At 33.6% G+C, this 144,179-nt stretch overlaps 1 pseudogene; it reads right to left on the reverse strand.

Annotated features, from left to right (window-relative positions):
* Positions 1-9,774: 9,774 nt before the first annotated feature.
* Positions 9,775-92,746, reverse strand: LOC101137464 (TAR DNA-binding protein 43-like; annotated as a pseudogene).
* Between the last annotated feature and the right edge of the window lie 51,433 nt (positions 92,747-144,179).

The following is a 144,179-nucleotide window of genomic DNA, read 5'->3' on the forward strand; positions in this document are numbered from 1 at the left end:
ACCATTAAGAAACATCAGCTCTCAAATGTTTGCTGATTGTTTCACACAAGGGTTTGGGGATTAGTAAGTTTCTTATCAATGAGGGCGATGTTTGATTTTTAATCAATTACTTTCAGTCTGTTCATCCAGATGTTCCTAAGTGTGTGAAAGAATATAAGAGAAATTGGTAAAAATTAGATAGGTCTCTGTTATTTACAAAACTTCCAGATGAGTTTTTAAAATAAAAATAAATAATCTGGAAATAAGTTATCACCGCTAAGAATTTTGCATGTCATAGAAAGTATCATTGTATATTTGTAAGTACTTCCTTAACTAATTCTTTCTTATCTACAATCTTTGATATATCTATATATATTTTTCCAATTCAATTAATAATTTAGCACTTCCATTATTGTTTTTATTTTTATAGACAATGTTGGGGTGATTTTATCTACTTTTTATGGACAGTGGCCAATAGATATTGTTCACTATCCACAAAACTTCTCAAGAAATAATTTACAGTCATTGCTCCCATTTCATCAAAATAAAATAAGCAGTTTTGTTAATGGGCCTCATGCCCATCTCTCTTTTAAATATCATTAATTACTTTTTTATTATAAAACCTAGCTTTTCTTTTAATTGTCAACTTCCTTAATTTTATATAGCTTTTCAAAATGTTAATATTACTTTTTCTTCTTTAAATTTTTCTTAGTTTTTCCTTTAGAGTACTCTAGGCTGGCTGTTTTCTTTTGTCATTGATTATAGTTTAATGTTTTTCCTTGGCGCCAAGTATAGACATTGTTCTATTTTTTTTTCCTTTACTTCTTTTAGGAGAAAAGTTTCTCTGGATTCTTTACCATGGTTTCAATTACAATCACTATGTAAAGACATCCAGTCTCTCTGAACTTTGAAATTCACTCTTTCTGATAACTAGTTTATATTTCTTGCTTCTTTTTCAATCAATCAATAACCTTTTAACAAGTTTAGGCTCAGGCTCAGTCCCTTTCTCTCTGAGGATTAGCTATTGTCTTTCCTCTTCCTCTCTGTTTTCAGCACGTACTCAACATATTGCCATTTCCTAATTGGTGGTCTTGCTTTAGTTGCTCTATAATTCAGTTCTATACACATTTGTTATAGTGAAACAAAATTTCTTTTTAGACTCTGTCTAAGAATAAGAGGATTATGTAATATTAGAGGTCCAAAATACATTAAAGGAAATACTGGCCAATACACTTACTTTTAAGGAAGAAATGAAGATATTTAATAACTATTATAATAAAAATACACATTAGGGGCCTAGCCAGAGTTAGAGGCCAGGTATCATAATTCTGGGCTAGTAATTTTTTGTGACTCCAAGCTGAAAACTATATATTTCTAAAATATTCAAATGAAAGATTCTAAACGCAGCATTCTATAGCTGAACTTCCCAAAATATTGACTCTTAGCTACGCCTGGCTGTTGTGCAGGTAAAAAGTGTGTAGTCTGAATTGAGATATGCTATGAGTAGAAAATCATAGCTAATTTAAAATATTTGGTACAAACAAAGGAATGTAAAATATCTCTCTAACAGTTTAAGAACATTGATTATCCACTTAAATAATAATAATTAAATATTAATATAGAGTCAAATATATCGGTTTTACCACTTGCTTCCTTTTACTTTTTAAAATGGTTTAAAATTTAAAATTTTATATTTAGCTTACACTTGTGGCACACAATATTTTTCTCTTGGACAGAGTTGTTCTAAAAACTCAATGAGTGAATACTTTATCTATCTTAAAGATCTCTCACAAGGGATTTTCACCCTAAGCAGACCAGCCTATCTCAACTCTTCAACATGCAATAGCTCGTGTTACTGTTATGTCTTTGCTCCTCTTGTCTTTGTTATTTAAAACATCCCTTCAAAAACATTTTCTCCCATCTCTATGCATTTATTTTCTTCAACTGAACTTTGCTGTTCTTCCCAGAACTTTGCTGTTCTTCCCAACAGGAAGTGGAATCCATTTCTTTATTCTCTTGATGGCTTGTGACTTTCTTTGACAGAAAGAAAGAGAAGAGAAAGAGAAGTTGTGGTAGTAATAAGCCTAAGCTTTGAGAAGCCTTACAGATGCCATTTTTACTTTCTTGGAATGCTGCCCTAAGTCTATCTGTGAGGATGCTCAGCCTATCTGATTAGACGATGAGAAACTGAGTAGAGCAGAGAGAAATCACCTCATCTGAGCCTCTCCACATCAATCATCTTATAGCAAGCCTCAAGAATCAAACATGAAACCAAAGGCATCAGCCTTTAGGCAGTCCTACAGATGTCTGAAGGAACATGAGTGACTCTAGTTGAAATCAGCAGAAGAACCATCCATCTGAACTTGACCCAAATGACTAACTTGCAAAATTACGAGCAAATTAAATGATCATTTCTCTTTGGGCTGGGTTTCTTTTTTTAATTCAGTAGCAGACAATTGATACCAATAATCTCTCTTCATACTTAAAACCCAGCACTTCATTTGAAGCAACTCCTATTGATAACTTTCACACAGACTTTTCTAATTACCATAGACTTCCAAATGCTTTCCCTTTATTGAATTGAAATAATCTTTGAATATGTAATTTTTATAGTTATAATTTTAGAATTATTTTACAAATATAATCCTTGCCTTGATAACTATGTATTTTAGTTTGTTTCTGACAGAGAATGTGAGATTTATAACATAGCACTAGAGTTCACAGTTATGGCAGACATTGCAGCTATGGCTGCTGTCACTTGCCAGCATTACTATATGTCAAGCACATATTTTAACTCTCATAACTCTATCGTATGAAAAGTAATTATTATACTCAAGGGGAATTGAGAAATAGAGAGGTTTATAACACGTCACACAGTGACACACAGTGAGAATCTAGGGCCGGGGTTTGATGCAGACCAAGTATCTGATTCCCAGAACTCTTACTCTTAACCACTTCAGCCTAATGCCCTCTGTAAAACTACTGCATAGAAAAGATTTTACTTAAGGAAGCCAATCTAGTCTAAAGGAAATAACTGACATTCTAACTTTCTAAGCAAACTTTTGCAGTCTTTTTCTCCCTACTTTTCTTTGTCATCTTTTTGCACACTGGAAAACAAGCCTCATATTTAAGCCCCCAGCTTTTTTCAATCAATATTAGATTTTGAGGGGAGCTCATACTCATAGCCTTAATTACTAAAGATAACAATACTTATCTCATTTATATTTCTTTTTTTTTTTTTTGAGACGGAGTCTCGCTCTGTCACCCAGGCTGGAGTGCAGTGGCGTGATCTGCAAGCTCCGCCTCCCAGGTTCACGCCATTCTCCTGCTTCAGCCTCCCGAGTAGCTGGGACTACAGGCACCCGCCACCACACCAGGCTAATTTGTGTGTGTGTGTGTGTGTGTGTGTTTGTGTATTTTTAGTAGAGACGGGGTTTCAACGTGCTAGCCAGGATGGTCTCCATCTCCCGACCTCGTGATCTGCCCGCCTCGGCCTCCCAAAGTGCTGGGATTACAGGTGTGAGCCACCGCACCCTGCCTTTCTCATTTATCTTTCTTAATCAAGCTTCTCTGCATCCTATCATCTCGCCCACTAAATCAATCTCAAACTCACCTGCTTCTGTCAGTTTTCATTACTATCAAATAAATGTGATCATTATCCTAGACCTGACTGCCTTATCTAAAGTGACCTCTTTAATCTACTGTTCATGCTGCAATATATCTTTTTAAAAGTACAAAGTTAACCATGAAGATTGTAATATTTACCTAATAAAACTCTTTCAAATACTTAGGTGTTTCTGCAAGTCCTGCAGACTGGCCACTATGTATTCTTCCAATCTCAACTGGTTGTTTCACCCATTATCTCCCCTCTCTGATTTCCATTCACATCTGACTTGCGTTTCTTCAAATAAGCCGTGTGTCCCACCAATAGAGTGATTTTGAGCAAGCAACTACCTTTGCATTACACAAATTACTATAAAACAGATAAGGCCAAAATAAAAACATACCTAACTGTTGCCTATTTACCCTTATTCTAGCTGCAAATAGAATGAAAAGGTGACTGAAAGATGGTAGGTAAATTTGAAGAAGAGAATGATGGTCCAGAAAAGGTTCATGGGCTTATTGTTGCACCCACTATTGATAAGTACTCCAAAACAAAAATGCTTTCCCCAAGAGACTCCGACAGCTGAGCAAAGACTAGAATAAGTGCAAATAGTTCCCCATTCTCTGGCCCAGTCTTCTCAAGCTATATTAGAAGTGAAATAGAGGATAAAGACCATCAGCTCATAGTCTTCAAACTGGTGATTTTAAGTAATTGTACAAATAACATGTCATGATAGTAAAAGTAAGAAAGACAGTCCACCAATAAAATATCTGGGGGTAAAACAAAATAGAATTAGATTAAAAACATTCACTTACTCTCTGATTTGAAAAAACAGAAATATAATGATCACACAAAAATATTGCAAAATTAAAAAGTAATATAAAATATGAAAAAGACATGAACAATCCAACCTACAGAAAGAAACACAATTTTTCACAATAAATATTTTATATTATCAGTAATATTAAAGGTTAAAAAGTAGAATATACGAGAATTTGAGGCCTATAAAATACAATATAAAAGAGATATAAAAGATTAAGATAAAAGTTGAAAAACAGTACAACTGGAGCAAAACTATTATAGAACTTAGAAATAAATAAATACTACAACAAAACAAAGGACACTAGACACAGCATGAGAATGAATTAATGATGTGGAGGAAAGGTCTGAGATAAACAGATAAATTAGGGAGAGGAAAAATTATGCAGATGAGAGGGATTAGAGTATAGCAGGAATGGTGACTAAAAGGGTGATTCAACATCACAGTGACTCACGTAAGCAAAGCATGGAATAAAATACAAACAAACAAATTTTATATGTATATCATATATATCATATATATCTCATATATCAGATATATCATATATATCATATATGTCATATATGTCATATATATGAGAATAAAAACCAAACTAGAGGAAACATTTTTATTATTTTTATTTTTTTCTTTTTCTTTTTATGTTTTTTTCTTTCTCTCTTCCTTCCCTCCCTCCCTTTCTTTCTTTCTCTTTTTCTTTCTTTCTTTCCTTTCTTTCCCTCCTTCTTTCTTTCTCTTTCTTTTTCTTTCATTCTTTTTCTTTCTTTCCTTCCTTTTCTCTCTCTTTCTCATTTTCCTTCCCTTCCCTTTGCTCCCCTTCCCCTTCCCTCCCCTTCCCTTCCCTTTCCTTTGCCTTTCCTATCCTCCCTTTCCCTTCCCTTCCTCCCTTCCTTCCTTACTTCTCCTTCCTTCCTTCCTTCCTTCCCTCCCTCCCTCCTCCCTCTCTCCTTCCTTCCTTCCTTCCTTCCTTCCTTCCTTCCTTCCTTCCTTCCCTCCCTCCCTCCTCCCTCTCTCCTTCCTTCTTTCCTTTCTTCCTTCCTATGGAAAACAAAATCTGTTGATAGAGAGGAAATACAATGTTTCAAAAGAAAAGCACACAGAGAATCGGCAACATCAAGACGTATTCAGGTGAAGCTGTAGAACTTTGAAATATTGGAACAGAATACAAGCTATCAGAGAGAGAAAAAGAAAAGCATGTTGATGACATGGGTAAATAAAGCAGGTTGACCTTAGACTTCTCCACAATTACATTTAAAGTTCGGAAATAGTGGAATCCTGTCTATATATTTTTGGAAAGTAGAAAGTATGCTTCAAGAAACTGATATTTAACCAACTTTAATTCATAAGGAAATATTCTAAAACATTTGGGTCCTCAGGTAAAATAAAATTCCTAAGAATTTATGTTTTATAAAGTAGAAGTATTAATAAAGATATAGAATTTACATTGATTGTTTTATGCATAATGAAAAGCATGTTTCCAGATATTGCATAATGGAGTTTGTATGTTTGTTTTGTTCCCAACAAATGAGTTTCAAATGCACAATTTGCTTTTTCTTCAATAAATTCCTATCAGCACTGCTTTCAGCATTCTATCAAAGCAGAGATTTCCAAATACTCCTGGCTTCTAAACAACTAAAGCTAATTTTAATAAACAGGTGTGCAAAGAGGGATTTACCTGTCACTGATAGACAAGCTCTGATGGTAAGGCTTGGAACCTGTTTCAAATTGGACAGTGTTTGATCTATTTTATAATTATAGTCCTTAGTCAGAAAAAACAGTCCCCAGATATCACATACTTCTATTAATATTTGAGATATATTTATTGGTAACATCCCAACCTGGCTATCTCATTTATAAGAGATATACTTGTCTTACTTTATTTGTAATTGAACATGTATAAGACAACTTTTGCATCAGAATTTTGACATGATTATTATTTCCTTTGTAGCAATATTTGAAAGAAACACAGTTATTTGGAAGAAACACATTTGTGTATTTTACTTAATATTCAGTTTGTTAATTTTATATTTTTTCCAAGGAAAGAAAGTAAGAAATTTTATTTGAATGGCAAGTTGTAAGGAATGTCCAAGACCATAAAGAGAAATTTGTCTGATCTTCAGTGATACTTGTAAATTCCTAACACAGACATTTTTGAGAATTCCGTTCCTAAGCATTAAATCACCTACTCAAAATCTCCACTTACATATCACAAAGATACATCAAGTTGAACATGTTAAACTGGAGTTATTATCTTCTTCTAAATCTTCTTCACATCTGTTGATAAGTTTTTTAAGAAATAGCACCATCATTTACCCAGTTGCTCGAGCTTGAAGCCTCTGAGTCATGCATGATTTCTCCTACTCCATCAGCTCCAAATCTCACAGATTTGCCTATGACACTCCATCTTTATTGATACAACCATAGTCCAGGTATCGTCACACTCAATTTATTTTGGTAATCTTATAACATTTATTTCCTGCCCTTTCTTTGGTCCAGTCTGCACAGTGCAGAGAAAATAATATTTTTAAAACATCAGATAATGCCACTTCTCTACTAGGCAAAAATACTAGGCAGTGGATTCTCATTGTCCCAAGAAAAAAAGACAGTGTGTTTCAGATGATTTAGAAGACTGCCTGAAGAGAACCCACCAAGCTCTCTAGCAGTAGCTTGTGTTACTTTATCAATGTCATCTTCATTCTAATGACGGGATTTCATAGGTCCTTATATTCTTATTATTTCTATTTTGCATTTAGCTAATGCTATTGTCTATTCAGAATGCTCTTTTATTTGATTTATCCTTCATATCTGAACTCAAACATTTCTTTTTCCCAGAAGGATTCACAAAGTAGACTCTACTTTTTATTTATGGATAGGTACACTTTTTTTCAGTTCTCCTGTGCCTAAGTCTGTCTGATAATATTTTGGATTATTAAAATGTTTAAATCATATAAATTTAAAAATATATAATCTTCACCATAATGACAGCATGTAATGTGCCTATTTTTTATACCATTGAATTTCTACTTGTAGCATATTATTAATAAATTGATATTTGCATGATTTTACTGAATTTGCTTGAAAATATTTCAGCATTATGAAGCTGTATGCCTGATCATTATATAAAAATTGTGTGATCTCTTAATTTCTAAGTCGGGATTTTACATAACTACTGGTATCATAATGTCATTTACACATTTCATATAATAATAAATTCCCTAAATAGTATATATCTAGCTTATTTTATAAATTATTGGCAGGTCAAACTAAGTTCTATTTGTAAAACAATGGCAATCAAATTTAAATTTAAAACAATTTAAATTTAATTTGATGTTGCAAATATTTATGATAGGACATTTTCAGAGGCAGAAATGTGCAAAGAGGGAGATAAAGAAAAGACCTATTACATATCTGCCCAACTCTCACAAATTACCACTGCTAACATTTTGCTTTATATATACTAATTATAGATTTTGAGTGTATATAAATGTTTGTTAGTAAATTTGTGTTAAATACTCAAGTGGGAGGTGATATTGTATAACCTCTTAAAAATTGTTGTTGTTTGATTCATTATTGTAATGTAAGAATTTCCTCTGATGTTGGTTTGTAGTCACTTCTAAAATACAGATTCTTATGGCTGCATTGTATAATATACAGATAAATTATATTTAATCATTTCATTATCACTGGATACCTAGCTTATTTTTAGGCTTTAATTGAATATGTTCGTATATAAATCTTATTGTATTTTTTAAATATCTGGCTTTAAAATAAGGTCCTAAGAATTGGATACCTGGATCAAAGAGTATGATATTATTTTTAAGGCAGCAATTGATTTATAAATAAACTAAATTTATTATCATTAATTTCAAAGTTATTTTTATACAAAGTTTAAGTATTCTAAAAGAACATTAAGCACAGCAGCAATATAATTCTTTATAGAATTAATATTGATAATTCTGTGATTGTATGAAAAAACTTTAATCATCACATTAAATACAGATAAAATTTTTGCTTAATTTTAATATCTCATCTGAAAGAGATGTAGTCCTTGCAGGTGGATCTACAATAACACACATAAAGATGCGGTATTTAATTATATTCAGTAAAGTATATGTGATTATCACTGTTGTCTACAACGTATAATAGCAAGTCTGACATATGATCAATGCTCCAATGAGTTTTGAAATGTTTCCTATATTGCACCAATGATCTAGAGTGTACATTTAAAATGAATATTTTCTAAATGGGTATGTTTAAAGCATGCAAATGTTTGAATTTTCAAAGGAAGCGAAATGATCTCTCTTCCAATTCTTGAAATATATTCGTTGGGTTTTGCTCCAGCAACTGCAAAGTCAGGCATCTGTTACTGTTTGGTGTGGTGTTGAATTTCATGGTTAGTTAATTTTGCATTTCTGTCTACAAAGCTAATAAAAGGAAAATGGGTGAACCTTTTATATAGCAGAATTCAGAATATCCCTCAGGTAGTTTTTTCTTCACGGAATTCATTTCACATTTCTCTTTTAAGTGAATAAAAGAAGTTCTTGCTTTTTTAAGTTATCAAAAACTATTATGGGTTACTCAAACTTTAGACGTGTTGAAAATAATCAAGCTGTGGCTTCACACCATTAATTCCCCAATATTTGTTTCAAAGATTCTTTTACTATATTCCAGGCTGGGATAATATAAAATTTTACATAAAACACATCTTTATACTTTTCCAGTCCATGTGAGTATTGTCATACACCCTTTTTATTATTTGCAAAATACGCAGCATAATAGTAGATAACTGGGTGAAGATAAATTCACTTAACACTATAAACATTTGAATTATCATTTAATATACACAACATTTGCTGATAATAGGCACAGGCCCTGCAGTGCTAGGGACTGTAAATCCAAAGTTAAAGATCTCAGTGCTTAAAAATTGTAAGTCTAATGGAAAGAACTCTATATATTTTTCAAAAGTCTAGTAAACACTTGTAGAAGTTTTATACAAGTATACTGAATGAAGAGAAAGCACAATAAACACCAAACAATGCATCTGATCTGGGCTTTGCGTAGTCTGGCAATTTCTGAAATTAGATACTGTATTAGACGGGATCCAGTAAGGAGGAGAAGGTACTATTTGTATTCCCAGTATGCAAGGTTGCATACAGGGAACTAGAAGCTTACCTGCTGTAAGAGTTGAGCGAAGGAAAGATCAAGGAAGCCACAAGCTGCTATCGAAGGGCTTCTTCTGCTGCAACAAATCAACTGGTTTTACTAGAGGTCTTCCACAGCAGCTGTTCTGAATATCAAGAACCTACTGAAAGCTCCCCCATTACCATGGGCACCTGCCAGCCACCTTAGTAGCCACAGCACTAAAACAATTGCTTCACAAGAGCTTTCCTGGAGCTGTTTGAACATTCCCTAGTTCTACAACTGCCTCTCGAGGATAACAGTCCCCCTTTTTCTTCCACTTCACAAATACTTCACTAGTGCCTCTCATTCGCAGGCTGTATCCAGGAATCACACAAAAAGGGGATTGAGGCATTGTAATTTCCAAAAGCAGATGGTGTTGATATTAAATTTATAACTGAAATTCACACAGATAATAATGTTTTTGGATTTGGTATTTGTTAAGATTATGTATGCAATAACATGCTTTTAATTATATTTTCTTAGCTAAGTAGTATAAATAAGATAGGTGGGTTTTTTTGTTTTTCTTTTTTTCAGAGTTTTCCTCTTGTTGACCAAGCTGGAGTGCAATGGCGTGATCTTGGCTAACTGCAACATCTGCCTCCCGGGTTCAAGCAATTCTCTTGCTTCAACCTCCCAAGTACCTGGGATCACAGGCATACGGCACCACGCCCAGCTAATTCTGTATTTTTAGCAGAGACGGGGTTTCTCCATATTGGTAAGGCTGGTCTCGGACTCCTGACCTCAGGTGATCTGCCTGCCTCGGCCTCCCAAAGTGCTGGGATTACAGGCGTGAGCCACTGTGCCTGGCCAAGACAGGATCTTAATAAATGTAAGTTAAATTAAGTGATAGAGTGGAGAAAAGCAATATTTAGAGGCTGTAACTTTAATATATTGCAATAATCCCAAATAAGTTAAACAAAGATGATTGATGTTATTATTAATAATTTCACTTGTTCTTCACAATGAAAACCACTTTCTCATGCTCTTTTGGAGTCACTAGGATTGGCATAAATGAGATTTCTTACAAATATATTTTGGATACGTTCATTTCTCTTCAATTCCACTATCCTAGTCTATACTACAGTTGAGTCATCTCCGTTGAGTAATGAAATAGCCTCCTAGCTGGTCTTCCTGCAACCAATTGTTTCCACCACATCCTTTCAGCATGTTCGTCACATTAAAGTTAGAGTGATATTTTCAAGTAACAAATCTGGATGATTTTCTATGCAGATATACGACCACTATTCTTAAGGAGATATACATGTAATTAGAAAAGTTCAGTTAAATATTTTTCAAAAATCTTCTGATCTTGTTTTGTGAATTGTAGTTGGTTGCTTAATTTATCTGAACCTCTGACTCTATGTCTAAAATAAAGTTACTGTCTCGAAGATAAATAATAAGGATTAAAGGGTATAAGCACGAATTAAGAGTCTGATAGATATTTGTTCAATAATTATTTTATTCTTTTCAAAAATATTATATATGCTAAAATATATATTTAAAAGTTTACAATTAATGAACACCATAAACTAAAATAACAATATGAAGATATTTTTGCTTATTATAATTTTTTATGTTTATAGCTTTAGCAACAGACTATATATATTTAAAGTAGAAAATGTGTTAAGCTTTGACATATGCCCCAATAAATCATTAATGAAAGAAAAACATCAGACATCTCAATCCTTCTTCAACGATCCAGCCTTCCATATTTTCTAATTACAAGGCAATCCTTGATCTGTTTTCTGGCACTATAGATTAGTTTGCAATTTCTAAAATTCTATATAAATATAACTAGCACAAGTTATTGAAAATGCTACCCCTTTTCATTGCTATACCTTTTCCCTATTGTCAAAAATCAACTAACCATGTTTTTTTGTGGGTCTTTTTTCTGGATTCTCTATTCCGTTACATCAATGTTTGTGTCTATACTTTGCTAATACCATACTGTTTTGATTATTGTAACATTATAGTTTGTTTGATATTCACTTATGAGAGTCGCTTGACTATATTTTGCTTTCTCAAAAGGCTTTAGCAAGTTTAGTTCATACACCGTTAATTAGAAATTTGGGAATGGTTTGCTGATAAATAAAAAGGAAATCCTTAGATGATTTCATTGTCATTGCATTTTATCTACAGAACAAAACATATTGCATTTATCTACTTATTTGGGAAGAGCTGACTTCTTCAATATGTTTAGTCTTCAATCCATGTATATGGTATATTTCTCTATTTATTTGGGTCTTTGATTTCTTGTTTTCAGCTCACAGATCCTGCACATATTTTGTTACTTATATCTCAGCATTTATATTTTTGGCCTATTATTAATAGTGTTTTTAAAAATTTTCCTTTCCAGTTTTCAGTGTTAGTATATAGAAATAAGATGTATTTATACATTTTTACATTGTATGCTATGAATTTACTAAACTCATTTACTAATTCAGGGCTTTTCTTTTGCAGATTATGTAGGATTTTCTAGGTTAGTATTGTCGTCTGTAATGTGGGAAAATTTATTTCTTCCTTTCCAATATGCTTGTATTTATTTTCTTTGTTTTTTATCTTAATGCTCTGCTAAAACTTCCAACAAAATGTTAAGTACAGGTTCTGAGACAGAACATTCTAGCCTTCTTTCTAACTGATCTTCTGGGTAAAATATTTCATCTATTACTGTAAAATATAACATTGACTATAGGTATGTTTCAGATACTTTTTGTTAGAATAAGAACATTTTATTCTATTCCATGTTTGCTGAGAAGTTTTATTTATTTATTTACTTGCTTGCTTGCTTTTTTGTTTATTTATTTATTTTGAGACAGGGTCTTGCTCTGTCATCTAGGCTGGAATGCAGTGGCAAGAACAAAGCTTACTGCAATCTTGACCTTCTGGGCTCAAGTGATCCTCCCACCTCAGCAGCATCCCATGTATCTCGGATTACAGACATGCGTCACCTTGCCTGACTAATTTATATATAAATTATATATATGTGTGTGTGTGTGTGTGTATACATATATATTTATATATATACACACGTATATATATTTATTTATTTATATTTATATATATGTTTGTAGAGACGATTTCTTGCCATGTTGCCCAGGCCCAGGCTGGTCTCCAACTCCTGAGCTCAATAAATCCTCCCTCCTCCGCCTCCCAAAATGCTGGGATTACAGACATAAGCTACCATACTCAGCTAAGAATTTTTAACTTGAATATATGCTGAATATTGTCTAATACTTTTTTATGCATTAAATACTGTGATTTAATTACATGAATATTTAAAGTCTGTTAAAATGACAAATTATATTACATTTTAAAATGAACTTAATGTTATCATAGTTTTAGATTTACAAAAGCATTGTGAGTTCTCATATGCTCCAAACTTGTTTTTCTGTATTGTTAACATTATCACATTAGTATGCTAAATTTGTCACAGCTAATGAATCAATACTCATACATCATTACTAATTAAAGTTTGTACTTTTTCAAATTACCTTAGTTTTTACCTAAGGCCATTTTTGTGTTCTAGGATCCTATCCAGGATGCCACATTACATTTAATTATGTTAAATCTCAGCCTCATTTTGGCTGTAACAGTTTTTCACACTTTTCATATTTTTGATGACCTTGATAGTGGGGAAGAACACTGGTGAAGTGTTTTATGGAATGCCCCACAATTTGGATTTTTCTGATGTTTTCCTCATGATTAAATGGTATGAGGGATTTGGTAAAGAAGGCCACAGAGATAAAGTGCCATACTCAACATGTCACAACAAGGATACATGCTATCAATATGACTTTTCATGGTTTATATTCTCCTTATTCCATTGGCTGAAATAGTATTTTTCAGGTTTTTTTACTCTAAAATAACTCTCTCCTTCCCCCTTTTTAATATTGTACTCAAGAAGGAAATCACAATGCCCAGTCCACATTTAAGAGTGGAAAGTTATGACTCACCTCCTAGAGTGGGGAATATCTACATATTTTATTTAGAATTTTTCTGCTGTGTTTTGTAAATATTCTATCTTTTTAAAAAATTTTTCTGTAGTCATTTTTTATGTCAGTATGGGTTAATGGATATTTACTTTATAGCAACATATTAATGTAAGGTAGTACAATCTAATACCACATTACATATATTGCTGTTCAAATTTCCCCAGATTTGTCCATTATTATCATTCATTTGGTCCTTGTATCCCTTTGGCATAATACTATCATTATGGGTTTTTGGGGGATGAGTGAGGGAGCAAGTTTTTGCTTACTGGCATGCTGCAAAATGCTCCAGACTTGCCATGTATATTCTATATCACAGCCCTAAAATAAATCATTTATCCAAGGAGCTTTGTTTTCTGCTATTGGAGAATGGTATTAAGGACCAATCAATATCTAACCACGGGGTGTTCTTTTTACCATTGATTAATTTTTGACTTTAGCCCTACCTCCAGCATGCAGAAGCTGCCTTACAGGGAAGAGGTCGGACTGTCTTTCCCATAAGCTCCCTGCCCTCCCTGCTCTTCATCAGGCAGGGCCCTACTGCTTAGGCCTGAAACACAGTTGCTCAACTCCTGGCTGATCGTTCTGATTGGCAATTCCTCTTCATTTCTCTTGGGTGGAGCCCCAGTCGACAAATAAAAGGCCTTCTGCCATTGCCACTACCAAAGTCCAAGTTCCTGTTCCCCCAAGCTGAGGAAGGAACAAAAAGCCTAAGCACACACCAGTGCTGTGGTTTGTGGCCCGGAAGTTCCAACCCCCAAGATCTGTTATCAGCACTTAAGTGAGAGATGAATCCAGACTCTTAGAGCACTGAGAGAAAGCAGAGTTGCAAATGCAAAGAAATATAAAAGAGCTGGGTGGTTAAGAGCCTAACAGCCATCACACTTAAATGCCATCTACTGGATTGCAGCCCAAGCTTCAACATCAAAAGTACTTTGTTATTTTATACTACCCTGTGAAACCAAGGCCAATAATTCAACCAAGAATAAAGACTGCAAATAACTTTGCCTCTCTCTAAGCATCCAGAAACAGAGCCAACTGACTACTCAAAAATTGCATGACAGTTAAAGGAAAGTCAGCTTACACAGATGAGAAAGAGCCAGCACAAGAACTCTGGTAACAATAAAAGCCAGAGTGTCTCTTTGACTACCAAATACAACACTAGGTCCCCAGCAGTGGTTCATAACCAGAATGTAGTGGTTCAAATGAGTGACACAGAAGTCAGAATCAGGATGATAATGAAGATATTGGCATTTAGGAGAAAGTTGAATCTATTCCAAGGATTCTAAAGAATCCAGTTAAATAATTCAAGCAATGGAAGACAAAATAACCATTTTAAGAAAGAATCCAACAAATCTAATATAGCTAAAAATCTCACTACAAGAATTTCATAACACAATTAAAATTATTGACAGGACTATAGATGAAGCAGAGGAAAAAAATCTCAGAGCTTGAAGGTCAGTTATTTAACTCATTCAGACTAAAATAAAGAAACAAATGATTTTAAAAAGGAAGAAAAACTCCCCCAAATATGAGATCATGTAAAGAGACCAAACCTATGACTCATTAGTGTCCCTGAAAGACAGGAAGAGAGAGTAAACAATTTGGAAAATATATTTAATAATATTGTCCATGAAAGTTTCAGCAACCTCACTAGAGGTGTCGACATCCAAATACAGGAAATTCAGAGAACCCCTACAAGATACTATAGAAGATGATCATCTTCATGACAAATAGTCTTCAGATTCTCCAGGATCAATGCTAAAGAAAAAGTCTTAAGGGAAGCTAGAGAGAAGGGATGCATCACCTACAGAGGGAATTCCATCTTGCTAACAGTGGACCTTTCAGCAGAAACCTTAGAAGTCCGAAGAGGTTGAAGGCCCATGTTCAGCATCTCTAAAGAAAAGATATTCCAACCAAGAATTTTATCTCCAGACAAACTAAGCTTCATAAGCAAAGGAGAAATAAAATCCTTTTTAGATAAGCAAATGCTAAGGAAATTTATTACCACTAGACTTGCCTTACAAGAGTTTCATAAAGGAGTGCTAAATATGGAAAAGAAAGATCATTACCAGCCACCACAATATCCTACTTAGGTACATAGACCATTAGGACTAAGAAGCAACTACATAATCAATACCCCACTGACAGTATTAGACAGATCATCAAGGTAGAATATTATCAAAGATATTTGGGACCTGGCTGGGCGCAGTGGCTCACGTTTATAATCCCAGCACTTTGGGAGGCCAAGGCAAGTGGATCACTTGAGAGATCAGGAGTTTAAGATCAGCCTGGCCAACATGGCAATACCCTGTCTCTACTAAAAATACAAAACTTATCTGGACGTGGTGGCACACACCTATACTCCCAGCTACCTGGGAGGCTGAGGTAGAAGAATCGCTTGAACCTGTAGGGTTGAGGTTGCAGTGAGCCAAGATTATGCCATTGCACTCCATCCTGGGCAACAGAATGAGACACTATATATATATATATATATATATATATATATATATATATATATATATATATATATATATGTATATACACACACACACACACACACACTTATATATATGTATATCTTATATATTTGTATATATAAGATATACATATATATCTTATATCTTATGTATTTGTATATATATTTATATACGTATATCTTATATATGTATATAAGATGTAAGTATATCTTATATACATATATGAATATATGTGTGTATATATTTATATATGTATATATATTTATATATGTATATATATTTATATATGTATATATATTTATATATGTATATATATTTATATATGTATATATGTATATATGTATATATATATTTATACTTGTATATATTTATATATATGTGTGTGTATATATATACACACACACATATATATGTATATATAAAAAGATATTTGGGATCTAAACTGTACACTTAATCAAATGATCAAATGGACTTAAGAATATGTATGAGCCAGGTACGGTGGCTAAAGCCTGTAGTCCTAGCACTTTGAAAGGCCAAGGTGGGCAGATCACTTGAGGTCAGGAGTTTGAGACCAGCCTGGCCAACACAGTGAAACCCATCTCTACTAAAAATACAAAAAATTAGCTGGGCATGGTGGCGCGCATCTGTAATCCCAGCTACTCAGGAGGCTGAAGTAGGAGAATCACTTGAACCCAGGAGGTGAAGGTTGCAGTGAGCCGAGATTGCACCACTACACTCCAGCCTGTGCGACAGAGGAAGACTCCATCTAAAACAAACAAACAAACAAACAAACAAACAAACAAAAAAACTATGGAAAACTCCACTCAACAACAACAGAATATAAGTTCTGACTATCTGCCCATGGAATATACTCTAAAATTGGCCACACACTTAGCTATAAAAAAACTCAACAAGTTTAAAAAATTTGAAATCATACGAAACACACTGACAGACCACAGTGCAACAAAAATGCAAATTAGTACCAAGAAGATCTCTCAAAACTGTGAAATTAAATGGAAATTAAACAATCTGGTCCTGAATGAATTTTGGGTGAACAATGAAATCAAGGCAGAAATCAAAAAATTGCTTGAAACTAATGAAAATAAAGATACGACATACCATAATCTCTTGCATACAGCTAAAGCATTGTTAAGAAGAAAGTTTATAGCACTAAACATACACATCAAAAAGTTAGGAAAATCTCAAATTAACAACCTAAAATCACATCCAGAGGAACTGGAAAAACAAAAGCAAACTAACCCAATAGCTAGCAGAAGAAAATAGATGTCCAAAATTACAGCTGAACTAAATGAAATGAAAATGAGAAAAAAAGAAGATCAACAAAGGCAAAACTTTGTTATTTGAAAGAATAAATAAGATTGTTGCATTGGAGGTGGTGTTAGCTTGGTGGGTGCTAACTAGACTAAAAAGGAAAGAGGAAAAGATACAAATTAACACAATCACAAATGACAAAGGGACCATTACCACCAACAATACAGAAATATAAAAATTTCACTGGGAGCTATTATGAACACTTCTATGCATACAAACTGGAAAACATAGAAGTAATAGATAAATTCCTAACAACGTACAACCTCTCAAGATGAATCAGGAAGAAACTGAAAACCAAACAGACCAATAATGAATTCAAAAAATGAATGAATTAAAAAAAAATCTTACCAACCTGAAAATGCCTTGGATCAGATGGATTCATAACCAAATTCTACCAGGAGACAAAAGAAGAGCTGATACCAATGCTATTGAAATGATTACAAAAAATCAAGGAGGCGGGATTCCTCCCTAACTCCTTCTATGAAGCCAGCATCATTCTGATACCAAAACCTGGAGAGGCACAGTAAAAAAAGAAATATTATTAAAAAGACACAATAAAAAAGAAAACCAATATCTCTGATTAACATAGAAGCAAGAATCCTCAACAAAATACTTGTAAAACCAATCCAAAAGAACATCACAAAACTAATTCACATGAGTGCATAGGCATTATTCCTAGAATTAAAGTTTGGTTTAACATAAGCAAACTTATAAATGTGATTCATGACTTAAATAGAATTATAAACTAAAACCAAAGGACGATCTCAATAGAAACAGAAAAGGCTTTTGATAAAATCCAACATCCCTTCATGTGAAAACCCCTAAAGGACTAGGCATTGAAGAAACATAGTTCAAAATACGAAGAGCCATTTATGGTAGACCCACGGCCAATGTCATACTGAATGGGCAAAAGCTAGAAGCATTCCCCATGAGAACTAGAACCAGACAAGGATGCCCATTCTCACCACTTCTATTTAACATAGAACTAGAAGACCAAGATGGAGCAATCTGGTAAGAGAAATAAATAAAAAGTACCCAAATAGAAATAAAGGAAGTGAAACCATCTTTTTTTTTTTTGTGGATGATATGATTCTATACTTAGAAAACCATATAGTTTCTACCCGGAATCCTACATTTGATAAATGACTTCAGCATGCTTTAGGATAAAGAATCTAGGTGCAAAAATCAGCAGCATCTATACACCAATAATAGCAAAGCTGAGAGCCAGATCAAGAAAACAACCTCATTCACGATAGACACACACACACACACACACACACACACACACCTGGGAATACAGGTAACATGAGAGGTGAAAGATGTCTAAAATCAGAATTAAAAACACTGTTGAAAGAAATCAGAGATGGCACAAACAAATGGAGAAACTTTCCATGCTTATGGAGAGTAAGAATCAATATTATTAAAATGGCTATATTGCCCAAAGCCATTCATAGATTCAATGCAATTCTATCAAAAATTACCAATGATATATTTACAGAATAAAAAAAACTATTCTAAAATTTATTTGGAACCAAAAAAGAGCCCAAATAGCCAAATCAATATTAAGCAAAACCAGTAAAGCCAGAGGCATCACATTGCCCAGATTCAAACTATGTTATAAGATTACAATAACCAAAGTAGTATGGTACTGTTACAAACAAACACATAAACCAATGGAACACGATAGAGAATGCAGAAACAAAATTATGCAACTACAACTATCTGATCTTCAACAAAGCCAACAATAAAAATCAATGGAAAAAAATTCACTGTTCAATAAGTTGTGCTGGATAAATGGCTAGCCATATGCAGAAAATTGAAACTGGACCCCTAATTTTCACCATATAGAAAAATAAAATCAACATGGAGTAAAGACTTAGTTGTAAAACCTAAAACTATAAAATCTCTAGAAGGAAACCTGGGAAATACCATTCTGGATATTGGCTGTGGCAAAGACTTTGTGATGAAGACATCGAAAGCAATTGCAACAGAAATAAAAATGGAGAAATGAGACCCAATTAAATAACTTCTGCAAAGCAAAAGAAAAAATCAAAAGTAAACAGACAACCCACAGAATGGGAGAAAATATTTGCAAACTATGTATCCCACGAAGAACAAATAACCCATAATCTATAAGGAACTTAAATTAACAAGCAAAAGACAAACAGCCCCATAAAAAAGGCAAAGGACATGAACAGATACTTCTTAAGGGAAGACATACACATAGGCACAAGCATAACAAAATGTTCTCAACATCATTGATCATTACGGAAATTCAAATCAAAACCACAATGAGATACCATCTGACACCAGTCACAATGGCTATTACTAAAGAGCCAAAGAAACAGATGCTGGTGAGGTTGTGGACAAAAGAAAACACTCATACACTGTTGGTGGGAATGTAAATTAGTCCAATCATAGTGGAAAGCATTATGGTGATTCCTCAAAGAGCTAAAAGCAGCACTACCATTCGACTTAGTAATCCCATTACTGGGTATATACCCAAAGGAATATAAGTCGTTCTATTATAAAGACATATGCATGTGTATGTTCATTGCAACACTGTTCACAATAGCAAAGACACTGAATCATCCTATGGGTTGGCAATTACATTTGTGCCAACTTAATAAATGTTCATCAGTGGTTGGCTAGATAAAGAAAACATGGTACATATACACCACGGAATACTACACAGCCATAAAAAAGAATGAAATAATATCCTTTTCAGCAACATGGATGGAGCTGGAGGCCATTATCCTAAGTGAATTAATGCAGAAACATAAAACCAAATACTGTCTTTTCTCACTTATATTTGGTACAAATGAACACAAAGAAGGGAACAATAGACACCAAGGTCTACTTGTGGGCAGAGGATGGGAGGAGAGTGAGGGTTTAAAAACTGTCGAGTAGTATGCAGATTACCTGAGTGACAAAATTAACTGACACAATTTACCCATGTAACAATCCTCTACATGAAACCCTTGAATCTAAAATAAAAGACGGAAAAAAGCAAAAAAAGAGAAATAGAAAAATAATTCTAAAATTGATATGGAATCAGAAAAAACCCAGAACAGCCAAAAACATCCTGAGCAAAAAAACAAAACTAGAGGAAGTATGTTACTTGACTTCAAATTATACTACAGTGCGATAGTAACCAAACAGCATGGTACTGGCATAAAAACAGACACAAAGACCAATGGAACAGAATAGAGAAGCCAGAAATAAATTCATAACAGTGAATTCATATAAACAGAAGTACCAAGAGACCTTATCGGGAAAAATACAGTCTCTTAAATAAATAGTGCGGGGAAAACTGAATAACCCATATGCAGAAGAATGATGTACATTCTGCATATTCCATATGCAGAAGAATGAAACTAGACTTTCACCATGTACAAAAAAAAATCGAAATTAATTAAAGACTGAAATCTAAGACCTGCAACTACTAAACTATGAAAGACATTGCTCTGGGCAAAGATTTTTTGAGTAATACCCCAAAGCACAGGCAACCAAAGCAAAAATGGACAAATGGAATCACATCAAGGGTAAAAGATTCTACACAGCAAAGGAAACAATCAACAAAGTGAAGATACAACTCACAGAATGGGAAAAAAAAGTATTTTCAAACTATTTATCTGACAAGGGATTAATAATCGGAATCTATAAGGAGCTCAAACAACTTTATATTAAAAAACCTAATAATCTAATTAATAAATAGGCAAAATATCTAAATAGACATTTCTCCGAGAATAATACAAATGGCAAACAGGTATATTCAAAGGTACCCAACAGCACTGAGTATCAGATAAACGCAAACTAAAACTACAATGAGATATCATCTCACCCCAGTTAAAACGGCTTTTATCCAGAAGACAGGCAATAATGTACCCCATAAATATATACACATAATATGTACCCATAAAAATTCAAAAAGAAATTAGATCACTTCTGTTGAAAGTTAACACAAATTTATTTCAGTACAGATGGCTTCTGAATTCACTGAGAAAATTACATAGCTTTTTTTCTTTATTTTTGAAATTTCATATCATGCATGAATTTGAGATATAAATTCCATGGATCTTGATAGATTATCATTTTTACATATCATTTCTTTTCATAAATCTCCTGTTATATATTACATGAGTTTGTTTAGGAATTTACTATATTTACCCATGAGATAAGTATATGTACATATAGATATTTGACTTTTGTCTTTTTATAGTGTCTGTCAGATTTTAGTTTCAAGGTTATGATGGATTTATAAAATATCTTGCAAATATTTTTTTAAATTTTCTTTTATTACCGGGGAAGTTGGGGATAAGATTGGTGTTATTTCTTTTCAATGATTGAAATAATTCAATGGTGAATTTACTTTGCTGGTGATTTTGTTTATGAATAAAGCTTAATAATGGATTAAATTATCTTAATTTTGTAATTGCATATTTTCATGATTTCCATAACTTTTATAACATTGTGTTTTGAAGCAATTTTTCATTTTAAGTTTGTTGACAAATTTATCATAAGCATAGGTTCATAGTATTCATAACATTATTAATTTTGTATATTTGTAGGCTGTGTTGTGGCTTTTATACTGAAAGTAAGAATTATTTTAACAATTTCATTGATTTTAGAGTAATCTATCCAGGAATTTATCAGTTTTTTAAATGTATTCAAGAAACAACTCATGCCTTTGTTGATATGCTATATTTAAATATTTAATTGATTCACTATTTTATATTTATATATTTTTTATTTTACTGTTTTTATATTATTACTTATTTTTATATTTTATCTACAATTTTACTAATCATCAAGATTACTAGAAGATTTGCAGCTTTTCTTTCTTCGTATATATATATATAGAAGCCTGTATTTTTTATTTATTTATTTTTATTTTTATTTTTATTTTTATTTTTATTTTTGAGATTGAGTCTCACTCTGTCACCAGACTGGAGTGCAGTGGTACCATCTCAGCTAACTGCAACCTCTACCTCCCAGGTTCAAGTGATTCTCCTGCCTCAGCCTCCCGAGTAGCTGGAACTACAGGCGTGCACCACCATGCCCAGCTAATTTTTGTGCTTTTAGTAGAGACGGGGTTTCACCATGTTGGTCAGGATGGTCTCGATCTCTTGACCTTGTGATCTGCCCACTTCAGCCTCCCAAAGTGGTGGGATTACAGACATGAGCCACCACGCCTTGCCTTAAGCCCGTATTTTAATAAATATATAATACAATATAAAAGCCAAGAAAGGTGGTATGCTTTCTGAAAATAGTCATATCTATCTATGCATCTAACTATAAATCTGTTTAATTGTACAGTAATTATATTGAAATGCCTTAAAGTTAATTGGAGTACAGGCATTATTTTTTAGAAAAAAATATATGACAAGTCTACCGAGTTTCTTAAAGAGAATTGATTTTCTCTTTATTTCGCTTATATTTCATATTGTCCTTATGTTTCAAGGTTAATAATACTTGAGCTCCATGTTATGCTAACCTCTGAGAACATGACCCACGAATTACATAATGAATTTTATATTTGGGGAAGCTCATATGTCTGAACCATTTCAATGTAATATGATATATTAAAGCTCTCTGATCATATATAAAAATAACTATGCCATCTGTAATGTAATATTTCTCTATACTAATGCTAAAACATAAAAGTGGTAGTCGTTTGAACCATTTAAAAAAATAAACTCCAGATGTTGTAGTGGGTTAAGACCATCATCAGTTTCATATTTTTCGCTGTAATTGTACCTGTGATTCTTCCCTTTTAAAATTGGCTGGGGCCGGGCGCGGTGGCTCACGCCTGTAATCCCACCACTTTGGGAGGCCGAGGCGCGAGGATCACGAGGTCAGGCGATCAAGACCATCCTGGCTAACATGGTGAAACCCCGTCTCTACTAAAAATACAAAAAACAATTAGCCTTGCGTGGTGGCGGGTGCCTGTAGTCCCAGCTACTCCGGAGGCTGAGGCAGGAGAATGGCGTGAACTCTGGAGGCGGAGCTTACAGTGAGTGGAGATTGCGCCACTGCACTGGAGCCTGGGCAACAGAGCGAGACTCCCTCTAAAAAAAAAAGAAAAAATTAAAAAAAAATTGGCTGGATACTTCAGAACACTTGCACAGGAAGCATCCCTGATGATTAACAGATTGCTTTACAGAGAACAAAAGTAAATGTGACTTAGGAGGAAGTAAGCATTTTATTAAAAATACACTTGGTATAAAAGAGGTGTATAGTAAGAAACTGTTGACAAAAATAATACATCTGCTAACAATTGTACAGAATTTATCTTCACAGTGCCAAACTACTTTAGAGTCTAGATAGTCAATTTGACTATCTAGATATATAGCCTAAATAGTCCAGTTGACTGGAAGGATATATATCATTCCAATCTATATAGATCTAGATCTAGATGTAGATCTAGGTATATATGCTTCTAATATATATAGATAAAGATATAGTCAACTAGACTAACTAGACTATATATCTAGATAAAGGAAATACCTCCTTCCAATGTTCCTTTACTTAAAATTAACATGATAAAACTATGAATTTTCAAATCTACTTTTATATGTTGTCCTTTCTACCAAGGAAAGATTCATTTACATAAAGCATTTTAGTTGATTTTAGAAATCAGTATTTTTGTTACAATTTTATATTATTACTGTTATAATGACTTAGATCTATTCCATTAATAATTTATAAAATGATACTTCTTATAGGTTACAATGTGACATGCCTGTGCCCCCACCCCCAAATTTTACAATCTGTGGTAATTTAATTGTTAAAAAGCAGCAGCAATATCTACATTTACATCTAACAAGGAGGAGGCATGTGAAAGTGCATGCATGCATATATAACATGTACTTAGATTTATATACGCAAATTTTAGTGATTAGTTTTCCAGTGGATATTCTTTGTAAATTGCATTTTTGTTTTTATTTTCAACACAAGTCAAAGTATATTTCAAAATATTTTTGTTTCCAGGCAAAACAAAATTGGTAAGATTTATGTTGCTTTCGTCCATGTTTGTGATGTCATGCCATTATTCCATCAAAAGCTCTGATTTCTATCAAGATGTAAAAGTAAGTGAACCAACATATGGATGCTTATGAATACAGATACATTAAAAGGACTAGATGCATCCCTAGTAAATGGTTTCTTGTGTTACTAATAGAGCATTAGCATAAGAACCTTCAAATCACTAGATCATGTTGATGCTCTCAAATAACTTGCAATATCTTTCCACATAAACACACTATACAGTATATAATTCTGTATGTTGTACTATATACTATTGTAAACAGTATAATTAAATTGCATCATAGACAAATCAAACTACTCTATTTCAAGAAATTATTACAAAGTTTTCATAATCAAAACAGTATGGTATTGGCAAAAGAATGAACAAATACATCAATGAGTAAAAGTAGAGCACCCAGAGTTGGACCCCCACAGACAACTAATTTTATACAGAGTGCCAAAGTAATTCAGTATAGTACAGGTACTCTCCATGATGAAGCAGGCTTTATTCCTGAGATGCAAGGTTTGTTCAACATATGCAAATCAATAAATGTGATTTACCACCTTATCAAAATTAAAAAATGATCACCTCAATAGATGCAGAAAAAGCTTTCAATAAAATCCATCATTATTTCATGATAAAAACTCTCAACAGACTAGGCATTGAAGGAATATACTTCAAAATAATAACAGCCTTCCATGGGAAACCCACAGCCAACATTATACTGAACAGGCAAAAGCTGGAAGCCTTTTACTTAAGACAGGGAACAAGACAATCTCACCACTCCTATTCAACATAGTACTAGAAGTCCTAGCTAGAGCAACCAGGCAAGTGGAAGACATAAAAGGTATGCAAACAGAACAAGAAGCCAAATTATCTCTCTTCACTGATGATATAGTTCTGCATATAGAAAACCCTGAAGACTGCATCAAAAGGCTCCTAGAACTTCAGGAAATTTCAAGACACAAAATCAATGTACAAAAATCAGTAGCGTTTCTATACTCTAATGATGTTCAAGCTAAGAACCAAATCAAGAATGGAATCCCACTGATAATAGCCACACAAAAGCAATCCTAGGAATAGAGCTAACCAAGGAGGCAAGATCTTTGCAAATAGAACTACAACGCACTGCTGAAAGAAATCATAGATAACGCAAACAAATAGAAAAACTTTCCATGCTCAAAGACTGGAAAAATAAATATCATTAAAATGGCCATGCCATCCAAAGACATTTACAGATTTAATGCTATTCCTCACAAACTACAAACATCAATTAGAAAAAAAAAACTATTTAAAATTTATCTGGAACAAAAAAGAGCCCAAGTTGCTAAAGCAATCCTAAAAGAAGACCAAAGCTGGAAGAATCATACTACCCAGCTTCAAGCTATACTGTTAGGCTATAGCAACCAAAACAGCTTGCTACTGGTACAGAAAAAGACACCTAGACATATGGAACAGAGTGAAAAACACAGAAATAAAGCACCACATCTGCAACCATTTAATCTTCCACAAAATTAACAAAAATAAGCAATGGGAAAAGCACCACTTATTCAATAAATGGTGCCTGGATAACTGGGTTAGCCATATGCAAGAGAATAAAACTGGACCTTTACCTTTCACTACACACAAAAATTAATTCAAAATTGATTAAAAATTTAAGTGTGAGACCTCAAACTGCAAAAATTCTAGAAGAAAACCTAAGAAATGCCATCTAAACATTGGCCTTGGCAAAGAATTCCTAAGTCCCCAAATAGCAATTACAACAACAAAAAATGGACAAGTGGGAGCTAATTAAACTAAATATTTTCTGCACAGTGAAAGAAACTGTAAACAGAATAAACAGACAACCTACATAATGGGATAAAATATTTGCAAAATATTCATCTAATAATGGTCTAATGTCCGGAATCTATAAGGAACTTAAATCGACAAGCAAAAAACTCTATTAAAAAGTAGGCAAAAGTCGTGAACAGACATTTCTCAAAAAAAGATATATAAGCATTCTACAAACTTATGAAAAAGTGCTCAACATCATTAATCATCAGTGAAATGCACATTAAAACCACAATGAGATACCATCTCACATTAGTCAGAATGGCTATTATTACAAATTTAAAAAATAACGGATGCTGGAGAGGCTGTGAAACCACATTCTATTGATTATTTGTTAGATTTAGAAAGGTTACTAAAATGACAAACTATACAACGTGAGAAATCTATATGCAGTTTTTGTGACTAGTTATAGAATAAATATGTAATGATAAATTGATGGCATGAAATAGCTACTTTATTGCCAGTTTTATGCAGGACAAAATATTATAAGCAAGAATAGCAAAGACTAAAATGAAAGCCGAGGTTTTGAGAGAAAGTTTAAAGATTGCCTTAAGAGATGATCTGACAAATTATGGCAACTATGATAAAACGTATTTGTAGAATACTTCAAATACTTCTTGTGATGCCATATCATTTCTCAGTTAGTTCTTTCTGTTACTCACATCCCTTTCAACAGAATCTCAACTTTCTTTCCATTTCTATTTCTATGAAATAGTATCGTGACAAATGCAGATTTTCTTTTGCTGTTATGTTATTGAGGATACTTGGAACCTACCATTAAAAGGTTAAATATGTGTACACTGAATTGCTCCTACATCATACTATAATCTTATACTAGCAATTTTTAAGGACACAATATGTGTGGATGATGATGTGTTTAATTATGTAAATATTAATAAGCTTCACATTATATTTATACATTGCTATTTTCAGACATTTTGGGTGTATGTCCAAAGTCTTTTACATAAAGAAAAAGTTAGTATCTCAGATTTGTTACCTAGCAGCTCTCCAAAACTTTTGCATGCAATAATGTAGCATTCTCTAGTAATAGTACTGTAATTTTTACATATAATATAAAATTTATTTGTTTTAAAGTAGTGCTCAGACACACACACAAACTCATATGTTCACTTACACATATCCAAAGTCACCAAACATAGAATCAGGTTATTTTAGTTGACATATTCAGGTAAGAACATCTCAGAGGTGAAAAATAACAATTTTATTTGTTAAAATGCTTTGCACTATTCTCATCTTTTATTTTTAATATAAAATAACAGTAATAAACTTCTTAAAATTACTTATTTTAGGCTGTTGTTTCTAAAGAAGGGAGGCAGTTGTTTGATTTCCTTTGATTTATACCTTGAGCCACAATGGAAGATTCCAAAGAGACATAAAAGTGTTTACCTGACTAGTAAGAGATGTAAGCTAGAAATGTTTAACATTTCTAGCTCTTTATCTCTGACTAATTTCCAGCTCTACATAATTTCTGCTTTTAACATGAAAGAAAAATCATTTCCTGAAAGGCAGGAATATTACTCTTGAAATATAAAACCAGCCATAAAAATAATAATACTAACTAAAGCAGCATTAAGTGTCAAAAATCAAGAAATCACATGTGAAATGCAAAATGGAATTGCCACAAAAGGGAAAAATTATGATATGTGAGAAAGTTAAATGTTGATTAAGCATATTTAATCCATATGAAAAATTGATATAATTATTTAAACTCATTTTCCAGTAAAATAATCTGCTGATTGTAATAATCATATTAGTATGTGTACACTTTTACTGCTAAAAAGCTCCATCTTATTCCATTGAGGAAAGTAAGAAATAACAAGCTGACAAAAACATGAAGATTCTGATGAGGAGACACATAGACCAAGCACATGCACAAAAACTCACAATTTTAACAATGGGATTTTCTGTTTCCAGTTAAGCAGTACCAGTCATTCATCTGAAGGTGACTTTCCCAAATTATCAAATATATTTTTAAACTCTGCAATCTCTTAATACTGCATTTTATGAACATTTACAGATTCTTTTCCAAGTTAGGGTTTATCTCAGAGAAACATATTTTGCCCTCTAGACAAAAAATAAAATAAAATGAAATTCACACAGCATTAAGCAGAGTTTTTTATAATCAAAAAATATTACATATTTCTAGAAACTATTGCAGGTACCATTTACTCATAGGTGTTCTTCTCTCTCTCTTTTTTTTTTTTTAGTTAACTTTATCTGAAAGGTCAATGAATCACTCCCTTCTCTAATACACTTCACCTTCTTTTGCCCTTGATCTTTTTGATCCAGGATTGGCAGATGTGGGGCCCTGAGGCAAAGCCATTGACAGAGAATCCCACAGAGCTTAAGATGCATACATTCTATTTTTGGAATGTTACACTCACCAATAAGGACATTTACTTTGGCGACTGAGACCTGCATACATTGAGTTCAACCTGGAATAATGTGGGAGAGATTTCCTATTCATTTTTCAGGGAGGCATGACTCCCCATCTGTCTCGTCCAGTTTCCTGGTTGGGTTTTCTTGGTTTACTGGCAGCATTCAGTGCCTGCTGTTGCCACTTTCTAGAAGCCACCAGTGCTTTGTTTCTTTTATCTGTCTAGAATGGCATCTGTACAAGATGTTTTTAGTTCATTTTTAATTATACTTTCTTATAGAGGTATGATTAGGTTTCAAATAGGATGTCTAACCCCCTAACAGTGATACATTCTTTGCCTTTGCATACACAAAACAGACTATCCTTTTAGAGAACTCGTTCACTACTTCCCTCAGGGTCTCCATAAATGCCTGTATTGTTTTTGCAATGAGGGAAGTAAATCCTTTATTTTTTTTTTGTCTGGTCATCGTCCTTTTATTTCTTAGCATATCCTTATTTCTGTCATGTTTCAATTCTTCAAATAATTGGGCCTTAACCAAGGCTAATCCATTTAGAAGTCTAAGTCCACTTCACTTTAGTTCTGTGGCTCTCTATGTTCTGACACTTCCTCTGGGAAAAATTCCTTTCAACCATGTATAAGATTTCTTCTTTACTAAGTTATATATAAATATATATTATGATTATATGTATTATGATTTTATATATATAATCATATGCTTTTCAAGGTTCAGTAGAGTCCGTCAAATTTCTTCTCAAAGAAACAAATATTAGAAGCTGTTTTCAATATTCCTGTGTTAATAACTGCTCAATCAGTGTCAATTAAACACCATCATTGCCCAGTACAGTCACACAGAATAGCTTAAGCTTGGATCACAGCATGCATCTCTGAAGATCAGGTGACAAGCAAGACTTCAAATATTGCCAAGTCCCAAGATATCTTCATTTCTACACATCTTTGACCAACTTACTTCAAAAACCTAAAGGACTGTACGTAGACTCTGAAACTACGAAATATAAAATTCAAAAAGTCTACTTAAAGTCCGGGCCTGATGGCTCAGGCCTGTAATCCCAACACTTTGGGAGGCTGAAGTGGTTGGATCACCTGAGGTCAGGAGTTTGAGACCAGCCTGGACAACATGATGAAAATGCATCTCTACTAAAAATACAAAAATTAACCGGGAATGGTGGTGTGTGCCTGTAGTCTCAGCTATCCATCAGGCTGAGGCAGGACAATTGCTTGAACCCAGGCTGTGGAGGTTGCAGTGAGCCAAGATCGTGCAATTCTGCTCCATCCTGGGAAACAGAGCGAGACACCATCTCAAAAAAAAAAAAAAAAAAAAAAGTCTACTTAAATACTCTTCAATTTATCAGCGTGACAGAGACTCCGATCCATCCCATCTAGGATATAACCTGTCAGGGACATTAGTGCAAGAACTAAAAGCTTGCTTGTAGAATCATGTTATATATATACATACATATATATGTGTGTATAAATATGTATGTTTATATAGATACATATTTTCCCCCTTTAATTATCTCTCCAAATGGTAATCAGGAACTCATGGTCTCTCCTTCTGTACTTTTTTGTTGGGAGGTTATGGCAAGTCATGGAATAGATACACAAGTAGCTAAGGTTTAGACCACGATGCAGGTACTCAAAGTTAAGACCTATCTGCTTGGCAAGATTTCTCTAACCTTACATACAGTATTTTCACACATTATATACTGTAAACCTAACATTCTGGAAAAACTTTGAGCATGTTCAATTTCAGATGGTAAAGGTTGGCAAAGCAACTTTATGATCCATGCTCATACTATTATATTTTATTTTACCTCAAGATAGAGATGATCCTTGTTTATTGCTTCTTAGACACTTATACAACAAATATTGATGTTCATTGGTATCAAGGAGTATGAGTTGATATCAATTGTTGATATAAATTATATCAATGATAATGAGTAAGTTCATTCCAAGTGTAAGGCACTGTAAGTGATATTAATTTGCATGTGATGTGGACTCAATATTCAAGGAGCACACAGCCTAATAAGGTAAATCAGAATATTACATTATTGTAATACAAGGTAAAATAATAAAGAATTGCAAATATAGTGCTGTGGGATTTCAAGTGAGGAGGAATTCCTTCTAGTGTCACTAATATCAATACAATCTCACATCTTGGGCTTTTAGAAATCACAAGTCTGTCTACTAGTTGGCTAATTACAATATTCAGTGTGATTTTCCTTTCCAGAATTAAAAAAAAAGTTACTGAGTTTTAATAGCAATGGAAATTTTATACAAACTTTACCTAGAACACTTTAGCTGTCTCCTCAAATAATGAGATCGCATTTCTAGATAAGAAGATATGAATGGAGTCATTGTAAGGTTTACTCTAATGATGTGTTTGTATGCATGTGTCTGTGCGCATGTGTAGTTTTTTTCATTGTTTTGTTTCCTTTTTTGAGGAGAAGATAGGGGACCAAGAGAGTCCACTGGCAAAAATCTAAGAATGTATATAGCAAAGTCACAAACTAAGAAAACAAAAAATGATACCACTATTGTTGCATGACATGTAAATTAAACTTCTCCCTGGAATGACACCTGAGTTTTTCTCCTTCAAACAATTTCAGAGGCCATTACATGTTTCTTCAATTTATTGTTTTCTTGGTAGCCAATAAGTGAGATGGTTGCAGACAGATGCTATTATTCTTATTGTAGAAAAATGCAGTGTGGGGCGTTACGCTAAAACTCTGATCTCTTTCCTTTTCTCTCCTGGTTAGGAGTTAGTCACATAACATGGATCCATGTGTAGCACCTTTACCTTTCGTCTAGATTTCCTTATGCTCCTTTGCAAGAATGAAGAAGGGGACACATGCCAACCACATATATGGATTTCACAAGTGCTGTCACTTTTTCAGTTTATAAAGAAACGTTAGGCAATAGTAATGTCAAAGAAATGAAGGCATTGACAGATTTCCTAGGTATAGCATGTTCAACTGGTAGAGAAGAGATGATGGCTGACAAGTATATAGACATTTTTCTTGGAATTGAAGATATTCTCAGGCCTCTAAAGCATTCATAAAATAGATGAGGCCCAAATCCAATGGTATGTGAAAATGCTTCACTTATTTAAGAGAACCCAAGTCATCAGTACAATAAGATAAAGAAGGCTTTTTCTTTACCAAAGAAGATAAAAGGGGATCGAAGATGGTGATATTAATTAAAAACATGTTGAAGTTTAGTCCATAGATATTAGAATTAGATACCTAAAAGCCCATACCTGGTTTTTAGAAATTGCTAAGAAAACAAAACCACAGGCACAAGAAGGCGGAAGGGGCCTGATACAGTAAGAGTAGGCAATACAAGATGAATTTATGATAAACATGGTGAATTGGTTGGGATATGTCTGTCTCAAGGGACTAATGTAAGACTCAAACTTATAGGAAAAGCAAGTATAAACAGATTTACAAAATTTAATTTTGTTTTTCAGAACTGCAGGGTTTTAGCAAGGCTTTTAGCCTCCTACAGTGACCTAGTCAGAGAGCGTGGAGTTGAGGAAAGTTAAAACGCTTTGATGATTCATTGTATTGAACTTTAGAAAATATAAGAAAATGTTGAACTAAAAGTTTAGGCTGGAAGTTCAGCCTCTGATGGCCCAGGTGTGTAAGTCGTACACATTTAAGAAAATATTTATTTTTTCACATTGCTAGAAAGTTACTATCATCAATAAAGTTTTCCAAACCAAACAGCTGAGAGGGCAGTGATTTTTCCCTCTGAGAGATAAGCAATAAAATATGTACTCTTACAGAATAAAGAACACGTCTAAGTGTTGACGGTAGTCTAAATAAAATGATTAATAGCTAAAAGAAGGAAAGAGTCCATCAGAGCCAGTGCTGGCACAGACAAGGGGAGGTTGGAAAATAAATAAATACATACATACACAAAGCGGTATTTCTTTTTTTTCTTTTTTTTTTTTTTTTTTTTTTTGAGACGGAATCTCGCTCTGTCGCCCAGGCTGGAGTGCAATGGCGCGATCTCATTCTCCTGCCTCAGCTTCCCGAGTAGCTGGGACTACAGGCGCCCTCTACCACGTCCGGCTAATTTTTTGTATTTTTAGTAGAGACGGGGTTTCACTGTTAGCCAGGATGGTCTTGATCTCCTGACCTCATGATCTGCCCGCCTCAGCCTCCCAAAGTGCTGGAATTACAGGTGTGAACCACTGCGCCCAGCTATAAAGCAACATTTCTTAAAGCTCTGGCTAGAGTGGAGGATGTCCTAAATATGAATGTGTGGCCCTTTTAGCAGCCTATACTAACTGGTAGTTGACATAGATGACAGTAGGTGTTAACATTATATTATAGCCATTGCTCTGCTTCCAAGTTCACTAAGAAATCTTACAATTAAAATTTGCCTTCTTATATGGATTCGTCCACAAGGAGAAAATAAGCAAATTGGTAAATGCATATTCAATTCACTTGTTCATTGTATTTAACTGCATATAAATTCATTGTCATTATTAGCATTTTTATCAGTCTCTTTGTGTTTTGTTAATGTAAATGAGCACCCACTTCAAATTCTGATTATCTCTAAAGTAATAATAGCAGAAATCCGGAGACTTCAGGAGTGAGGCCCAGTTGGTGGAATGTAATAACCCGATTCGCACTAAGGTATTGTCATAGGATTGGGCTGGCCCAGGTGTGTAGCCTGCTTCTTGTAGGTGATGCTTCCCTCTCTTGGTTAAGCACGAACTTCAAATAACACTGTAGCTCTAAAACTTAGTTATCACAAAGTTTGGTTAGGTAAAATGTCACGCAATAAGCAGTTATAAAAATGTCTATATTCAAGAGGAAAAAGTTGAAGTACTAAAGATTCCAGTGGTTTACAAAAATAATCCTGGAGATAGTCAAGAGAGCCCAAGAAAACAGGCTACATTTGACTAATTCTATGAATCATTCTCTCTCCAAATGTCAACTATGCTTTAAATTGATGCTAATATAATTATTTAATTTATCTTTAAACATTATTTTAAATGATGTTTAAAGAAAAATGTTACAATTTATCATCAAGCCATTATTAGTTGCCAGACAATTGGGCAATTTAAGAATTAATATAGTTAATAGAAGTTGACTAATACCTATGAAAATATTTATTTAAAATGAGCTGTATATATAAGTATACTGGAAAGAATTTACAGAAGATGTGAAGAAGAATGGACAATAGGCTTTCTTAAGATGCTCCTTGGGGACCCTATAGGAAACATTTAAGCTCTTTGAGATTATTTATATAACCTATAAAATGGTATGCAACCTTAGCTTCTTAAAAGTAAAGTGCTAAATTATAATGTAAATTCCTTTATAATTAAATTATAAAATGTTATGAATATATAGTGGAAATCCAAGTTTAAAGCTGAGGAGAATCAGGACAATAAAACATTTATATTATATATAAGATTATGCAAAATTATGTTTTATTGGAAATGCTTTCGATTCCAAATTATTTAATTGCCTTAGATTTCTATTTTAACCTGTATTGGGTAAACCCAGCCAAATCATAAAACATTTAAATCTTCCTACCTCTCAGGAGAAAATATGATGATTTTGGAAGCATATTCAGATTTAACAATATAACCTTGAAGCATTAATCTGCTTACATATTATAAACAATTTTCTTAATGTTGTCACTAAGAATGGGAAATACAAAAAATTAGAGATTTCTTCACAGGAATAAACAATAGGCCAAAAACTTAAAAAGAGAAAACTAAAGTGAGATAAAGACATACAAAGTACTAGTAATAAAAGCCAGTTAAACACTGGATGCAATAGCTAAGAGTATGAATTCGAAGGGGAAGTTAACATGCCAAAAAGCAATAAAAAATTAAATAATAATAGCAGTAAATTAAAATAAGTCCAAATAGACTGATCATGAAAAATCAGGATTCCTAGAAGTTGTGGTAATCACAAGGGTTAAAAGCTAGATGAGGAGACAGAAATATGAAAGAGATATGTAGTAAGAAGTAAGGAAAAGTGAATTATCTAGAGTCCAGTAAATCAGGAGCCAGAAGATGCACAGTGTCCAAGGAGTAGGACAGAATTTAGTCTATATTGAGATAAGATATTTGGGAAGAACACTGATTAATAAACCGGGTAGGTGACTTTGGGCATTTCAATGCTTCACCTAAGGGAAGGTGCTATTAATATTCTTTGTAATTCTAAGGACTGGAGATTCTGAGCTTGGCCTTAATTTCATTTAACTGGTATCTGCACAGGCTTACACATAGGTGTAATTATGGCTGTAATTTATCTTTAAATTTGACATATACTTTAAAAATATCTATACATATAAAGCTGAAATAGTACTCACTTTCTCATTTTTTTAATATATAGATAATTGGTGTAGGTCATTATTACAGCATTTGAATAAAAGAATACCTCCCATAATATTTAAACCTGGTTGTCATTCAGATCATCTGGCATGCATGTCCTTTGGCCCATCTGTTAGGTTGTCGTGATGCCATACTGAGGAAGTGGCAAGCTAGTTTCAAGTAGACATAAATGCCAACCAAAGATTAATTTAGCAGGATAGCTTGTTGAGTGCAAAAAGTGACATCTCCTATAAGTGGAAATGCTTGACTAGCAATGCCAAACTGGGGTCTTGTGCTTCATTACATGTGAGTGCATCTGTTGCCACTTGTTGCCCTAATTCCATAAAAGAGAATAATTTTCACTATGAAACTTCTTTGGAAAAATGGAAGCATAGGTAATTGCATAGATAATAGAGGACAGACCTTATTATGGCATATCTGATAAAATTGCTGAGATAGATGCTTCTGAAAAGTAGTTGAATAAATGAATATACAATATTTCTCTAGAGTTTAAAATATTTGGTCAAGAATTCAATGGTATCATTGAACAAGAAGCAGATTTAAAGAAGAACATGTAATTATTCATGCCATATTTTAAAAAATGAACACTACATGAAATGGATTTTAGCGATATAGTTTATGCACAGTTTATAGCGATATAGTTTCCATGCAGAAAAGAGAGGATAAAAAAAGAAGGTAACTTCTAGCATTATGATTGTGAAATTCATGTGTTTTGGAAACTGATACAAATCATTTAAGATTAAAAGAAGCAATAAAGAAAGACAGGTTAACTGGAAAATAATAGCCGAGTAATACAAAGTAGTATATATCTTATTTTGTAAAATGCAAGAATAGAGAACTATTCACAATGAAATTAAGTTAACCAAGTAAAATTTTGGAATATCATAAAGTTTATGACAGTGGTAATGTTCAGAAAATTCACCTCTTCAATTCACTGTAATAATTCATTCATGGATTTATTTATAAATATTTAGTGAGCAACTAGCATACCAAACCCAGTGATTGAGTCATCTTAATGACTTACCTGAAATAAAAGATTCTTTTTTATTTTTACTTCTAGATGACAAGTTTTCTTAAACTTAAGAATGTTTTAAATTTAAAATGATGGATAGTTGTTAAATAACAAAAGTGACAAGTGGTTACCACATAAAATGTTTTAAGCAATATTTCCCTTTCTTTTGTTTGTGTGAACTGATGTCTTAAAAGTTTGTGTTTTATATTATTTTTCCCTTAAAATCATCTTAACTGTGACTTTTATTTGAAATCTCAAATCAACCAGAGAAATCTATTGATCCCATATCACCACACTAATATATTAATACACTTATTTCATGTTATGACATTCCAGAGGAGATAATGATTTCCAAACCCAGACATTAAATTCTCAAAATATATTTTCTTCATTAGAAAAGTGTTCTTTTGGAAATATAATGTACTGCAGAAGTTGGGGCTTTTTCATGTTTCATAAAATACAGAAACTGCTTTAATTACTTTGAGGAAAAAAAGAAACACAAGAGTTCTGATTCCAACATTTAAAGGCCATAAGCATCTTAATAACTCTCTAACATTGGAAAGCCTCATTCCGTGTCTTTAAAGTTAAAAATCCTGTTTCCTCACATTATGATGAAAGGGCAGAATTACGATATTTTGCAATATGGTAACTCTCAACCTACTTACCAATTAAAATCAGTTGTGCTTCTCTGAAATCAGTGATTCTACATAATGGACCAATTTAAAATCATCCTTGTGTTAATCCCTAGAGGATTGTTTATATTTCTTAAACACCTATGTTCATTCAATTAGTACTTTTTCTAATTTTGATTCTGAAATCTGGTTATTTTATTTTATTGAAAAAAAATAACAGGACCTTTTTCTTTCTACAATATTCTCAGGTATTCCCGCAGTATTGAGTCCTAAGTATTTTAAATAAGTTAGCTAATGCATCTTTCACAGTCAAATCATTATGCAGATATTATTATTTGCCACCCCCCCAATCCAATTAAATTACAGATGAAGAAACTGAGGATCATCTAATTATGGAATTTGTTCAGGGTCTGATAGCTGGCAAAAGGCCGAGCTAAGATTCAAACCTAGGCAGTCTGTATTTATAATTTTAAACTGAGTCTTAATTCATGTGATTCAAAAGTCCTGAGAACAAACTGGATGAAATACAAGAAGTCATATTTTTTAATGTATTACTAGGTCTAAAATAAGGAAGAAATGAGAAGACAAAAGCATGATAAAAACGTAAGTGGGGAGAAATGAATTTGTAAAGGAACTGGTAATTGTTCTAAGGGCTTCTTATCACCTGATTTCTGGTGATATCCTAGAGCATTACTCTCATTAAGATGTGTTCTACACAGGAGAAGGAGACAATGCCTAGGGCCAATATAAGGGTGAATTTGATTCAGAGATTCCTAAACCATAGTTCACCTTCCACCATCAAATCTAGCACAAAATAAATAACAAATACACAAAATTCCTTGCTTTGATTAGAGAGATATTTGTCTCACACTGTGAAGGTGAAAAAAAATGAAAGTATCTCCTTACAGTTTCTAAGAAAAGTCCACTCTTAAAAGGATTTGGAACTAGAAAATTTAATATCCTGTACTTCTGAAATAAACAAGTTGATGACTAAAGTGGTCATTTTTTGTTTGTTTCTAACAAGCACTTATGAGAAGAAAAACCAAATCCTCTCTGCAATAATATGGTTTGTAATCAGGTCTCAAAAAAATGTATTATTAAAATTGCAAGTAATATGAGCTCATGATAAAACAGTCAAGAACTCATGAGAAAACAAGGAACTGTAAATGATAGCTTGGAAGAGCTACTAATTTAGAATTGTACCTGCTAAGACTGTGGTCACTAGAATTATCCGCTACAGAATATTAAGTATATACAATATATCACAATGTTATTAAGCAACAAGATATCATCAAAGTGAATTAACCAGATATGAAAAAGGGCAACAAATTTTATACAGATTAAAAATGATACAGTAAATTAAAAATGATACAGTAAATTATAAATGAAACAAACATCCTAAAGCATAGATTCAAAATATTAAAAGAGAGAGTTACTGAATGAAAAGATGGATTTTAATATATTACAGATACTTTAGAGTGGATAGGAGAAAAAATATATAAAAGAGTAGTTAAGGGATATTGAGGAGAGAATGAGATGGTCTAATGCATACATAGTCACATTTTCATAAGGAGATAATGAAGAAAAGTAAAGAAGCAGCAGTTGTGATTATGATGAATATTTTGAAAATTTTCAGATTCAGAAAGCCTAGTGAATCTTAAGAAGAAGCAATAATATAAATAAATTCATATCTATATGCGTATGGAAACTTCTGAATCGGAAAAACAAAGAAAGAAAGACAGCCAGAGAAGATAATTGAGTTTCAATAGATAAGTTGTTATCAGACTGATAATTAAATTCTTAATAACAGCAAGGAAGCTCGAGGACAATGAAAGCACATTCAAAGACTGATAGAATGTAACCATCAACTTAGCATTAGTATTTCTTATTTAGAAAAAAATTATATGTTAAGCATGTAAGCAAAATTATATTTTTTCTCAAACAAAATCAATGGAGTTTCTACTAACAGAACTTCACATACATGAACAAATAGAAAAACAATAAGAGATTCAAACAATAAAATGATCAACTAAATATTAGTAAATATGGGTAACTTTACAAATCTTTATTGTTAGTAATAACATCTAATTTTTATTTTATTTTATTTTATTTACTTTTACTTTCTTTTTTGAGACAGGGTCTCACTATGTCACTGCAGTGCCATGGCTGGATCACGGCCCACTGCAGCCTCCACCTCCCAGGATCAAGTAATTCTTCCACCTTAGCCTCCCAAGTAGCTGGTACTACAAGCGTGTGCTACCAGGCCTGGCTAATTTTTGTATTTTTTGTAGAGATGAGATTTTGCCCTGTTGCCCAAGCTGGTCTTGAATGCCTGCGCTCAAGCAATCTGCTCATCTCAGCCACCCAAAGTGCTGGGATTACAGGTGGGAGCCTCTGCTCCTGGCCCTATTTTTTTGGTTTGTTTTTGTTTTTAAGTAAAAGATGAAAAATTCTAGTATATAATGTAAAGAAGTGGCAGAAGTGGATTAGAATTTGAATTTTCTATGACTTACATAACTCATTTCATGGAGGGAATCCTCCCTTAGATTCCACTGATTTAAAGGAGTCTTTTTTGTAAGGTAGCATTTATTGCCTATTCAACAGGCATTTCCTATTTCCTTCTTTCATGCTTAAAGATTTTCTGTGCGGCCGTTAGTAGTGACTTTGATATCGCTACACAAATGAGGTACTTCTTTTTCCCATGGTCATGTGGTGACTTTCTCAACCTCCATTGCAATGTAAGTGTGGTCATTTGACCAGCTGTTTCCAATTAGATGTAAGGGTAAATTTGATGGGGCTTTGGGGAAAGCTAACTTACTATGATATAAAGTAAGGTCCATTTTTGCCTTGTTCCCAAGCACTTCGTTACTGCTTAAAGATGAATTCAAGCACTCTACAGGAAATGTGAACAGAATTACAGAAGTAACTTCCCAGTAGCTCTACAATGTTGAGAAATTGAAGCATTGCCAATTATTTTCTATGTTCAGAATAGTTGTTCATGACACAAAATAAGCCCATCTCGATGAAGCCACTCTTAGTTGAGTATTATATTGAGGGAAACTTCTTGCAAACTAATGCAATTGCACATACACACACATATCATTTCAATAAACTGATTGCTTGATTCCTTAGTTTGTACTTATGGACAAAAATCAAGTGGTATTACTTCAATACCATTAAGAACCTGGGTTTTTTTACTCTACCTAATTATTTAGGATTTCTATCCACTTCTTTCCCTGGAGATACTTCTCAGTGGTTTCTATTATGTTTGTCCATAGATAGTCTCTCAGCTGCAGTTACTACAAGGCATTATATCCATTTATCTCATGAACTGCTTTCCATTTATCAGTGTATATTCATCAAGAAGCCACTTGAAGGAGAACAATTATTGCTACTACTTAGTGCACTTCTTGAGAGTGTAAATGATTGTGCCACAAAAATATTTCTCAAGATCATCAATCCATGAAACAAAAATGGTCCTCTGTCCCCCCAATATAGTAGAGCATAGTTTGATCCCTAACACAGTGTAACCTTTGAAACATGGGCTATCAAATACATTGTTGTTTCCCTGGACCCAAAAAATGTCCCCACAAATTAAACAGGCATCTGCTCCCTTAATTACTTTTTCCATAAAAGTGTGGCTGTTAACATACAAATAAAAGAAATGTCATTATTATTTTTTCAAATAATATAATATTTTCTCTGAGAATAAATTCAAATTATAGAAGATTGAGTATCATTTAATCCCATTAAAACATGCCAAGGACTATATATTTATATAGATCTAAAATATATATATATAATCTACATTTTTAAATATATATACTATGTATTAAATATATATTATATATAAATATTATATATTTTAAATATATATTATATATTATAAATATCTATCCACATCTGCCTTTATTTATCTAACATTTTAATACTGTATATGCATAGGAAAAACTTGAATGCATAGGAAATTGATCTCTAGTGGCACTGGAAATGGTTTTAGAGGCCAATGTGTGAAGAAAATAGACATTTATTCCCTACATAATGTATTTACAGACATTCTTTTTATTGAACTTCTATGTTTTATTACATTTAAAAGAAAATAAAAATGAAGCTACTCTTAATGTAAGCAATTGGTAAACTGGACTCAAATTTAGTCTTACAATATCTACATTTATACTTATATAATCAATCAATAATATAAAATGATATCTGATTTTGAAAATGGAAAACAAGAGAATTCTATAATCTTTCCCTTAAGGAAAAATATCAAATATGAGATTAAAAAAATACATGAAGGTATTAGATATCCAAAAGGCAGTGAAGAATAACAGAACCAGGGGGAACTAAGAGAAGTCAGCAATCTAGAGAGGTAAGGTTGACTACTGTGAGCCATTTTTCTCCTAAAGGTCTTTTTCTTTTTCTTTTCTTTGTTAAATTTCAGTAGCTTTAGTGGTGCAAGTGGTTTTTGGTTACATGGATGCATTGTTTAGTGGAGAAGTTTGAGATTTTAGTGCATTCATCACCACAGTAGTGTACATTGTACAGAATATGTAGTTTATATCCTTCACCCCTCTCAAGCCCTCCTCCCTTCTGAGTCTCCAGTGTCCATTACACTGGCTCATATGCTATTGTATACTCATTGCTTAGCTCCCACTTATAAGTGAGAATATGCAATATTGGGTTCTCCATTCCTGAGTTACTTCACTTAGAATAATGGCCTTCAGTTTCATCCAAGTAGCTTTAAAAGGCATTATTTTATTATTTATTATGGATGAGTAGAACTCCATGGTGTATATATACCACATTTTCTTTATCCATTAGTAGGTTGATAGGTACTTAGGTTGGCTCCATATCTTTGCAATTGCAAATTGCATACTGATAACTATATGTGTGCAGATGTCTTTTTTACATAATTACTTCCTTTGGATAGATACCTAGTAGTGGGATTGCTGAATTGAATGGTAGATCTTCTTTTAATTCTATGAGAAATCTCCATTTTGTTTTTCACTGAGATTGTACTAATTTACATTACCATCAGCAGCATATAAGTGTATAAGTGTTTACTTTTTACCACATCTATGCTAAAATCTATTGTTTTTTGAATTTTTAATAATTGCCATTCTGGCTGGGGTAAAGCAGTATATTATTCTGTTTTTAATTTGCATTCCCCTGATGATTCGTGATGTTGAGCATTTTTTCATATGTTTGTTGGCCATTTTTATATCTTCTTTGGGAAATGTTTATTTATATAATTTGCCCACTTTTTGATGGAATTATTTGTTTGTTTGTTTGTTTGTTTTCTTGCTGATCTGAGTCCCTTATGGATTCTGGGCATTAGTCCTTTGTCAGATGCATAGTTTGCAAATATCTTTTCCCATTCTGTGGGTTGTCTTCTCACTCTGATAATTATTTCTTTTGCTGTGGAGAAGCTTTTCAGTTTAATTAGGTTCCATGTATTTATTTTTGTTTTCGTTGCATTTGCTTTTTTGGTCTTAGTCAAAAATTATTTGCCTAGGCTAATGTCCAGAAGAGTTTATCCTAGGTTTTCTGCTAGAATTTTTATGATTTCAGGTCTTAGAAATAAATATGTGATTCATCTTGAGTTGATTTTGCATACAGTGAGAGACAGGAATCAAGTTTCATTCTTTCTACATGCGCTATCCAGCTTTCCCAGCACCATTTATTGAATAGGCTGTCCTTTCCCCAATTTATGTTCCTGTATTCTTTGTTGAAAACAAGTTCGTTTTTTGGATTATGCTACTGTTTTATAAGTCCTGTGAGCTTTATGCTTTCAAGAGGTTTTATTCTGGTGCGTATTGACCTTTTGTTTTGAGATTTAGAACTTATTTTGGCATTTGTTTTAGGTCTAGTCTGATAGTGACAAATTCCCTCAGCATTAACTTGTCTGAAAAGACTTTATTTCCTCTTCACTTAGGAAACTTAGTTTTTCTGCATAGAAAATTCTTGGCTTACAGTTATTCTGTTGAAGGAGGCTAATAAAAGGACCCCAATCCCTACTGTCTTGAAAAGTTTCTGCTAAGAAGTCTGCTGTTAGTCTGATAGGATTTCCTTTATAAGTTACCTGATGCTTTTGTTTTACTGCTCTTAGAATTTTTTTCTTCTGGTTGACTTTAGATAGCCTAATGAATATATGCTTTGGTGATGTCCTTTTTGGCATTTTATTTTTGAGACAAGGTCTCACTCTAAAATATTTTCTTCTACTTAGTCTAGTCTATAGTTAAAACTTCCCACTGCATTTGGTAATTCTCTAAATGTGTCTTTCATTTCCAGAAGTTTTGATTAGCTTTCTTTAAAATATCTATCTCTTTAGAAAATTTTTCATTCATATCCTGAATTGTTTTTTAAATTTCTTTATGTTGGCTTTTACCTTTTTTTGTATCTCCTTGAATAACTTAATAGTGAATCTTGTGAATTCTTTATCTTGTATTTCCAAGTGTTCGTCTTGATTTGGATTCATTGCCAGAGAGCTAGTGTGATATTTTGAGGGTGTTAGAGAACCTTGTTTTTTAAATACTGTTAGAATTATTTGCCAGGTTTTCTATCATTTAGGTAGACTATTTCTCCAATTATGTTAAAATTTATTTTTGATTTAATTTATTTACAATTTCTTTTATTTTCCCTTTGAGGATATAACTTTAATGTTTATAGTTTATTGTAACCTAAATGGCTCTGGGTGTTTTCGAAGGTGAAGACTCTGTATGACTTCTTTGGTTACAGAGAGTCTTTGTATGATGGCTTTCTCAAATGCTGCTTGTGGTAGCTATGTGCTTGGTGTGTGAGCAAGTTAACTGTTTTTTGTGGGGTTGGAATGGAAAAAGTCTTATGAAACATATCTTATTCCTCAATCATGTGCAGTTGTTAAAATTTATTTAGCTTTTTCTTCAGTATATTTTTTCTGCTGTTTTGAACATTTCAGGCCTTAGGCAAGTAGGAGATTTGCACAGGTAAAAACCAGCTGTGGCTAAAGCAGGTGAGTAAATGCAATACCCAGTTGTGGGCAAAGGATCCAGTCTTGACAGAGGTGGCTGGGGAAGCTAGGTGAAATACACTGAGGATTTTTAAGGGGGAAGAGATGGAGCCACCTAGAGGTGTTTTTCAATTCTGTATAACATAGCCAAGAAGCCAAATGACACACTTAACAGTGTCTCATTGATAATCGGTAAAAACTAGAGTTCAGTGTTTTTCAACATTATGAGGTATACCTAGAAAACCTGTTCATACTTTGAGTTGAAATCCTTGAAGGGCAAAAACCCTAGGACTAAGAGGGAACCTAATCCCTAAATCCCTTTGAGGCTTTGTAGATGCAGGCATAAAGCCTCTCAAGAGAAAGCTAATATAATTCAATGCCTCCAATTAAGCTTAAAAATAAATGATGTCTAAAACACAATAAAAAATTATTAGGTGCAAAAGATGGAAAGACCAGATGAACAAGAATAAAAAGGAAACAATAGGCAATAAGAAAACTAAGAAATTAAATTTGATGGAGCTATCAAATACCATAGACTTTCATATGTTCTTAAATCAGGTTACTTACCTAGATAATATTTATAAACGTTCTGAACTGCAGGGATATTTTATTTCTACCTAAATTATTTCTTATCGTGCTAACCTAGTATGGCAATATTACTCTGAACTGAAAACATAAATTATCAAAATTAACAGTTTGTTATTTAAACATCTTGGGGCATGAAGTATTTTAAAATTCAGAATATTTTAGAATGGAAAAAGTAATACTGTATAGATTACATAAACACTTCCAGAGAGCAGTACTGTATAAGCAAATGCTTTAATATTTCTGAAACAACTTAGTGAATGTATAAAGAGCTTGACTTTTTAAAAAGACTACACATAGCTTAGGTCAATAAATGTTAATCTTTACCACCAAATGAGTTTACTGCAAATTTTTCAAATAAAAATTTCAAAATTTCAGCACTTTTAAAATTTTCAAATTGTGAATAAATGATTTGAGAGCTATAGTATAGCCACTGTTGACAGAATGAAACAATTTGAAATGATTTTTGTTCAATCACATTTTTTGATAATAAAACTCATGCTAAAGAGAAAAAAATAAACTGAATTAAATATGCTTATAAATCTGCAATATTTACAAATCTAAATAAAAAACTTTGTACTATTTTACATATCTATTCTAAGCTTAAATTAAGTTTTAATTTTAGGCTATAACATTATTATGATCTTAAGAGACAAGTCTTAAGAGACACTTGAGAGTCATTGTAAACCTGTGGAACTAGAATAAGCCATTTATATTTGCATTGATTTATATTTATATTATCCTATTGAGAGAGTGCCAAGTATTCATTTTGAATCTGCTAAAATAGAACATTAGGATGTTATATTATCATTTCAGCATGGAACCTATTTGAAAAATGGTTTTTTCACTGGGAATTATGACAAAATGTACTTTATTCTTTCATTGACAAGTGCGTATATCACAGCATGTTTTATTTGGGTATAAAACATGAATCACCAATGGGATATGGGGATATGGGTATAGGTTTGTGTTTATGTGTCTTTGTCATGAAATCTAATGTGACTGGCTTTTAAAATTCAAATATTGAGTATTAAACACATTTTACATCTCTTGTATAAAACTAACTTAGAAATATTTGGACATTTTTCTTTTCCATTCAATTACTCTTGCATGAATAATTTGTAATACACTCACAAAAATATAAATAGAAAAAAACTGAGGAGCTAAATACTTAGCTCATGACTCTACTAATTAATACTTTTCTTTGGGCTTTTGTTTTCTTTTACAATGGCTTCTTTGAATTTATAATAAAGCAAAGAATTCTCCTTGTGATTAAATATCTAATGATACATTTTATTGAAGACTTTGGAATAACGGTGAGATCTCATTGATGACAGAGATTTTACTGGGGCCTTGAAGGAGGGCTAAAGTAAGACACGGTCACACAGTTCTAAGAAAAGCTTCCTAACAACTTTCACAAAAACTCTGGGATGGGGTTATAATAGACATGATTGCTATTTGTATTGCCCACATTTTGAGGTATAATAAATTTTAGATATTAAATGATTTCTCCAATGCCACAGCTCTTTAAAGTATCAGACTCAAATCCCAAATCCAGGATTTCTAATTGCACACTCTTATCATTTTACCAAGAGTGCCTGAAAAAATGACTTTGGTAATGGCTTTTCATTCTTCTTTCTTTTTCTTTTTGTAGTAAAATTCTTTTTTAAAACTCACTAGACAATTGTATAATGTAATTAAAATCGTGAGTGTTGATTTAAACTTTAAATATGTACATTACTTGGTTGCAGTGATATTGAATGTTAAAGCAACTGAACATGTATGTTAATGAATATTAAGAACCAGAGCTCTTCCATGTTAATCCCAAATAAATAAAAGTTAAAAGAAAGTGTTGCACCTCCTTTTAGATGCTGATAATTCAGTCATATTGATTACTGGCACAGGTAGGAGCTATTGCAAGAAATGCTGCATATCCCCTGGCCAGAGAAAATATTAAAAAGTATAAGCCAATACGATCACTATTTTAATGCTTGACTTGTCCCATATCTGACCAGCGGGAGCCTCTTCAAGCTGGCTCCCTGATTTTTAAAACAATTTTTTTCAATCAGAAGATAAAATAGTATGTATTTATTATGTACAACATAATATAATATATATGCATTATAGAATAGTTAAATCTAGTTAATGAAAAGGTGCATTACCTCATTTGCCCTCCTTTTTAGTTTCTGGAATAGCAAGTTGTTGTTAACTCATAAGATGCTTTTTATGCCTCAGTTCTGGAGTCATTCAAATCTTTAAGGAGCCAGATACTACATACTTTAGAATGATATTTATAAGCCAATGATGGTAAGATACTCATTGCTACTTGCACACCATTGCTTCTACATCTTATCAGCAAAGTATTTACAGATTATGTGTAGATCATCTATAAACTATCTATCTCTCAATTTCTCTATTTATCTATCTATAAAGTAGGTATACATTATGTTTATAAATGTACATATACATTTATATATTTTTATATACATATACATATAATTATTTAATACAAATAATAATTATTCAATAATAATAATAATACATATACATATAATTATTTATACATACACTTAAGGATCTATGTTTAAAGCCAGGAATTCCCATAATTCCAAACCAGCATCTCGGAGTTTGTTCTGATTTTTCTCCTTTATAAAAGAATTTGCACCTCCCTTTCCCAAAAGTGAGAAATCCACATATTATTATCTTCAATAATATTACTCATTTGCTCAGACTCACACTATGCAGCAGATTTATGATTGCTAAAGAATACTGCAGAGAGTATCAAACTTAGAAACTAAAGAGTAATATTTGCTTGTAGTCATTTTACATTTAGGTATTTGCTTATGACAGTATTCATTTACATATATACTTTTTTCTTGAGCAACACGGGTTTGAAATGTACAGGACAACTTATACATAGATCTCCTTCTGGCTTTGCCACATCTGAGACAAGACCAAACCTACTGCTCTTCCTCCTCGGCCTACTCAATGTGAAGATGATGAGGATGAAGGCCTTTATGATGATCTGCTTCAACTTGATAAATAGTAAATATATTTTTTCTTTTTTATGATTTTCTTTTTTTCATTTTTATAGCAACATTTTTACAGCTTACTTAATTGTAAGAATACAGGTAATAATGCATATAACATAAAATACAAAATCTGTGTTAATTGACTTTATTGTTTTCAATAAGGCTTCTGGTGATCAGCAGGTTATTAGCAGTTAAGTTTTTGGGAAATCAAAAGTTATGTGTGAGTTTCTGACTACACAAGTTCAGCAACCCTAATACCTATGTTGTTCAAGGTTCAACTCTAGTTGAGTGCACTTTATTTTTTATAAGCACTTATATATGTTAAGTGTAATGCACAAATCTTAAGTGTGCTCTTAGATGAAGTTTGAAATACTCATTTGTCTGTGTAACCCATACTCAAGAAAATTCAGTTCGTAACAACATAAAATGTTACCTCTGTATATAAAAGAAATATCTGCACTCCAATGTTTATTGCAGCACTATTCACAATAGCCAAGATACGGAATAAAACAAAGTGTCCATCAGTGGATGAATGGATAAAGAAAATGTGGTTCATATGCACAATGAAATATTATTCAGCGGAAAAGATGGAAATCCTGTCATTTTCAGCAACATGAATGGAACTGGAAGACATTATGTTCAGTAAAATAATCCAGGCACACAGAGACAAATATTACATATTTTCACTCATATATGGGAGCTAAAACAATTAACCTTATGGAGGTAGGAAGTAGAATGATGGTTACCAGAAGCCAGGAAGGGTAGTGGGAAAAGGGTATAAAGAGGGGTTAGTTAATGAGTGAGAGATATACACTGAAATAGAAAGAACCATATCTAGTGTTTTAGAGCACAATAGGATATCCACAGGTAACAACAATTTATTGTATATATCAAAAGAACTAGAGAAGCGGAATGGGAATGTTCCCGACACAAATAAATGATGAATATTTGAAGTGGTGGATATCCCAATTACCCTAATTTGATTATTACCCATAAGAGTGTATCAAAATATCACATGTACCCCATAAAAATGTAGAACTGTTATGTATCCATAAATATTTTTATTTCTTATTTAAATCAGTTTTATTTAAGAATTTTCAACATTGACAACTCTTATAAAAAGCATCCAAGCATGGGACACAGAACTGCAGCTAGCACCAGTCTTATGGGTAGCTAACAGACATTAGAACTTCAACCCTTCTTTGAGATGCCTGACCTCCCTCACGAACTCGGCTTCCAAGTACTCCTGCAAAGCATACAAGTTCAGTCCTTGTTCTCAGTGTTCTCCCAACAGCTTCAGTTCGCATTAGCAAAATTACATATCAGTAACAGAAAGAAACACACACCATACAGCATTCACAGAACTTGACAAAGTGGTAGGGGGAATACACGTATTGTTTCACTTAATGCATTCAACTAATGTGGGTTATATAAGAAAAAAGTCACTTAAAGTTTCACTTAAAGTTTTCCAACAGATGTGGATGTCTTTTGAATGCAAAACACATTCATACATTATTTGCTATCATTGCTTTCTGCACACTCTCTCACCAAAGCCACAAGTTAGAGATATATATCTTGCCAAGTTAAAAAGTATTCATTGTGCTCCACTAAGTCTTTGCATGTGCTCTCTCCTTTTCTCACTCATACTAGCTTTTCATGCCTTGGCACCACCATCAATCACACACAAAGTTGCAAAACTTCAAAAAGCTTTCTGATTCCATATTACAGCATTGCATTCATAGCATTGATACAATTCCATGAAATAAACAGTAATGGATAAAAATGGGACACCCACTGTCAAAGATGCGGCCTATGACACATGATGACAAATTATTGAATGAGAAAGCATGTAAACAGAAGTATACCTATGGCAAAAAAAATTTACAGCACTACTTTCAATAAAGTACTTCCAGAAAAATTTGAAATGAGATTAACTATAGAGATTAAATGAAGGCTTCATATTGAACTTTTGTATATGATGGTGTAATAGTTCGTTTTCACGTGGCTGATAAAGGCATACTCAAGTGTGGGTAATTTATAAAAAGAGATTTAATGGACAGTTACACATGCCCAGGGATGCCTCACAATCATGGCAGAAGGTAAAAGACACTTCTTACATGGTGAGAAGCGAGAGAGAATGAAACCAAGCAAGAGTTTTCCCCTTATAAAACCATTAGATCTGGTGAGACATATTCAATACCTCCAGAACAATGTGGGGAAAACTGCCCCTGTGATTCAATTATCTCCCACTGGGTCCTGCCCATAACACGTGGGAATTATGGGAGCCACAGTTCAAGATGAGATTTGGGTGGAGACACAGCCAAACCATATCCTTCTGCACCTAGCCTTTCTCAAATCTCACGTCCTAACATTTCAAAACCAATCATTCTTTCCCAACAGTCCTCCAAAGTCTTCACTGATTTCGGCATTAACTTAAAAGTCCACAGTCTGAAGTCTCATCTGAGACAAGGCAAGTCCCTTTGGCCTATGAGCCTGTAAAATCAAAAGCAAGTCAGTTACTTCCTGCATACAATGGGGTACAGGCATTTGGATAAATAAGCTCACTCCAAATTGGAAAAATGAGCCAAAACAAAGTGGCTAAAGGCCCCACACAAGCCCAGAATCCAGCAGGGCAGTCAAATATTAAAGCTCCAAAATGATCTCCTTTGACTCCGTGTCTCACATCCAGGTCAAGCTGATGCAAAAGGTGGGTTCACATGGTCCTGGTCAGCTTTACTCCTGTGGCTTTGCAGAGTACAGCCTCTCTCCAGGCTGTTTTCAGAGGCTGGCACTGAGTGTCTTTGGCTTTTCCAGGTGCATGATGGAAGCTGTCAGTGGATCTACCATTATGGGGTCTGGAGGATGGTGGTGCTCTTCTCACAGCTCCACTAGGCAGTGCCCCAGTAGGGACTCTACGTGGGACTCCCACCCCACATTTCCTTTCCACAATGCCCTAGCAGAGGTTCTCCATGAGAGCCCCACCCCTGCAGCAAACATCTGCTTGGATATCCATGTGTTTCCATACATTCTCTGAAATTGAGGCGGAGGTTCCCAAACCCCAATTCTTGGCTTCTGTGTACCCGCAGGCTCAACACCACGTGGAAGGTGACAAGGCTTGTGACTTACACCCTCTGAAGCCATGGTCGGAGCTGTACCTTAGCCCCTTTTAGCCATGGCTAGACTGGCTGGGATGCAGGGCACCAAGTACAAGTCTGTATATAGCAGGCGGGGGCTCCTGGGTCCAGCTCACAAAACCATTTTTTTCTCCTAGGCCTCTGGGCCTATTATGGGAGGGGCTGCCATAAATAGCTCTGACATGCCCTGGAGACATTTTTCCCATTGTCTTGGTGGTTAACATTTGGCTCCTCATTACTTATGCACATTTCTGCAGCAACTTAAATTTTTCCTTAGAAAATGGGTGTTTCTTTTCTATTGCATGGTCAGGCTGCAAATTTTCCAAATTTTTATACTCTGTTTCCCTTTTAAAGCTGAATGCTGTTAACAGAACCCAACATTACCTCTTGAATGCTTTGGTACTTAGAAATTTCTTCTGCCAGATACCCTAAGTCATCTCCCTCAAGTTCAAAGTTTCACAAAATCTCTAGGGCAGAGGCAAAATGCCAACAGTCTCTTTGCTAGAAAATAGCAAGAGTCACCTTTACTCCACTTCCTGACAAGTTCCTCAACTCCATCTGAGACCACCTCAGCCTGGATTTCATTGTCCATCTCATTATCAGTATTTTGGTCAAAGCCATTCAACAAGTCTCTAGAAAGTTCCAAACTTTCCCCCATTTTCTTGTCTTCTTCTGAGCCCTCCAAAGTATTCCAATCTCTGCCTGTTACCCAGTTCCAAAGTCACTGCCACAGTTTTGGGTATCTTCAGAGAAGCACCCCACTCTACCAGTACCAATTTACTGTATTAGTCTGTTTTCAGGCTGCTGATAAAGACATACCCAAGACTGGGTATTTTATAAAGAAAAAGCAGTTTAATGGACTCACAGTTCCATGTGGCTGGGGAGGTCTCACAATCATGGCAGAAGGCTAAAGGCACTTCTTACCTGGCAGTAGCAAGAGAGAATGAAAGCAAGCAAAAAGGATTTCCCCTTATAAAACCATCACATCTGGTGAGACTTGTTCACTACCTTGAGAACAGTATGGGGAAACTGCTCCCATGATTCAATTATTTCCCACTGGGTCCTTCCCACAACACATGGAAATCGTGGGAGCTACAATTCAAGATGAGATTTGTAAAAACAAAAACAAAAGAACTAAACACTTGACACCATGATCTCTCCAAAAGAGATTTTCTTAAGGAAAAAAAATTCATATGATGGGGTTTAAATTAAAACAAGAAGAAAAGAATATAGTTTAATCAATGGTTTCCATTTTGAATGAGGAAAGAATTGACATGTCCAGGGATAAAATGTTATAGAGGAATCCTTTTGATATCAATTATATACTGTTTATTTGTCAAGTTAGGCTAACACATTTCACTTTCAATCGCTCAATATTTCAACCCTTTATGTAACAAAATTTATAAAATCCCATTAGCTATTGCTCTTTTTTTAAAGAAAAATGTTAAAAATACTGCTGAACATACTCCACATGTGACAAACCAATTTTGAAAGTTCTTAGTACATATGTATTTTACGTATACTTACCATGAGTTTAGAAAAATTTGTAATTTCACCATTTGATTCCAACCAACCATAACCCCCAAGTCTGTATTTTCCAGCCAGAAGACTTAGAATCCATACTTGAGCTAAAGTCTCAGTTAAAACCACTTCCTGACCCTGCAGTTCATTCCACCCTCCATGTTCTACCTTGATTGTTTCTCAGGTCTGCTCCACTCCCACTACAGTTACCAAATCCGCTCTGATTCCCAAAGCTACCTGGAAACCACCAAATCTTCCACCTCTTTCTGTCTATTGCTATTGTGCTTACACTTGCATTGGATATATGTATGCTGATTCCCTTAATAATCAAGTCCTCTCCACAAAGAGACTGGGCAAGCTAATCATCTGCAATGTAAGAAAGGCAAAGCCCCTGAATGGTTTGGAAATGAAGACATCTATCACTTCTCTGCAATGACCAAAGAACTGCTGCAGCTTATCAGAATTCATAATCTCTGTACAACACCCCACAAACATCTTTTTGCTTCTCAAAGTCTCATTCGGTGTTTGCTTTAGAGTTAGGAACTGTACAGTCACACCATCATCTATCTGTCTTATGTTGCTGTGACATTCTTTCACCTGGGTTTCATATTTTATAAAATGAACAAAGGCAAACCCCTTTGAATAGCCAGTTCTAACATCCTTCTTGACCTGAACCATAAGAATTTCTCCAAAGGTACTCAAATATTCTTTCAGATCCTGTTCAGTTGTTTTCCATGGGAGACCCAACACTGCTAAAGCAGATGTTTTCTGGACTGCTCTTTTCACTTTTATGGCTAATGAAGTATCTGTCTTTTCCCTTTTTCTGTAGTTATCTACAGAATAGTTGACAACGTACACCAAATTTCCCCAGCCAGCACTGGGGGCATGCAGAATTCCTTCTACCAGCAGACACTCCTAATACCTGAGACACTGGAATCCTGTAGGGGAGCCCACATGCCCCTGGAAACTGGGCTGTAACCGTGGGCAACAGCACTGTTCTATCATCTTCTGATGGTATTTCAATGGGCTCATAATTCTTGTCTCTAGTTACCTGAATACATGCAGATTTTTTTTATTTTTCTGCTAGGTCACTGCTAGGAAGCCCAGTAGGGCCACTGAAGCAGCTACAGATCCAAGAGCAGCCCAGCTACTTCTTCTTTCTCACAAAATTTTGAACCATGTTCTCTCCTGGCCTTCCTTGCCAACCCGTGCTCATATACCTCAGAAGCATACCATATGGAATCTTCTGGTTCCGACTTTTTTAACCAAGCCTAAAATCTGGAATATTCATTCATGTTATGAAGAGCATCAAAAGTTTGTATCTTTTAGCAAATAAAATAGTCATTTGTCTGAATCTACCACATATTTTCATCTCTTCTCATGCTGTATAATGTCATATTTATTTGGATAAATTACATTCAAAGACATATTTTGAGTTCAGTGTAACATTTTACTTCTAAAGAATATCCCAGTAAACACCTTGAAATGAATACAGTTAAGTTGTGTAAAGCTTCTCTTAAAAGAATGGTGGTATATAAACTATTCACAAAGTAATAGATTATTTTATTCTTGAAACAAATAAACTCTTGTACTTAACACTGTATTCTTTAATGTTATATTTTATTCACAGTGTGACTTCATATTAAGAATTTCTCTACTTAAATTAAGAAGGAAATTAATTTATGTTAATATTAAAATGCATCAATATTTTATTTTGTTAAAGGGAAATTCACTAACATTAACAGCCAAAGCAGGTGAATTATTCCATGATTGACACATTTTTGTACTAATCAGATTATCATTGGGTCATTCAGCACCTCTCACTTTCAAGGTTACCTTCAGACTTCCATTAAGGCACCTGATGAATTTCATACTGAGAATACTTTGGCTAGTTTTATCAGAAAAAAAATATTAAACTGTGTACTCTTATTTGTTCACTTTTTCACTCATTTGCTTATCAGTTCTCTGCATATTGCCTCACACAATTTGATGCAAAATTGCGAAGTGGTGAGTTGTGCTTCTCTGTCTTTTAATGTCTGCTTAAATCCTTTTAAAGGGATTTGGTTACTATCTTCACTGAATTATTTCTGCTAAAATCATACTTTCAGTTTGCTAAATAGGACTTTTTCTACTTCTATTTTTCTCTGTGTGTGCATATGCGTGTGTGAGTGTGTGTGTGTGTGTATGTGTGTGTTTAGGCAAATCATATTCAATAATTTATATTTAGTCTTCCTAATAAAATTTCGCATGTCTTTTTTAAAAACTCTTTCTACCAGGAAAATAAATCAAGTAATGAGCTGTGTCCAGTTAAGTACGAGAAGACCCATTCTCCATCAAACTTTCTAATTTTATATTTTACTTCTACCTTCTCTTTAACAGGGGTAGATGACTTTAAATTATGAACTTATTACTAATTATTCATATAATTAACAATATTATAATATAATCTATGTAGTCAAAGTATTTTGGATATTTGATGGCTGTACATATTATTTGAGTAAATATTTTATTTTACTTTTAAACACTTTTATTGAGGTATAATTGAAATCCAAAGAGTCATACATACTTAATTTATGCAACTTGATGAGTCTAGAGACAAGTATAAACCTATGAAACCATGACCAAAATCTATGCCATAAACATATCTGTCATCTATTTACACCCTGATTATTTATTGTTATTATTATTTTTTTGTGTGATTAGAATACTTAACAAGATCCACAGTCTTAGTAATTTTTATATATACAATACAATATTGTTGACTATAGACACTACGCTTCATCGTAGACCTCTAGGATTTATTCATCTTGCATAAGTGAAACTTTGTACTCTTTATGTAATATTACCCTATTTCCCTTTCCTTCCACCCCCGGTAGCCACCTTTCTATTATATGCATCGATTTGTTTGACTATTTCAAAGTTATCATAGAAGTGGCATTATGTAGTGTTTGTTTTACCATTACTGGTTTATTTTACTTAGCATAATGTCTTGAAGTTCATCCATGTTGTCACAAATGGCAGGATTTCCTGCTTTTACAAAGCTGAAAAATATTCCACTGTACATATATACCAAATTTTCTGTATCCATACTTCTGCCATGAACATTTATGTTGCTTCCATATCTTTTTTATGTAAGTAACACTGTAATTAATATGGGAATACAGATACCTCTTTGAGATTCTGGTTGTAGTTTCTTTGCATATATACCCAGAAGTAGAATTGTTAGATAATACAGTAGTCCTATTTTTAATTTTTTGAGGAACTCCATACTCTTTTCCACAGAAGCTTCAACATTTTATATTTCCAACAACAGTGTAAATGGTTTTACTTTCTTCATATCTTTGATAACACTATTTTGATAATAGCTATTCTAATGAGTGTGAGATGAGAGCTCGTTTTGCTATTGATTTACATTTCCCCGATGATTAGTGATAGGGAACATCTTTTTATATCACTATTGGTCATTCTATATCTTCTCTGAAGTAATATCTATTCAAGCCCTTTGTCTTGTTGTTTGTTTTCTATTGAGTTGTAGAGAAGTGTCTTACATATTTTGACGGTTAATCCTTTATTAAACATATGGTTTGCAATTATTTTTCCCATTTCATGTTTTTCTTTTTCTTCTGTTGATTGTTTCCTTTGCTGTAGGGAAGCTTTTTAGTTTGATAAATCCCCACTCATCTATTTTTACTTTTATTGATTGTGCTTTTGGTGTCATATTCATACATCATCATAGGGCCAATGTTAAGAAGTTTTTCCCCTGTGTTTTCTTCTAGGAGTTTTATGTTTAAGTCTTTAATCCATTTTTAGTTAAATTTTATGTACAGTGTAAGATAGGAGTTCAGCTTTATTCTTTTGCATGTGGATATACACTTTTCCCAACAACATTTATTGAAGAGACTATCTTTACCTTTTGTGTATTCTTGGTACCGTCACCAAAGATTAGTTTACTGTATGTGTGTGTTTATTTCTGGGCCCTCTATTCTGTTCCATTACTATGTGCCTGTCTTTCTGTATTTATGCCAGTATTTTTCCATTTTAATTACTGATGCTCACTCTCACATAGTACAGGAAATCCTAGCCAAAGTAAATAGACAATTAAATAAATAAAATGCATCCAAATAAGCAAGAAAAACTAAATTATCTATGTTTGCAGATGACATGATTTTATATGTAGAAAATACTAAAGACACAACACACACACACATAAACCTGTCAGAACTAATAAATGGTTTCCATAAGCTTACGGGAAGCAAAATCAACAGAAGAAAATCAGTTGCATTTCTGTGCAATATCAATGAGCATCTAAAAAGAAAATTAAGAAAAAATTCCACTTATAATAAAATAATATTGTACAAAATCATTACAAAATCATTCTTAGAAATGTTTACCAATGCCCAAAAACACATATTCTATTTACCTCTGAAATCTTGGGTATTATTCATGAACTTTGGGTTTACCAAAGCCAACCCTTCCATCTATTCACCAGCCTTATGACTATGAAAGCCACTGAGATGGCAGAAGCATAGAGGCTGGAGAAAGAAACCATGAGTTAGCTCTTGTATTAGTCTAGGTAGACTAACTATTATAAAATCAATACCTAACATTCAGAAATTTTATGAAATAGAAATTTCTCACTTGAGCCTCAGTCCCACACAGTTTGGAGAGTTTTCAGGACACAGCCATTTATTGATCTTGACTCCTTTTTTCATGTGATTATTTCACTTGTAGACCCTCCTCCTTCTCTGTGTTTAACCTGCAGATAGGGAGAGTGTTTAGGGACGAGCACTACAGACTACTTTGGGGCCCAGAAATGCCATATATTACTTCTTCCCATATTCTTTGGGACAGAATTTAGTCACATGATATTCTGATACAAATGTATCTAGTAATAGAAAAACTTCAGCACCTTTTACTGGGGAAGATGGTAACAAAAATCTTTAGATTTTCTACACGTAGAATGAAACTACATAAAGTCATATTTTTACAGCCCTTTAATGTGTCAAACGTAAATGTTTAACATTGTCTGTCCAAATAGTAGGGACATTAAAGCACATAAATCCCTTTTTTATGTTTAAATGCTTCCACTGATGTTTGATAGATAAGATTTGTATAAGTTACATAAATTATCTGTTAACACAGACATCTCTCTAAAGCCAGAGTTCAAATGTTTGAATCGATTCAATGCTTTCAAGGCATTTTTCTCCCTCATCAAGCCACTAAGACAATATACCACTTTTCTGACTGCATCATTTAAAATAAAATATGTCAATAAGAAAAGTAAAATTTCTGGGGGCGGGGGCAAGATGGCTGAATAGAAACAGCTTTGGTCTGCAGCTCCCAGCAAGACCCAATGCAGAAGGTAGATAATTTCTGCATTTCCAACTGAGATACCCAGTTCATCTCATTGGGACTGGTTAAGCAGTGGGTGGAACCCACGGAAAGTAAGCAGAAGCAGGGTGGGCTGACACTTCACCTGGGAAGTGCAGGGAGCCAGGGGACTTCCCTCCCTAAGCCAAGAGAAGCAGTGAGGGACTGTGCTACCCACCCGGGGTACTACACTTTTCCCACAGATTTTTGCAATCCACAGATCAGGGGATTCCTTCACGAGCCTACACCACCAAGGCCCTGGGTTTCAATCACAAAACTGGGTGACTGGGTAGGGACTGAGCTACAGTAGTTTTTTTCATACTCCAGCAATGCCTGAAACTCCAATGAGACAGGAGACCCATCTACTTCCTTGGAAAGGGGACTGAAGCCAGGGAGCCAAGTGGTCTCACTCAGCTGGTTTCATTCCCATGGAGCCCAGCAAGCTAAGAACCACTGGTTTGAAATTCTCACTGCTAGCAAAGCAGTCTGGGAGGATTGAGCTTGGTAGGGGGGTGGGTGGTCTGCCATTACTGTGGCTTTAGTAGGTGGTTTTCCTATGACAGTGCTGAGACTGGGAGGTTTGGACTTGGCAAAATTCACCACAGTGCAGCAAAGTGACTGTGGCCAGACTGCTCCTCTAGATTCCTCTTCACTGAGCAGGGCGTTTCTGCAGAAAACCCAGCAGCTCCAGTCAAGAGGTCTCACAGGCAAAACTCTCATCTCCCTGGGACAGAGCGCCTGGCAGGAGGGGCAGCTGCAGCCTCAGGTTCAGTGAACTTAATCTTTCCTGCCTGCCAGCTCTGAAAAGAGCAGCCGATCCTAACAAGAGATATTCTCCCAGCACAGCGCACCAGCTCTGCTAAGGGACAGACTGCCTCCTTAAGCAGGTCCCTGATCCCTGTGCCTCCTGACTGGGAGAGACCTCCCAACAGGGGTTGACAGACACCTCATATAGGAGAGCTCCATCTGGCATCAGGCTGGTGCCCCTCTGGGACAAAGCTTCCACGGGAAGGAGCAGGCAGCAATATTTGCTGTTCTGCAGCCTCCACTGGTGATACCCAGGCAAATAATAAGAGCTATTTATGACAAGCCCATAGCCAATATCACACTGAATGGGCAAAAGCTGGAAGCATTCCCTTTGAAAACAGGCCCAAGACAAGGATGCCGTTTCCTTCACTCTTATTCCACATAATATTGGAAATTCTGGCCGGGGCAATCAGGTAAGAGAAATAAGTAATGGGGCATTTGAATAGGAAGAGAGGAAGTCAAATTGTCTCTGCAGATGACACGATTCTATATTTAGAAAACCCCACGGTCTCAATCATCACAGTCCAAAAACTCCTTAAGCTGATAAGTAACTTCAGGAAAGTCTCAGGATACAAAATCAATGTGCAAAAATTACAAGCATTCCTATACACCAGCACTGGACAAGAAGAGAGCCAAATCATGAATGAACTCCCATTCACAATTGCTACAAAGAGAATAACATATCTAGAAATACAGCTTACAAGAGACGTGAAGAACCTCTTCAAGGAGAACTACAAACCACTGCTCAATGAAGTAAGAGAGGAGACAAACAAATGGAAAAACATTCCATCCTCATGGATAGGAAGAATCAGTATCATGAAAATGGCCATATTGCCCAAAGTAATTTATAGATTCAATGCCATTTCCATCAAACTACCATTGACTTTCTTCACAAAGTTAGAAAAAATACTTTAAATTTCATATGGAACCAAAAAAGAACGCATATAGCCAAGACAATTCTAAGCAAAAAGAACAAACCTGGAGGCATCAGACTACCTGACTTCAAATTACACTACAAGGCTACAGTAACCAAAACAGCATAGCACTGGTACCAAAACAGACATTGGTCTATATGTTTGTTTTGGTACCAGTACCATGGTACAGAACAGAGACCTCAGAAATAACACCACACGTCTACAATGATCTGATCTTTGACAAAGCTGACAAAAATAAGCAATGGGGAAAGTATCCCTTATTTAATATATGGTGCTTGGAAAACTGGCTATCCATGTGCAGAAAAAAAATTGACCCCTTATGTTAACCTTATACAAAAATTAACTCAAGATGGATTAAAGACTTAAATGTAAAACTCAAAACCATAAAAACTCTAGAAGAAAACCTAGGCAGTACCACTTAGGGCATAGGCATGAGCATAGACTTCATGAAGAAAACACCAAAAGCAACTATAATAAAAGCCAAAATTGACAATGGGATCTAATTAAACTAAAGAGCTTCTGCACAGCAAAAGAAACTAGCACCAGAGTGAACAGGCAACCTACAGAATGGGAGAAAATTTGTTCAAGCTACCCATCTGACAAAGGTCTAACATCCAGAATCTACAAGTACTTAAACAAATTTACTAGAAAAAAAAACCCCATCAAAAAGTGGGCAAAGCATATGAACAGACACTCCTTAAAATAATACATTTATGTGGCCAAGAAATCTATGGACAAAAGCTCATCACGGCCGATCATTAGAGTAATGCAAATCAAAACCACAATGAGATACCATCTCACGCCAGTCAGAATGGTGATTATTAAAAAGGCAAGAAACAATAGATGCCGGGGAGGCTGTGGAGAAATAAGAATGCTTTTACACTGTTGGTGGGAGTACAAATTAGTTCAACCATTGTGGAAGAACTGTGGTGATTCCTCAAGGATCTAGAACTAGAAATATCATTTGACCCAGCAATCCCATTACTGGGTATATACTCAAAGGATTATAAATCATTCTACTATAAAGACACATGCACATGTATGTTTATTGCACACTATTTACAATAGCAAAGGTATAGAACCAACCCAAATGTCCATCAATGGACATTTGGATAAAGAAAATGTGGTACATATACAGCATGGAATACTATGCAGCCATAAAACAGAATGAGATTATGTACTTTGCAGGGGAATGGATGAAGCTGGAAGCCATCACCCTCAGCAGACTAACACAGGAACAGAAAACACCGCATATTCTCACTCATAGTGGGAGTTGAACAATGAAAACACACACAAGTTGGGGAACAGTACACACCGGGGCCTGTTGGGGGCTGGGGAACAAGGGGAGGGAAAGCATTACGAAAATACCTAATACTTGTGGGACATAAAACCTAGATGATGGGTTGACAGGTGCAGCAAACCACCTTGGCACATATATACCTTTGTAATAAACCTGCACATTCTGGACATATATCCCAGATCTTAAAGTAAAATTTTTAAAAAAAGGCCAGGTGCCATGGCTCACACCTGTAATTCCAGCACTTTTGGAGGTTGAGGTGGGCAAATCACCTGAGGCTGGGAGTTCCAGACCAGCCTGACCAACATGGAGAAACCCTGTCTCTACTAAAAATACAAAATTAGCTGGGTGTGGTGGCGCATGCTTGTAATCCCAGCTACTCAGAGGCTGAGGTAGGAGAATCACTTGAACCCAGGAGGCAGAGGTTGCAGTGAGCCAAGACCGTGCCTTTGCACTCTAGCCTGGGCAACAAGAGCAAAACTGTCTGGAAAAAAAAAAAGCTAATAAAGTAAAATTTTCTTTGTAGCAAACAAGATTTATTAACATATTCAATGTTATCCATTTTATGAGTTAAAACTTATAATAATTTAAACCATAATAGTACTAATTTTAGACAGACTTCTGACTTGATGATGGATGATGTTGTTTTGTGATTTTTTAATAGATAATTTGAAGTAGTTCTTAGTGAAGAAATTAAAGAAGAAACTCACTAAATGACATAACCAAGCTATTTAATGCTATGTTATATTATTGCCTAGATAGAGTTCTAAATTCTATGAATTATGAAAATTAGTACTGGTACCAATAAAATAAATATAATTTAAATTGCTATGATCACTGAATGTGCCATTCATATAAATGTGTCTTGGGCTGAACACACCACAAAGAAACAGATTATTAGCCTTATATATATCTTAAAATGTGGAAATGTCTTATTCACAAAGGTTTTAATAACTATTTCCTCCCTAGAGAGCTCTTCTACTATTTAACTACACAAATTTAATGTTTGAACATCAGTTACTTCTGCTGAGTTTCAAGTCAGGCATTTGTTTAGTTTCTACCTAGAAATTATATTTTCACTGGTGTTTTGTAAATTGCTAAATACTGTATTCAATGATCTTTATGTATTTTGATATTTTAGCAGCCTCTTCTCAGGTAAGGTCCATGTTCTAAAATGGATTAACATGATTTTTTTTTCTAGGTGAAGAAAGTCCCCTTTTTTTCAGATTTTAATCTTATGTATTTAACTTTGAAGAAACAAAACAAAACAAAAAACACCCTTTACTGTCTTTGTAATTTCCGGAGGTAAAAGCTTTAATTCTATACTATAGGTCACATTGGAGGGACACTCTGTACTTGAATTTGACAGCAGTAAAATGATATTCCTTGGGAAATTTAATTAAAAAGTTGAGATTATAAAGAACTTAATGGCATTTCTCATCAAAATATTTCAAATCACTTTTAACTCACTAATTCTTATAGCACTCATGGGATGTAATTATGCACTCAAGAATATTCTGCATTTGAGCTCTGTTCATGGTCATTTGTAAGATCTTTTTATCTACCGCAAAGTAAATGTTTGTGATTGTACAATTAATTTAGATTAATTTACATCCACATATTATTTTTCTGATATGTGTATGATGCTATGTTAAGTTGAAGAAAGGACATGGGACTAAAAATAAAACAAATTTGTGACGTTTCTGGTCTTTAGGTTTCGACCTTGCACTGACTCATAAACTCTCACATGTCATATCTGTGTTTTATTATTTTTTGAAGGAATAGATACTAAAGATAATGAATTTGGCATTTATAAGGAAAATAAAATGTCTAGATCCTGGTAACTGAATGTGACAGAAACTGTGGTGATAGCAAATCCCAGGAAGGCCCATGTTCAAATACATCCCTTCTATATTCTACCAATAGAAATCTTATCAGATTAATAAACTGTCAAGAAGCAACGATACAGTGGGTGACATTTTGGTCCTTTAAAAATTAATATAAACTGTCTTAATATAATTACTCTATTTGGTTTTGAAATAACACCACATTCATGGGGTAGAGTGGGCTGAAGTCATCAATATTGATTTAATGATTGACTGAAATCTATAATAGTTTATTGATAGTTCAGATAATACAAAGACTTACTTTGCAGCTAGATGGGCTATCAATTGGGGGAATAAAAACAACTGGAAAAACACAGATGAGGAGAAGTATATTAAAAAATACTGAAGGTATCAACCCTTTGCTTCATGTAACATTTTACATGGAAAAGGCTAGTACGCTAACCTTGGTAAAGGCTAGTACGCTAACCTTGGTAAAGGCTAGTACGCTAACCTTGGTAAAGGCTAGTACGCTAACCTTGGTAAAGGCTAGTACGCTAACCTTGGTAAAGGCTAGTACGCTAACCTTGGTAAAGGCTAGTACGCTAACCTTGGTAAAGGCTAGTACGCTAACCTTGGTAAAGGCTAGTACGCTAACCTTGGTAAAGGCTAGTACGCTAACCTTGGTAAAGGCTAGTACGCTAACCTTGGTAAAGGCTAGTACGCTATTGAAATCTACTATATGTACTGTCAACTTTTAAAATTCCGTTAATTTAGAATGTAGCAGAATTTAAACTTCTCCAGTTTAAATAAGTCTATAATCCAGGCTAGCTCAATACAACTTCTTTAGTACTGTCCATAGTCTTGCTGGCCAATCCTCATCCTTTCTTCTAAGAGATGAGGATATAGAACAACTAACATAATAGCTAATATTTTAAGTACATAATGAATAAAAGGGAGTATGGTAAACAACTTGATCTTCTTGGGTAGGTAGGTAGTATTACTGTTTTTACCCACGGTACATATGAACAAAATAAGTCTTATAAATGTTGTTTAACTTTTCCTTGATCACATCACTAGTGAGAGCCAGATTTAGGATTCGAAGATTGTCTAATTTTAGATTTGTCATCTCCTGTGATTCCCCAACTGTGTTTCATGAACCCAGCAGGATCATCAGTATACGTATCTTTAGTGACTTTGTAAATTCTTTATGAAATGTTTGAATTTTGTGAGGCTTTTCAGTAATTACATAGATGTACATATAAATTTTAGATCATCTGGGTAACCACTTCAAAAGGGAAAACTACTGCTTCAGGTCAATATGCATTTTCATCCGTACTTAAAATATATTTAGCATCAAGTGCTCCTGTATCTATTGTGAAGAAATATTGTAGAGGAGGAAAAAAAGTGAACATAATCAACAAGTGTTCATCTACATATGTAGGTAAAGTTGCACATTGTATTATAATGAAATAGATAACTGTTAAAGAAGAATTCAAAGACAATATAACATGCCAAACTCAGAAGAACATTTAATTTCAGTTAATATCTCATTACAGCTCTCAGTTACAGCTCTGTTTGAGAGCTGTAATACATTATATATCACGTTATACTGATAAAAATAATTTGAAATTCTTTGCTTTTAGATTTGTTTTGTATGTTTATATATGTATATATTATATATGAAACATATTTTTATATATGAATGAAATGTATATAGTTGAATGAGAGCTAAAATGTCATTACATTTAATTTTATCTGATGTAATAAAGTGACAATAAAATTTAAAGATTTTTTAAAAATCTGAACATTATTCAAAGTTTAGAAGCACTCATCTGTAAAGTCCAGCTTCAGATACATTCTCCAATTTTCTACTTTTGCTTTATTAGTATTATTTTTTGATTGAGACATAATTCATCTCCACAGCTGCTAGCAATTTTCTTAAAATGTAACCCATTAAGTGATGTGAAGTTATATGAAGGCAGCAAAATTTTAAAATCCGATAAATAATGAAGAAAATAAGGACACCGAAAGCATGTTATTAATACCTTTTTTTTTGACATACTCTTCTAGAGTAAGACTTCTGGCAATGTTTTTAAATAGATAAAATGAAAATTGCTGTATGTGTGGTATAATACATCTGCCTGCAAGGAGCTCATTTAAATGTAGGGTTTTTTTACTAAAAATGCAAAATTCAAATAAGGCAGTATAATGAGATGTATGAACTGTCTCATAGTTAATATACATATGATTAAGAAATTATTTTTTAAGAGCATACTCTACAGTCATGGTTCTATTTCTTCACATTCACTTCTATTTCCCACTCTTGTGTCTAGCTTTTCCCTCAACACTCTAGTAAAATGGTGCTCACTAATACTTTCTCTAATACATTCGATACTGCATTCTTAACAGGCTATTTTATGTAATTATTGACTTCTGCATATCATTTCAACCACTTTACTATACTTCTTGCCATATTCTGCAACCCTAAACCCTTCCAGTATTCCTGAGATATCTCAAAAAGTCCATCTAAGTGTTGTTCATGGGTCCATCATCTTTTACATAGCCCTTGAACATTGCTATTTTTCCTAAGGCATGATTATTAGTTCTCTGTATAAAAATCTATAGTAAACCTCATCTATAACCAATGTTCCAACTACTACACTTATTCCAAAATCCATTGCCCCTGCTGATTTAACACCTTCTCACCTACATTTAGATATTTAGAGACACTTATAACTATACAAATACAAAAATGAATTTCATCTCTTTCAGTATTTATTCTTCTTTTGCATTTCCTGTTTTATAATGACTTGACACTCATTTATTAATTTACAATATGGCAGTCATCCTAGATTTCTCTTTATCAATTTATCTCATCTACTTATTATCTAGTCATTTACTGTATCCTATGGAATCAATATCTTTAATATGTTTTAAGTATATTTCACCAACTTCAATTTTATCTTTTGAGATGGAGGTTTGCTCTGTCACCCAGGTTGGAGTGCTGTGATGCTATCTCGGCTCACCGCAGTCTCTGCCTCCTGGGTTCAAGCGATTCTCCTGCCTCAGCCTCCTGTGTAGCTGGGATTACAGGCGCCCACCACCATGCCCAGCTAATTTTTGTATTTTTAGTAGAGACAGGGTTTCACCATGTTGGCCAGGCTTGTGTCGAACTCCTGGCCTCAGGCGATCCACCTGCCTGGGCCTCCCAAAGCGCTGGGATTACACGCGTGAGCCACCATGCCAAGACTTCAATTGCATTTTCACTATTCTTGTTTCTGTCTCTAATGATTTCTTACATGGCATCTGTCTGGCAATTCTTTAATTTTTCCTTCACCGTCTATGAGAACAAATTTTCTACAATGCATATTAGACCATGTAGCATGGTTATTAAGGATATTTTAATGATTTGCTATACTTTTATGCTAAAGTTTAAATTCCTTAACTTATTTCAGAAGGCATCTCATGACATAATTATTTCCTACCATTCTAGCCTCAAGTGCCAACCCTGTTAACAACACTTCTTTGTCCATCTACAGAGATTTAACTGTAGTTTTAGTGAGGGCTCATGATTTTTTTTCAATTGTGTCTCTCCTCTTGGGATGTTTTTCTTCCCTTGTCCGCCATAAATATTTGTGAGATTATACTTCACCTATCACTAAAAATGAAGCTCAAACAACACCTTCTACTATCTATCTGTCTGTCTGTCTATCTATCTATCATCCATCTATTTTTTTTTTCTTTTCCTATGCAGCAAAGAATGAATTTGGCTTATGCAATGAAAATCTGTAATTTCTTATTCTTTATCTCACTCTTCTATAAAGAAGAGTATTCTAAGTAAATACTAACTAATCAAGCATCCTCACTGCTAGAGGAAAGCATGTGTTAATTCTGGCCAATGAGTTGCAATCAGAAATCATATAGGGAGAATTTCCTTCAGGGATATCAAGATAAAACCTCAGGTACAAAGAGCCCTTTACCTTTAATTAAAAAAAATTTTTTTGAACATGGATCAGGACATGGTACCTAGAGAAGCAGCAGTGGTCAATTTATGACTATGAACCAAGAAGCAAAAGAAAAAAAAAACTCAAAATAATGTATTCCCAGATAAGACATTATTGAGATCCAAAATTATTGCCAGAATCACCATTAGTATCCATTTAGTTTAAATCATCATTAGTCAAGATTTCTTATTTGCAGGGTAATGTATTCCTAATATACTATTATAGTTTTATATATTTGTCTTATCTCCTAAAACACCCTGCTTATTCTTTCTGTTGCACTTTAGCAAACTACATTGTTATATATTGTATCAGTTGATTTGTCTATATTCTCAACTTTATTTGTGGAGGTCAAGAACAAAGTTTTGCCTCTCAGGTACTTGGTCTTGCATCTGGAACCACAGGTATTCAATAAAAGTTTTTTACTTAAAATGAATACTTATTCATATTCATTCAATATGTAAATGGATAAATTAAACATGCTGCATGTCTTGAGTGGAAAACTATTAATCCTCAAAGATAATCACAAACTCTATAGAAAAATTCTTAATTTTAATGGACTGTGTCTGGCTTTTACTCTTTTGTTTGTGTACCTTCTCAAGACCCAGCCGAGTGTACTTACTCTTCTTTGTGCAGAATGAATATTAGGATTCATCTTTATGGGAAGGGCTTTATACTTATGAAATGGCCCAGTAGCATAAAAACCTGTAATATAAATCCCTCCATTAACAGAGGTTGTCAGGAAGAGTAAAATCAGTACTAATCCTTAATTCATGGCATACTATTTAAGTTTTTCTTCTCACTGCTTATTTTAAATCTTATTTCATAACAATAAACATCATTTTTATTATTTTAGTATAAATCTTTAAATGTATATTCATCATAAAAATATGTAATTATGGTTTATGAGGGAATGTACTTAGAATTTATACCAACTTTATAAAATCTACTCCACCTTAAATAATAATGCTCTTATTTCTTCTGCTTTCACTGAAGGCTTTTTTTCTTACCAAATGTTTACATTGTATATATCAATTGTTACTTTTGATGGAAGCATAGACTTACATTGTATTGAATCAAACTCAATTATATTTTACTTAGACATTCAAGGAGGGTGCTTATCATTCCCACTAACTCATATAGAACTGAAATGAATATCCTTGAATAAAATATCTTTAGAACTTCTTGTGAAAGTTTCATTGGCATGTTAATTCAAGAGTGAGATTTCTGGGTTTCGGTACATTCACAAGTTAATTTAATGGTCTGCCAGATTGCTGTCTAGAATGGCTGTACAAAATTGCCTTGCCTTCACTCTTCCTGTGAATTCTTCTTTTTTTCAATTTTTTCAACAAAATTTCCAACTTACCTTTTCGCTTTTCCAAATTGTTGAATTAAAGAACATCTACTTCTTTTAACATGCATTTTGTTTAATAGACATTGATTTTTAGAGCAATTTTAGGTTCACAGAAAAATTTAATGGAAGGTACAGAGCTCCCATAAACCCCCTGCTCCACATATGTACAGCCTCTCTCGCTGTTGACATCCTATGCCACAGTGCTACATTTGTTAACAACTTATAAACTTTAATTACCACATCATTATCACCCAAAATTTATGGTTTACATTTGGGTTCACTCTTGGCATTGTACATTCTTTGGGTATTGATAGATGTATAATGACATGAGTCTTACAATATAGTATCATAAAAAATTGTATCATTGCCCTAAACATTTTGTATTCTGCTTATTCATCCCTTCCTTTTCCCTAACCCCTAGCATCTGATCTTTTTACTGTCGCCATAATTCTGCTATTTGCAGCACGTCCTATTCTTGGAATCACACAGTATACAAGCTTTCCAGACTGACTTATTTCACTTAGTCACTTAAGGTTTCTCCATGCCTTTTCACGGCTTGATAGGTTATTTCTTTTTAATGCTGAATAATATTTCATTGACTAGGTGTACCACGTTTTATGTATATATTCTTATAACGAAGAACACTGTGGTAGCATCAAAGTTTGGGGAATTTCGAATAAACTGTTACAAACTTCCATGTATGGGTTGTTGCATGGACCCAACTTTTCAACACTTTTGGATAAATACAAGCAGTGTGGTAATTGGATTTTATGGTAAGAGTATGTTTAGTTTTTTAAGAAACTTCCAAACTGCCTTACAAAGTAGTTGTATAATTTTACACTTCCATCAACATTGAGTGATAGTTTCTTTTGCTCCACATCTTCACCAGCATTTGATGTTGTGTTTGTGTTTTTATTTTAACCCCGCTAATAGATGTTTAGTGTTATTTCATGTTTTCATTTGCAATTTCCTAATTCCATATAATACAGAACATCTTTTTATATGCTTATTTGCCATCTGTATCTCTTCTTTGATAAGGTGTTTATTCAGGTATTTTGCCCATTTTTTAATTGGGTTGTTCATTTGCTTATTGTTGGATTTTAAGTGTTTTTTTTTTAATGTATGATAGGTGATGTTCTATTATCAGTTGTGACTTGTGAAAAATATTTTCTCACAGTTTGTGGCTTGCCTGATCAAGCTCTTTACCGGATCAAAAATTTTAAATCCTTAATTCATTTAACTTATCAGTTATTTCTTTCATGGATTTTGCCTTTGGTATTGTATCTAAAAAGTCATTACCATATCCAAGTTCTTCTAGAATTTCTTCTATGTTATCTTCTAGGAATGTTATAGTTTTGAATTTTACATTTAGATTGGTGATCTATTTTTAGTTCATTTTTGAAAAGAGAACATAGTCTGATATTATTATTTTTTGCAGCATATGTCTAGTTAAGTTTCAGCACCATTTGTTGAAAGATTATGTTTTCTCCAATGTATTAACTTTGTTCTTTGCAACAGTCAATTGACCATATTTTCACAGATCTATTTCTGAGCTTTCTATCTATTCCTTTGATCTGTTCATGTATTCTTTCCCAATATACTGTTCTGAATACTGTAGTATCATAATAAGCCTTAAAGTTGGATAGTGTCAGTCATCCAACTTTATTCTTATTTATCAATATTTTATTGGCTCTTTTGTGTCTTTTGCCCCTCCACACAAACTTAAAAATGAGTTTGTTGATTATTACAAAATAACTTTCTGGTATTCTGATTGAGTTCATACTCAATCTATATATCAACTTAGGAAAAGCAGATATCTTGACAATAATGTCTCCTGTCCATGAAAATGGAATATCCCTTCATTTATTTAGCCTTTTTTGACTTATTATGTTAGAGTTTTGTAGTTTTTCTCACATAGCTTACTAGATATTTTGTTAGATTTATATCTAAGTATCTTTTATGGGAGTACTAATGCAAATGGTATATATATTTTTTAATTTCAAAATCAACTTTATTGTTGAGCTATAGGAAAGCTACTGGCTTTTGTATACTAACCTGTATTTTGTAACTCTGCTATGGTGACTTATTATCCCCAGGATTCTTTTTTGTTGTTGATTTTTTTGGAGTTCCTACATAGCTGATAATGTCATCTGCAAATAAAGAGAGTTGTCTTCTTTTTACTTTCCAATACAAGCACCTTCTTTTTTTCTTGCTTTATTAAGTAACAAGGACTTCCTGAACAATGTTTAAAAGCAGTCATGAATGGAGACATTCTTGCCTTGTTTCTGATCTTAGTGAGAAAGCTTTGAGCTTCTTATCATTAAGTAGGCTGTTAGCTATAGACTTTAAAACAATATTATTTATAAAAACAAGGGAGTTCACTTCTATTCCTAGCTTACAGAGGCTTTTTATCATAAATGGGGATTCTGTCAAATGTTGTCAAATGATTTTTCTGCATCTGTTGATATGACCTTGTAAGTTTTTTTCCCTTGCCAATTGACCTAATTGATTTTTACATATTGAACCAGACTTGCATACATGGGATATCTCCCACTTAGTTGTGGTATATAGTTTATTTTATATATTGTGGCATTTGATTTGATAACACTTTGTTAGGGATTTTTGCACTGGTGTTCATGAGTGATACTCATCTACAGTTTTATTGTAATGTCTTTGTCTATTTTGGCTATTAGGGAAATGCTATCCTGATAAAAATGAGTTAGGGAGTATTTCCTCTGCTACTAGGTTCTGGAAGAGATATAGATAACTAGAATAATTTCTTCCTTAAATATTTGGTAGACTTTACCAGCAAAGTAATATGGAACTAATGCTTTCTGTGTCAGAAGAGTATTCATTCAATTAATTTACTATAGATAGGCTTACTTTTTTGTGGTTGTGAGCTTGTCAGGTTGTGTCTTTCTTGGAATTGGTTTATTTCATGTAGGTTATAAAATTTGTAAATATAGAATTCCTCATGTTGTTTCTTTTTTACCCTTCTGATGTTAATAAAATCTGTAGTGATGCTTTATTTTTTTATTTTTGATACTGTGTCTTCTGTACTTTGTTTTTAGCCTTGCTATAAGCTTACAACTTTTTGATTTTTTAAAAACATCACTTTTTGGGTTCAATTGATTTTCTCTTTGTAATTCAATTGATTTCTGTTTGTATTTTATTTATTATTCATTTTCTTATACTTACTTTAATCTAATTTCTTCTACTTTTTCTTGTTTCCTAAATTTGAAGCTTCAAGTACTGATTTTTATATCGTCTTTTTTTCTTAATATGCATCCAATGCTATTAATTTTCCTCTAAGCACTGCTCTGGCTGCGTTCCCCAGTATTTTATAAGCTGCATTTTTATTTCCATCCAGTTCAAAATATTTTAAATTTTTTATTAATTTTTCTAAATTTGACCCATGTATTGTTTTGATGTATGCTGTTAAATCTCTTAAAAATTTGGAGATTTTTCCAATCGTTTTTCTGTTATTGATCTGTAGTTCAGTTCTATTCTGGTCTGAGAACAGATATTGTATAATTTCTACTTTTGTAAATTTGATTATTGTTAAAACGGTTTATTTTCTGGCCCAGAAAGAGGTCTGTCTTTGCACATCTTTCCTTTTCACGTTTTTCTGCCTGCTTTCTATTCACTGGAAGCTGATTAGATTGTACCCACCAGATTAAGAGTGGACCTGACTTCCCCAGCCCACTGACTTAAATGTTAATGTCTTTTGGCAACACCCACAGAGACATGCCCAGGGTTAATACTTGTATCTCTCAATCCAATCAAGTTGACACTCGGTATTAACCATCACACTCAGTATAATGGCTAAAACTAAAAATGCTGATGAAACCATGTGTTACCAATGATATGAAGCAAATATAATTCATATACATTGATGATGGGAATTATGAGAATGCAAAATGGTGCAACTTTGGAAAACAGTATGGAAGTGCCTCATAAAATTAAACATTAATTTACCATATGGCCCTGCAATCTCATTCTTTTGTATTTAGCTAAGAGAAAAGAAAACATATGTAAGTACAAAGAGGTATAAGTACGAATGTCTTTATTATTAATCACAATAACCCAAATTAGAAGCAACTCAAATGTCTAACAAGAGATAAATTAGTAAATTGTTGCATATCTACTCTTTAGAAAAGTGCTCAGTAACAAAAATGAATGAAACATACATTCAAACAACATGGGTCTTTCTAGAAGAGAGTATGCTAATTGAGAAAAGAAAAATGCAAAATTTATATACTGTATAATTCCATTTACATTAGATTCTAGGAAAAAAAATACAATAATAACAGAAAGCAAATTGGCGGTTGCCCAAAACCTGAAAAGTGAAAAGGAGCATGGGAACATTTGTTAGGGTGAGGGAAGTTTTATATCTTGATTTTAGGTGTGGTAACATAATTATAGAAAATTACCAAAATATATTAACCTGTTTACTTAAAAGTAATGAATTCTACTATATGTAAATAATACCTTATAAAATAGGAGGGAAATGAAGACAAAATTAAGATTCTTTTTCTCTGGACATAGAGTAGCAGTGTGAATTTCTTTCTAGCACATCTCCATTGAAAGATACGCTAAAAATAAGTTTTTCAGGCTAATGACAACTATAACCAGATGAAAGCACAAATCTACAAGGCAAGCATCAGACACTGTATATATCTACATATACATTTTAAAAGTCTTTATCATTATTTTAATTTAATGCAAAAGTATTGTGTACCATATGTAGAAGTACAAATATGACAAGACAAGCACAAATAGAGGATTCTTAAAAATATATATTGTTACCGCCATTGTCAAAAGGTTTTTAATTAACTCAAGGTAATTGAACAGATTTAAGGCCGGTCTCAGATGTTACATAAGGGGCAGTGATATTAACGGATATTTGTGGGTGGGAAAGAAATGAGAATATTTCTACTTGCACTCTAAAAGTCGCTGTCCTAACTCAGGTCCTCTGTAAAGCAGAACGTTAAGTCTTGATCATTATCATAATTATTGTTTTAGATGTGCGAATACAGAGAGTGGAGGGGGAAAGATAATATGAGCCAAGATGAAATAGAAACAGTGCCACAGGATGATAAAAGATGACCATGTGAGCCATGAAGAGAAATGTACTGAAGTTTACAAGGAGAAACCACACTGTGGTGAAATCTAGATAAGGGCGAAGGGAGAGACACTGGCTAAACTCTTTCCTTACCTTCATTTCCCATTTTCAAAGTTAACCCTAAGGTGGAGCAAACTCTACTACACTAAATTTGATAATGACATTGCATCGTCAAAACCCTCTATGGATGCTCAAGAGTATAGATGAGAGTCCCCAGAAAACAGAAGCTGAGAAGGAAATTTGAGTTCAAGAAATTTATTTGGTAGTGGTCTCAGAAACAATTATGAAAGAGGAAGTAGAAAAGCTATGCAATTACAACAGAATACTCAGCCCAGCTATAGCGCCATTCACAGTAATTATTATATGAATAAAAGGAGCCAGGTTTTAGTATTTCTCTATCAACCAGGCATTGGACACAGGCTGCAAACAGGGTGAATGTGTAACCTTTGTGTAGGCAGTGCTTTCTATTATAAGCAGCACTCATACCCAGATTAGCCTTAGCTTTGTTGTTAGCAGGCAATAGGTACAGCCTCTAAAGAAATGTTTCCTGTTTTTGGAATGGGTATATGAATGATTCATTGCAGTGGTCACTATACTCTATCATGTGGTGTGCTTTTTTATTCAAGTGGCAGTGGAGGAGTGACTCCACCCATCATGTGGGACATTCAGGGAATGCTAGCTGGGGAAACTTCAACCAGCTTGGGCAGCTTCTCCAAGGTGAGACTCACACTGTGCCTTTGGAAATGAAAGGTTGTTGCAGAACTTGAGAAGGTACATAAAATTTGTGTCTGATCAAGCCTAGTCTTTATATGCACTACTTATTACTCATAGAGGACTCAGAGGTGCAGAGATAATTCAGTTTATTGAAGAAACCTCAATACAATTGGTAGAGTTAAGTGCAAGTAGGCCATAGTGAGAGATGAACTTGGATAGTAAATGAAATGCCACATTATGTCACAACTTAGGAGCCATATTTGAAAGTTTGGATTTTATCAAATCAGAAAACATTCCAGAAGTGACATGATCAAATATTAATGCACATATCAAAAAGGCTATTCTTCTGCAGAAAAAAAGTGGAGAAAGCAAATCTTTAAAAATTGGAAAATTATTTGGGAGGGACATCACAAAATAACACACTTAATTACCAGAAAGCTTATTAAAAGTTACTATAATTAGTCCTTCAGGAAATGAAAAATTTAACCAAAATGAGATGCTAGGTACCTATTATGCAAAACAAATGCTTAAGTTTTGCTGAGGATATAGATATAGAAATAATGAAAACTTTCATGTACATCTGATAGATGAGAAACCTGTACTAAAACTGAATGTAGGCAGGAGCCACAACCCAGCAGTTCTACTCTTTGGAATATATCCAACATCAAATTATTCATACATCCACCAAGATTACATTTTTTATTGTTTTTGTTTCTCTCCTGATTGCTATTTCTGTGAGGAGATTTTCATGTGTTGAAACTATGTTTTGTGTTACTCATTGAAGATAGTTATAATCGTGCTTTAGAATAGTCCTCCTAGCTTTAATCAGAAAATAAGTTGCTTCTTAATATTTGACACAGTTGATTTACTTCTCTCTTGAGAACAAGTCTCACCTTTTAATTTTGTCTTGGTTCATTAATATAATGCTAAGTTTAGATCATATCATTCAAGTTATAAATGGTAAGTTAGAAGTTTCTGGATTAAATCTTTTCCTTTTCTTAGTAAAAAGAAACCAAATTGTTTCATCAAGTTATTTACTTGCTGTGTTTAATTTGGAAACTCACTTTCTGATGTTAAAATCCTTTGCCTTCTGATGGGCTACTCTGGATTTCTTCAATGCATTTGTAGTTTATGAGCCAGTCATTAAAGTTTGCAGTCTTTGGAGATGTCGTGCAAAAGAAAAACAAAAAAGAACAAGAGTTGTAACTCCCGTATTATTTTCTTAAAACAATAGAAATTAAGAAGGACAATTAGGGCATTACATAATGATAAACGGTAAAACCCAACAAGAATTACCTATTCTAAATATATAAACATCTAACATTGGAGCACTTGGATCTATAAAATAAGTTCTTCTTGGTCCATGAAAATACATACATAAACACACAATAATAACTTCAACACCCCATTGAGAGTATTAGGCAGATTATTAAGGTAGAAAACTTACAAAAAACTCTGGACTTAAAACTTGATATTTGAGTAATTGGACCTAATAGACATCCACAGAACACTCCTCCCAGTAACCAAAGAATATACATTCTTTTCTCAGTTTCACATATAACATATTCTAAGATTGACCACATGCTCAGACATAAAGCAAGTCTCAATAAATTAAAAAAAAACTAAATCATATCAACAATACCTTCAGACCACAGTACAATAAAAATAGAAACTAACATCAAGAAAACCTCCAAAACATGGAAATTAAACAACTTGCTCCTGAATAACTCCTGGGTGAATATTGAAATTAAGGTAAAAATAAAAAAATGAAATTGACGAAAATTGTGGCATAACGTACCAAAATCTCTCAGATGCAGCAAAAGGAGTATTAATAAAAAAGTTTATAGCCCTAAACAACTTCATCAATAAGTTAGAATGATCTCAAGTTAACAATCTAAATTTGCATTTAAATAAACCAGAATATAAAGAATAAACCAACCGCCAAACTAGCAGAAGGATAAGAATAACTGAAATTTGAAAATGAGTTAATGAAATTTAGATGCAAAAATGAAATTGAGATACAAAATATTAACGAATCCAAGAATTGGTTATTAAAAAAAACAAGATTGATAGACCATTAGCTAGATTAACAACAACAAAAAGATCCAAATAATTACAGTCAAAATGGCAATGATGACATTACAACTGATCTCACAGAAATACAAAAGATCCTCAGAGAATAGTATGAAAAACTCTATGCACACAAATTAGAAAATCTAGAGCAAGCTTTTCCAACTCATGTCCTGTAGGCCTCATGAGCCCCAGGGCAGATTTGAATTTGGCCCAAAATAAATTTGTGAACTTACTTAAAACATTAAGAGATTGGCTCCTCAGCTATTGTTAGTGTTAGTGTAACACTAACACTATGTTATGTGTGGACCAAGACAGTTCTTCTTCCAATGTGGCCCAGGGAAGCTATAAGATTGAACATCCTTCATCTAGAGGAAATGGATAAATTCATGGAAACATACAATCTCCTGAGTTTGAATAAGAAAGATATTGAAACTCTGAATAGGTCAGTATTGATTTCTGAAATTGAATCAGTAATAAAAAAACCCTGCCAAACAAAAATTCCCTAAACCAGATGGATACACAGCAAAACTCTACCAGAAATATAAAGAAGAACTGATAATATTTTGACTTACACTATTCTGAAAAGTCGAGGAGGAGGGACCCTCATTAACTAATTCTATGAAGCCAGAATCAGCCTAATGCCAAAATCTAGCAAAGACATGATGAGGAAAGAAAACTTCAGGCCAATATCCCTGATAAACATAGATGCAAAAGTCCTCAACAAAATACTAGCAAAATACATCCAGCAGCACATGAAAAAGTTAATTCGGCATGATCAAGTAGGCTTTATTCCTGGAATAAACAACTTCCACAACATATTCATCATGGGTAGATTCCATCTTATGAAACCACCTTTTTTGCAGAGCCATAAGAAGAAATTCTCAGCCATTCAAATTTTATCATGAGATTGCAGCAATTGACTCATACCTTTAGGCTCCACGCCTAATTCTAGTTCTTTGGCTATTTTTCACCACATCTGCCACTACTTTCTCTGCCGAAGTGTTGAACCCCCAAAAGACATCCAGGAGGATGATTGAAATGAACTTCTTCCAGACTTCTGTTAATGTTTACATTTTGACTTCCTCCCATGAACTACAAATTTTCTTGTTGGCATCTAGAATCGTGAGTCTTTCCAGAAGGTTATCACTTTACTTTGCCTAGATCCTTCACAAGAATCACTATCTATGGTGGGATATCACCTTACAGAATGTATGTATTTCTTAATACGACTTGGAAGCCAAAATGACTCCTTGATTCTTCGGCTGCAGAATAGGTGGATGTAGTAGCAGGCATAAAAATTTAGTATCTTTATATTTCCATCAGAGCTTTTGGTGCATTGTCAATGAGCAGTAATATTTTGACAGCCGTTTGTTTTCTGAGCAGTGGATCTCAGTGATGGGCTTAAAATATTCAAAAAATTGCACTATAAGCAGTTGTGCTATCATCAGGCTTTGTTGTTCCATTTGTAAAACACAGGTAGAGTAGATTTAGTATGATTCTTAAGGGTCCTAGAATTTTCAGAATGCTAAGTGAGTTAAAATTGGTTTTAACTTAAAGTTTCCAGTTGTGTTGGCCCCTAACAAGACAGTCAGCCTGTTCTCTGAAGCAGATATTAACTTCTGTCTATCTATGAAAGTTCTAGATAGCATCCTCTTTCCAATAGAATGCGGTTTCATCTGCAAGAAATTTGTTATGTCGTTGTTTAGTATAGCCACATTTATTAATGATTTTAGCTAGATCTCCTGGATAACTTGTTGAAGATTCTCCATCAAGATCTGCTATTTTACCTTACAGTTTTATGTTATGAAGATGGCTTTCTCCCCTATGCCTCATGAACCAACTTCTGCTAGCTTCCAATTTTTCTGCTGCAGTTTCCTCACCTATCTCAGGCTTCATAGAGTTGAAAAGAGATATGACCTTGCTGTGGATTAGGCTTTAGCTTATGGAAATGTTGTGACTGGTTTCATCTTCTGTCCAGGCCATTAAAACTTTCTCCCTATCAGCAGTACAGCTATTACTGTTTCTTATCATTTATGTGTTCATGAAGTAAAACTTCTAATTTCCTTTAAGAACTTTTCCTTTGCATTCACAACTGGGCTTTTTGGTACAAGAAGCCTACATTTCTGCCTATCTAGGATATCAACGTACCTTCTTCACTAATCTTAATCATTTCTAGTTTTTCATTTAAAGTAAGAGATGTGTGATTCTTCCTTTCATTTAAACTCTTAGAGACCACTGTAGGGTTATTAATTGGCCTAATTTTAGTATAGTTGTTTCTCGGGGAATAAGAAAGCCTGAGGAAAGGGAGTGAGACAGAGAATGGCTGTACAGTGGAGCAATCAGACCACATACTTTTATGGATTAAGTTCACCGCCTTCCATGGGTACAGTTTGTGATGCCACAAAACAGTTGCAATAGTAACATCAAAGATCACTGATCACACATCACCATAACAGATATAATAATAATAATAGTTTGAAGTATTTTGTAAGAAATACCAAATGTGACACAGAGACACGAAGTAGATATATGTTAGTGGAAACATGTTGTCTGTAGACTTAATTGACAAGGTTGCAGAAACGTTCAATTTGTTTAAAAAAAAGTGAAGCACAAGCAAAGCTTAATAAAATGAGGTGTGTCTGTTTGTCTGATACGAAGTATCTCTCTGGGATTCAATAACACTTTCACTGGCATAGATTAACAATGTCCATGATAATGATTGCTGATATTTATCCAGGAGTTATTATGTGCCACGTACATTGGCAAGCATTATCTCATTCCATTTAAAAAACGTGATCTGATATAGATACTATTCTTATTTCATTATACTTATGACATCAATAAAGATGAAATATGTTAGATTATTTGCTGAAATCCACACAGCAATTAAATTGTTTTAAATAGGAAGGATTTAATTGATCCTGACATCTATGACCTTAGCTACAATGCTCTATGGAATATCACAAAACACAGTGTTTTTCCCAAATAGCTTGCCTGGTTCAATGTTTACATAAAATGGACAGCATTAGTTTCTATTCCAAGAAAATTGGAATCCAATCTGATTAAATATTTCAATATGCATAAAGAGAACATTTATCAAAATAAAGGGGGCTTAGTTACCGTGGAATGTAAAAAAGAAGAGTCACAGCTTAATAATGACTATTCCTATCCAAGCTTTCTCCAGAGAGTCTTGCAGCTTTAGCAAATAAAACTTTGGTCGTTCAGTTCCATTGGCATGTATATTCATTATCTAGGTTTTCTCTTGCCATATTGGCAGAACAATACATATTTTAAAGTATCCGCTTTATTGTCTTAGAGATTTTATTAAACATTATACTTATTAATTATCCTTCCTCATGTACTCCAATCTTAGTTAATGTTTTCCTTTTCATAAATATATTAACAGAGGAATGTACACATTTATCATACTGATGGTGAGTAGAATCTCTCATTTCCGATTTGTTATTCTGATATTATATATATCAATATCTTCAATTGTGTTTATATAAATTAATTGTTTTAATCTCATAAACTGAAAGACCAGAAGATAGACTGTAGTAAAAAAATAATTATGCCATTGTTGGAGGTCACTTGTCTTACTTTCCCGCTGATGATGGCATGCGGGTGACATTACCATTGACAGGATATTATTATTTTCTTAGATTCTAAATTATTTTGATCTTGAGATTTCTATTTAAGGGTAATAATATGACATAATATTTTCTTAAAAGTAAATATTTGACTTTTTTTCTCAGAATTCAAATACTCCAAGGGTGAAGAAATTAATGTCAGTCTTATGAAGAATGTATCAAAAGAATAACTCTAAAGTTAAAGGTGCTGTAGTTGTACAGTGATTGACACATTTTAAGATCGTGTCCATAATATGACAAAGATAATAGGGCAGTGGAGAAAGTTAGTAGAAAATTCAAGCATGATTAAATATCATTTTTCTATAGACAACTTAAAGGAGCACATGTCACAATTAGAAACTATAAGTCATTAAACAAGTCAGAAATATCATAATACACTAATCTACTTGTATCACATATTTTTGTGTTAGATATACTGCTAAAGTAATTCACAACCACAGTATTGGTACAATTCTTTTCTTTTTAAAACTTTCAAAATAATCAGCCTTTATTTACTTATTTTTATCCTCTCCCTTTCTGAAATTGTCCTAATAGTTCTCAAAGTTAAAGCTCTAATAATTCCAAAAACTTTAGTAACCAAATCTCTTCTGCATAAAACTTTTATGTGGATATAGTATGAAAAAAGGAACCAGTCTTTTTTTTTAATGTAATGCTCTAGTTAAGACATTTCTAGTGAGGTTCTCATCTTAGTAACACTCTGTAATATTTTCTTTGAAGTTAATTTTTTGCTAAACCATTTTCTTTACATTTAATTTAGATATTATATATGTAATAAATATCTATGAATCTACATATTTGTCTAAGAACTATTTTCTAAAAGAACAGCTTATCTCAATTATTCTTTCTGGTGTAGACAATGCATCACCAATTTGAAACTCATTATTTTTGTGTCATACTCTTAACTGCTCATTGATACGCATCTTTCTAAACAAACATGAAACTAAAAAATTAGCACTAAGCTAGCCTCTGAAATATGAAAAGAAAATATCGTTCTGGCTGGGCGCAGTGGCTCACGCCCATAATCCCAGCACTTTGGGAAGCCGAGGCAGGTGGATCATTTGAGGTCAGGAGTTCAAAACCAGCCTGGCCAACATGGTGAAACCTCGTCTCTACTAAAAATTCAAATGATTAGCCAGGCGTGGCGGCACATGCCTGTAAACCCAGCTACTCGGGAGGTTGAGGCAGAGGAATCGCTTGATCTCGGGAGGCGGAGGTTGCAGTGAGCCGAGATTGCGCCACTGCAATCCAGCCAGGGTGATGAAGTGAGACTGCTTCTCAAAAAAATAAATGTATAATATAATATAATATAATATAATATAATATAATATAATATAATATACAGTCCCGAATTTCTTTGAGCTCATGATCTTGGGTAGGTGGGTGAAGGGATAAAAAATTAGCCATTATATGATTTTGATTGAAGGAGAATGTTTTGCTAATGCAGTGGAACCCTATTTGGATTGGGGACTAGGCATCAGGATAATATTTTGCAGAGTCCATGATATCAGTTGAATCTTGAAATATGAATAAAAGTTAACCAGAAAGCTTTGAGGACATAAGGATGACAGAAGGAAGAATAAGCATAGGATATAGGAGTGAAAGAGAACATAGCACTTATGGGAGTGATTTGAACTTAAGATGCATAAGGCTGGAAAGTTAGGCAACATCAAAACCCTGAGAAACTGTATGCAATGACAAACACAGGTGATTCATAAAGGGGTAATAATTCAGCAAAGATTCAGAATAAAATTTATTTTCCTATAGATTTTATAAGCTATTCATTACTAAAATGATCAAGTAGAACTTTCAAGATGCCTTTCCCCTGTATTTGTCAGCACAACAGGGGGACTATATTAAATAATAATTTAATTGTACATTTTAAAATAACTAAAGAGTATAATTGGATTGTTTATGAAGGATAAATGCTTGAGGTGACGGATATCTCATTTACCATTATGTGATTATTATACACTGTATGCCTGTATCAAAATATCCTACATATTCCATAAATATATACACCAACTTTGTATCAAAAAATTAAAAATGTTTTGTAAACTCACAATTTTAAATAACTTCAAAATTGTCTTGTTTACTAAGATTTATAATTGATATATTTCTTCTTGTGTTAAAATATATTTCAAATCTATAGTTAATTCTAAATAAAAATCTGCTAATGATGTCAATGAATGTGTTTGAGGCTGGCTTTTTTTAGATCAAAATATTATGTATTTCTCCACTTTAGATATAAAAATTATCAAAATTGCATATCTTCATCTACTCAGAAAATTTACAAATATAATTTTTAATTCAGATTTATCAAAATAGAATTTACAGTTAAAATTTACCTTTTTTTGGATGCACAGTTATATGAGTCATTATAAATGTACACAATTATGGAGCCTGAAACAATAAAGAATTAGAATAATTCCATCACCATTAAAAACTTTCCTCTCTGCCACTTTAGTGTCAATTTATTCCTCCGATAACAGCCTGTGGCACCTACTGATTTCTTTTCTGTCTCTGTAATTTTGACATTTTCAAAATTTTATGTAAATAGAACATATAATAGGTAGCCTTCGCACTTCACTTCTGAGTTTGGCTTAAATTTAAGATTCATCTATGTTGCTGAGTTTGCCGGTAGTCGGTTCTTTTCATTTCTGAGTAGTATTCTACCATGTGAATGTCCCACATTGTACTGACCCTCACCAGATGCCAGATGATAGATGTTTGGGTTGTTTGTATTTTCTGGTGATTACAAATTATACTATTTTAAACATTTACAGAGGTATTTTCTAAACTAATAATAATATAAATAGTAAGTTTCATTAAACATACTGATTTTCTGCTGTTAAAAATATATGAACATAAAAATGTTTTCAAAAGGAAGGCATTAAATGTCATTTCAATATTAAGCATAAACCTAAACCTATCACATTCAAGTTGGACAGATTTGGATAATTATCTAAATTTTGAGCCTCCATTTCTGAGTGTTTTAACAAGGTTAATACAATTCATTTATCTCAAAGCAATGTTGAGGAAATCAAATGGGGTAATGCAAATACACTTTGTAGATATCTTTTTCAGTAACCATAAATATTTTCCAAGTAAGAAGTAACTAACTTGATCAAGTCCACTTTGCAATAATCCAGAAAGTTTTTACAGGAAGGTTAGTCTCAAATTTTAGGCAGATAAACACCTAAATCATTGTGTAGATTTCAAAATTCCTCTTAATGTTTATATGACAGTCCTTAAGGAACATCCTCCTTAGGTAGTAAGACCGAATCCTAAGTTGACAGGAAAAAAAACTGCACTAATACATAATATGCCACATAACGTAAGATTTAAATGAAACTACCTTATCCTAATGACTGGCAGAGTAAGTTGTAAACAATGGCATTTGTTAAACGTTGATCCAAATGGCCATGCATTATTAAATCCAGCTTTTACATTTTTCAAATTTTAGATTGAACTTAAGCCCATGACCTCATCATGTTCAATGTTAATTTTCTATGTCATAAGTTCTTTGTCTTCAAGGTTACTTTTGGTTTTGAAATATCATTTTATACTAGATTACAGGCAAAAGACAATTAGTTTTCCAAATAGTGCTTCTTGGGCCATAAATACAAGCTGTCTTTTTTTGTTTGGTTTGGTTTCGTTTCTAATTAAAACATAATTGTACATATTTATAGGGTACAGTGTAATATTTTAATATATGTATACAATGTGGAATGATCAAATTAGTGTAGTTAAGATATCCATCACCTCAAAAATTTATTATTTCTTTGTGTTGAGACCATTCAAAATCTTCTCCTAGCTATTTTGAAATATACAATATGTTATTGCTAATTATAGCCACCCCAGCGTGCAATGAAACACTAGAGCTTATTCCTCTTATCTAATTATAACTTTGTGCTTATTGTCCAACCTCTTCTAATTTCCCTTTCCCCTCCATGCATCCCAGACTCTAGCAACCATTTTTCAACTCTCTACTTCTGTAAGATCAATTTTTTAAGATACCACGTTTGTGTAAGATCATGAGGAATATGTCTTTATGTGCCTGGCTTATTTAACTTTACACACACTCTCTTATTAATGACCACATATTAAGCCTAACTAGTCTGACATAAGGTCATTCATATTCTTTCTAGCTCAACTTGTTTTGGTTAATTAAACGTATTTCTATGAAAAAAAATTCCCGTGATCATGACAAGAAAATAAACTTGTAACTAAACAGCAGTCAGTGTGAAAGTATAGCTACCATCCAAATTCAATCTTTCTCTACAACTTTTCTAAGACTGATTTTACTGTTAACATAACAAAAAAGCGTCAGGTATACATGGTTAAACTAACATATGGGCCTGAATTTAATCAAATGCTGCCAAATGAGCTTTTTAAAACTGGTTTTCTTTTTGATCCCACAAAACTGCCGTTCAAATGTCATATTTTGATTCTTTTTATGTTGCTACTGTGATGAAGACTGTGACAATAACAGTAAGTAGATACTCAATTGAGATAAAACTTGGTTTCCAGGAAGTTTTACCATGGTCTTACTCATACTTGTAGATTTTCAAGAGCATATTGAATATTTAGATCTTTATCTTTTGACCACGGTAAAATCTTCTGTTCCACATAGTCTTCTGCTAGTCATAATATAGCAAAATAAGTAGCCATAAATTGACATCTCATTTGTAATCAATTAAAAACCATTCCTCTGGCCAATGTGTTTCAATAGAATGTCAGTCTTGAATAATGCAGGAAGCCTACTGACAGATAGATGGATGTTTTATCTAAATGTTTATATATCTGGAAATAAAAGATGCATGCAAATTAACTTATTTATTTTCCTACCTACTGGTTTGATAGATTTAATTAATATGGGCGACTTCTTTCTTGCTGAGTTATTGATAATTGCCCTTTTATTGCCATCTGGTATCTGTTTGCTTATTTAAGTCTATTGTATCTGCATAATATAATTATTTAACTTTGCTCCAGATTGCCCATGGATGACTCTGGTTTTCAAAACAGGTTTTCAATGGTAATCCAACAAAGTAGATTGTGTAATTAAATTTTTCTTCATTTTCTATGGCATGGCAAAATTTCAAGGCAGAATTTTTTTTTTTCCAGAAAACATGGTTTATCAATGTTCTAAAAAAATTCAAAAAGGAGGAATTTGGTAGGTGTGGGGTAGTGCTAGGTTTGGGAATACTATTTGCATTTTTATTATGAGTCAAATTATATTTTCCATTTCTTCTTTAACTTTACATTTTACCCTTTTTAAGGCATTACTTTACAGTCTTGATAAATTTTGAAATACCATTACCTATTTTATTATTTAAGATATTTTTGTCCAAAATTTTTTTTCATTTAAATTTTATCTAGGTCATGTTTTATTCATTAAAAAGCTTACAAAGAACTAATTTCTTCCATAATCAGCACTTAATGGATTGTGCGTATATTACAATATACCTAAAATTTACTAATGCATCTAAAACAACAGATAAGTTGGACTTATAGTCATAAAAATACTCTGTGAGTAATAATAAAACTGCAAATATGCAAAGAAAGAGAGGAAAAGAAGCCACTCTATTATCAATTTTGACATATTTAAGTATTTATTATACTATCCCACCAGTTTTATACTGAAATTATATAAATTATAAATAATAGTATTTTAAAAGGGACTTAATTTGGAGGGTATACAATTATTTAACTTCCTATTCTATTCTTAAACAAATAATATAGGTCTGACACACAGTTATTATTATTGACATTTTTTAAAACTTAATTTTATTGCTTTCCTTGGTTAATTCTACTATTCCTTAAATCTCATGTCTTTCTTTCTTGAATAGTACTTTCATTATGTGAAAAGTTCAGAAGTATATGTTCATGTAATTCCTTGACCCATATATTTGATATTTTGGCAGAGCACTGTAAAATTTGAATATTATAATATATAATCACATTTGACTGAAGCATTTATTTCATTTCAGAAAGGTTTGAAAGTTAAATGAGTACATATGTAAAAATAGATTATCAGTCTTAAAAATATCACATTAAAACCTCCAGAATGTGTGTGACTTTCATTTCCAGAAAGAAGAACCAGACATACTTTTTATTTTAATTTTTAATTTTTGTTGGTGTATAGTAGGTGTATATATTTATGGTGTGCAGGATATATTTTGACATACGCATGCAATGCATAATAATCACATTAGAGTTAATGGAGTATCCATCCCCTCAAGCATTATCCTTTGTGTTACAAATAATCCAATTACACTCTCTTAGTTATTATAAAATGTAAAATTAAATCATTATCATTATTGACTGTAATCACCTGTGGTCCTATAAAATATTAGTTTTTATTCTTTCCTTCTAACTATTTTAGAACCCATTAGCTATCCCCACTTCTCTCCCTTCCCCACTCCACCTGCCACTACCCTTCCCAGCCTCTGGTAATCATTCTTCTACTCTCTATCTCCATGAGTTCAATTGTTTTATTTTGTAGATCCCACAAGTATATGAGAAGATGCGAAGTTTGTCTTTCTGTGCCTGACTTATTTCACTTTTATGATGATCTCTGTTTCCATCCATGTTTTTGCAAATGACAGGATGTTGTTCTTCTTATGGCTGAATAGTACTCCATTTTGTGTATGTACAACATTTTCTTTATCAATTTATCTGTAATGTGTGTGTCTTCCATTTCTAGAAAGAAGGACTATACATACTTTTTCCTATTCTTCCATATGTGTAAAAACAAAACAAAACAAATGAACCACCAAAAAAACCGGAATGACATATGGAAAGTTAACATAAGATTCTGAAAGATGAGGAAAAAAGCCACACTGGCCAGGAACATAGTGGGGGATGGGAAGGAGAGGAAATAAATGGTGATGAATTTTCTAGGTTATATATTTTTTTATTTTAGTTTGGTTTTTGCCTCATTTATTCCAAACTTGGAGCTGAATAAATTGACAATCTGGAAACACCAACAAATTCAGACAAAATATATTCCCCCTCAAAAACCTGTTCTCTCTAGCAAAAGGGGTTTCCTAGGGAAACAAAAATAAAACATAAAAACAAAACATTGTAAGACCTAACTACTCTATTCTACCCAAACATCACAGAAAAACTGTGGCCCCACCCCGCCACACATCAGCAAAAGCTGAGTGGGGAGCCTGGACTTTGACACTAATTGGGCTGTGAAAAGATACCTTAACATCCTTGCTTGAGTGGTATCAGGAAAGGCCAGGCAGAGAGTTATGATTTGATCCCAACTGGATGAAGAATGTTACCAAACTACAGTTCCCATCAAAATCCCAGCAAGATTTTTTGTAGATATAGACAAAGTCATTCTAATTTGCATATAATTAGAGAAAAAACTTTAAGAGCTAACAAATATTTGGGGAAATAAAGGGAGACTAAAGTGGGAGGGATCAGTCTACCCATTCCCAAAACACATACTATATAGCTTTTTATGCAGTTTATTTCATAAAATAAACAAGTATTTTGTTATTGGAAAATTAGATGGACAGATAGATAGATGAATGGAATAGAAGCGGGAATCAAGAAATACACCTGCACAAATATTCCCACTGGCTTTTGGCAAAGGTGCAAAACCATCTGAATGGCTGAATGGAGAAATGACAGCCTTCCAACAGGTACAGCCAGAGCAATGATACATTTATTAACTCATAGTAGACCATACACTAAATAAAAAAGTGTAAAATTATAAAACTTTCTGGAAACAGTAAGAGAAAATTCTTTAGGCCTATGGCTAGACAAAGAGTTCTTAACTTTGACGCTGAAAGCAAAATCAATAAATGGAAAAAAAAAACAAAAAATGCACTTTGTCAAAATTAAAATGTTTTGCTCCATGAAAACCCTGTTAAAAGGACAAAAAGACAAGCCAGCTATAAGCTTGGAGATAATAGCTGACACATATCCAACAACGTGTTAGCATAGAGAACTCCCTAAACTCTACAATAAACTCTATAATAAAGACAAAAAATACTAGATAATGGAAAAAAAGACACAAAGAGACATTCAACAAAGAGAAATTATTTTATTACTCTTAGATATGATGAAGCCAACATATCAGGAGATGATTATCACTAAAAAGATATTTTGTCACTCACAGTTCCCAAGAGGAGGAAGCGCAGTGTACACGCAGAGCCACATTGGCAAGCAGTGGGGTCTGTTAGGAGTCACAGGGAATGAGAGGAAAAACTTGGCAAGAGTTTTTCTTGTGGTTTCTGTGGGAAGGAATGAGCAAGCCAGAGTAAGCTGGTGAATTGACTAGTCTTAATAATTGTAGTGGGCTCTGGAATATAGGTATTGTCTTAAGATGTCTAGTACCTGGCCCTGGAGTGATTGGAGCAGGATAATAGCAGTCCAGAGTTTACAAGCCTAATTGAGAAGGTAGAGTGGGCAGGCTCTGGATTGGTTAGTTTGGTGTGAAAGATACACTTTCAGATGGGTTGTGTTTAGCATCTCCAGGAATTGGCTAGCCCTAGGAGGGATAGTTTTCCAGGGTCAGTAAAGTCCAGATGTCAAAGTATCAGAAAATAAAAAGAGAGAAATAATACAGATATACAGATGGCAAACAAACACATTAACTCATACTCAATTTTATTTGTCAACTGAGAAATGCAAGTTACAATCACCATAAAACATGATTACACACTTATCAGAATGGCAAATATATATATACATATTTATATATATTTACAACACCAAATCCTGACAAGGATGTGAAACAACTGGACCACTTATGTATTTATGGTGAGAAGGTAAAATAATATAACCACTCTGTAAAACAATTTGGCTGTATCTTAAAACTAAGCTAAACATGCAACTAGCATATGACTCAGAGATTGCATTCCTGGGCATTTATCCCAGAGAAATGAAAAGTTATGTTAACATAAAAACCTATACATCAATGTTCACAGCATCCTTACTCGTGATAGCTCCACACTGAAAACAACCCAGATATCCTTGAACAGGTGAGTAGGGAAACAAACTAGTACACATAAATGCAATGGAATACTACTTGCAATAAAAATGAAGAAATTATTGATATAAAACACAATTTAGACCAATCTTCAGAGAATTATGCTGAGTGAAAAAAATTGAAGGATGTACTTTGATAAGGTGTATTTATAAAACATTCTCAAAATGACAAGACTATAGAAATGAAAAACAGATTAACGGTTGCCAGTTACAGAGGAAGTAGAAGTGAGAAAGAAGTGGGTGTGGCTGTAACACTACAAGATGAGGGATCCTTCTGATGATGGAATTTGTCACTATCTTGCCTATATTAATGCCAATATTCTGTTCACAGGGTTTTATAGTTTTAAAGATGTTGACATCTGGGGAACCTGGATAAAGGTAAATGGAATCTCTTTGTTATTTCTTACAGCTTCATGTGAATCTCCAGATAACACAAAATAATAATAAAAAATAACTTTTAGTTTAATTTTTTAAAATGCAGAATCTGTGAATCTACAGATAATACAAAGTAATAATACAAAATAACTTTTAGTTTAATTTTTTAAAATGCACTTACACTCTTTTTTACTTGGTGTAGAATAAACTATTTTTAAGTCTCAAGTAAAACATCAGTTCCTCTTTGAAGCTTTCTTTGATTAACCATCAATAAAATTCACTGTGTTTCCTTCCTCACTCAAGATTAACTTCTTGTAGTTGATTATGACCATGTATGCTTCAGACCTAAAGACATAGGAAGAAATGGAATCCCACAGTGTATAACTAGAGGGAGGGATATATATGTGTGTGTGTGTGTGTGTGTGTGAGCGTGTGTGTGTATGTATATATAATATATATATTATATATATTATTTTATATATAAATTTTTTTTGGTAGTTGCTAGACCTTGAGTACTGCTGTGACACCCTCATCAGCCAATGAAAAAAAGGTGTTGAGAACACTTCTATGGCCTCTTCTGTGCTGCAGGGAACCTTCACACAGTAGCTCTCATCACTCAACAGAAGATTTGACTACATGAGCAATCGGCAAGGACAGAAAATTATGACTTACACAATGTCTTTCTCTAACTTTATTGAGATAGTAGGTGATTGAAAATGTAGTAAGACAATCATGTTATTATGTGCATTCAGAGATAATCTTTTTAAAAAATATTTCTTCAAATGATAAAATGTATTTTATACGATTTATCATAACAAGAAAAGAAGATAATATCCATTCCAGGGATATTTCCAGATTTTTATTTTAATTTTTAGATTTATAAGTGAATTAAATAGTTATTTTTTTTCTATTAACATACGAAAATGCCTCTGGTAGGTCTTCTATTTAACCCTTCCATGAGTAAGTTTTAGAAGAAACAAGTAGAGACCATTTCCTCAGGCCAGTAATAATTTAGTCAATAAACTCTGAACATTTTATTTTGGGTTTTACCTACCATAAACACAAGTGGTATGGTAGAGTCCCAATAAAAGACTTTAATGAAGCAAATGAAAAAATTATCATGTAAAATTTTTAGAGAAGTTGACATTATGCCACTGGCAATTATAAAATTGGTGAAATAATAGGGACTTTCATTAATCATCTATTAACTGGCTATATTTTCACATAAATTATGAGGATAATTCTCAGAAACAGGTGCTAGAGTATTTTCTTCTACCAACATATGGGGATGTATTTTTTTAAAGTCCTCAGAAATCTTTTCCAGAATTATTTCCAGCTTGATAAGCAATTTTATTTATAATTTCCAAATTATTTCTTTCCTTTGTTAATTAAGACTCATAATTTTCTCATTTTTTTCCTATATGGATTTGGAAGATATTTTATGAATATATTTCTTGTATTAGTTCCCCCCGAAACTGAAAGTCCTAACATTTTTAATTTTTTTCTGAGTAATTCTAACCCAAATAAATGGTATATTTTTTAATCTCCTCTCCTACTTTAGCAATGCTTTATATTTTTCTTATGTGATCAAAACTGGAGAACAAATAAAGGCTGGCATCATAGGTACTTTCTTTACCACTCTCTAAAATCAGCCTAAAGACTGTGCTGAATATTATACTTGAATATTGTAAGAGTAGCTGGCTTTGAACTTGTTCTTAGCTTCTGTCTGGAAAAAAGCCATCCTTAGGCAGCTAATATTACAACAGGGAATAGTCAGGGGACTGTAATGAAACAATCATATACTGAGCACAGACTGTAAATGAAGCAGGTATCCAACCTCTTTCAACCCACAGGGGCTATTATTTAGATTGATCATATCCCAAGGGCGTTGCACATTTAACATTGACATCGGATCGAAATATAAGATAAGGGTAGTGTCCCTAGGGCCAATATCTCAGAGAGCAGTTCACTTGAGAAGTTAGATCTAGAGGGGTTTCTTTCTTCATCTGAGTCTTTAACATTGTAATATGTTCAGAGAATTGGTGAGGTTGGTCTTTGCTTTGAGCCTGTTATTGTGTTTTTATCATTTAAAGTGCTCCAGTAAAAAGAGCACAACAGCACCCCTGAGAAACAGCTAACATCGTCCATTGCCAGGAAAAAGTAATGTGGAAGCACTTGGAGCTTTTTTTCTTTAATGTGTAATTATCAAATTGAAAAGGGAAAAACCTCCCTTAAAAACTTAACAGCTTTCCTAAAGGCTTTGTCCTGATTTGGAGCCAAATTAAATCTTACTATAGAAAGGCTTATCGAAAGAAGTATTCCAATACAGTCATGCATACACACTAACAGTAATCAGTGAGTTCCAGGTAATTTCATATTTTTTTTATTTAATTGATGCAAGAAGGAAATCTGCCTAAATAAACATGACGGTGGACTTGTTGACCACTAGCCAAGTTAAAAGCTTTTAGTGTTATTCAGAAAATTCCTATGAAATACAAATGAAAGCTAAATCTCATAATTTGAATGGATTTGGTATTAGGTAGTTGCATAAGAGAATTGATACGAAACTCAATTGAAAATATCTAAAATTTGATATGTTTATTAAACAAGTCAAATTTTTATCAACGTCCTTGTTCATTCTGTTTATTTTCCTAAACTATTCAAAATATTGGAGAAAACTGGGAAAGAAAAAGTCACCAACAGTGTTTACAAACATAACATCTATTTTTCCTACTTCTCAGTTTTTCATATCTGAATGAATAGGTTCATGAATTTTCAGTTGTATTTCTTTTCTACTCTGGGTGTAGAATGCTTCCAGAATTCATGCAGGTAGTAGTCTCCACAAAATCTCCTTCTCTTGCTCCTAGGCATGGTTAGGAGCTGTCCATTTAGTGTTGAGAGGATCTCTCTGGACTCACATCAGTAAAACCTCTGTCCTCATTTCTGATAATGATTAAATTTCCTTTAATGTGGTAACATTGTTATTTAAAGACACAAAAAATATTTTAAAATATAAGACATCTTTTCTTTCTTTCCTCCCTACACCTCTCCTGGTTAAGTCATCATCATCTTTCTCCTTTTGCCTACTACAACTGAGGCAGGCAGTTAGAGAGGGTGTGGGGCATGATTACTTGCTGGTGGATAAGAGCAATACAAATGAGGTCAAACAAATGAGCACAATGCCTCCAGTCAGAAACGTATGTTCCAGAAAGGGTCTAGGGCAGATGTCTGTGGTCACTTGTAGTTGGCAACTTCCTTGTCAAAGGAGGAAAGGCTGATGGAGGGAAAGTCCTAAAAGCTAAGCATCCATAGTAGCAAAGAACCATGTCCTTATGGTGAACTTTGGTCATTATAATAGTAAAAACATACCTGTGGGTGGAGAGTTAACATACTAATGAGACATGTGATGTATATACTAGCATGTGCAGTGACCGTACATGTGGCGCCAGAAGACCACCCACAACATGCTTAACAACAACGCTCATTCTGGTGCCTTCAGGAAAAATCAAGTAAAAAAAAAGGAGTTTCCCCAGTACCAAATAGTGCTACCCATTCTCTAGCAGCCTGCTCTGACCCAGCTATCAGAGTGTACTTTCACTTTGTAGTAAGCTTCTTTGCCTATTCTCACTCTGGACTCACTCTGAAATTCTTTTTGTGAGGCGAAGTCAAGAACCTGAACCGGCCCACGGACAACATACATTGGTAACCACAGCAGGTAGGACTGGTAGACTGAATCACCAGGTAAGAAAAACTTCACCACTTTAAGGCTAGAGATTCTATTTTTCATCACTGAGGTTTTTTCCTTTCCTCGTTTTCTTTCACTTGCTTGTAAATCTCCAGAACAATTCCCCTCAGCCTCTGTGAATTTGCTCCCTCTGGCTGATTTCTCAGTTCATCCTGACAGGTGACAGGCAGAGGTGGGAAGACTTCAAAGTCCACACCAAGTAGATCTAGGCCACCATGGCCCTTCCTGATGGGAGGCTTGTGAGGGTGGCAGGGTTTAAGTCCAGGCTGTGCAATGTCTGGAGATCTTTACTTTTTCTTACTAATAACAGCTGTTCAAACATATGATTTCAGTCTCTTGTCAACCAGAGCGCCACTAGTGTTCTCTATATTGTGTCCCCACCTTCCCTTTGTACACTTTTTCCTTCATTTTAAGCATCCATATCACCTTTGTAAAGCCCACTGTTGTGCTGTGCTCCCCCGCATTCTGCCCCCCACTCGAGCTGTGTCCCTCTGTGGAAACTTGTCTTGCTTCTTGGTCCATTGCCTTGTCCACCCATGCACCAACACATGGGGATTTAATTTCTCTGTAAATTTAGACATATGGCACTCAAAGGTGGGCACTGAGTGCAGACTCTTTACATGATCTCACTATTATTTCAGTTTTAGATAGAATAGTACCCTAGATTCAGGACATCATTTTCCATGTCCCTCACCCTTTAACCCTATTGTCTTTCAAAGATCTTTTGACACCTCAATCATGTTTTGACTTTATTGGTCTGCTTGTATTCAGAGACTTTTGTCCACTCTTCCCTTTTGTCTCTGACCCATACGGCTGATATACATTGTCCCTTTTCTGCTGTATACATCAAGAGTTAAGATTCCTCTGCTTTCAGCTGGGGCTAATGCAGTTTTTGTCCATGCATACAGGGAGTCTTTAATTGCTGGATAAAACATCTTTTCTTCCAGACTCCCGTTATGGGACCTATGAAGCCTATGGGTAGGACTATTTATACCTTCTAGGAAACATAAAAACAGGAGTCAATTCAGTTGGAAACCAACATTCCTGTCATCATAAAATCTGGCCTACTACTTGTCCTACATGACCCCAAAAGCCTTTTCATTTCCAAAGTCCCAAGGGCTGCAGACACTTAGGCAACGAGTGCTCCCTCCAAGAGGGATCTGCTCAGGGTGGGCCCCAGGGATGCCTGAGTGCTGGGCAGTAAGCCTACGAGTACAGGGACACATGATATCCCTGGCTTGACTGCAAGACTGGACTCCTATTTTCCCATCAGTGCACCTTTCTAGTTTCTTTCTCTCTCTTTTTTGGGTCAGGTGAAGGACAAATCTAACCTATGTGGGAGACTCTTAATGCCAGAACCTGTAGGTTGATAAAAAGACAATGATTTCTCCATCAGCATATCCTTAAAAGGTCAAATGAGAAATCAATTCTTAGTCCCTACAGTGTCCTCACTTGAGCGCCTTCTGCACAATTGGGCATACTTCAAACTGGATGACTAAAAAGAAAGAAGTTCATCTTTTATTGTAACACTCTTTAGTCAAAACCTCCATTAGAATCTCAGGAGGTCTGGGCAACCAGTGAGGCACTGAAATATAATCCATCCTGCAAGTGGATTCACTTTGTAAAAGGGAAGCGAAATTGTCTGAAATTCTCTATGTACAAGCCTTGATGGCTCAGTACCAAGACAAATCCCTTAGAGATCAGTGCAGGATGTGTCATGCTGACTTGACTCAAAGGGGTTTGAAGGAGCTGGACGTAATGAATGACCCCATGTTGGGTAACTTTCTTTCTTCAAGTTCCCCATCTTTAAGCCCAGAACCAACACCACTTATCCCTGTTTTGATTTTTTCAGGGGATTCTAATACTTTCAGTCCTCAAACCCCTGCTTTGCCTTTACCTTCTCCTTATCAACCTATTTATGTTTTTTACCAGAGGACTCAAGTCTCACAGGGACTTTCCAACTCAATCCAAGTTGTTTCTCCTTAGGGAAACGGTGAATAGGGAAACCAGAACTATCTGATTTCATGTCCCTTTTTCTATGTCAGTCTTAGGTCAGTGCAAACAAAGGCTAGGACAGCTCTCAAAGGGGCCCCACTAAGTATATAGAAATATTCCAAGCTCTATCTCTGCCATTTGAACTTACATGGGAGGGAGGACATGCATGTGATTCTATTCACCAGTTGCACACACGAGGAAAAGCAAAGAATCTGGGCCAAGGCACAAGCCCATGCTGACAGGAAACATGCATTAGATGTCACTCACCGTGTAGGGGCATTGCAGTCCCCAACCAGGACCCTAACAGGAACTACCAACAGGGTAGCAGAGACTTGCGTAGGAGAAACAGGATCATAAAATATCTTTTAGAAGAAATGAGGAAGTAGGCTACCCAACCAGATAACTACAATAAACAAAGAAATAATTCAGGGAAAGGATGAGAATCCCACATTGTTTCAGAAACGCCTTGTAGAGGCAGTAAAGAAATACACCAATGTGGACTCCATCTCTGAGGCAGGCCAGTCCTCTTAGGGCCACACTTCATTCGTCAGTCTGCCACAGACATTAGGAGGAAAATACAAAAAATAGCCATGGGTCCCCAGACCCCAAATAATGAATTAGTAAATGTAGCATTTGACATCTTCAACAATCATAACAGAGTGGAAGAGGCTCAGTGGGATCAATGTGAAGAGGAAAGAGACAAGCAGGAGGCACAGTTGTTTGCCTTAGCCATGACAGGCAACCCGCCAACATGAGGCTGCCCTGGGCAAGGCCACTTTAACGAGGCCAAAGAGACCATTACTATATATGCAGGAAGCCAGGACATTCAAGCAAGAATTGTCCCCATCAAGGTATCCCACCTGGACCTTGTCCTCAGTGCAAAAGAAAGGGCAACTGGAAGAGGAACTGTTCTTAACTCCGAAGCGAGAAAAGTGCACCCAATGCTATACTGACCATAAGTGAGGACTGGAGGAGGCTAAAGCTCCTGACAGCTCCCCATTCCAAAAGATTCTTATTACTAATGAAGTTTAGATGTGGCAGGAAACATATTGATTTTTTTTTTTAGTTTTGAAAATTTATTTTTTAAAAATTTTAATAGTTTTGGGGGTACAGTTGGTTTATGGTTACAAGGATGGGCTTTTTAGTGGTGATTTCTGAAATTTTAGTGCACCTGTCACCCGAGCAGTGTACACTGTACCACATATGTAGTCTTTATCCTTTGCCCTCCCTCTGAACCTTCCCCACCCTGAGTCCTGACATTCTATTATATCATTCTTATACCTTTGCATCCCCATTGCTTAGCTCCTACTTATAAATGAGAATATATGATATTTGGTTTTCCACTCCTAAGTTACTTCACTCAGAATAACGGCCTCCAGCTCCATCCAAGTTGCTTCAAAAGATGTTATTTTGTTCCTCTTTATGACTGAATAATATTCCATGATATATATACCACATTTTCTTTATCCCCTCATTGGTTGATGGGCACTCAGATACGTTCCATATCTTTGCTATTGTAAATTGTGCTGTTATAAACATGCATGTAAATGTGTCTTTTTTAATACAATGATTTCTTTTCTTTTGGGTAGATACCCAGGAATGGGATTGCTGGATCAAATGGCAGTTCTACGTTTAGTTCTGTAAGGAATCTCCATATTGTTTTCCACAGTGTTTGTGCTAATATGCATTTCCACCAGCAGTGTGAAAGTATTCCCTTTTGACCACATCCATGCCAGCATCTATTGTTTTTTGACTTTTTAATTATGTCCATGCTTACAAGAGTAAGGTGATATCTCATTGTGTTTTTAATTTGCATTTTCCTGATGATTAGTGATGTTGAGGATTTTTTCATGTTTGTTGGCCATTTGTATCTCTTCTTTTGAGAAATGTCTATTCATGTTTTGTCCACTTTTTGATGGAATTATTTGTTTTTTTTTCTTGCTGATTCATTTGAGTTCCTTGTAGATTCTGGATACTACTCCTTTGTCAGATGCATAGTTTGTGAATATTTCCTCCTGTTATGTGGGTTGTCTGTTTGCTGATTACTTCTTTGGCTGTGCAGAAGCTTTTTAGTTTAATTAGGTACCATTTATTTATTTAGTTTTTGTTGCCTTTGCTTTTGGAGTCTTAGTCATAAATTCTTGGCCTAATCCAATGTCCAGAAGAGTTTTTTCTGGTGCTATCATCTAGAATTGTTTATGATTTCAGGTCTTAGGTTTAAGTCTTTGATCTATCTTGTGTTGCTTTTAGTATAAGCAACTCTCTTTTGGCATTCAGAGATGGGGATGCAGTTTCATTCTTCTTCATGTGGCTTGACAGTTTCCCCAGCATCATTTATTGAATAGGGTGTCCTTTCCCCATTTTTTGTTTTTGTATGCTTTGTTGAAGATCAGTTTGTTGTATGTATTTGGCTTTATTTATGGGTTATCTATCCTGTTCAATTGGTGTACAGGCCTATTTTTATACCAGTAGCATGCTGTTTTGGTAACTATAGCCTTGTGGCATAATTTGAAGTCGAATAATGTGATGCCTCCAGATATGTTCTAATTGCTTAGTATTGCTATGGCTCTATGGGCTCTTTTTTAGTTCCATATGAATTTTAGGATTGTTTTTTTCTAGTTCTGTCAAGAATTATGATTTCTTGTTAGACATGGGAGCCTGTCTTTTTGTTTTGACCTGCCACTCAGGACCTCTATCCTCTAGTTTCCTCATTGTCACTGTAGTTAGTGGCAAACCCCAAAGAAGACCATTTATTTTTCCTATAACTAGTAGACTGACACTACCTGATAATTACAAATTTATAGTCATGCCAGAATGATTCACTCCTTTACTGGGGCAAGACTTCTTTTCTACCCCAGGAACCAGGGCCTTCCTGAGCCTGATTCTGAGGGAGAAGTCATCCCCAGGGTCAGCCAGGAGACATGATTTACATGAAAACATGAAAAAAAGGTCACCAGATGACCAACTTCTAACAAAATAGGAAGATTCATACCAAGTGTTTCTGAGTACTTCAAACATAAACTACCAGGAATTGCCAGCTGAGTACATCTCTCTAGAATAAAATCTGTTTCACCTTAACCTCCACAGGATTCTCTATCAACAACTGAAGATCTGGAATACTCTTGGGAGCTACGCTTGACCGGGTGCAGTGGCTCATGCCTGTAATCCCAGCACTTGGGGAGGCCGAGGCTGGCTGATCACAAGGTCAGGAGATGAAGACTATCCTGGTTAACACGGTGAAACCACGTCTCTACTAAAAATACAAAAAATTAGCGGGGTGTGGTGGCGGGCACCTGTAGTCCCAGCTACTCGGGAGGCTGAGGCAGGAGAATGGCATGAACCCGGGAGGCAGAGCTTGCAGTGAGCCGAGATCACGCCACTGCACTCCAGCCTGCGTGACAGAGAGAGACTCCGTCTCAAAAATAAATAAATAAATAAATAAGTAAAATAAAATAAATAAATAAAAAATTAAAAAAACTCTATGCTCCTTTTCAGAAGGAATCCTTGGGAGCCTCCTACTACAAAATGATGCTCGGAATAAGGTTGGAGGTAGTATTAATCTTCCTAATTCTCTGCCTGTTCATCTTTTACTTTTACTGATGTGAGTTTGCCCCACCTGTGGGAAGCAATAACTGTGCCCTTACTGGGTATAATTCTCAAAAGTAAACACAGACCCCAAGACTAAAGAGATTACTATTACTTCAACATAAGGTAGCCCCATCTTCGTTCTCTTTATAGGAGCCCTCTTTGTTTTTCTACAGCTTTCTTCTTTTATCTCTACTAAATATAATTATGTTCAGACTTTTAATAGCTATCTTATTACTGCTAATTTTTGGTCCTTGCTTGTTTAACTTCCTGTAAAACTTGTTTTTTCTAGATTACAATAATTCCATCTAATATTACTGTTTATATTAATAATATTATAATTAATATATTATATTATACTAATTATTAATAATATATCAAATATAATGATTACTGTTAATTCATTAACAGTAATATTGTTACAGGGATACCAGCCAGTTCCTCATCCACATGTGGAGAAAAGACCATTAGAAACTTTAGATCAGGCAGGGAGAGAATTTTGGGCCCAGGCTAGGCAGAAACTACAGGCCCTCTAAGCTTCTGGAAGTCACAGAAGAAATGATCTAGCCCCTCAATGACCTATATGATTATGGACCCTAAATTCTCTGAGGGGGAAAATGAGTCAGGCAGTTAGTGCAGGAATAAGACATGATCACCTGCAGGTGGCTAACAGCAATACAAACAGGGTCAAATAGGTTAACACAAGGACCCCAGTCAAAAACAGATGTTCCAAAAAGGGGCTAGGGCAATGTCTGTGGTCGCCTAGGGTTGGCAGCTTCCTTGTTCAAAGAGGAATGACTGTTAAAGAAAGTCCGAAAGACCAAGCACGCATAGTAGCAGAGAACCATATCCTTATGGTGAACTTTGCTCATAATAATAGTAAAAATATACCCTTGGGTGGAGATTTAAAATACTAATGAGACAAGTCATGTACGTACTACCATTTACAGTGATGATGCATGTGGACCCAGTAGACCACCCACACAATGCTTAACAATATTCCCGCCCCTTTGTGAATAATCATGTAAGACTCTCATAAAACAAGTTTCCCCAGTGCTAGTCAGCACTGTCTCATTCTCCAGCAACCAGCTCTGACCTAGCTGTCAAAAGCATACTTCCACTTTGCAATAAACTTTTTTGCCTACTCTTACTTTGGACTTGCTCTCAAATTCTTTTGTGCAGTGAAGTCGAGAACCTGAACCAGCCTACCAGCAACACAACCACATTCATTATTACCCCAAGTGTGGCATGATACCTACTTCACCCATTCTCCCTGACTAATATACTTAAATCTACTTTCCTAAAACACAATGTGGTATATGTTTCTTTACTTTTTAAAAGGTTATCTGTTTTTTTTTTATTGTCTCTACAGCAAAGATCAAGTTCCTCAACTTAATATAGAACTTTCAAAGACTGGTTCTCATATATCTGTTTATATTTACTAAACTGTCTTCCTCTTTCACGGTATATGTTTACAACAATCATGCCCAGAAACAATGGTCTCCAGGCTGTCCCATCTAAATCATACTTCTGCCCTTTAGTGCAAATTGCTTATTTATTTATTTTTTTATTATACTGTAAGTTTTAGGGTACATGTGCACATTGTGCAGGTTAGTCACATAGGTATACATGTGCCATGCTGGTGCGCTGCACCCACTAACTCGTCATCTAGCATTAGGTATATCTCCCAATGCTATCCCTCCCCCCTCCCCCCACCCCACAACAGTCCCCAGAGTGTGATATTCCCCTTCCTGTGTCCATGTGATCTCATTGTTCAATTCCCACTTATGAGTGAGAATATGCGGTGTTTGGTTTTTTGTTCTTGCGATAGTTTACTGAGAATGATGATTTCCAGTTTCATCCATGTCCCTACAAAGGACATGAACTCATCATTTTTTATGGCTGCATAGTATTCCATGGTGTATATGTGCCACATTTTCTTAATCCAGTCTATCATTGTTGGACATTTGGGTTGGTTCCAAGTCTCTGCTATTGTGAATAATGCCACAATAAACATACGTGTGCATGTGTCTTTATAGCAGCATGATTTATAGTCCTTTGGGTATATACCCAGTAATGGGATGGCTGGGTCAAATGGTATTTCTAGTTCTAGATCCCTGAGGAATCGCCACACTGACTTCCACAATGGTTGAACTAGTTTACAGTCCCACCAACAGTGTAAAAGTGTTCCTATTTCTCCACATCCTCTCCAGCACCTGTTGTTTCCTGACTTTTTAATGATTGCCATTCTAACTGGTGTGAGATGATATCTCATCATGGTTTTGATTTGCATTTCTCTGATGGCCAGTGATGGTGAGCATTTTTTCATGTGTTTTTTGGCTGCATAAATGTCTTCTTTTGAGAAGTGTCTGTTCATGTCCTTCGCCCACTTTTTGATGGGGTTGTTTGTTTTTTTCTTGTAAATTTGTTTGAGTTCATTGTAGATTCTGGATATTAGCCCTTTGTCAGATGAGTAGGTTGCGAAAATTTTCTCCCATGTTGTAGGTTGCCTGTTCACTCTGATGGTAGTTTCTTTTGCTGTGCAGAAGCTCTTTAGTTTAATTAGATCCCATTTGTCAATTTTGGCTTTTGTTGCCATTGCTTTTGGTGTTTTAGACATGAAGTCCTTGCCCATGCCTATCTCCTGAATGGTAATGCCTAGGTTTTCTTCTAGGGTTTTTATGGTTTTAGGTCTAACGTTTAAGTCTTTAATCCATCTTGAATTAATTTTTGTATAAGGTGTAAGGAAGGGATCCAGTTTCAGCTTTCTACATATGGCTAGCCAGTTTTCCCAGCACCATTTATTAAATAGGGAATCCTTTCCCCTTTGCTTGTTTTTCTCAGGTTTGTCAAAGATCAGATAGTTGTAGATATGCGGCGTTATTTCTGAGGGCTCTGTTCTGTTCCATTGATCTATATCTCTGTTTTGGTACCAGTACCATGCTGTTTTGGTAAATGTAGCCTTGTAGTATAGTTTGAAGTCAGGTAGTGTGATGCCTCCAGCTTTGTTCTTTTGGCTTAGCATTGACTTGGCAATGCGGGCTCTTTTTTGGTTCCATATGAACTTTAAAGTAGTTTTTTCCAATTCTGTGAAGAAAGGCATTGGTAGCTTGATCTTTTTCTCTCCTTCTTGTCTAGTGATTTATTACATTAAAAAATCTGTTAAAATAGTAGCTCCTTTGAAGCAAATTTGCTTTCTGCTGACAACTAATTTTTCTCTGGGCCTTCATAAACACTCCATATATTATTCCCATATATTTACTTATTCAGAGACATTACAGTTGTCTTTAAACTTTATTTTTTTTCTGTGAAACTTTGAAGTCTTCATGAGTAGGAGTGGTTCCCTATTCTTCTTGTAATATCTAACACATAACATGTAATACGTGGTGGATTCTCAGAGTAGTGTGTGGTAGATTTTCTGCTCTTGTATATGCTGATGGGCACAACCGTAAAGCATTTTAAAACACATGACACCAGATCTTTTATAGTAAGGAGAATAGAAAGCCATTGGTATCTCAATGATGTCAATGTAGGCTTTGAAAGAGAGTGAGAAGAGGTAGTATATTACAGTCACCCAAATTAGTACGTATATTTCTTAGTTAAGAGTTTGCTTTTATGTAGGAGCATTCATAAAGGAGTAGGAAATAACTTGAAGAGTACACTGAAAGAAAGTTAGGTTAAAAATATGAAATCCCTTATTCTTCTCTGTGTGGTATTTTTCCAATTTTTATTGTGTAAAACATACATAACATAAAACTCACAATCTCAGCAATTTTTAAGTGTACAGTTCAGTGGCATTAAGTACATTTACATTGTTGTGCCAGTATCACCACCATCCATCTCCAGAACATTACATCTTGAGGAACTGAAACTCTATACTCATTAAAAATTAACTCCTCCTTGCTCCCTATCCCTGGCCCCTGGAAATCACCATCCTACTTTTTGTCTCTGTGGTTTTGACTACTCTAAGTACCTCATATAACTAGAATCACACAGTATTTCTTTTTATGACTATTGCATTTCACTTAGAACAGTATCTTCATGGTTCATTCACATCATCACTTATGTAAGACTTCCCTTCATTTTAAGGCAGAATAATACTCTATTGTGTGTTTTATACATATAAGATCATATCATCTGCAAATATACATAATTTTACTTCTTTTCTCTTATGTCTTTTATTTCATTTTCTTGACTGATTGCTTCACTAGAACTTCCAATAGTATGTTGAATAGCAGGTAATAGTGGGGATCTTTTGCTGTTCTTAACGTGAAGGGAAGCTTTTATTTCATCTTTCACTATTAAGTATGATGTTTGCAGTGAGCTTTTCATATATGACTTTTATTATGTTGAGGTGGGTTATCTCTAATTCCTAGTTTTTTATGTTTTAATCATGAAAGATTGCTAAATTGTGTCAAGTGCTTTTTTTGCATCAATTTATATAATTATGTGCTTTTCTTCCTTCATTCTGTTAATGTGGTATATTATCATGATGTATTTTCATGTGTCGAAGCATCCTTGTACTCCAGAAATAAATTCCACTGGGTCATAGTACATAATTCTTTTAATTATGCTGGTGAATTTTATTTTCTAGTATTTTGTTAAGAATTTTGGCGTCAACATTCATACAGGATATTGGTTTCTATTTTTATTTTTCTGCAATGTCTTTGCCTACAGTTGATATCCTGGCAATGCTGGCTTTATAACATGAATTAGGATGTGTTTTCCTTCTTTATGTTTTTGGAAAACTTAAAAAAGATTAGTTTTCCCAACTCTATTTGTGCTTCTTTAAATATTTGCTAGAATTCATCAGTGAAGCCATCAGGTCCAGGACTCTTGTTTGTTGGGAGATTTTTGGTTTCTGATTCAATCTCCTCACTAGTAAATAGGTCTTTTCAGATTGTCTATTTCTTTGTAATTTAATTTTTGTTGGCTTCATGTTTCTAGGAATTTATTCATTTAATCTAGATTACCCAATTTGTTGGCATATGATAGTTCATAGTATTTTAAATAATTTTTTCATCTGGAATAATGAACAATATCTCCACTGCAATTTCTGATTTTAGTAATTCATCTTTCTTTTTTTCTTAGTCCATATAGCTCTAGGGTTGTCAATTTTATTATTCTTTTTGAAGAAGTAATATCGGGGGAACCTGCCCCCAATATTTCAATGTAGGTTCTATTTTTCCTAAGTGTCAGCCAGTCTGAGAAATAAAGAGAAAGAGTACAAAGAGAGGAATTTTACAGCTGGGCTGCTGGGGGTGACATCACATATTGGTAGGACCGTGATGCCCACCTGAGCCACAAAACCAACAAGTTTTACTAAGGATTTCAAAAGGGGAGAGGGTGCAAGAACAGGGAGTAGGTCACAAGATCACATGCTTCAAAGGGCAAAATGAGAACAAAGATCACATGCTTCTGAGGAAACAGGACAAAGGCAAAATCACAAACTCCTGATAAGGGTCCAGCAAAGATCACAAGGCAAAGGGCAAAAGCAGAATTACTGATAAGGGTCTATGTTCAGCAGTGCACGTATTGTCTCGATAAACATCTTAAACAACAGAAAACAGGGTTCGAGAGCAGAGAACCAGTCTGACCTCAAATTTACCAGGGTGGAGTTCCCCAATCCTAGTAAGCCTGAGGGTACTGCAGGAGACCAGGGCACATTTCAGTCCTTATCTCAACCGCATAAGACAGACACTCCCAGAGCAGCCATTTATAGATCTCCCCCAAGGAATGCATGCCTTCCCCAGGGTATTAATTATTAATATTCCTTGCTAGGAAAAGAATTTAGTGATATCTTCCCTACTTCCACATCCATTTATAGGCTCTCTGCAAGAAGAAAAATATGGCTCTATTCTGCCCGACCCTGCAGGCAGTCAGACCTTATGGTTGTCTTCCCTTGTTCCCTAAAATTGCTGTTATTCTGTTCTTTTTCAAGGTGCACTGATTTCATATTTTTCAAACACATAAGTTTTACAACCAATTTGTACAGTTAACACAATTATCATAGTGGCCCTGAGGTGACGTACATCCTCAGCTTACAAAGATAATAGGATTAAGAGATTAAATTAAGACAGGCATAAGAAATTATGAAAGTATTTTTGGGGAACTGGTAAATGTCCATGAAATCTTCACAATTTATGTTCCTTTGCCATGGCTTCAGCCAGTCCCTCCGTTTGGGGTCCCTGACTTCCCGCAACAAAGTAATCTTTTTGTTTGTTGATTTTCTCTACTTTTTTCATCTCTGTTCCAATCTTTATTATTTCCTTCCTCTAATAACTCTAGGCTTAGTTTGTTCTTTTTTCCCCCAAGTTTCTTAAATTGTTGATTTAAGAGCTAAATTGCTTCTTTTAAATGTAAGTCTTTACCACTATAAATTTCCCATTAGCAATTATTTCATCGTGTTCCATAAGTTTTGGTATGTTATGTTTTTATTTTGATTTATTCCCAAGTACTTCTAAATATCCTTGTGATTTCTCATGTGATCCGTTGGTTGGTTAAGAATGCATTGCTTAATTTTCACATATTAATGAATTTTTTGATTTCACATCTATTATTGATTTCTAACTTCATACTGTTGTGGTTGAAGAAAATATTTTGCATGATATTTTTCTTTCTTAATTGATTGAGACATAATTTTTGACCTAATATATTATTAATCTTAGAAAAGTTTCCATGTGCACTTCAGTAGAATGTGTATGCTGTTGTTGTTGGGTAGATTGGTCTATATATATGTTAGATACAGTTGGTTTATCATGTTGTTCATGTTCTTATTTCCTTTCTTATCTTCTATCTGGTTGTCCCATTTATTAAAACAGTGGGTTATGGAAGTCTCCAACTATTATTGTAAAATTGTCTATTTATTCCTTCAATTCTGTCAGTTTCATTTAAACATTTTCTTGTTATTTGGATTGTAAATGTTTATTGTTATATATTTTTGCTTATTTATCTCATCTTTTTTTAAAGTATATTTTGCTTGATATTAATATAGCCATCCCTGCTTTCTTTTGGCTACTATGTGCATAGAATATCATTTCTCATCTATTTACTTTCTGTCTATTTGTATCTTTAGTTCTAAAGTGAGTCTCTTGTAAATTGTATTTAGTTAGATCATTGGTTTCATACATTCTGCCAATCTGTATTTTGACTGGACAGTTTAATCCATTTACATTTAAAGTAATTACTGATAAGAAGGGACTTACTTATTTACTTTAGCTATTTGTTTTCTATGTAGCTTATAGCTATTTCATTCCTCATGGTATGCATTACTGTCTCTTTTTGTATTTAGCTAACTTTTTGTAGTGTATGTTTAATTTGTTTTTAAATTTTCTATTGTGTATTTTCTATAGGTATTTTTTGTGGTTAACACATTAATTATATTTTACAACCTGAAGTAATCATACTCTAATTTGAATTTATATCAATTTACCTCAACAGTAAAATAGCTTCTTTACACATCTATCCCCAACCTATTCAGTTGCACACAGCTTGCAAGAGCCCGGGGGTTCAAAAGATAAACTGCCCTTTAAATATCAAGATCTTTTCTCTGATCACAGATTGCTGCTTCCAGTCATAAACGTATAGACAAAGAGGCAGGCGAACATTGGTTTTGACCCTCCCCACACTGTTGTAACCTCTGTTCTCTCTAGCTGAAGTAAATTTCAGGGAATTTAAAGAGTAAACACCTTTTTTTCTAATCATTTTTTTCTCTTTTCCCCCTTTAGGAGCCATACATTAAAGACTAGGATAATCAAAAGCAACTGCACATATACAGGTAATTAGAAAGATATCACACATTCCCAGTGAAAGACATAGGCTCAGAAAAGACCTGAGAAAACCTTAAATTAACAGTTCAAGATGATTTTTAGCACAGAGACAGCCTACAACTATCAAAAGAAAACAAAAAAGAAAAACAAAAAGCAGCAAACCCTAGGCAAGTAGGAGAATCTGATTCTAGAGTTACCACATTATTGGATACAAATGTCCAGTTTTAAACAAAAAAATTACAAAACACACAAAGAAACTAGAAAGCACGGACCATTCAAAGGAAAAAAATATAAACCAATGGAAAAGTTCCCCGACAAAGCTCAGATGACACATTTTCTAGGGAAAGACTTTGGAAACTACTCTCTTAAAGATGTTCAGATAACTAGAGGAAGACATGGAGAAAGTGAAGAAAATGATGTATAACTACAATGTTTATATTAATTAAAAAATAGAAAACCTAAAAAGAAACCAAATCAAAATTCCATAGCTGAAAATACAATAGCTGAAAGCATGGCTCCTTGTCATAGAGCTAGGGAGACGGGGATGGGGAGTTACTACAGTGCTAAGAATTGAAATTGAGTAAACTAACCACAATTTACATCTCAAGCCTTCCCCTAAGAGTTGGAAGTTTTCAATAGAGTCCAGAGTTCCAAGTTGGTTACATCAGACAGATTCTGCTAGCGCAATTATTGTCTTAGTAGAGAGATTGCTTCCTGGTGCTTCCTATTGAACATCTTCACAGATCCTTCTATAGTCTACATGTGACACTTGAAACCAAAGAGGATGAAAAAATATTATTTTCCTAAACTTAACTGGGTTAAATATGGAAGCATTAATGACAAACATTGAAGATACAATATGTTATTCATATGTGTGTTTGTGTGTGTGTGCGTGTGTGCGTGTGTGTGTGTGTTGGGGTATTTTTTGTGTTTATTGGATAGTTTCAGTGAGACAATAATAGACAAAGTTGTTAGATGGTTAAGGAAACATTCCTATAAATATTGGTTCCATAAGTTCTGCTGAGTTAAAATTAAAACAGCAATCTAAATGTTGTAATAAATTATACCATCTGAGATTTTTAGGAATAAAAACATAAAAGCATATCTGATATATATTTAAACATGTTCAGATACTTATATCCTTTATTCAGCATTTCTGCTGGTAGATCTTTACTCTGATGAACCATTTAAAATATGTGAAATGTGTTGTGTAAGATAATTTATTTGAAGCACTTATAAAATTAGATATGTTATATATCTTATGATGTGTTCCATCTTATATGATTGATGGAACATATTAAATGTAATAATGAAAAATTGATTAAATAAAATATATTATGCTTATTGCAATTACTCAGTTGGTAGTGATTGAAATTTACCTTACATAAGAATATTTTAAAGCATAGAGAATGTTTATGTTATTGTTATAGCATATAAACTCTACGTGAGAGATCGAGACAACATGACCCATTAAACACAGATTTACTTGCTCAAATCCTATGAAATGAGAAACAATTTTTTTGTAAATGCTAAGTCAATAACAATCTTAGGTGACAGCATTACGTATACTTGTTGGCCTAAAAACTGTGAAAATCCCTGAAAAATAGAAAGCAAACAATAGAAGATCTATAAATAAATAACTGGAGAAAACCACACACCAATTCTCACACAGGAGAGTACCATTACAGAAGGCTATTATGAGACCGTACATAAAGAATAATGTTGAGTCAGTTGTAGACTCAGAATCAACTAAAGAGTTGAGAAAACAAACAATGGGAATGAACCTTGGGGAAAAAGGATTATATATGTTTTAAAGTAGTTTCAGTGGAATGATTGTTATTCTACTTCATAGACACAGAGAGAATACTATGTGTAATGAGCAAAAAACAGCAGTGGCTTTTGTTCATAGGCTATTCCATCAAGTACGGACTTCAGTGATTGACAGTGTCCCAATAGTATACCAATGAGTTATTGACTCCAGGGGCTAGAAAGCATAAGGAAGAACTTAATAAAAAAAATGTAGAAAACCTCTGAGTTTCAGTAAATCTTTGAAATATAACTCAATTCATTAAAATAAATAATAACATCAATATAATTCTGGCATATATAATAGTGAGAAGACACAAAAAATATACTGTGCCAAAAAGCACAAACATATAATTAAGTATATACAAGTAGAAATACAGAGAAAAATTAAAACTTAAAAATTAATGTATTAATTTATTTATGTAATTTTGCAATCATATTCAAAAGTTGTTTTATTAAGAAAATATAAATAACTTTGGTTAAAAATTAGAAATTCTGCAAAGAGAAAAATTAAGAGAATAAACTAATATTAAAGTGTAACTACCAAATTTTAAAAATAAATAATCCCATGTATTGTTAAAGTCACAAATTGTATAAATAGAAATCATTACAAAGTATTACTAAAACTAACAAAGAAAACTAGAAAAAAATAAATTTATGACCATATCTGTAATAATGGCATATTATTGAAGGAATTTATTATAAACAACATATTATTGAAGGGATGTATAAAGGTTCTCAATCAGAAATTATATATTTTATAAATGAGTTAACAAATTAAACTAAAATAAAACCCTCACAGATATACAAATAGATGCAAAAACAATTTGATACATGTTAATTTCCATTCTGATGAAAATAATACCTTATTAAAAATAGGATAAGAAGAAGCTTCTTCAACCTATAAATTCATATTTAAACAGAACTTATAATAATCATTATACATAATAAAAAATGAGAAGCATCATGAAATAAAGTCAACAATATTTTATTTGTATTCAAAGCTATAAAACATGACAAATAATTTAGTTACATATTTTAGAAATCAAGAAACAATATTTACATTCACAAATAATATTCAATTTTACTTAGAAACTCTCAGAGAATATATGATAACAAATATGAGGTATCAGAAATGTGGCCTAATTCAAAACCAATATATGAAAATCAAAAAAATTCACTAATAACCAGTATGAAAATATAATTACAACCATGTATCAATTAACAATGGGGGTACATTCTGAGAAATGCATTTTTAGGCAATTTTATCACTGTATGAATATCAGAGTGTATTTACACAAACCTAGATGGTATATGGTATAGACTACCACATACCTAGGCTATATGGTATAACCTATTGCTCCTAAGCTACAAACCTGCACAGCATGTTACTGTACTGAATATTTTAGGCAATTATAATGCAATGATAAGTATTTGTATATCTAAACATATCTCAACATAAAAATGTTACAGTAAGAATACAATATTATAATCTTATGGGATCATCTTGGTATATGCTGTCCATCATTCACTGAAATGTTATTGTGTGGCACACGACTGTATAAAGAAAGATTTCTTTCAATATAGCAATATGTTTATAAACATTGAATAAAAATATAATAGAAAGTATAAAATCATAGAAAAAATTATTACTAAAGACCTTAGTGTATATTTACATAAGTGCAATGACATACCATGTTCTTGAATGAGCTTTTCAGACACTTGGGAATAAATGATATGGAAGAGGAAATGTGAAATAGTAACATATACTTTTTTGAAATATTAACAAGCATAAGATAATGGTTTGACTTATCAGATATTAAAGCAAAGAATAAAGGTCCATAATGAAAACAGAGTGGTTACAGCAAATAAAGATATATTAATAGAGATTCTATAAACTGATCTATTTTCTTGGAATTCTTTTTTTATAAATTATCACAAATAGCTAAGAAAAGAATGACTGCTATAATATTTAAATGACTAAATTTCCTTTAAAATTATAAAAATAGAGCATTTGCTTATGATTTTCAGAAAAAATACATTATGGATAAAAGAATGAAAATTTGTCATCAAAGGAAGTTTTTTTGATTTTATAATTTGAGATAGATCTTTTAATTTGATTACATTTCCAGAAAATAATTATATAAATATGTTACTAATGTGCAAGGATGATGTAAATTTGCTAGAAAAAGTTGGCCGGGCGCGGTGGCTCACGCCTGTAATCCCAGCACTTTGGGAGGCCGAGGCGGGTGGATCACCTGAGGTCAGGAGTTCAAGACCAGCCTCAACATGGAGAAACCCCATCTCCACTAAAAATACAAAATTAGCCGGGCGTGGTGGTACATGCCTGTAATCCCAGCTACTGGGGAGGCTGAGGCAGGAGAATTGCTTGAACCTGGGAGGTGGAGGCTGCGGTGAGCCGAGATCACGCCACTGCACTCCAGCCTGGGAAACAAGAGCGAAACTCCATTTCAAAAAAAAAAAAGAAAGAGTTGCCTTTTCTGAACAATCTAATTGCATTGACTTGTATGTGTAAAAATATTTAATTTTATGCTATCATATGATATTCTCTTTTAGTTTTAAACTTTTCTATTATTTCCTAAGTTTTGTTATTAATTAACATATTTTCTTCGGCAAATCCTAGTATCTGTCAGACAGATTTACAGGAAAGTACATTTCAACTTATATGGTTCTTTATTGATTGTAAGAAACATATAGCTTTTATAATTACTATTATTATTGTTATTGTTTTATGGCATTGTAACATCTCCAAAATTGACATGAACCTTCAATAGATGGCATGCAAATAATTATTAGTAGCACAAAAAATAACAATGGATTTCATACTCTTTGGCATTAACAATTAAAAAGAAGTAGTATATTAGCATTCAAGTCCTGGTCCAAATGTTATTAATAGAACTTTTGAGAGAGTATTGATCAGGGGGTACAGAAAAATCAAAAAGAGAAACCATTCTATAAAACTTAAACTTGATAATGTGGGGAGTAAAGGTCAGAGATCATGAGGAATGACTTTAATTTTTAAAAGATTTGTATTAGAATATATATCTTTAAAGGTTTTTCTTTGTATTTGTTTGCTTTACTAAAGGAGAAAGTTTGTTAAAAAGTAGATTTTACACATTTCATGAAAACACAGAAAACTTCGAGGTATCATTTAGTAAGTTAAATTTCTACTGAGCGACTCTAAAGTGATTGATCAGTTTACCTTGATAACTTCTGGTGATATTCTGAAATAGAAAACAGAAAAAAAAACAGTTCTTGTAATCAAGAGAAAAAGATTCACGGGCTTCGTAATTTCCTTTCTCATAATTTTATTGATATTTTCTTAATTTCATATTTATTTTTTTCCCCAGAAGATAATGCTGCTTCTTCATGTTACACTTCCTTATTTTTAAGTGCTTGCATATATAGGCAAGATATGTGTCACTAGTTAGAAACTGAGTTATTCTAATTATACTTTTCTTTTTTTTTTTTTTTTTTTTTTTTTTGAGACGGAGTCTGGCTCTGTCGCCCAGGCTGCAGTGCAGTGGCGCAATCTCAGCTCACTGCAAGCTCCGCCTCCCAGGTTCACGCCATTCTCCTGCCTCAGCCTCCCGAGTAGCTGGGACTACAGGCGCCCGCCACCACGCCCGGCTAATTTTTTGTATTTTTAGTAGAGACGGGGTTTCACCATGTTAGCCAGGATGGTCTCGATCTCCTGATCTCGTGATCCGCCCGCCTCGGCCTCCCAAAGTGCTGGGATTACAGGCGTGAGCCACCGCGCCCGGCCTCTAATTATACTTTTCTTACAATATCCACATTTACATAGACTTCAGTTTACTATTAACATTTTTATTTATTTTTATGCTTGAACATAAAATTTTTGTAGTCAAAATGTGCATATACTGATGACTCTGAACCAAACTACAGACAACCAAATTTCTCATAAATTTGATTTCTGCCATTCTTCAAGATATCCTTTGACACTATCTTCCAGATGTTTGACATTGTCAAACAGCTCCCCTTTTAGAGGTATCCTATTTATTTGTAAGTTTATCCAAAAAAGATCTAGGTAACTACTGAATTTTTAAAAATCAACCAGGTTCTATAGACAATATCAGGGTTCGCTCTTGGTGTCATATATTCTACGTGTTTGAACAAATACATAATTACATCAATCTATCATTCTACTGTCATATGGAATATTTTCACTTCTCTAAAAATGCTCTGTGCTTCACCTGCTCATTCTTTCTTTCCCCTAATCTTTGTCAACCAGTAATATTTTTATTGTTTTCATTGTTTTGCTTCTTCTAGAATGTCATATTGTTGGAATCACACAGTAGGTAGCATTTTTAGATTGTTCTTTCACTCAGTAATATGCGTTTACGTTTCCTCCATGTCTTTTCATGGCTCAATAGCTCATTTCTTTTTAGCACTGAATAACATTCCATTGTTTGGATGTGCCATAGTTTATCGATTCACCTGCTGAAGGACATCTTGATTGCTTTCATTTTGGCAATTATGTATAACATTGCTATGAACTGTCATGTGCATGTTTTGGGGTGGACATTGGCTTTTCAACTCCTATGAGTATCAAGGAGCACAATTGCAGGTGAATATGGTAAGAGCATATTTGTTTTTGTAAGGAACACCAAACTGTTTCCTAAAGTGGTTGTACCATTTTACATTCGCACCATCAATTAATGAGCGATCCTGTCCATACACATAACAGAGAGAATTTGATGTTGCCACTGTTTGGGATTTTGGCCATTCTAATAGGTGTGTAGTGGTATCTCATTGTTTTAATTACCATTTTCCTGGTAACATATAAGTGGGGTATCTTTTCATACACTTATTTGCCATCTGTATATCTTCAATGATGAGACATTTGTTAAAGTCTTTGGCCTATTTTTTAATTCTGTTGTCTGCATTCTTATTGTTGAGTTTTAAGAGTTGTCTGTTTTAAAAAACAGTCTTTTATTGATACATGTTTTGCAAATATTTTTCCCAAGCTGTGGCCTGTCTTTGCATTCTCCTGACAGTGTCTTTTGCAGGGCATAAATTTTTAATTTTGACAGTTTTAGCATGCCCTATCACTCACTTTTTTCTTAGATTGTGCCTTTGGTGTTGTAACTAAAAAGTAATCACCAAATGTAAGGTCATCTATATTTTTCCTATGTTATATTCTAGAATTTTTATTGTTCATTTAGGTCTGCAACTCATTTTCAATTATTTCTGAAGAACGTAAAGTCTATATCAAGATTAAATTTTGTGTATGGATATCTATTTGTTCCAGCACAATTTGTTGAAAAGACTATTTTTGCTTCATTGCATTGCCTTTGTTCCTTTATCATACACCAGTTGACTACTTTTATGTAGATCTACTTCTGAGTTATATTCTGTTCCATTAATCTATTTATTCCCTGACCAATACCATGCTGTCTTCATTACTGTAGCTTTGTTACAGGACTTGAAGTCAGGAACTGTCAGTCCTCCAGCTTTATTCTTCTTTAATATTGTGATTGCTGTTCTGGATATTTTCCCATTCTATATAAACTTTAGAATCAGTTTGTTGATATCCACAAAATAAATTGCTGAAATTTTTATTGATATTATATTAAATCTATAAAATACGTTGGAAATAACTGATATCCTGACAATAATATGTCATCATATTGATGAACATGAAATATCTTTCCATTTATTTATTTCTTCTTTGATTTCTTTCATCAGAGTTTCATAATTTTTCCAATAGACATTTTGTACATATATTGTTAGATTTATACTTAAGTATTTCATATTTTGATTTCTAATACAAATGGTATTGTGTTTCTAATATCACATTTTATCTGTTAATATCTGGCATATAGGAAAGTGATTGAATTTTGTCTTGATCTTCTAGTCTGCAAATTTGCCATTATTGCTTATCAGTTCCAGAAGATTTTTTTTTGTTAATTCTTTAAAATTTCCTGTATAGATAATCATGGCATCTTTAAACAATAACAGTTTTATTTGTTCCTTGCTGACATATGCACTTCTTATTTCCTTTTCTTGTCTTACTGTATTAACTGGGACTTCCAGTATAATATTAAAAAGCACCAGTGAGGGAAGACAACCTTGCCTTGTCTCTGGTCTTAGTTGGATTATCTTTAATCATATTGAGTTTGTGACCTTTATTTTATGTGTGGCCCCTCATCACTTTATCCCCATCGCCAAATATTTCTCTATTTTTTAAATAAGCAATATTAATTAAGATATATATGCAACAGTTCAAATATATTATTTTAATTTTTCCTCATCTATTACTTTTGTAAAGAAGTCAGCTTTCAGCTTTACTCTGTTTTAATGAATGTAATGTCTTTTTACTTTCTGCTTGTTGGTTAATGCATTACATTTTATAAAATGCCATATATACACTATATACAGCAGTCCCTAAGCATTTTATTGTTTTCTTGTTCTTCAATTACACTCCCACACAAATAAACACTAATATGTGTTTCTGTTATTACTTCAAAAGTATAGTTTTAAAAGTCAGAATTTTAATATGTGTGTGTGTGCATGTGTATTAGGGAATTCTTTATCAGTTCACAAGGATTCTGCTCATTTTTTATGTCAACATAATACTCTTTTATATTTTATTAATCATTTCCTCCTCAGCTAGATATTTGGGTTATTTTCAAGCTTTAGCTATTATAAAAAATGCTGCATAAAACAAAATTTGTATACATGTCCCTTTTTTTCTCTTTTGTAACTAGTGTTGATGTCTCAGTATCTAGTATATTTTTTCTATTTGTTAACGCTAAGTTAAGGAACAAATTACTCAGTAATTTCGCTACAGTGTCAAATTGTCCTCCATAGGGATTTTGTAATTTTGCACATACTGGTAGTTCATACTTTTACTTCTGAATGGTTATACCACATTTTGTTTTCCATTCACCAGCTGACAGGCGTTTTGAAAGTTTCTATTTGTTGGCTATTATGAATAATTCTGCTGTGAACAAGTTTTGTGCAGACCTATGTTTTTACTCCTTTCAGATAAGTTACCTAGTGGAAATAATTATATGACAAATGTATATTTTACTTTTCTTTGAAAAATCACTTTTCCATCAATAATATATGAGGATTCAGTTTCTGCACCTCTTTTCCAACATTTAGTATTTTATGCTTTTGGGTTATAGCAATTCTAGTATGTGATGGCATCTTTGTATCTTGGTGGTTTATCTTCCTAATAGGGACTAGTTAGAGGACACAATACATTTGACACACTAGTATTTTATTATCCCCCTCTATAGTTTATTTTATTTTTTAAAATGACATCTTTTGAAGAACAAATTTTCAAAAATATGTTGATTGCATTAATTTTCTATAGCTACTGGTACAAATTATTACATACTTATTGGCTTAAAACAGCATACATTTATTGTCTTACAGTTCTAAATGTCAAACATCTTAAAATCACAGTCTCAGCTGGGCCATGTTTCTTTTGGAAGGTACAGGAAAGTTTTGTGTGTGTGTGTGTGTGTGTGTGTGTGTGTGTGTGTGTTTGTGTGTGTGTGTGTGTGGTTTTTGGTATTGTTTGCCTTTTCCAGATTGTAAATGTCCAGATTGTGCATTCCTTGATGTTGGTTACTTCCTTTACTTTCAAAGACAGAAGTTTAGAACTTAAATACCTTTCTCTTTGTTTGACCTCTGCTTCTGGTGCCGTATCTCTTTTTTTTTTTTCTTTTGCACTGACCCTTTTGTCCTCTGCTTATAAAAACTATTTTTTACATTGGCCCTAGTGTAATAATTCAGGATAATCTGCTCATCTCTAAAATTCTTAACTTAATCCCAGCTTGCAAAGTCTGTTTTGCCATTTAGGTATAATATTTGCAAAATCAGTGAATTAGGAATTGGACACATTTAGCAGTGCACTTTCAGCCTAACAGGGTCATTTGCAGTTTCAAGTAAGGGGCAGGGTTGTGTATGCATGTGCGTGTATATAAAATGTCCATGTGTTTGATCCATATGATCATGTTTTTCTTCTTTATTTTAAGAGTTTTTTATACACTATGGTTAATTATTATATTTTGTGACACAAGTGATAATTACTCTTCAATGTCTGACACTGAAAATAGGTGTTTTATCCTGTTTAATGCTGTTTTAATGTAGTAGAATTTGGCTTTTACTTTTTTGCTGCTTTTAAATTTGAGTGTATAGTTGGAAAAGCAAAGATTTTATTTTCAATTATTATGTATCGCTTTACTTTAGACATGTTTGTATATGGTTTATAGATAGATTTACTTTCGTTCAGAAAAATGCAAGTCTTCATCTTATAATAGGTCAATTTAATGCATTAAGGATTATATTTACATTATTTCTACAATGTTATTTTGTGTTCTACTTTCTAATTTTATACTTAAAAACATTCAACAATTTGATGTTTTCTGTTTTTCTTCATTTGTGCTTATTTATTTTGTAATTTAGGAAGGTTTGCATTTTTGTTCTAGTAATTATTTTTTCTTACTATAACCAATTATAGCATTAGTAAATCTCTTTTCCTACTCCACTTTGTACTCTATCATTTAATTTTATTAAATTGTATTGTGATTTTTAGTCATGAATATATTTCTTCTTAATCTTAAAAGTATCCACACATACATTTTTTATCTTAAATGATATCCTTGTACTTCAGCTATAAATAAAAATAAATTCAACATATTTCCTTCATTTCCCATTTAAACTTCATTTGCCACTTACCTCTCAATTTATGTTAATCATTTCATTTCTATATATTCAGAGACTGTAACACGTGTATTCTGTTAAAGCTACTTGGTATATTGAGTAAGGTTTATTAGAGCAATACAGTATTTTCTTAGTTCCAGTGTATTAATAATTTTCTTTGCCTCCATTTTTAAGGGACATTTAAACTGTATAAAATTATCAGATCATGCTTCCTTTCCTAGGAATTTTGTAGGTATTGCTTCAGTGTCATCTAGTACTAAATATTGCTATGAAAAATTTGAGGTCACGGTGTGTTTTCCTCTTATAAAATATTTTCTCTTTGGCCTGGCTTCCCTAAGAATTATTTATATGTATTAGAGTTCATTAACTTTACTATATTATAGCAAAAGTTCACAATTTGGGGCTAGTTTTCTCTTGGGCTCTACATCTTTTCAATATGCACCGGAAGGCTTTATTTTAAATATTTTATCTTTACCTTTTTTTTTTTGAGGACTTCAATGCTTTGAACCTTCTTTAATTTTTAACTCTATTTTCTTGGCTGACTTTTGTCTCTTTATTTGTCTTTCACTGTACTTGATTGCCTTGTTTCTAACCTTTGTAAACTTCATTATTACTATTTGAACAGTGGCTGATGTACCTTGCTCTTCCAGTTTTACCTCCAGTACTGCAATGATATTTTCTTTGCTATCCTTAGCTCTTCCTACTTACATTTCGTCATGTCTTGCTGCCCTGCAGTCAATTCCCTGATGTTTTGCATGTTGCTTTTGTGCCACCACGGCTTCATAAAGATGATTATTCAATTAAGTATTTTTTTATTGTATTTATTTTTGTTTTCAACGTTTTGGGCCAGAATTTTCTTTGCTTCTTGGCAACAGTTTTATACATTATCCTTCTGTCATGGAGATTTATTGATTCTCTTTTTAAAATTATTATGGAATATTTTATAGATCTATACTTCTGAGAATCTCACTTTATACAGAGAATCTTCTGCCTACTCCAATCCATACTGTAGTCTGTATTTACTGTTCCCATTGTTGCAATCTGCACACACACACGTATACACACACAGTAGGTTTAGTGCCTCACGTCATATCTGCCACTGTTGACAAATATAATTTATAGTTTTACTGGCTATTTCTGATCTTTGAAGCAAAGTATCTTCTGTCCCTTGATAGTTCTCTGTTTCTTCCCAAAAGAACACTGCTCAGTGATTTGTACTGTGTTTCGTGAGCTTCCAACCTAAATCATAGTGTTAGGCTTTAGCTGTTTCCTTGTTTCACTGAAAATGAAGTTAAGACTTTTATTTCTTATCTTTTCTGTCTCTTTAAAATTATTTCCAAGAAAATCAGTCTGAAATTTTCATTTTCTGCTATAATCGCCAAACTGAATGCCTACACATTGATTTTAGATTTTCTTCTTATAAAGTCACTTTCCATTTGAAAATCATGTTTTCATCATGTGTAAATTAAACTACAAATCCAATAGAAAATGATAACTTTGGAAAACACTGTTTTAATTTAATGAAAATGTACGACATTTGTTTTTCTTTACATTTAAAGAATAATGAAACTGAAAGTTAGATTAGAAAATGAATTTTTTATTACCTGATTGAATGAATGAAATAGTGAAAATAACCATTAATATTTAAAACAAAGCAAAATAAAACAAAAAAACTATATTATAGGGCTGTTAATCTTTCTATTTTATGCTACTTAAGAACAGATACTGTACAGAGCCAAGTCAAAATTATTTATCAGAAAAAGTAATGTTAAGCATGTGAAGTTAGTTTGATGCAACGGGAACAGCACAAAGGGGTATGTCTATATTAAGAAGTGGTCAGCTAGATTCAAACTAGAAAGTTGCTGTCCAGCTATAATGGAGGATCTCAAATGAGACTAGATCTAAATCATAGAAACAACAATAGCATGTTGGAAAAGGAAAATCACGTACTCCACGTTAGTGGTTAAACATGAAATAGTATTTCTTGAGAAAAAGGCAGGTTTTGGTACAAACCCAAGCAAGATACTACTGAATAGTTTATTTCAATTAAAATTAGGTGATACAAAAGAAAATGTAATGGTCATCATATGTTCAGGTAAATAACTTTCATTAAAGTAATTATATGTATAGCAGTTATTCTTAACTCTTTCATATTTTGTTACCCTTTATGACTATTTCTTACATAAAACTTAAAATAACAACAAAAATGTGATAAATGGAATATGCTTATTTAAAATATTTAGTCTTTATAGTGATCCTATTAACAATAGCAAATTACTTGTGACATGTCTTATAATTTGTCACAACACATATATATTTTTATATGCAGTGGAAAAATGTTACAAATATTCTTCACATTCTGAGCACCAGCATGTTAATTTTAATAAAGAGCCTTCGGTTCAGATTGTTATCTCAATCACTATCTGCCATAATTATTGTTACAGACATTAGTTAAACATTTAAGAATTTCTACTGGGTAGTGTATGTATAGCACCTAACCTACATAAAATTTACTTACATATGAATACATATTGTAGGTACCATTTAATGCATACACTTATATGCAAACAAACACACACACACAATGATTGGCCTAAAGTCTGCTAATACTATAAGGTCTCATTTGCTTTTCACTCTGTAACTGGTGAAAACCCTAAAACCATATAACTAAAATAATATTTTCTATTTTGATATTATCTATTTTATTTTAAAAGTTCTTCCTCTATATGCTTTATTTATTTTCCATATCTTATAGCAGGAATTTTATTAGTTTAGTGGGATGGCTCTGACTAATCTTAAATCAGCAGTATTGATCAACTTACCAGCCACTACTTATTTACATATGATGAGGAAGTAGTGGAGGAAAAGTTTAATGCATATGTTTCTAGGCTGAAAGACAATCATGAAAAGGATATGCAAAGATTATCCTAACATCTTGTCTTTGGTATATGGTCCTATGAGTTTTCAGCTCTATGGAGAAATTAGCATATTTGAGTTGAACGTAGGGTGGCCCTTGGTTTGTGAGTATTGAAAGCAATGAAGCACTTTTGCAGCTTATTCCTTAGAGGAGGCACTCTAGGCAGCATTGCCCTTTACAAAGAAGTAATGACAAAGTAGCAGTGGGGACTTTGGGGTTCAGGATATGGAATAGATGCCTGTCAGATGATTGGCATTAAAACAACAGTGGCCATCTGTTTCTGATTTAAGATTTATATACTAATATGAAATCTTTACCACCTACAGATTCTTAATTACTGGACCTTTGAGTTATATGATTATTTTTTAATGCATTCCACATTTTGAATTGCTTTAAATTCACATTAAATAATTTTTGTTGCCAATTCTTCATAAACAAGGTCTTTAAGTTTGTTTATTTTATTCTATTGCACTGATCAAAATATTTGCTACAAATTACACATTTGTAGAAAACACATTTCTTAGTTTGAACAAGGCTACATATGTGCTTTATTACTCTCTACTGTGAGCATTGTAAAAAAGCAGTAGTATGTTCTTTGGTAGAGAAGCGTTAGATGCTAAATTCTCCCTTTTCTCTTTCTGGCATATGTATTAAAGTTACATATCTAGCTTCCCTTGCTGGGCTATCTATATGTTGATCTATCTCTTCCTATATATCTATATTAATCTCTGTCTACATATCTATCTATCTATCTATCTATCTATCTATCTATCTATCTATCTATCTATATCTGTACAGGTATCTGTTATCTATATATAATTATCCATATGTCATATAATTAAATCTAGCCAATATAAGGTACAGAAGTGATTTATAACAATTTCAAGACTAACCTCTATCATGTGTTACCAAGCTCTCATTTCTTCAGTTGAAAGAAATAATTTCGGATACCAGAGCCACAAGATAAAAGGAGAGGAGTCAAGATAACTAAGACTGAGCTTGGAATCAAAATCCTTAGGGGAGACATCTGGCTATATTTTTTTATGTTATATGGATGAGAAATAAACTTTTATTACATCAGTGAAATTATGGGTTTTGGGTACATTAACTAACATTATTTCCCCTAACTGACATATGTTCCTTTGTGTGTTTTCATTCTGTAGCAATAGAAAAGGTCACTTTTTTTTTTATTTGTGCATAGGAGTCTTTTTGTTTTAGACGGTATCTAGAGTGATCAAAATAGGAACTTTAAAAAATGTTGTTAAGTTTTATACAGTAAAATGTGCAATTCTTAATTATACAACTAGACATGTTTTGGCAAGCAAACACACCTGTGTAGCCACTACTGAAATCAATATCTAAAACAATTCTATCTCTTGAGAAAGTTCTCATGCCTCCTTGTAGTCAATTCCCACTCTTATGGTAACCTCCACCCGCCCACCACCACAGTCAACCTCTCTTCATATAGTATTGTGTTACCGTAGATTAGTTTTGACTGTTTTTAAATTTTGTGTAAATGAAATTTGGCAATCCATACTTTTCTATGCCTTGTTTCTTTCAATCAACAAAATACTACTGCATATCATGTTTTCGTATGTGTCAGTAGTCTTCCTCATTTTATTATTGAATAGTAGTCAATTGTGTAAACACACTGCAATTTATCTATACACCTACTTTTGAATGTTGCTTTTTTCCCAAGTTTTTTCATATTATGTATAACTACCATGAATATTCATTACAAGTCTTTGTGTGGACTTAATTTTTTAGGAGTAAAATCGGTGAATAATATAGTAGGTGAATGTTTAATTTTTTAGGGAATTGCAAAATTATTTTTATAGTTGTTATACCATTTTATATCTCCAAGAGCAATGTTTTATACTTCCATTTGCTCTCTATCTTTGAAAACCATTGATGTTGTTAGTATTTATATTTATTTTTGCCATTCTATGAGTATCTTTCTCAATATGGCTTTAATTTGGATTTTGAGAGTCTATAATCTTGCTGTTTTATGTGCTTATTGGTCCTTTTTATAGCTTTCTTTGTGAAATATATTTGTGAAATATTTACTGTTAATTAACCTATATCTAAGCTTTTAACTTAATATCTTTATACATATGTTTGTATTTATAGGCATAATGCAGTGCTAGATTTTCTCAATTATAAATCATGTAAGAGTACAAATTGTAAGCATTTGTAGCCAAAATATTAGGAGTATTTTGTGGTCTACTGTAATAAAATACTGTTCTGAAAGTCACTACTGTTATTTTCCAACTTAAAAAAATGGCAATTGTGCTATTTCTGAGACCAAAAAATTTTTGAGTTCAGATGGCTCTATGCTGACCAACAGATGGATCAGGAAATAGCAGATGGTTTTATGAGCAGTTCTGTCATCTCAGCATCTGAAATGCTTTACATGCCAAGGCTATAGAAGTTTGGACTCTGCTCTTGTGCAATAAGCCTGCTGGTAACCTGGTATTCTGACTGGATTTTTTTTGTTTTCACCAAATTTTAATTCTCCAGCTTTGTCTGAACATTTTGGCCATGAATGTACATTTTCCCTCCGTATTCACTTATTTCCAGAATGTTTTATTGTATGACGAAAAAGTTTTCTTAATGAGATGGTATCCTAGTACATAACGCAAATTTAATCCTCGTGCACTGTTTTATAGACTGCTTTTAATCACTCTAGTTTGTATATCTGTGCCAATTTTTAGACAAAGAATGATATTTTTTATTATTAATTTAATTTAAATTAAACCCAAGTAGCTTTCTTGTAATTTAAAGGAAAACACGTGCTCATTGTAAATATACACACACAAAAAAAATTAAGATATAAAGAAGTTTGAGTTATACACCAACTAAGAAAAAAACACAGAATCAAATATTGTCATGCAAACTTCAAAACTTCATATATATAATATATATATGCATGCATGCATACATGCAAATGTATAGGCATATGTTTTGAATGATAGAAAACTTTATAATACTTTTTGACTAATTTCATTTACTTAACAGTTTAAAAGGGACATATTTTTACGTCAATAAATTAAATAAATATATTTTTTAACTACTGCACATTATTACAACATATACATGTAAGTTATAAGTAATTCATTTATTATTTTAGCACATTCATACTTCTATTAGTTTTTCTCATTGACAATGATAAATATCTTTGGTCATATGCCTGTGTATACTTCATTTATAAAGTGCTTACTGTATGCCTAACCTTGCTCTGACTGCTTTACATGCATTAACATATGGATTAACCCCAACAAGCCTGTAAAATAAGTACTATCATTTTTTTGATTACCTATAAGAAAACTGAATCTTACAGAGGTAAAAATATAATTCAGTTAATCAGAATATATACTTTCAGAAGTGCAGAAATGAAACGATTGGGGCTAAAAAGTTTGGCCAAGGTATATCATGCTGGCAAATTGGTAGCTGAGTATTTTCTCTTCAAAGAGTTTTCTAATTTTTAAATTACTCTGTTATGAACTACCATTATATCTGAAGTTTTTTTTTGTTTAAAATAGTTGTCTTTCTGGTAAATGTTATGGTAAATTTTGTTCACACTGATGTAGTGTTTGCTTACAGAGGTGGTCTCATGACCTTTGCTAATTTCCAGAGAGGTTCTCTGCTTCCAGATTAGGGGAAACTCATCTTCACTGGAGAGAATTTGGGTTCTAGAAAACTTCAATGACTATAGTTATTTTCAAGTAGATGGATCTCTTCTCTATGTCTCTTATTTCCTCACTAAGCAATATTTTAGTTAAGAGGTAGAAAAAATTATATTGCAACTATATTTTATTGTTTCTTGCTCCATCCCTAATGCATCAGTATGCTATTTGATTGTATTAGGTAACATGACTAGATGGCAGGTGCCAAAATCTTTCTTATATCACCACATTTGCCAGCCTTTGTTCTTTTAAGTGTGGTTCTCAAGATTGCCCTCCATTTGTTTTCTCATCACAACCAGAATAAAAATTGGTTTCCATCTCTGTGGATGACAAAAGGGATCCCCCCAAAAAGTTTTTAATAATCTCTACCTAGCAGTATACTTCCATGTATTCTTTAAATATTCTTTAAATTTGTCATATTTTTTGTTAATGCTTCTACTCTTGATTCTATCTGTTTTGTTCCTCACTGGGAATTTCTGTACAGGCATTAACTATTTTTTTATGCCACCATCTTTCCAGTTTGATTTCTGGATGTCAAGTGCTAAAACAACATTAATGCAATGGCTTATGATCTGAAGCCTGTAGATAGTTCAGCTTGGTCCTAAGAAAGATAAAGCAACTGAATACTACATCCTGTCTAAAAACTGACAGAAATTCCTAGACAGCCTAGTGAACAGTGACAATAAGTATATTTGACAAAATTATGCCTGAAGAAAAACTTCTTTGAGTAAGTTACATTGTAAATGAACTTATTTATTCTGCTATATTATATCTTCAACAAATGTATAAATGATACAAAATAAGAACTGTAAGCTAGCAAAGTTACCATCCATATACTTAAAATTTTATAAACATATTGTTAAATATAATGTAAATTGAATGAGTCTGAAATAAAACTTTAAGGGCTTCATCGTAATTCCGTCTTCAGAAAGTTGATATTATCAATGGGTATGTAGTTATGCATAATATGGCTTGGATATGTGTCCCCACCAAATCTCTCATTGAATAGCAATCCCTAATGTTGGAAATTGGGCCTGGTGAGAGGTGATTGGATCTTGGGGGCAGTTTCGCATGAATAGTTTAGCTTCATCCCCTTCATCCCCTTGGTGCTGTTCTTGTGATAGTGAGTTCCCACAAGTTAGTAGCACCTCCCACCTTCCTCTCTCTTGCTTCTGCTCCTGCCATGTGACATGCTTGCTCCTGCTTTGCCTTCTGCCATGTGTAAAAGCTCCTTGAGGCCTTCCCAGAAGCAAAAGCTGCCCTACAGCCTGCAAAACCATGAGACAATTAAACCTCTTTTCTTTATAAATTAGTCTCAAGTATTTCTTTATAGTAATGTGAGAACAGGCTAATACAGATCAGAATCACCAACTGATACCTGATTTTTCCAGAAGAAAATACCAAACCCCATAGAATTCATGGGCTATGTTGCCCAAATACAGGATGCCATTTTCATTAGGTTTAAGTGAATAGCACCCTTGAGCACCAATAACGTGAGGAAAGTTAGTTCACATGAAAGGACAGTTAGAACAGGTGACAAGGAAGTTGACTGGGAAGAAAATATTGGATTCCAGAATAAATTAATGAGCTTGATATGCAAGTGGGATCACAACTATCTCTACATGTAAAAGCAAAGAACATTTCATGAAATTACTGTCACCTGAAATTGCAATTGTTTATAAGGTTGATAGTAATTATTAGAAAAAGTTTATGATTATTTATCTATAGGAAACATAGGGTACCATTACTACTGTTATATATCTATTAAATGTTACTAGTGATAAAAAGTACAAGGTGAACTGGAACAACAAATCATGATTCTCTACACAGTTGGTAGAGCCAGAATACGGTATTTTTCCATCACTTATTTGTGAAACAAAACTATGAACCCGAATTCCAACTTACAAAAGAATACATTGCTCTGGAAAAATTTAATTTGAATATCTTAGAAATGAATAGCAGCCAGCTTATATCAGAGCAAAGAAAAAGGGAAGATATCTTGGGTCTGAAGTGGTAAATATATGTTTGAATCTCAATCAGTGGCTTTCTACCAATGTGAAATGGTTACATTATTTACCTTTTTCTTTCTATTATTTAAGTATAAGAATCATCTCCCAAAATCATTGTTATATACGTTTAAAATAGTGTATGTTGCAGTGCCTTGAGCACTGTCATTCTTCAATAAACACTACAAATGAAATATACCACAAATTAAAACTATATACCAAGAAACCTCAGTGGCTGCCTCAGGAGGATCATTGACTCCCACAATGATCATAATCACAACTACAGTAAACACAGTCAGCTCAACCAGAAAGGTTAGACTCTCATTTTGGAAGTAGTACAATACAACTGGGAGATTCCATGACTATCTCGACTACCTTCATTCTTTATCAATCAAAGGGATTTTCTGCAGCATACCTATGTTACCACATTGATTTTGTGGAAATTCAACCTTGATAAATATCTTTGATTTGCAATGGCTTGCACAAGAACATAAATTACCTTAATCTGATGAAACTGACTACTGTCAATGCACAAAACAATCATTGGATATTTATAGATAAATTAGATGCATGTAAAAGAAGGAATATCAGAAGATAATATACTCATTGCCTAAACATTAAAAGGTATTTATCATATATTTTAAGTACCACTAATTGTTATGGTGATAAAAGAAATTTAACAATTTCTTTTAAGTCTTTGCTTATTCTCTGAAATATATTTCAGCCTGGGAACTCTGAAAATTCATTATAAGACATACGCTTAGGTGGAAGTTGTTTACTTGGGAAATTATTTTAGGAAGCAGTAGTGAGTAACAGAAGATATCAAACAAGAACAGATGGAAAATTAGTTTAAGAAGCCTTTGTGATGACTGCCAACTGATCCAGGACCAGTACATCATTCTTTGAATGATAGTACCCACTGACTTCCATTCATTATTGGTTATGGGGTCTCAGAGGTAGCCGTGAACTTCTAAAATGTCCATATTTTAATCTTGAATGTATTCTCCCAGCATCTCATTTCTCTATCTCGAGGAAGCACAAGAGAAGGAAGCAAGAGCTATGTGGCTGTGGGCCAAATGCAAAGAACTGTTAGGTTGTTCTGAAGCTGGTAGAAGCTGCAAGACTGGCAGAAGCAGGTAGTGTGAATGAAAGTACTTGAAAAGGATTACAAGAGCTGTCCAATGCAATCAATTAGATTCTCATGTGTACTTAAGGCAGGATTACCAAATCAAGGATATTAACCATACTAAAGATTGTATTATTTAGGCTAGTTAAGAAAAACTATTTAAAAACCAATGTTAAAACTTGTTGTATTATTGGATTTACATGGAAAATTATTATCTAAATGTCCACTTATATTCTTTTTGAAGTATTTTAATCCTTCATAGTTTTCTTCCCATGGGGCAATTTTTAGCATCTCTTATCATTCACTTTCCATCATAGCTTTCTAGTTGAAATTCTCTAAATGTTCTATTTGGGGTACAGCACATTCATTTGAACACTTTTAACTACAATGAGACAGCTCCCTTTGTAACTCTGTCCTAGATTTGACTTAGAATCTAATTCAATATTCTAATTAAAACTAAATGTTTCAGTTTTGCTTAATATACCACACAGGGGTTGCCAAGGAACTATCTACCCTTTTAGCCAATTTATAGCTTACATCTGAGCATTTTTCAGTCTCACCAGCAGTGCAAGTTTATAGTGGATGATCTTTCATCCTGAAAAATGAATCCAGCTGTGTTGCCACTAAGAATTGGTGGTGTGCAGTCTGTTAAATAGCATGCAATTCAACTAAATCCTGATTACAATGTGCAAAATAAAGAGATTACTATAACTATGTTAAGCGTGGTTAATTTACTGGATGCATTTATTAGAAACACATTTTGTTCATTTTTAAAACGAAGTTTTCTCTATTGTGAGATTGTTTGTCAAGATCAAAATTTGTTTAAAGAAAACCATAACAGGCCATTTTAGTAGAGGTATCTCTCATATTGAAAAATTAAGTAGGTTTTGGAGAAGCATAGCCTATGACTATTGAGCTCATTTAAAAATTAAGTCAAAAAATTTAAAAATAGATGTATGACTTTGGATTAAAAAATAACAGGTGAGTGACATTACATTTGGTTTAGATAAAATACATACATAGCTCTATACAGTAGTATAGAATAAATGTTCTATTTTAGTTTTTCATATCTTGCATAAATTCTTGGATGCTGAGGCAGACTCCACTGCTAAACATACCACCACATAATACTAAATAAGTTACTGCTAATGTCCAATCATGTCCACACTGAGAGTAAAATGTGTCATGTCAACGTTCATGACGGATAGAAACTAACAGAAGAAGCTTCATTTCTCACACTCTAGGCCAGCTGCACTTACATCTTATAATATCTATGTATCATACAGAATTGAGTGCCATCAACAAAATGTTGGCAGCAGGATGAAAGTGGAAGAGCTGGGCTATTTGCTCATATAATATATTTAAGTTATTTTTATGGGAATGAAATCTATATTGTCCATTTTTAGTTTAAAGAAATAAATGAACTTTGTTATATGACATTTGATTAATTGAAACTCTACAAACAAAATCTTCATATCCCTATTACAAGAAGAATTACATTACCTAATACCTGTAATGAAGTCTTGAAGTAATATGAAATAGAGAAATCTGAAATGTGAAATCTGTCAGGTTTAAATTTAATAATAATTTAACAAATATCAATTATGAATCAATTTAATTTACTCATGTAAGTAATGCCCTACAGGGGCACTATTATTTTCATTTTGTTAATTTGGAGTATAAATAGGGACTTACCCAAATTTGTGTAGTGTCAGAGAAAGTTCTTGAAATCAAATCCTCTTGGTTTCATAAACGTCCTATTATAAAAATGACTCCGAGGAAATTATAATAGCAAACTATATTTTGGGACACAGAATAAATTGGATTAAGAAACTGCAAAGGAGAATAAGAAAATGGGAGTATAATACAATAGGAGTAAACATCTTGGAGAGAGAAGAGATGCGTATCTCTCCTTTTTGGGAGAGATACGGAAAAGAAGACAGAATAAGAACAAGAGTATGCGAAATGCTTTCTGCTGTATACAGCAGTCCCTTTTATTCAAAAGGGATATGTTTTAAGACCCTTAATGAATGATTGAAACTGCAGTTAGTGCCAAACACTATATATACTATGTTTTTCCCCCCTATGGCTTAATTTATCATTTAGGCACAGTTAGAGATTAACAAGGATAACTAATAATAAAATGGAACAACTATAACAATACACAGAATGACACACAATTTTAAATTTATGAATAGTTTATTTGACAGGTAACTGAAACTAAGAAAGGCAAAACTACGGATAAACGAGAACTACCCTGTGTGTGTGCATGTATGTGTGTATTACTATTACATATATATCATTTTATCTATATGTGTATATCTCATTATGTATATCTCATTATATCTCTCTACATATAATGAAAACTAAAATTATACTTCTAATTATTTTTTACATTTTTAAGTACACAAGCAAGTATAACACAATAATTAGTGACAAACAGTTCTTGTGTGATGAAGATTTTTGGTTAGGAGTGGATGTAGCGAAAGGATAGTAAGATAGAACACAAGGAAGCATGAAAAATTGCATCTGTTAGTCCAGTGATATGGAGGCCTAAATGGAAAAGATGTTATGGGAGAATATGCAAAAAATAAAACAAAGCAAACATGCAAAACTACAAAAATTAATTTGACTTCAGGAGAAAGGAGGTTATAAGTGAAATTGTAAGAACAACTTACATACGGAATTGAAGTTGCATTTAGTACACATAAAACAATGGAGTAAGACTTTTTTCTGGCTTTGAAAAAATGAATAACTTTTGTAGAAATGTTGCCTTGGGTATTTTTAAATAGGAATAATTTATAAAAATTAGGCTAAATATATTTCAAATGACGGAATGGCATGTAAACTCTGTGCTGCAAGAAAGTAGCCTGCTTTTTTTGAGTGAGATGGTGGCAGAAAATAATTCAAAGACAAGTACTTCTTGAAACTGTAGAGAGGCAAGAGAGGGACCTGATGTCCTAAACCCAATTTTTCCATTTATTACCAGAAAATAACAACTCATTAACCAATTCTATTAAATATTTGCATTTTAGATATGCAAATTTGAAGAAAAAAGAAAACAAAAAGAACCTCCTAGCTATCATTGAAGATCCCCTGAGCTTTCCCTCCAAACTGATAGGATTCTGTAAAATATCATTAGAGAATAAATAGCAATCTGGAGCTAACATAAAAGCTTCTGCTGCTCATGAGAAAATTATAAGATAATATTCATTTGGTTGTAATAATCTACTAAAATGATGCCCCAGGGATAACAGAAAAATAATACATTCCAAATTGTTTACCTATTTTTATTGAAATGATTCCTTTATGCATCATCCAACACAGTCTAACCCCCTGAAAGAGACCTTTATCATCAGCTTGCACCAATTCCTTATGAATTCTGCTGGAAATAGAGTTTGTGAAAATGGATAACACTATTAGGCAAGTTAGACTTGATAATGATTTCTGGTAAATATTACAATTTGAAATATTTTTTTCTAGTCAGCCCTAGTTTGGGGTTTTTGTTGTTTTTGCACATGTACAAATTGAAATTTTTCTTTGAAACATTTGAAACAAATGAAAGGCCAGTGATGTTTTTGTTGTTGTGGTGGTGGTGGTGGTGGTGGTGGCGGTGGTTCATTTGTTTTGGAAGAATATATTTGTTTTTAAGTGGAATGTATTTGATATTCTGAGTTGCTTCTGATTTTTGTGTCTAAAATACCCTAAACCTTTTATTTAGACATGATGAGAGCCTCATGCAGAGGGATCAGGGGCTTGCTTATTGAGCTTATCTTTATATTATAGATAATGCTCTCAAAGAAAACAGTCAATAATGTCTATACCACTAAGTCTAATGGGTAGACCTCACTCTCTAACCTACTGGACTGCAAAGCAGCATTTAGTATAGCTGGCTACTCATCTCTAAACACATTATTCCCTAGTCTAGAAGAATAACAGGCTCCTCATGGCATCCTCTTACCTTTCTTGGTGTTCCTTACATATCTTTCTTGCCAACTCTTGTTTGGCAAGTCAATCATCAAGTAATAGAAGATCTCAAATTTGTTTTCTGGCCATACTTTTCTTATCCACCTATACCATTTATCTAGGTTATTGCTTTTATTCTTAGGGTATTGATTAAAAATCATATGTGTTTACATACATATTTTTCAGTCTTGTCCTGTCATCTTAGTTTTAAATTTGTATACCTAGTTTCATACTCAAAATCTCAATTTAGATGAACCGGTGGACCTCAACATGCTACGTTCAAAACTGATGTCAAATCATTAACATAGTATCTCTTGTTCAACTTACCCATTTCAATATTCCCTATTTCAGCAAATTCAATCAGCATGCACTTATTTGCTTGGGTCAGAAAACTTACAAATATTAACAACTCCCTTCATCTCTCTCTCAACCCTTATATAATTGCATTACTTCCCCTTGATATCACTTATATTTGTCCATCATTTTCTGTCTATATTGCCAAAATATAATTTTTAAAAAGCATTCATTGTTTGCTATATTACACCACCTTAGACACTTAATTGATAAATACATGTCTACTATATTTCCCATTCACATCTCCATATAGGAGTTTAGTGATATTTTAAAAAATTCAATCAAGTAATGATTTTAGTTTTAGATGATTATTAAATCAGTAGGTCCTTACTGACTGAAGTAAAACATTTAAAATCGCTAGTAAACATGTAAGGACTTATACTGTTTATCTTACATCTTCTGCATGGCTTTATTGCCAACCTTTCTGGCCATCATCAATATTTCAGACATAACTCTACTCAGAGACTTAATACATACTCTACTTTCTACCTGGAGGACTTTTTAACTCATATATATTTTTTAAACCATTGACTGACATTTTCTTTAAAATGTGTCTGCTAAAACTCAATATGTCATCTAAAAAAGTAAAACTTCTTGCCCCTTAATACCCAGAAATTTTACATATGCTACACATGTGTACCTGCAGAATATTTAAGCAGCATATTTTTTAAAGCAACACAACTGTAAATCTATTAAATGGCAATTATCAATACCAAAATTTTAAATTAAAATATTTTAGTTTCCTTGTCAAATAATAGTTGATTATATATACACGGGTTTATTTCTGGGTCCACTCTTCTGTTCCATTGGTCTGTGTGTCTACCTTTCATGGCAGTATCATACTTTTTAAATTACTACAGTTTTGTAATATAATGTGAAACCAGGAAGTGTGATGTCTCCATCTTTTTTCTTTTTTTTCTTAAAATTATTTTGACTATTTGCTGTGATTCCATATGAATTTTAGTTTCCTTCTATTTGTGTGGAAAAACATCAATGGAATTTAGATAGGAATTGTATTGAATCAGCAGATCACTTTGGGTAGTATAGACATTGTAACCATGTTAATTCTTCCAGTTCATGAACACGAGCTATCTTTTCATTTATTTGTGTATCCTTTAATTTACCTCATCAATGCCTTACAGTTTTCAGTACAAATATCTTTTGCCTCCTTGGTTAAATTTATTTCTAAGTATTACATTTTTGATGCCATTGTGATGGCATTGTCTTCTTAATTTATTTTTTATAGTTCATTGTTAATGTATGGGAACACAACAAATTTTTGTATGTGAATTTTGTATGTAAATTTTGTATTCTGCAACTTTACAAAACTTAATTTTGTGGAGTGTTAGGATTTTCTTTATATGAGACCAATTGGGAAAGAAAAGTCTTTCAAATGAATACTGTTAGGAGAACTGGATATCCACATGGAAAGGAATGAAATTGAGCCCTTGTCCTATATCATATACAAAAATTAAATTAAAATAGATTAAAGACTTAAATGTGAAGTCTGGAACTATAAAACTTCAAGAAGAAAACATAAGAGCAAAGCTACTTGATATTTGTCTTTACAATGAATTTTTGGATATAATACCAAAAGCACAGAAAATAAAAGCAAAATTAAAGAGTGGGACTACATTAAACTACCAAACTTCTGCCCAGCAAAAAAAGGAAAATGAAAAATATCTTATAGAATGGGAGAGAATGTTAGAAAATCACGTATCTGAGAAAGAGTTAATACTCAAAATACAAAAGAAACTCATACAACACAACTGCAAAACAAACAGATTGATTAAAACATTGGCAAAATACTGGAATGAACATATCTCTGAAGAAAACATACAAGTGACTAACATATAGGAAAAGGTGCTTAACATCACTAATCATCAGAGAAAGGCATATCAAAACTATAATGAGATATCATCTCTTACCTATTATTAGACAGACAAGAGATAGGTGTTGGTAAGGTTATAGAAAAAAGAAAATCTTTGCACAACGTGAGTAGAAATATAAATTGGTACAACCATTAAGGAAAAGAGTTTGGAGGTTCCTCAAAAAATTAAAAATAGAATTATAATAACAGCCAGCAATCACACTTCTTGACATATATCCAAAGGAAATCAAATAAGCCTATCAAAGAGATATCTGCACTCTCATAGTCACTGAAGCATTATTCACCATAGCCAAGATATGGAAATAACTTGAAAGTCCATTGATGGATGAGTGAATAAAGAAACGTGGTATCTATACACAATGGAATACTGAGTATATTCAGCCATAAAAAAGAAAAAAATCCTCCCATCTACAACAACATGGATGAACATTATACAAGTGAACTAAGCCAGAACAGAAAGACAAATACTGAATAACCTCACTGATACGTGGAATCTAAAGAACGTATACTTACTATATATCCACAAAAATTTTTAAAAATTATAAAAACTTGAACTCAAAGAGGCCGAGATTAGAATGGTGGTTGCTAGGGGCCTGAGAGCAGAGGCGGTCGGGAAATATTGGTCAGAGGGTTCAAACTTTCAGTTATAACATAAGTTCTGGGGATTTAGTGTACAGCATGTGTAGCGATTGATGTGTTGATTGTGGTAATCTCTTCAGAATGTGTACATATTTCAAATAATCACAGTGTACACTTAGAATATATTCAATTTCTATTTGTTAATTATATATGTAAAACATTTTAAAAATGCTATATATATGTAAATGAATAAATCAATGAAAATGTCATAAACCAGTGAATGGACAAATGTCATATGTTTAATTATAAGTAAGTTTCAAAATCATAATATTAGATTTAAAAACAAAATTATAGATGTATGTTTAAGTGTATGATTTTATATAAGTTATACAATTTGGCATTTTATATAAATCATATAAATTGGCAAACTAAATAAAATACCAGTTCATCTTTATGTGGTTAAACTATGAATAAAAGCAGGAAAGGGTTAAATTCAAAATTGAGAAAATTTGCTTGTTTGAAGCCAAGATAGGAGTGTAATGGAGCAGGAAAAAAAAAAGCATATAAATTAAAAATAAAGCATTTCTTAAGATATATGCTTTGTTTAAACTACTAAAATAAAAGTTATTAAATTAAATAATACAAAGGTAGTCTATGTGAAAGTAAATCAGAAAACAATCATAGAGGAAACTAAAGGAACACCAGTGTATCAATTTTTAAAAATAAAAACATTAAATTGTAGCTATGTGTCAAAAGAGATTCTTGGTTTGACATTTGGATTTCATCTGAGAAAAACTGGTTTGTCAGTCTTCAAAACCAGAAACACTTTCGTCTCCTCTTCACTCAATGTTTATTTCCTAAAATGGAAACTACAAAACACTGATGGATTAATTGAAGAAGACAGAAAGTGGAAAAAACATCTATGTTCATGGATTAAAAATTTAATATTGTCAAAATGACCATACTACACAAAGTAATACATAGATCAGAATTTCAATGGCATTCTTCACAGAAATAAACAAAACAATCCTAAAATTCATATGGAAGTGCAAAATACTGAAAATACCCAAAGCAATTCTGATCAAAAGGAATAAAGCTGTAGGCATCACACTACATGACTTCAAAATATACTACAAAGCTATAGTGACCAAAATAGTATGGTATTGGTAGAAAAACAGACACATAAACTAATGGAACAGAATAGAGAACAAAGAAATAAATGTTCATACTTGCATTCAACTGATTTTTGATTAAAAAAAACAAGAATATGCTTTGGAAGAGGACAGTCTCATCAATAAATGGTGCTGGGAAAACTGGATATCCAAACACCAAAGAATAAAACTGGATCTCTGTCTCTCACCATATACTCAAATTAAAGGTTTAAGTGTAACACTCAAAACTATTAAATTCCTAGAAGTAAACATAGGGACAATATTTTGAGATATTGGTCTGGGTAAAGATGTTATGGAAAAAACTTCAAAAGCATTAGCAACAAAAGCAAAAATAGACAAATGGATTATATCAAACTAAAATGTTTTCGTACATCAAAAAGTAAAACAATCAGTATAATGAAGGGGCAACCTACAGAATGAAAAAAATATATTTGTAAATAATTCATCTGACAAGGGATTAGCATCCAGAAAATAGAAGGAGCTCAAACAACTCAATAGCAAGAAAACAAATAATCAGACTTAAAAAATTGGAAAATAGTCTGAATACTATTTATCAAAAGAAGACATACAAATGAACAACAAGTGTATAAAATCTGGGGAACATCACATATGATCAGGAAAATGCAAATTAAAACTACAGTGAGATATCACCTCACCCCAGTTAGAACAGGTATTATCAAAATGACAGAACCTAACAAATGCTGGTGAGAATATGGGAAAAAGGGAATTCTTATATGCTATTGGTGGGTATGTAAATTAGTACAACCATTATGGAAAATAGTATGGAGATTCCTCAAATAACTAAAAGTAGAACTATCAGGCAGGGCAGCAATCTCACTACTAGGTATCTATCCAAAGAAAACAAAATGAGTACGTCAGAGATATCTGCACTCACATATTTATTGCAGCACTATTCACAATAGCAAAGACATGGAATTAACCTACATGTTCATCAATGGATGAATGGAAATATACAATAGAATACTACTCAGCCATAAAAAAGAACAAAATCCTGTACTTTGTGATAACACTGCTGAGCCTGGAGGACATTATGTTAAGTGAAGTAAGTCAAGCACAGAAATATAAATATTACATATTCTCACTCATAAGCAGGAGATAAAAATGTTCAGTCAATAGAGAGCAGAATTATAGTTACTAGGGCCTGAGAGGAATAATACAGAGGTGGGAATAGAAAGAGGATAGTTAGTAGACAAAAGCTACAACTAGATAGGAGGAATAAGTGCTAGTGTTCTACAGCACTGTAGAGTGACACTACTTAACAATAATTTGGTGCATATTTTAAAATAACCAGGAGAATTTCAAACGTTCCCAACACAAATAAATAATAAATGTTTAAGATGATGGATATGCTAATTACCCTGATTTGATAACAAAACATTGTATCCAAAAAATTTTTTCCTTGTTCCAAAAAATGTTTGAGGTGATAGCTATGATAATTATCCTGATTTGATCATAAAACATTTCATCCAAAAAATTTTTTTCTTGTTCATCAGAATATGAGGCTAGCAGAGCAATGCCTTCTTGCAGTGTCTCCTTTACATAAAGCTAATTAAAACAAAAAAAATTAAAAATAAAATAAAAAAATCAGTTAAAAAATTTAACTGAATTTGAGGAATAAAGAAATGGAAACAAAATTGATTGCAAGACTTTTAATTGGGTAAAAGCTTTGAGGGAAATATAAAAACACAAAGAGAAAAATCATGTTAAATCTTCTCTCTTCTACACATATCAGCAAGCATTGGTTCTTAATTCCATGCTATTTGAAAGCCACCTCATGACACATGAGAAAGAAGCCTTCGTGATGATATATATATTGTCTCTCAGGTGTGCTTTAAAAAGTGATTGCTTTGTTTAACTCATAAGAACCTCCGTTCTTGATTTCCACACTTGAGGGATTCATAAGCATGGGATTCAGGGTTCTAAATGAGCTTTTTCTACATTGGAACCTTCTCCACTCTTTTAGAGGAAAGATGATAATGCTTTTAGAATATCTATTTCACATTTTTCTAAAGCTACCTCAATCATACTTCTTTTTACCTTTTTATTTTCTCCTTCACTTTCCAGGCTCTTCTCCTGTCTCTTGGGAAACTGAATATTTGTTTACCAAATGATGTCTGTACTGCATCCAGAATAACAGTAAAGAAATTCCATATGAATAAAATGAATAAAAAATTAAAACTGTTTATATTCATTTCATTTTAAAAATGTTGTCGCTAATAAATTTTTCTCACTAAAACTGCAATTGAGAGGTGTAGCTGAGTAATGTCCTTATTCACTAGCTATAAGAAGGACATTTTTGGTTTCATAATAAAAGTTTTAAACTTGATTTAAAGAGTATTTGAAATTTGACTTATGAATATACAGGCTTGTTTTTTAACAACATAGACTCTCTTTTTACTTTGTATTTTTAATTGTGATAAAATGCCGATATGTTTTGGCTCATCCCCACCCAAATCTCATCTTGAATTTTAGCTCCCATAATCCCCACGTGTTGTGAGAGGGAACCAATTGGAGGTAATTGAATCATGGAGGTGGGTTTTTCTCATGCTGTTCTCATGATAGTGAATAAGTCTCATGAAATTTGATGGTTTTATAAAGGGCAGTTCCCCTGCACATAGTCTCTTGCCTGCTGCCATGTAAGACATGCCTTTGTTCCTCCTTCTCCTTCCGCCATGATTGTGAGACCTCCCTAGCCGTGTGGAACTGTGAGTCCATTAAATCTCTCTCTCTCTCTCTTTTTTTTTAATATAAATTACCCAGTCTCGGATATTTCTTTATGGCAATATAAAAATGAACTAGTAAAGTAATTTGATACTGCAGAGAACGGGGTGCTGATGTAAAGATACCTGAAAATGTGAAAGTGAATTTGGAACTGATTGAGGGTTGGAACAATTTGGAGGGCTCAGCAGAAGACACAAGAGTGTGGGAAAGTTTGGAACTTCCTATGGACTTATTCAATTTCCTTGACCAAAATGCTGACAGTAAAGTCCAGGCTGAGATGGTCTTAGATGAGGAAGATGTTCGGTGCAAAGGTGACTCTTGTTATGCTTTGGCAAAGAGACTGGTGGCATTTTGACCCTGCCCTTGAGATCTGTGGAATTTTGAAATTGAGTGAGATGATTTAGGGTATCTGTTGGAAGAAATTTTTAAGCAGCAAAGTTTTCAAGAGGAAGCAGAGCATAAAAGTTTGGAAAATTTGCAGACTGACAATGCAATAACAAAGAAAATCCTATTTTCTGGGGAGAAATTCAAGCCTGCTGCAGAAATTTGCATAAGTAACAAGGAGGCAAATATTATTCACCAAGAAAATGGGGAAAATATCTCCAGGACATGTCAGAGAGTTTCACAGCAGTCCCTCCAATCGCAGGCCCAGTGGCTTAGGAGGAAAAAATAGTTTCATGGGCCATGCCAAGGGCACCCCCTGCTGTGTGCAGCCTTGGGACATGGTGTCCAGAATCCCAGCTGTTCTAGCCATGGCTAAAAGGGCCAAGGTACAGCTCAGGCTGTGGCTTAAGAGGGTGTGAGACCCAAGCCCTAGCAGCTTCCATGTAGTGTTGAGCCTGCGAGCCTACAGGTGCACAGAAGTCAAGAAGTGAGGTTTGGGAACCTCCACCTAGATTTCAGAGGATATATGGAAATGCCTGGATCTCCAAGCAGAAGTTTGCTGCAGGGGCGGGGCCATCATGGAGAACCTCTGCCAGGGCAATGTGAAAGGGAAATGTGGAGTAGGACCCCTCACACAGAGTCCCCACTGGGGCACTACCTGGTGGGGCTGTGAGAAGAGTGTCACTGTCCTCTGGACCCCAGAATGGTTGATCTACCAACAAGTTGCATTGTACACCTGGAAAAGCCTCAGACACTCAATGCCAGCCCATGAAAGCAGCCAGGATGGGACTTGTACCCTGCAAAGCCATAGGGATGGAGCAGCCTCAGGCTTGGGAAGTCCACTTCTTGCATCAGCGTGATCTGGATGTGAGACATGGAGTCAAAGGAGATGATTATTTTAAAACTTTAAGGTTTAATAACTGCCCTATTGGATTTAAGACTTGCATGGGGCCTGTAGCCCCTTTGTTCTGGACAATTTCTACCATTTGGAATGGTTGTATTTACCCACTGCCTGTACCCCCATTGTATCTAGGAAGTAACTAACATACTTTTCATTTTACAGGCTCATAGGTGGAAGGGACTTGCCTTGTCTCAGATGAGACATTGAATTGTGGACTTTTGAGTTAATGCTGAAATGTGGTAATACTTTGGAGGGCAGTTGAAAAGGAAAGATTGTGTTTTGAAATGTGAGGACATGAGATTTGGGAGGGCCTAGAATGATATGGTTTTGTTGCATTCTCACTCAAATCTCATCTTGAATTATAGCTCCCATAATCTCCATGTGGAGGTTTGGGAACCTCCAGGAGGGACCCGGAGGGAGGTAATTGAATCATGGGGGTGGGTTTTTCCGGTGATGTTCTCAAGATAGTGAATAGGTCTCATGAGATCTGATGGTTTTATGAAGGGCAATTATCCTGCACATGCTCTCTTGCCTGCCACCATGTAGGACATGTCTTTGTCCCTCCTTCACCTTCTGCCGTGCGTGTGAGGCCTCCCTAGCCATGTGGAACTGTGAGTCCATTAAACCTCTTTTTCTTTATAAATTACCGAGCCTCAGGTATTTCTTCATAGGAATATAAAAATGGACTAATACAAATGCACATAAAATAAATATACTATCTTAAGCACTTTTAAATGTATGGTTTAATAGTGTTAAGTATTTTTATGTGGTTGTGAATCAACATCCAGAACTTTTTAATCTTACAAAACTAAAACTCTATACCTGTTAGAAAACAACTCCCATTTCTCCTCCACCCGGATCACCATTCTACTTTTCGTTTACATGACTTTGATTACTGTAGATACTTCATATAAGTGGAATCATGGTATTTGTTTTTTTTGTGACTAGCTTATTTTACTTAGCAAAATGTCCTCAAGTTTCATCTATGTTATAACTTGTATTATTATAATTCTCTTCCTGTTTAAGGCTAAATATTGTCCCATTGTATGCATATGTCACATATCGCTCATCCATTCATCTATCAAAGGACGTTTGAGATCACATTGCAAATAATGCTGCTATGAACATGGGTTTGCAACTATGTCTTCAAGACCTTCCTTACAACTCTTTTGAATATATATCCAGAAGTCAATTCCTGGATCATATGCTAGTTCTATTTTTAATGATTTTTAGACACTGTGTTACTGTTTTCCACGGCGGCTGCACCATTTTGCATTTCTACCAACAATGAAAAAGGATTCTAATTTTTCCACCTCTTCCCAAACAATTGTTTTCTATTTTGTTTTGTTTTGTTTGTTTTTGATTTTAGCCTTCCTAATGCCTGTGAGGTAGTATCTCTTTCTGGTGTTAATTTGCATTTCCCTAATGATTAGTGATGTTTAGCATTTTGTCATCTAGTAGTTAGCCATTTGTATATTGCCTAAAGAAAAAGCTCTATTCAAGTTCTTTCGCTATTTTTAACTTAATATGTAATTTGCAAACATTTTCTTCCATTCCATAGTTGTCTTTTCACTCTGTTGATTGTGTTTTAGATGCACAGGTATTTTTATATGTTTGTCTTTATTTTGATGTGGTCCACTTTATTTATTTTTACTCTTTGTCTTGTTTTTGGTGGCATAACCAAGAAATTAATGCTAATTTCAATGTCATAAACCATTTTTCCTATGATTTCTTCTTAGACTTTTATCAATTTAGTCCTTATGTTTAGGTCTTTAATGCATTCTGAATTAATTTTTGTATATGGAATCAGGTAAGCTTCCACCTGTATTATCTCAGCACTATTTTTAGAAAAGACTGATCTTTCTTCATTAAATGATTTTAGCACCCTTGTCAAAAATTATTTTATATATGCAAGATTTTATATGTGGGCTCTCTATTCTATTCCATTGTTATATAATTCTGTTTTTATGCCAATGCTACATAGTTTTGATTGATTACTGTAGCTTTGTAACACATTTTAAAATTAAGAATTGTTAGACCTCCGAGGTTGTTCTTTTGCAAGATTGCTTTGGCTATTCAGGGTCCCTTGAGATTTCGTATAAAATTTAGGTAAGTAAACTGGTTTCAAATTGCCTCACAAAAGGGATTTTGCATTAATTGTTAAATTTTATATTAGTTTTCTATATTATAATTAATTAATTGTATCTATTTAAAGATAATAAAGGGGTTCAGTTTTAATATTCTGCTTATGGCTAACCAGTTATCCCAGCACCATGTACTGAATAAAGAGTCCTTTTCTCATAGTTTGCATTTGTTGAATCTGTTAAAGATTAAATGTTTGTAGGTGTGCCACATTATTTCTAGGCTCTCTATTCTGTTCCATTGGTCTATGTGTCTGTTTTTGTACCGGTACCATGCTGCTTTAGTTACTGTAGCCTTGTAGTATACATTGAAGTCAGGTAACGTCATGCCTCCAACTTTGTTATTTTTGCTTATGATTGCCTTGGCTATTTGAGCTCTTTTTTTTTGGTTCTATATGAATTTTGAAATACGTTTCACTAATTCTGTAAAAAAAATCATTGGTCATTTGATAAGAATAGCATTTAATCTTTCAAGTACTTTGGGCAGTATGGCCATTCTAAAAATATTGATTCTTCCTGTCCATGACCATGGACAATATATGGTGCTGGGATAACTGGCTAGCCATAAGCAGAATATTGAAACTGAATCTCTTCCTGTCTATGAGCATGGATTTTTTTTATTTGTTTATGTAAATTCCGATTTCTTTGAGCAGTGTTTTGTAATTCTTATCGTAAAGATCTTTCACCTCCCTGGTTAGCTGTATTTCTAGGTATTTGATTCTCTTTGTGGCTATTTTGAATGGGATTACATTCCTGATTTGGCTCTCAGCTTGGATTTTGTTGGTGGTCAGGAAAGTTACTCATTTTTATTCATCAATTTTGTAAATCTTTGTTGAAGTTGTCAAATCAAAAAGCTTTTAGTCAGAGGGTATAGGGTTTTCTAGTTATAAAATCGTATAATTTGCAAACAGGGATAATTTGAGATAATCCCTCTCTTCCTATTTGGATGACTTTTATTTCTTTCTCTTGCCTGATTGCTCTGTCCAGGAATTCCAGTGTTATATTGAATAGCAATGGTGAGAGAGGACATCTTTGTCTTGTGCTGGTTTTCAAGGGGAATGCTTCCAGCTTTTGCCCATTCAGAATGATGTTGGCTGTCGGTTTGTCATAAATGGCTCTTATTGTTTTGAAGTATGTTCCTTCAAAGCTTAGTTTGTTGAGTGTTTTTAACATGAAGGGGTGTTGAATTTTATAAAATGCTTTTTCTTCATCTATTGAGATAATCTTGTAGTTTTTATTTTAGTTCTGTTTATTAAATGAATTACATTTATTGATTTGCATATGTTAAACCAACCTTGCATCTTAGGGATAAAGCCATTTTCATTATGGTGGTGGATTATCGTTCTGATATGCTGCTAGATTCAGTTTGCTAGTATTTTGTTGAGGATTTGTGCATCTATGTTCATCAAAATTATGGACCTACAGCTTTCTTTTTTTGTTGTGTTTCTGCCAGGTTTTGGAATCAGGACGATGCTGGCCTCATAGAATGAGTTAGGGAAGAGTCCCTCCTGCTCAATTTTTTGGAATAGTTTCAGAGTAATAGTGGTACTGGCTCTTTTTATACATCTGGTAATATCTGACTGTGAATCTGCCTGGTCTTGGACTTATTTTGGCTGGCAGTCTTGTTATTACTGACTCCACTTTGGACCCTTTTCTTACATCACTACATTTTTACATTTACAGTTTTACATGTACAGTTACAGCTTTACATTTAAGTCTTTAATCCACTGAGTTGAACAAAAATCAACTTAATGGACTAAAGACTTAAGTGTAAAACCTAAAACTATAAAAACCCTAAAAGAAAACCTAGGAAATACCATTCTGGATAGAGGCCCTGGCAAAGATTTCATGATGATGATGCCAATAGCAGTCGCAACATAAAAATTTGACAAATGGGACCTAATCAAACTAAAGAGTTTCTGCACAGCACAAGAAAGTATTAACAGAGTAAACAGACAATCTACAGAATATGATAAAATATTTCCAAACTGTGCATACAACAAAAGTCTAATATCCAGAATCTATAAGGTACTTAAACAAATGTATAAGCAAAAAGCAAATATTGCCATTAAAAAGTGGGCGAAGGACATAAACAGACACTTTTCAGAGAAGACATACATGTGGCCAAGAAGTACAAAGTTGCTAATTAGTAAAAATGCTCAACATCACTCATCACTAGAGAAATGCAAATAAAATCCACAAGATGATACCCTCTCCCACCAGTAAGAATGGCTATTATTAAAGAGTCAAAAAATAACAGATGCTGGCTAGGTTGCAGAGAAAAGGGAATGTTCATATACTGCTGGTGGGAATGAAAATTAGTTCATCCATTGTGGAAAGCAGTTTGGCAATTTCTCAAAGAATTTAAAACAGAATTACCATTCAACCCAGCAATCCCACCTGGGTATATACCCAAAAGAATATAAATCATTTTACCATAAAGACACATGCATACATATGCTTATCACAGCACTCTTTGCAATAGGAAAAATATGGAAGCAACTTAAATGCCCATCAAAGGTAGGCTGGATAAAGAAAATGTGGTACATATATACCACAGAATACTTACTATACAGCTATAGAAAGAAAGAAATAATATCCTTTGCAGCGACATGGATGGAGCTGGAGGCCATAAATCCTACGTAAAATAACACAGGAACAGAAATCCAAATACCACATGTTCTCACTTATAAGAGGGAGTTAAACATCGGGTACATATGGACACAAACAAGCAAACAACAGACACCGGGGCCTACTTGAAGGGGGAAAGTGGCAGGAGGGTGAGGAGGGTGAGGTTCAGAAAACTACTTATTGGTACTATGCTTATTATCTGTGTGATTGTGATAATCTGTACACCAAACTCCTGTGATATACAATTTACCTGTATAACATATCTGTACATGTACTACTGAACTTAGAATAAAATTAAAAAAAAAAACAAAATAGAAAAGGTAAGTGTATGCCTTTCTGTTGCTTAATTATATAAATCTGATGGCAACACACTATTCAAGTTTTATATAAGACTAATTTAAGCTGTACACATATTTTACAAGATTTTTACAATATGAGAAAATTATTGCTTTCCCACAAATTATTTAAATATGGAAAAATACATTTAATAAGTGAAATTATATTAGCAGATGTTTTTAAAATTTGTTTAATCTTGTAAATACCTTTATTATAAATTATAAGGGCTTAATACTTTGGTTTACATGCAGATTCTGATTTAATCCTCAATTAAACTAATATTAAAATGAATATTAAATGAAATTTACTAATAAATACTTCTGCTATCTAGGCAATTATTAAGTAAAAAAAACAAAACATTTGTCATTTAACATACTGTTCATTATACATATTAATTATAGGATGGCTATAGATTAAAAGATGTGTAAGTGTTTAAAAACTTTTTCCATGATACAATTTGTAAATGTAGTATAAAATATTTTGTTTTCTTTGTCATATTTTCCCCTCTGGCCCTAAAGGAAACACCAATTTGTCAGTTTGATTAAAGTGGCTAATTAATAAAATGTCTTAATCAGTTTTGGCTGCTATAATTATCATTCACTGGGTGGCTTAATAACAGACTTTTATTTCTCACAGTTCTTTAGGCTGGGAAGTCCAAGGTCAAGGCACCAGTATATCTGGTGTCTGGTGAAAGCCTTCTTCCTGCTTTGCCAGTGGTTTTCTTATTGCTGTATTTTCACATGGCACAGAGAAGAAAGAGAGAGAAAGAGAGAAAGCTTTCTTGTGTCTTTTTATAGGGCCACTAATCCCATTCATGAGGAGATTGATTTATAAGTGGGGGCTAAACATCAGGTGCATATGAACACAAAGAATGAAACATCAGACATGGGGGTCTACTTGAGGGTGAAGTTTGGAGAAGGGTGAGGATCCAAAATCTATTTCTACCTCATGACCTAGTTACCTGCCAAAGGCCTTACCTCCTAATATCATCACTTTGGGCTGTTAGGATTTCAAAATATCAACTTTTGGGAGAACACAAATATTTAGTACATAGAAAAAAATGTGGCTTGTTCCTCAAGCAATTTTAGTTTATTAAGATAATAAATTTAATAACCGAATACAGTTAATTTTAATTTTAAAATAATAAATACTTTAATTGTATTATTTAATTATATAATCATATTTTATTTATGTATGTATTTATTTTTGAGATGGAAGCTTGCTCTGTTGCTCAGGCTGGAGTGCAGTGGTGCCATCTTGGCT

The sequence above is a fragment of the Gorilla gorilla genome, chromosome 5 (genome assembly GCF_029281585.2).
Source record: "Gorilla gorilla gorilla isolate KB3781 chromosome 5, NHGRI_mGorGor1-v2.1_pri, whole genome shotgun sequence".
Taxonomy (NCBI): Eukaryota; Metazoa; Chordata; class Mammalia; order Primates; family Hominidae; genus Gorilla; species Gorilla gorilla.